The 121,255-nt window shown below is 39.6% G+C and overlaps 2 protein-coding genes across 10 annotated transcripts; both read right to left on the bottom strand.

Annotated features, from left to right (window-relative positions):
* Positions 1-35,506: 35,506 nt before the first annotated feature.
* Positions 35,507-69,643, bottom strand: LOC131257984 (uncharacterized). Of its 8 annotated transcripts, none has more exons than XM_058258997.1 (10): positions 69,517-69,643; positions 62,842-63,073; positions 58,682-58,877; positions 54,156-54,326; positions 53,938-54,054; positions 49,349-49,546; positions 42,407-42,466; positions 42,220-42,318; positions 36,608-36,723; positions 35,507-35,616 (listed from the first exon to the last, which is right to left on the bottom strand). In XM_058258997.1, the coding sequence occupies exons 2-9, from the start codon at positions 63,000-63,002 to the stop codon at positions 36,610-36,612; spliced, it is 1,116 nt and encodes a 371-aa protein (XP_058114980.1). In that variant the 5' UTR covers positions 63,003-63,073; positions 69,517-69,643; the 3' UTR covers positions 35,507-35,616; positions 36,608-36,609. The 8 variants fall into 8 exon arrangements, with proteins under 8 accessions (XP_058114980.1, XP_058114975.1, XP_058114974.1 ...); XM_058258992.1 differs by lacking the exon at positions 35,507-35,616 and adding an exon at positions 36,007-36,182; XM_058258991.1 differs by lacking the exon at positions 35,507-35,616 and adding an exon at positions 65,316-65,414 and having other exon boundaries at positions 36,190-36,723; positions 69,517-69,555.
* Positions 69,644-78,442: 8,799 nt separating this feature from the next.
* LOC131257983 (probable inactive ATP-dependent zinc metalloprotease FTSHI 3, chloroplastic) lies at positions 78,443-105,478 on the bottom strand. 2 transcript variants are annotated; one of them, XM_058258989.1, is made up of 5 exons: positions 104,240-105,478; positions 100,006-100,329; positions 99,258-99,558; positions 81,741-81,950; positions 78,443-78,731 (listed from the first exon to the last, which is right to left on the bottom strand). In XM_058258989.1, the coding sequence occupies exons 1-4, from the start codon at positions 105,272-105,274 to the stop codon at positions 81,760-81,762; spliced, it is 1,851 nt and encodes a 616-aa protein (XP_058114972.1). In that variant the 5' UTR covers positions 105,275-105,478; the 3' UTR covers positions 78,443-78,731; positions 81,741-81,759. The 2 variants fall into 2 exon arrangements, with proteins under 2 accessions (XP_058114972.1, XP_058114971.1); XM_058258988.1 differs by having other exon boundaries at positions 78,443-78,702; positions 104,240-105,477.
* Between the last annotated feature and the right edge of the window lie 15,777 nt (positions 105,479-121,255).

Raw genomic sequence — 121,255 nt, 5'->3', positions numbered from 1 at the left:
AGCTAACCTAACCCAGGCATAAACCCGAGACCTAAAAGTTGAAAAACACTCATCTACTGCCGAATCACGTGCTCAAACCAATGAGCAACAAAATTAGAAAAAAATAAAATAAAAATAAAGAAAGAAAACAAAGCAGAATACAAAACCATCCAATAACAATAACAATTAAAACCATGGAATAATATCAGTTTCTGAATTGATTTCCCCATGTCTTCTATGTATATTACTTTCTTGCAAACAGTTTTCCATAATCAAAAAGTTATTCCTGAAAAGATTACAAATCATAATTCCTTTGCAAACCCTACTATCATGATATACAAAATGATGGATGGACGGATGGATGGACGGACGGATTTCCTAAAGTCCTAATCCTATTTTCTTTTAAACCCTAATGTCATGACAGACATAATTTCCTAAAGTCATTTTTTTATTTATAAACCACAATATCATGATAGACAACAGGCAAGTTAAGAAAACACAAATAACAATCTTACAAATTATTTTCTGAAAGTCCTTTAGAGGGAGAGCAAACCTAGTGACACAATTCCTGAAACATGAGGAATCTTAGCCGTATTTTCTTTTAAACCCTGATATCATAAGTAAACAAATGATTTTGTGAAAGTACCTTTTTATTGTAATTGTAAACCCTAATACATGATAGATAACAGGCAAGTTTAGAAAATACAAAATAACAATGATCTTTCAAAAGAAAGTATTGCAAGAAAAAGACGACTTGGAAAAAACCCATAAATAATTAAAAAATTAGATAACCAGACTACATAGCATTTCTTTATCTGTAAGAAGAAGGAAAAAAAAAAGAAGCAAAGGCATCTTTCTTTCTTTCTTTCTTTTTTTCCCTTTTTTTTCTTGCAGGTTGTACCTATAAAACGTACAAATCAAGAAGCTCCATTTTTTTCTTAAAATTTGGTAGGCAACAGATAACAATTTACTACCACGTGAAATTTCTATCCAAAGACGAGCAAGATAAACAGAAAACCAAAAGCAACATGCATGAATAATAAAGAGAGAAAAAGAGAGACCTACAGAGCAAAAGAGAAGTCATCCATCGAGAAAATAGAAAAGACAGTAATAATCATCGAAAACACAAGAGGCTTTTACTTGCACAGAATGCATGATGGCTTTCTTTTTTTCCTTAAAAAATTCAAGCCCTAGTTAAATAAAACCTCACAAGCACGAAAAAAAAAAAAAAAAAGAATAGCAAAATCAGATGTTATTTCTTCCTTAATTTCTACGTAAATTTATTTTCGTTTTGCTTTCATCTCACAGAATTTATTGCTAGGGTTTGTGCAAAAGACCAGAAAGAAAGAGATTCTCAACCTGAAGAAAGAGAGATAAAATAATTGCAGAGAGGATCATATTGCTTTTTAAATATCACATTTTAAAAGATAAATTAATCACAAGTAGCAAAAAATTACTTTAAAATCGTTCTATATCTTCAAACGCAATAAAAAAAAGAAAAAAAAATATGCCCAATAACGAATTTAAAAAAAAAAAGAGAGAAGAAACTTAATCAAAAAAATCCTTTGATATCTTCAAAGGCAACAAAAAAAAGAAGGAGAAATATAAAATAACGCAAAGAAAAAGAACAAAAGAATACAATCCAAAAGGATCGATTGAGAAACGCTGAAAAATCCTCCAATCTTCCACAAAAATAACATAAATCAAAGAGAATGGGGCAACCATACACCAACAAATTAAAAAAACAAAAAAAAAAAGGGATCCGTAGCTATAGGCAAAAAAGAAACCCTAAAATCCTTCTATCTCTAAAACAAGCCCTAGAAATCAAACAGAATTCAAAACCATACATCAAAAAACACGAAAGAAAACATCAACGAACAGGATCTGAAGCGATCTGTAGCAGAAAATCATACTTACAGGATCGCTGCAGAAATCCCACTATCGATCGCAGAAACCCTGAAGGAAATCCCTCAATCGATCACAGAAACCCTAGCAATCGAAAGAAACCCCCAGTCGATCGCAGGAACCCTAGCAATTGAAAGAAATCCCTCAATCGATCGCCGAAACCCTAGAAAACGAGGGAAGGGGGCAGATTTGCTGATAATCGTAACAGAGATGGAGAAATCGTACTTGGCAAGGAAAGAACCGTTCGCTCTCCGTATTTATAGCAGAACGTTACGTGACTGCCCTTCTTTTCTGTTAAAATAACCGTCTTGCCCCGCTGTCTGCGGTTACGGGCGGTTTTCGTAATGTGGAATTATTTGATACTCTGGCGGAGTGTGATGCTTGATACGCAGGCACTAAGAAATTGTATACGTGGAGAATATTAACTTAAAATTACCGAATAAATTGTGTAAACCGCTTTATTTTAAGTCAATTCGAAAGTTCGATGAATTTTAATCTCAGACTTGTTTGTTGAAGCAGATGGATGGATTTTTCCTTTTTGACCGTCCAATGATGCCCACCATCCGATGGTCTAATTTTTAGAGTTTACTTTCACTTATTTGTAATCAGCATATGTAATTCCTAAGTGCCTGAGTATCGTCTGTCACACCCTACCAGAGTATCAAAGTTTTTCTGTTTACGTTTTCGGCACGTAGCTTCGGTCCAATTTGACTCTTTATTCCGAAATTGCCCTTTTAAAGCAGAATAAAGGGAACGCGGATTGCATGGAGAACCGTCCTTGGGAGCCGACTCTTGTGGGCCCCACCGCAAGGTACGTGTTTTATCCACACCGTCCGTATGTTTTTTCAGCTAACTTTTATGCGTGGGACCCAAAAAAGGCAAATCCAATGGCTATACCATGTGAAACAGTGGAGAGATAATGTAAACAATCGATTGAAAACTTCCTACGGCCGACAGTGATGTCTACTTGCCATCATGGTGGGGCCACCATGATGTATGCGTTTCATCCATATTTACATATTATTTTTGTGGTTGGTATAAAAAATGATAGGGATATAAATCTTAGGCGGACTACACCATAGGAAAATAATAATGATCGAATATCCACCGTTAAAATCCTCCTAAGGTCCAATGTACTGTTTATTTGTCCTCCAATGTGTTAATTACGTCATAGAGACTCAGGTAAAGGAAAAAATTATTTATCAACTTGATCTAAAAATGTTACGGTCCCTAAAATATTTTTAATGGTCAAAGTTCATTCAACACTGTTCCTGTAGGGTGGTCCACTTGAGAGAGATATACCTCATTTTTTTTCTTTTATAACATAAAATGATCTATAAGAGTAAATGAATGGCATTGATGAAATATATATATCGTAGTGGAGGCTATGGAGCACCCACCACGGGTCAATGGCTGCAGGGGGGGGTAGCCAATCCGTTCCGTTATAAGGTCGGTCATGGGGAAGAAACGGATTGGCTACTCACCTTGCCACTAGCTCAATTGGTAGTGGTTGGTGCCCTGTGGGTCCCACCATAATGTATATGTTTCATCCATGTAGTCCACCCATTCTCCCATATCATTTCATTGTATGAACCCAAAAATGAGGTTGGTCTAAATCTCAAGTGGACTGCACGGTGGTGATTGGACGCTCACCATTAAAAACTTCTCGGGGCTACAAAAATTTTAGATCATGCTGATATATAATTTTTTCCTTCATCCAAGTATGTGTGGCTTAATCAATAGGTTAAATGTCAAATAACCATTACGGTGGGCCTTGGGAGGTTTTAGATGATGGACAGTCGATCATTATTTTTTTTTCCCATGGTGTGGTCCACCTGAGATTTATATCTGATTGATTTTTGGGATCAAGCCATTAAATTATCTTTCAAAATGGATGTACGGCGTTGATAAAATACATATATCATGGTGGGGTCCACATAGCACCGACCACTAGCCACCTGGGCACAGCATAACTAGCCAAACCTGTTGTCCACGATAAGTTTTCGACGGCAGACATTCATTTACCACTGTTTCCTGTGGTGTGGTCCACTTGAGCTCTGGATATGTTTAATTTTAATCTTTTGCCTTAAAACGAGCTTGTAAAAGGGACGAACGGCGTGGCTAACACGTATACATCACGGTGGGCCCCACAGGTTTTACTGAATACGCAACCCGCTTCCCGACGCAATCCGCGTCCGAATAGAAGGGAGCTCTAAGCATCAGGCTCTGTTAGTTTTGTACCATTTTAAAAAGAGCGGAGACTCACGTTTGAAGACATTCAAATAGTCCCATTGTGCATGGAGCATATCTATGAATTATACTGATAAATAAATCCTAACCATCCGATTAAATTCTATCAAATAAATGGTTAAAAATAAATAGCAAACAATCACCGTTGGAATGGAAAAATCATATTTCTAAGACTATCTTTTAAGCCCAATTAGTTCTTGCCCCATCTACAGTTCGAACCAGCAATTTGGATGGTCTGGATTGCCGTAAAACTGCACCATGTACAATGTCAAAGAGTCACCACTATTTCGTAGACGGTGAAAGACTAGCACACGAGCATCGTCTGTAGGACGCGGACTCCGTGGCGAACCCATTACCACGTGAACGCGGAGTGCATGCTCAGCAGCGACGTGCTTGGCTGTGTACGGCGCTCACTGGGCCCACCCTATGTATGTTTTATCCCTTTCGTTCAATCAATTCTCACTCGTTTTTTAAAATGGACCGGAAATTTTAGCGTCAACATAAGTAAAATTGTATGTACTCAAGTAATTCATTCAAGGTTAACCCAATTATTATATAAATTTTAAATCAATGATATTAAAAGTTAAGTAGAAATAATTAAACCAAGAAAGATATGATTAATACTTAAAATATACATTCCAAACATAGTGCCTACTAAGATGGAAACTATACAAGCCACGATATATATGTTAAAAATGAAAAAAAAATGTAAATTATTCTATTTTCACCCAATGCTCCAAGTCATAACAATAGTGGTGCAAACTGGTCTAAGTATGTTTGTCCGAGATCTCAATGATACTTGCATCAATAATATCATCCGGTTGATGTTTTAAACACCGTTTCAAATAGAAGTAAATAGTTAACATAGTGGTATTATTTTTTAAGTTATACATATTATCGATACGATCAAGTATATGTAATAATAACATAACAAAACAAATAATTTAGTATATAGTCTTTTTAGTTATATGAATGTTATAATGTGATAATGCATAATCCTAACAATCCAATACTCCCTTAACAAGCGACTTGAACATTTATATCACGGAATGTCGACACTTCATCATCATGCAACTCTAACATTTTTTTTTGCAAACTACATGTCTTAACAAGTGCCATGATATGAATGTGATTAGCCAAATAATTATTAATCTCAGTTCAAGCAGCAATTTGGCAAAGTCAGGATACTGTCATTGTATCACGAGTCTCTACTCGAATCATGAGGCTCGATGCTGTCATAACAGCTCCTCACTTGTGTCCCTTGATCCATTTTAGTGTTCATCACTCAAGGACAACAACAAATAATATAAAGGTCGTCCCCCAAATATAAAGTGGTGAAGTCACGGCATCAATTCCATTAACAATACGATAGGCTCATAGCCTTCGCTAATGCTCAATGGTCACACGGGGTGGCTTATCACTCAATTTTGTATCAATGCTCCCTCTAATGATCTTCAATCTGTCTGTGTAGGGCAAGAGCAAGAGAACATGCGTCCATCCGCTTCCAGACACAATTGAATCCTTGGGCAAATCATCACGGACTTCGATGCAGAAAACGAGTCACTTGTAGCAACTAAAGTACTAGGGTCATGCCCTATCCTCTTAGAATAATCTCAGCCTTTCAAATTGTGGCATTCCTATAAATGGCTAGGAGGAGAACTAGAGCATCCTAGGGTCGATTTCTGTAGTCCCCTACTGTGGGGCCCACCATGATGTAAGTTCCTTACATCCAGGCCGTCCATCCGTTTTGACAAATCACGTCAGGGCATGATCCCAAAATTGAAGTAGATTCAAATCTTAGTTGGAGCACAATATGGGAACCAATGGGGATTGAATACCCACCATTAAAAACTTCTCGGGACCCACCTGAATGTTTATTTGCCATCTAACCTGTTGATAAGGTATGGGTGAAGGACCATACAAATATCAGCTTAATCCAGAGCGTTTGTGGCTCAGAAGAAGTTTTTAATGGTCAATCACCACTGTTTCCCATGGTGTGGTCCACCTGAGATTTGGATCTGCTTCAATTTTAAGATTGTGCCCTAAATTGAGTTGTCAAAACGGATGGATGGCGTGGTGGATCCCACAATCCCGGATCCACCCACTTCTCGATCCACTGAAGCTACACTCAGGGCACAATCAACAGTGGAAAGCAGCTAGAGCATAAGCCGAATATCATGTGAGACTATTTACATGAATGTGGTAATCCCATGCAGTTGGTGACATGGCCCCCATAATAATAGGTAGAGGTGTATATGAGTCGAGCTTGGGACATCTCGACTCGAATCGGTCACTAGCTGACCCCTGCTCGGACTTGACTCAACTTGGTCCTCAAGCCTAATTGGCCAGCTTGGCCCGGTTCAGTAAGAAGCTCGGGCCAATTTGAGCAAAGTTCGAGTCTGTACGACATTTTTACAAACACATGAAGTGCACTTTCAATTTCTTACTATATGTAAAACAACAACAATTGTTTACAGATATTTTATCAAACACCTTATACACAATATCAAAATCAAGAAAAAATGGTATTTATTTCATATACATATCTTCCTTGCCACCAGCCGACACTTCATTGAGCCATTTCATCAAGCACTTGGTGAGCAACATCAATATCAAAGTAATCGAGTCACTGAATTGGCTCGATTCGAGTTCGATTTGAGTTGGGGTCCAATCTGGGTCGAGTCAAGCTCGGGTAAACTCAAACTCAGTTTGAAATATTTTCGAGCTTAAAAATTTAGCTCAACTCGCCTCGAACTCAGTTTCAAACCAAGTAAAATCGAGCTTTTTCGAGTTGAGTTGAGCAAGCTGAGCTAACCGACCTAACTTGGTTGGTGTACAACTAGGGGCGTACATCGAGTCAAACCGAGTCAAGCTAGCCCCAACTCGGCCACTGGTTGACTTAGCTTGAACTCGGCTTAGCTCGGTCCTCGAGCCTAACTGGCTAGTTCGGCTCGGTTCGATCAACAGCTTAGGCCGAGCTCGAGCCGAGTTCGCCATTAAGGCATTTCCACAAACACCTGAACTGCAACTTCAAAATCCCACTGTTTTACAAATAGGGGCAATGGTTTTATAGGTATTTTATCAAATACCTTCTAATCAACATAAAAACCAAGAAAAAGAAAGAGAAAAAGGGTATTTGTTTCATGTACATACTTTCCTTGCCACCAGCCACATTTCGTTGAGTCATTTTATCAAACAGTTGGTGAGCAACATCAATGGCAAGTCCTACATGAGTTTGAAGAGCAGAAGAGAGAGAAAGGATTGAATGATGAAGAGGAGTAGAGGATAATCCAGAATCATTGTCTGAGTAAGAACAACCATAGAAAGAAATCATCGATCTTTCCTCAGCACATTTGCTTCTTTACTTGCATTTGAGTCCGGAAACGAGGAAGCATGGATGGCAGCTTCCTTACCACTAACCGAGTCACCAAATTGGTTCGATCTGAGTTCGCTTCGAGCTGGATTCAAGTTGGATTCGATCCGAGTCGAGTCGAGCTATAAGTCTGCTCAAACTCATTTTCGAGCTCAAAGAATCAGCTTGAATCGACTTGAACTCAGCTTCGAACCAAGTCGAATCGAGCTTTTTCGAGTTGAGTTGAGCCAGCTAACCAAGCTAGCTCGGTTCATGTACCCCCCCTATATACAACCCTAATAATAATTACCGATTCAGTCAGCTCATGATTGTGGGGCCCACCTTGATGTATATGCTGTATATCCACACCGTCCATTCATTTTTCTAACTCATTTTAGGACGTGACCACAAAACTCAAGAATTTCCAAATCTAAAGTGGACCACACCACATGAGACATTCATGAATTACCATGAAAAACTTCTTGTGGGCCACAAAAGTTTCGGATGAAGCTAATATTTATATTTTTCTTTCATCTAGTTCTGTTTAACTATATCAACAGGTTGGATGGCAAAAAAAAACATTACAGTGGGCCTTAGAAAGATGGGCGTTTAATTACCACGGTTCCTATGGTGTGATTCATATGAGATTTGGATTTAATTCAATTTTGGTATATGCCCTATAATGATCTATAAAAACATGGTCTATAGACAACACATGCATATAAGCGGTCCCCACATCACCACTTGAATGACTTACTGAATCCATGCCCCATAATAACTGTGACGTCTGTTCATCTGGTGGACCCTACCAGTAGATGCCCACGAAACAAACAATTGTAATAATTCATTTTCGACCTTGAACTTGGAATATGGACAAGCTTTCTTTTCTTGCATCATGGGATGGGCGTTGATCTGACCAACATACGTTGCATTCATCAAACATCTCGTGACATGCATGCCTTAGAAATCATTCCTTGGAGTCATGTCTATGTCCTTTGTATCATCTTCTTTATAAGAATATATAATAATTTCTTCGTAGAAATGATTGCGGGAGTTCATGTAAATGGTCTTTTATTTGATTGATTTTACTTGCATACCCTAATTACCTTTTAAGGTTTGGAATAACAAGAATGGAATCGCTCTTTACATTTTTATTTTTGAAAGATTGGAACAATGTCACTTGGAAGCCCATTGCGTGGATATGAAGTGCTTATGGTTAGAAGCTAAGTTGCGCCCATTCTAATGTTTGTGAGAAATCCACCCCTTTCATTTATTTTGCCACCTCATTTTACAATATGAGATAAAAAATGAGGTAAATCCAAATGAGCCACATGATAGAAAACAATGGGGATTGAATTCCTATTATTGAACATTTGTGAGGTTATAAAAGTTTTGTATCGAGCTAATATTTTTATGCTTTTAATTTACTCAAGTAACTTATAAATGATTTAGATTGCATATAAACATTACGATGGACTCCGGAGGTTTTAATAGTAGATCATTCCCTTTAAATATGTGGCCCACTTAAGTTTTGAATTTGCCTTATTTTTAACCTTTTCTTAAAATGACGTGATAAAATGGATGGACAGGATGGATTTCAAACAAACATTGTCTATTTAGAATGCATTCCGCATCAACGTCAAATGTAGCTGTCATGCAGACGTGACGTGGGACTTTTCATTACCGCACATTTTTGGTGGGCAAAATCAAATAGATAAAACGACACGTCATTGCCTGCCTTTAGATTCCCTTTCCCTGCCATTAGCGTCTTTTCTTTTCTGTTTTGTCTAGCTATTCTTGTATTTTTGAAGTGTTTGGCTATAATATTAACTATTTTCATCTTCAACCTACTCTACTTGCACACGCACGCACACATACCCCACACACTCACACAGTAGTGGAATTTCACCACCTATGGGTACTCAAACCCTGACCAGGTGTTGAAACTCCTAAGAGTCTACCACAGGAGCAAGAGTGAGGACCCGAACCAACTCTACTTATGTATATTAGATATTTTCAAAATTAAAATATTTTTAAGCGGTTTATAAAAAAATAAGGGTATATATACATATATTCAAGATTGAAAAACTTTGTTTGGTTTTTCTTTATCCTTCAAATTGTGGCTTGAAAAATGAATAATTAAAAAAATAATGTCTTTTGAACTTTAAAAATACCGTAAGATAATAATAGAAAGTTGGTTGGATAAGAAGGGCATTTTATCACTCAAGATCAACCTTAGTGGGTGGTAAGTCTACTTAGAGGCTTTTTGTGAATTTTTTGTGTACTTTGCACTTCGCATGTGCGCATTGTCGTAAGGATTATGAGCATCCTTATAGTTTTTCCAATGTGATTTAAAATTGGGTCATGCCGTAGTGCGAACCATTAAGTTTAACCCCAATTTGCTAATGTGGTGCCGGGTGACTATTGACTTTGGAACGCAACTTGGGTGAGACCCTGGAACTAGAGATGTGGGTGGGACCCTAACCATAGGAGCCCACTTCGATGTATTCATTATATATCCATATTGTCTATTTGTTTTTTCAATTATTTTAAGATATATTCTAAAAAGTGAAGCCATACGAGTTCCAGGTCGACCACACCATAGGAAATAATGGTCAATGACTATGGAAAACCTTTTGTATGCTAGAAAACTTTTAGATCAAGCTGGTATTTGTTTTTTTTTTCCCCTTTCATCTAGATCTGTGTGACCTTATCAACATGTTGGATGTTCAATAAACATCATGGTGGATGCTAGAAAACTTTTAATGGTGGAAATTCAATGATGATTGTTTCCTGTGGTGTGGTCTAAATGAAACTTATATCTACTTCATTTTTGGTATCATATATTAAAATAATCTGAAAAAAATAGATGGACAATGCAGATATACGATGAATACATCAAGGTGGGCCTTGCGGTTAGGATCCGACACATATGGCTGGTTCCAAGGGTCTCACTCAAGCTGTGGTCCTGACGACTTTGCCTTTGTGGCCAACTTAAAGATGACTTTTGGGTGGAATGAGAAGTAAAATACAAATTTAAATGGTCAAGAGATGCATTGAAAAGTTATGGGGTGCCATGGAAAGGCATGTGCCCGTTTTAGAGCATAAAAAATCCAACCTAGATGACTCTTAAATGCCTTATATAAGTTGAGGTTTAAAGGTAGATTTTTGTCATTAATACTAACATAATTATCTCTCAAATCATCTGTTCTAAGATTCAATTTTTGCGCTATTTTTATCAGTTTTTTTTTTTTTGCCTTCACTCTTTCTATCAATTTCATTACAAGGTTGTTTGAGATCTATCATAACACTACTCATTGTAGATCCATTACAAGAAACTGAATTTCATTGTATCTTAGGTACAAGTTGCCAATGACCAGAATAAGCAAAATTAAATTTAATATATAGTGAGGGCAAATACTCGTTTAAGGAAATCGATTCTGTAATGTGACTTGAAGCTGCTTTTCTTCTATTCCGCTTATCATTCTCCTAATAATTTTAGATAATATTTTATTTATTTTCTTCTTCTTTTTTGGATTGTGGTCCAATCTTCTCTTCAAGTCTATTTAACGCAAATGCTAATTGCGATAGGCATTTGATTTTAATTCATTATTAGTTCTATAGTAGATAATATGCACCTAGATATGCCTTCTCCAGAAGCTTTTCTTTTTATTTAATTTGTATTATTGATATAGCTCCTTAGTTATATTCTTTAGAAAAAATCTTTATTAATAAGGAGAAAACTAAAGAAATATAATCTAGTCGTGGGATAGATCATTAAAAGGGTAAAATGTTAATTTTATGTAGAAAAAATTTAATTTTTCACGGTGAGTTCCATGAATGATATGCAGCTATTGTAATTTTTCATTGGGGCAACTATAACTGTACACGATCTGAGTAAGCTTGATTAACTCACTCTACTCGACTCAAAAAGGCTCGATTCGACTTGGTTCAAAATGGAGTTCGAGCTGATTTTTGGAGCTCGAAAAAATTTCAAGCCAAGTTCAAGATTGTCTGAGCTCAAATCGACTTAGATCGAACCCCAACTCGAATTGAACTCAAATCGAACCAATTCGGTGACTCAGTTATTTTGATATTGATGTTGCTCACCAAGTGTTTGATGAAATGAATCAACGAAGTGTCAGCTGATAGCGAGGAAGGTATGGATATGAAATAAATACCCTTGTATCTTGATTTTGATGTTACCAACGAGCGTTTGACGAAATACTTGTAAGCTTTTTCTACTGTTTTACATACTATGAGAAATTGAAAGTGCACTCCATGTGTTTGAGGAAATGCTGCACAAGCTTGATCTTGGCTCGAACTTAGCTCGAACTAGCCCGAGCTGTTGACCGAACCGAGCCGAGTTGGCCAGGCAAGCTCAAGGACCGAGTCGAATCGAGTTCAAGCTGGGGTCAGCTAGTCACCGAGCCGAGTTGAGATGTGCCAAGCTTGATGCGGTTCGACTTGTGTACAGCACTAGGAGCAACCCACCCTTAGAAGCTATTAGGGGCCCTCAACCATATTTATCATGTATAGTTTTCTAGATCATGTTTGGACATAATAAATAATTTAAAAAAATAAATAGAGATAAATATCCACATCCAACTGTAATAGGGTCCTGGGGCGTCCACGTGGGATTTGCAGGACCGCTCGATTAAATCGCTCGTGTGAGGGGCACCACCAATAAATTAACCCAGGTTATCCCATTAAGGTGGTCAAGTCAAGTTATACTGATTGTACTTGGCAACAGCTTGTGCGGGCCGTGCAACGACCAAGGAAGGTCAGAAAAATCTAAAAATTGAGAAAACCGTAGATCTCACTGGGCTTGTGGTACAACGGGGACCACGGACTCAGTAGACATCTAGAAATTAATTATCCATGCCGTCCCAACGGCACTTGCCCAGCGCAACTCGCCCCAGCCTTGACCCAAAGGCTAGAATTTAAATCTGACACTTTTAAATGAAACTAAGATATTAGGCTTTACAGCTGTCGGATTTCTTCTATATTTACGGTGAAAGCCTAAAATATTTTTCTACGCTCATCCACAAATTCTGGAACCCAATCGTGAAACGGTGACCATTGATCGCAAATCGGACCCGTACGATAAAACCCCACATTTGTTTGCCTTCAAATTTTGTACGGCCCTTCATTGGGCCATAGAGCACTTATCTTATAAATTTCAGAGCCACCCTAACAGACGTAAAGGACCTCACAAGGCTAGTTAAAGATCGGAACCGCACGATAAAACTCTGCGTCCGTTTGTCTTCAAATTTTGCATGACCTTTCATTGGGCCATGAGACACCTACACACCAAATTTAGTGGCCTAGGGGGTGATAGAGCTGCCTAAAAGCCAAAAGGGGGTTCTAGAGGGCCACTGAAGAAAATTGTTAGAACTTAAGGCCATTTAGCCCAAACCTAGCAAATAAAGCCCTAAAGCTCTCTCTCACACTCCCACTACTACTCCAACAACAAAAGAGAGAGAAGTGAGAAATAGAGAGGAAGAAGAGAAAGGAGTGTAGAAGGAATAAGGGAGAGAAAAGTGGTACCTAAGGGAGGTGGAATCTAGAAACCCCTCTTCCCTTTCCTCAAAGAATCCCACATCCACAACTACAAATGACTCCCATCCGATTGGGAAGGTAAGCACCCATCCTTTTTGTAATCCTTTGTGTTGAGCTAAGATTTGCATGAAATCCTAACATGCAAATGCATTGACTCAGGATTCCGGCCAATCGACCCATGAGTTCGACACTTATAGGTCGTTTCCCCAAGCCTTCAACGATCCATAGGTGCGAACTATTATCCTTAGGTGGCCTAGCACCAATTTTACGTTGAGTTTAATGATTATGAATATTAGGATGATGTGCTTAAGTAATCTAGAGAGAACTTAGCCAAAACCCTACATGATAGGTCCTCCCAAAATCCATGATATGATTGAGTGTTGTTTATTTGTTCTTCAACATGATTGGGCTTGAATTGGAGTGGCATGTTCATCTCATATATGATTTTAGTATAACCTTCCTTATGCCATGTATGATTGCATAAAATCCTTATTGTATGTTTGTGCTTGCATAAATCCTTGTTGTATGTTTGTGCTAGCATTAATCCTTGTTGTGTGTTTGTGCTATGAATGATGTATAACTCTTGATCTTTTTAGTAACCTATCTCAACACACATGCACATTAATTTCTTATTTTTGTTAGTAGTTGCATTGTAGAAAAACTTGGATGTTATGTTTAGTATATGAGAGCATGACTTCACTCGTATAGAAGATAAATCCTAGATTGTTGGAATATTACTGAATGTCATTAAATCCCTAGGTTGGCCAGGAAACTGAGGTGAGAGAAGATGGTCCCGTTGGTAGGACCATCCTGCGGCTAAACTAGCAGGTTTGGGCAGATGCAAATGGGCGACTGTAGTTGGACTACATGGGTCGCTTGTACTTGATGTCATTCGTCGTGTACTCGCCTGAACTCGCACGGTCTAGTTCACTTACTGACCTACCATGTTTTTTAACCGTGTCTGCTCACACCTGTATGGAACCTGGAACACCCTTCAACTACTGAATCCTATTGATAACCATTTGAAACCGATCCACTGACTCGAGAGCCGGGCATGATGGAATGAGACACTGTGTTCGAGCTGTCGGCCTACAATGGTGTGACGAGCCTTCCCGTAGTGACCGCGAGCGATCCCTCTTGTCAGCACTCCTCATGTGCTTGAAATCGGGGATGAGGAACCCGATGGGATCAAGGATCGCGGGGTCCTGGCCTCGCACATTGAGGGGTCTTGGCCTCGCAACCAGTTGAGGGCAATGATACGTGGGGTGTACTAGTTTCTTCAATCTACTAGATGAATAGAATTAATTAAGAACTCGGCTAAACTATCACGATCGCATCACACTAGTTAGGTTGGCGATTCGGCAGTTAAGGTCGCAATGAGGGAGTATTGGACATGTGCGATCGTTAGATAAAGTCGCTCGAGAAAGTGTTGTTGCGAGGTCATACATCATACCATATTCCATGCATATGCATTAACAAGATTAGTTAGGAATTTATGAATGTCTGCCTTTAATTAAATTCATCATAGAATTGATGCTTGTTGTAACTTAAGGTTAATAGTACTCACCGAGTTGATCACTCACTCCCACTGGGACGGTGTTTTAAAACACCAACCGACTCTTTTTTAGCTACAGATAATGCTAAGTTCGAGAAGCCGTGTGACGCAAGCATTGACGAGGAGGATGAGCTATCCTACTTCCAGGTGATGGGCGACTCACCATAGATTTAGTAGACGATTTTGGATCGCTGAGTAGTGGACTCAACGCACTATTCTTTTAGACATATCATTTTTTTGTATTTTTGTTGGGCGATGCCCTAGTGCGACCCATTGATATATTTTTGGACTTATATACATTTAGCCACAGCGATTCCCTAGTGGGGGTGGCTAACAGTGAAGTGTGATCTGACAGTGAGTGTAGTAAACAAAAACAAAAAATTTAAAATTTAAAAAAATTTAAAAAAATTTAAAAAAAAAACCACCATATTTATCATCTATAGTTTTCTAGCTCATGTTTGGACATAATAATTTATTTATTTATTTATTTTTAAAGAGAGGTAGACCCAAAACTCCGGTGGCACTGTTGATACCACTCTTGATGCTCTTAAGGTCATTGCCACTGGGAGGAACAAAACAAAAGTAAATAAAAATCAGCCTGAACCAAAAAAATGTGGGCATAGATGTTTCAACGGTAAGCATCCAATGTCTACTATTTCTGTAGTGTGGTCCACTTGAGTTTTATATTTGTCTTATCTCTGGTCTCTTGTACTAACATAAGACATAAGCTGTAAAAACAGATGGTCGGGTGGATTTCTCACAAACATCACATGCCCCCACCTAGCTTGTGTAACTGTGTTTCCCAGGATGGTACAACCTTCCGTTTTCACCTCTGGGCTTACCATTTTTGGTGCGGCCCTGAGAGTGGGACCCACTTTGATCTATGTGTTGTATATCCATACCGTCCATACATTTTTAACAGATCATTTTAGGGAATACCTCACAAATGAAGATGATCAAAATCTCAGGTGGACCATACCACATGAAATGGTGGGGATTAACCCTTAAAAACTTGTTATGGGCCACAAATTTTTTTTTTTATCAAGGTGATGTTTGTTTTTTACCTTCACCCACTTCTGTGTGACCTTATCAACAGTTTTTATGAAAATAAAATTTATGGTGAGCATTAAGATGGGCCTAGGAAGCTTTTAATGGTGGGCGTTTAATCACCACTGTTTCTTGGGTTACAGTCCACCTGGGAGTTACATCTGATCGTTTTTTCTATCATATCCTAAAATGATATGGAAAAACGGATGGACGGAGTGGATATGTGATGCAAACATCAAGGTGGGCCTCACGATCAAGGCCGCACCTAATCCGCTCCCTGCTCCGGCCAGTCAAGGGCTCTTTTCTACGGTGAAGGGTATTATCGTTAATTCAGGAATTGAACGTACCCACACGAATCTTTACGTGCGATCACACGTGCAAGCATAGAACTTTTTTAAAACCTGTAACCATGCAGCACGGCACATCCTCCCCACACGAATCTTCATGTGCAGTCACACGTGTAAGCATAGAATTTTTTTTAAGGCATATGATCCGTCCATCAAGTTTATAATATATATATATATATATTAAAATATATTTAAAATCAATATTTTTGCAACAAAAAAGCTACGTGGGCAATACCATCATTTTAGAGGATGAGTCATATCTAAAGCTCAAGTGGACCACACCACAAATAACAATGGGCACCGTTAAAAAATTTATAGGGCCCACCGTAACATTTATTTTCCATTCGATCTGTTCATAAGGTCGCAGGACTGGAATGGAAGAGTAAAAACAAATATCATATTCATCCAAAACTTCTTTTTGGATTTCAATGGTAGATGTTCAATCCCCCACTGCTTTTTGTACAATATGAACAGGTACAAATTTCGAGGATGAAATTTATTTGTAAGGGGGATAGATTGTAACGCCCAGTCCAAAAGGGGAACAATGTCATGAAGCAATCACGTGCGAAATGACGTAGGACCGAATGATTCGATTGCACGTGCAGGCCTAAGACGGATTAATTAATTCAAATTCACCCTTCTATGCAATTAAATTAAAGAATATTTTGGACTAAGCACAGGCCGTAGAGCCAGGCGGCCGAGCCATACTTGATGACTATCCGTATGGGTTGAATATCGCCCAAGGAAGGTCCAAATTTTTGAAAATTTTTTCAGGCCTTGTGTCTCGCTGGGCTTGTGGTCCCACGTGGATGCCGAGCTCAGAAGATGACCAAAAATGATTGATCGATGCTGCCTCGCCGGCACTTGAAAATTGCGAGTCGCCTGACTCAACGGACAAAAATTTAGAAATTAAATCAAATAGCCCTGCTGCTTGATTCAGCAAATTTGAGCATTTTAGCCATCGGTTATCTACCAAATTCACACTGAAGGTTGGAGATAATTCCCGGGCCTTGCTTACAAAATTTGGCCGTTGATCATGAAACGGTGACCGTTGATCGCGAATCAAGTCGCTGCGGTAAAACCCCACTTCCATTGACGATCAAACTTTGCCTAACCATTCATCAGGCCATGAGGCACCTATTCCATATGTCAGATGGGCCAGGAGTTCATCAGAGGAGCCCCAATAACTTGAAATGGGCCCCACATGACTATTTGGGGAATTATCCAAAAGTCAGGGTCAACTGAAATAATCTTGAGCATATAAAAGTCCAGCTCTCTCTCTCACTCCCATTCTCAGCAACTGAGAGAGAGAGAGAGAGAGAGAGAGAGAGAGAGAGAGAAGGGCCTCCTCTAGTGGTGCATGTGAGCTTGGAGCTTAGGATATTGAAATCCCGGTACTTTCACCTCTCCACGCTGACTCCAATCGTGGTTGGAGTGGGATTCCAACCCATCTAAGGTAAGATGGGGTTTCAAATACATCTTCCCTAATTTTTGCAACATGCATTTGTCTTATCCTCCGTTTTATGCAATGCAGGGTCCCTGCACCTCGAGCTTGCGGACTCGGCATCGTTAGAACCATTTTAGCAACCTCCAACTAAGAATAGGTGAGGACCATTACCTTTAGGTGATCGGTTATCGCGCCTAGTATAAGTTTAATGAACTTGTTTGGTGAATGTTAGTGCATGTGACTGAATTTTCCCTTTAATGGTATAATTAGGGTAATGGACTAGGAATTACTGAAATTATGGAAAGGGATTAGACCCCAATACCCCAAACACGTGACTTGTTGATTTGCATGTCATGTAGAATATAAATGTTTGAATTTCTCTAAATTGTTGCTAGTTGGTTGTTGATTTCCAGATTAGTTGTTAATTTTGCTTAGAATGAAGACATGAATTATTTGGTATTTGATTCCTTGATTTTCTGAATTAGTGATTAATTATGCTTGAGTAAAGGCATGAAATGTCATGAATTGGCTGATTGGTTGAGTCATTTGCCTTGAGTTTCAATGTATGGTTGAATTATGTGATTTATGTTGGCCTATGGGAGAGTAATTTCGGTATATTACTATATGACTGCCCATGTAATTTTATAGGTTGGAATATGTTACGTAGAATCTGAGAATTTGGGTGGAATACTGTATGTTACTGTCCTTGTAATGATTACACAGAAATCTTGTCTGCCATACTTGAGTCGTATCCAAGAAATCCCTGTTTGTTGTGAATTGTTGCATATTCCCCTATGGATAAGCCGATTACCTGGAATTTCTTGGGTAGTCCTTGTTGGACCTGTTCGTGAGTGAATCTGTCCCAAAAAGTTGAACTATACGTTATTGGCCATAGTTGGACTACACGAGACATTGTTCTCAAGCCGATTAGCTACGGTTCAGCCCGTCAAGGCTTATTGACTATAAGTCAACCATCCTTGTACGTTAACCTTGTTTGATCACGCCTGTATGAACCTAAAGTACCTTGAGACCATTGCGCCACTTCTAATTGTTATGTATGGCCCACAAGACTCATAAGCCAAGGATGGTGGTATGGGACACTATGCTCTTGCTGTCAGTCTACGCTGGGGTGACGAGCCTCCCCGTAGCGTCCATTGAGCACTTAGACTCGTGAACCAAGAATGATGGTATGGGACACTGTACCCGTGCTATCGGCCTGTGTTGGGGTGACGTCCTCCGTACATTGACCGCGAGTAGGACATTTAAGTCTCAATCTATTTCGTCTATGTTTATACTACTTTTCGGGATTGACGACCCCAATATAGGGCTAAGGGTCGCGAGAGGCACATGACCACGGCCATTGAGCCGTGCGATCGGGTTAAGGCAATAACTCCATTAGGGTATTCTGATTTCACCAACCTGCTTAATGAATGAACTTAACTAATCAACCTGGCTAACATGTTCCACGACATTACATTTAGTATTGTAGCGATTATGCAGTCGAGGTCGCTTTGAAGGGGTGTTGGTTCATTCACGAATGTGAGATGTCGTTGCTTGAGGGAGTGTTGGTTTGAGAGGAGCATGCATTATATCATAACCATGCATTTGCATTAACAACAGTGTTTAGGATTATATGTTGTTTGTTGTTCATTAAATGTATCTTATGTATGATAATTCGTATGCCGTTGCTAATGGTACCACTGAATTAGCTACTTACTCCTACTCTGGGACGGTGTTCTAAAACACCAACTAGAATTCGGTATAAATGCAATTACCTTGGAGCGGGACACGCTGGACGATGTCAGTGCAGATGATGACGAGGAGCGAGCATACTACCAGGAGTTTGGTGGGGCATATTAGCGAGGTGGATGTCGACGGGACTGAGTTAGAGCCCAGATCATTCTGAGGAGTGATGAATACATGAGATTGGATCCCTGGATGACTGTTATTTAAATTTATTATGTTGTTATGATGAATATGAATTTACTATGGAAATTTAAACTGGTTAGTAGCACTTAAAACTTAATTATCTAATTAGCGATTAAACATGCTTAGCTTAATTCATCATTACTTATTAATACTTGTTAAGTGTATGCATTAATGACTAATCATTGCACACATGATACTTGAAAATTCGAGATTCGAGTTGCTACTCGGGCCTTGAATTTTAGGGCGCTACAGTTGCTAAGTAAATTGATAGGGTGACCCACAAAACTTGGTGATGTCAACACATCAGCCGGAGGTAGGTGGTGTGCGCTATACGACTCAATCCATTCCCTATGTGTTTTATCACTGCCCATCCATTTCGCTAACTCATTTTAAGCCATGAATTTAAAAATGAGATAGATCCAAATCTCAATTGGCCACACCATGGGAAATAGTGGTGATTGAACACCCATCATTAAAAACTTCTTAGAGCCTGCTGTAACACTTATTTGTCATTCAACTTGTTAATTAGATCATGTAAATTTAGATGAAGAAAAAATATAAATAAATCTTGTTGTACCATATTTCTGATAGTTCAATGATAAAGATCTTAAAGGATATTCAGAGTGTTTTTTACGAAATTATAGCGGGCAGAATGATAAGACAGAAGGTGCGCTCGAGATGTGTCCAAATGCAGACCGAGCGACCAAGAGTGTCCAACAACAGACCGAGTGACCAAGAGGTGTACACAAGTGGAATGAACAACTGAGACAATGCAGGAAATAGAATGCGACTAAAAAACTCGGTTGAGCAGTTAAAATAGAAAGATTTGGAGAGCAATCGAGTGGAGAGCAGGTGAGCGACCAACAAAAGAGATGATGCCGATGTGCGGTCGAAGAGTGACGACGGAGAGAAATAAAGCTTGGCCGAGCAAAAGAGAAACCATCATGAAAAGAAACGTAACAGAAGAAAGATTTATAAAGACTTTTCAACTTCTAAAACCATTACAGCTGGAAGAAGGATATGGAAGAACAAGTTGTGCAACAAAACTTATAAATAATAGATGAATTTAACATAGCCAAAAAAACTAAAAGTATTTACAAACAAACAACAATCAAATCAAATATATCAATTTATCTTTTATCTTATCTTATTTAATGAGTAACAATAATTTTAGCTATAATTTTAGTTATAATTCAAATCTATGCTCATACATTGGATTTCTTCTTTATTATATATCACGTAGTTCTTTTAAGAGGTGCATTCTTACTATTCAGAGTAACTAAAAAGGGTCAGAATAATTATTATTAAATAACATCCACAAATCAATCATTGAATATTTAGTTACATTGATATTAAAAAATAATTAGTAGCAGCATACATTGATCCTTAATTAATTTCTAAATAAATAAGGAAAAAAGTCTTCAATCTTGCCCAACTGATTCTTCATATACAAATCCTGCAAAATAATTTATATGGGTGTGAGCATGACGGTTCGTTGGGTCACATCCTTCCCAAAATTGAAAATTCTACGTTAACACCAATACAACTCAATAAAGTAAATATGATCAATTACAAGTATTGAATTAGTATTTTACATGACAACAATAACAATTTATTTTTCATAATAACAAAATAAGATAATACAGTCATCTAAAATCTTTTTTTTGGTTCAATCCAGGCACTTGTGTATGTTGATCCTTTTAAGGAATGACCCTCAGCAGAGCAGTGTTGATCCTTTTAGGGAATGACTCTCGACAAAACACCATGGTTAATAAACTTTTAGGGTAAATACCTAGGCGAGCACCCGTGTGTGTTGATCGTTTTAGGGAATCGCCTAGGAGAGCACTCGTGCCAATCCTTTCGGAAATGACCCTGAAGAGCACCCGTACCGTGCCGATCCTTTCGGAAATGACCCTGGCAGAGCACCCATATCAAAATAACATAATGATCCTTTCAAGGTAGAGCACCCATAATATAATTAAAAGTATTTAACAATAATCAAATGTATTTATTCCACATATTAGAAATCAAATAAATGCATTCTACATCACGTAAAACCAAAATTAAATGACATAAATTAGCAATACGAAATAAATAATCAATGAAATCAAAGTATATAATAATGTAGTCTTTTCAATTGAAAAAATACCTGCTATTATTAGAGTGATAGATTTGATGTGATGATGGATTTTACATGTAAATGGTCTAGGTCTGACTTCGCGTGAACTAAATTCGACGCACTTAAACTAGCAGCACTCAGTAAATATTTTCAATGTAAAATGATGACATCCCTACACAAATCATACATGCTGATTTATTAAGACCTACACTAAGATTTCTAATTATCTAATATTAAAATATAAGAAATATCACACGTTAAATCACTGAGTTGACTCGGTGAGTCAACTTGAATCAAGGCTACCATAATGTATAAAATATAAGGGTGGAGATAGAAACTTAACTGATAAATGACTCGAAGTCGGAATCTAATCAGCTCAGATGATCGGGCCAGCGAGTCATCGAGTTGACTCGATGAGTTAACTCAATGAAATTGTCTGATTCTCTTTCTTCCTTCTTTATTTTCTTCTCATTTCTTCTACCATTTTCTTCTAATTCATTCTTCTGATCTTGTCCAAAATACGTCGTGCGAACAAACGGAACCTTGCAAAAGAGTATTGGGCGAGAACTGGCTAGACGGTGGCGATTGAGCTGATGGTGGCATTGGATCATATTCGGACTGTCATCGAACTTGAACGTGTAGCCACCAAACCAGCTAGTTGTCCCCTCCTTCAAAACAGTTGGCTTCCCGTCGTTGCCCGGACATGTCAGAGATATCTTGGCTTTGAAGAGTGGGTAGTCGAAGAAGGTTATCTTCCCGTCTTTGCATTGGTCGCAAAAGACACTGCCCTTGACAATGGCTACTGTCCGAGCTTTTTCTACACCCGCAGAAAGTAGAGGAATAGCAAGGAATAGGATTGAGGAATCCATGGAAAATGGGAAGCTTTTTCCGGAGTTTGGGGCTTTGGAATAGAGAGAGAGATGGATGGATTGGAGGTTGAGAGAGATGGCTTTGCACAAGACATCCATACTTGAAACATATAGGACCCACCATGATGATTATATAAAATGGATACATTAGAGAAGTTAGGTCGTGCACGTCACTGCATTTTTTTTTTGCACGGTGGGCCCCATAGGGATGACGTGACGAATCCACTCCGCTCACCAGTTTTATTAAAACATTTTAGGGTATGGGTCAAAAAATGAGATAGATCTGAAGCTCTAGTGGGCCACACCATAGGAAATGGCAGGACTTAGTTCCCACCATTATTTTAAAAAATGGGTTGTTACATTCATCTTCCTCCTCTTCGATCCCAAGGCATTAGGTGTGCTCTTGACTTGTATACTAAATTTATTTATTTAGCATTTCTTTAAAGAGATGCATTCTTGTTGTTGCTCATAATAAATAATTGTGAGTTTTTCCATTTATTTGATTTGTATTGATATTCTGAAAGTCATTTCTTGTATAGTGCACAAAGATGAATTACATATTTGGATTATCGTCTTATCATTATTAAATTATGCAAGTGATTGAGTAAGTGATTGGTTTTTTCATGTACTTTTATATTAAAAGTGAATGTATGTTGCTTATTTTGGCGCTTGGGGTTAAAGATGATCGGTTGGATCATATTGTTGTATCAATTTTGGCATGCCCACGTAATTGAAAACGAGCAGCCACGAATCTAAAACTTTAGCTTTAGGGGTGAGCGTTCATTCAACATGGTTTCTTATGGTGTGGTCTACCTGATATTTGTATCTTTTATGTCTTGAAATGAGGTAGAAAAATAGATGAAAAGCATTAATGAAACACATACATCATGGTTTCTCATGGTGTGGTCTACCTGAGATTTGTATCTTTTGTGCCTTGAAATGAGGAAGAAAAATAGATGAAAGGCCTTAATGAAACACATACATCATGGTCCGGTTATAGAGGAGTCATCAGGGCGGCTCAACATTTTTAGGGGCCTTAGGCAAGTCTTAAAAATGAGGTTTAGAATTTAATTTTTTGAGAACTTAATTAGCAATAAAGTAGGTAGTTGTGGTCTTAGGATTTTGGAGAAGAATTCATTGAGAATGATACTATTATTTTGAAAAGAGACGATACAGTCTATTAATCTGTTATTATTGATAGTGCTAGTTTCTAGGATTTATTTTTTATTTTCAATTTCAAATTTATAAACTAATTTTTAGATGTGCCTATTTTGTAGGCCTTTCAATAAATTTTATTTCAAAAATTTTTGACTTTTTTTTCTTCTTAATTTTAATTTTACTACAATATAAGACCTTAATAGTAAAGAAATTTTAATTTTACTGTAACATTATAGGGCCTTCACAATTAGGGACCCTTAGGTGCCTCACATGCCTACCCCCTTCCCTTTGCGCCGCCCTTCTTGGGAGTCATTACCGAATCCTAGTCCCAAAAATCAGGGCAGGGATCTCGCGGAAGGCATCGAATTTAGCAAAACCGGGTTGTTGGAGAAAAGTTTTCAACGGTCCACATTAAATGTAGAGTTGTTGCTATCTTGACGGTGGATAGATGCGATTCTTCGGCCATATAATCTAAATTCAGGTCTATGTACTTCACGGATGTTATTCCCACTAAAAATGCAAACGAACGGACCCTATTGCCTGTGCATCCGGAAGCTGTCTGGGCCCACCGTGATGTCTATGAGAAATCCACTCCATCCATAAGTTCACAGGAAATAGTGGGGAGTGAAAATTCGACCGTTGAAACCTTTCCAGGGACCATCCATCTAAACCGTTCAAAAGGTTATTCCCACTGGGATGTACTGAAAATCAATGTATTAGAATAATCTGAAACTTTTGTGGCATGGAAAATTTTCAACGGTGAGTGTTCAATTCCCACTGCTTCTTGTGGTGTGCCCCATTTGAGATTTGGATCTGCCTCATTTTGCATATTTTCCTAATATGTTCGGAAGAAATTGATGGACGGATTGGATCTCTCATAGGCATCTTGGTGGGCCCCACATAACTTCAGCCACTACGAGTTTCCAGGAACCCTTCTATGCGGCGCGTGCTGAGGGTGCGTCTGCTTACCAAAAACTCGCCGTATAGACCGCAGCTTTATTAGGCTACTTAGTTCACTCTAGAATCTCGATCCAAACCGTACAAATAGTGGGCCACAATGTAGATTGAAGACCCATATAAAATTTCATGGAATGGATTATCTCAGGACTCCACTTCGTGGCCACAAAAGGACGGCTAAACGAACCGCATTCAGTAGTCCATTTTTTATTTTTTATTTTTTAATAAATAACAATCGGGAGTTCCGGATCATCTAATCGGTCTGAATTTTGATGATATACCGCATCTAATGAGGGTCCCACGATTTCAACGGTCTGAAATTGATGATGTGTTCGTGCGTAGACAGCCACACCCTGCGTAGTATACTCCGGTTTTGAGTTTGCACCCGTGAGACTTTTTTTTAGCAATCCAGACCATAAGATCTCACCATGATGGACTGTGCCCCAAAAATTCCTAATGGAATGATCCTGACCTTTCATTCTGTTTTAAAAAGCAGGGACGGTCAACATTCAACATAAAAAGTCCCATCAATCTTGGGGGAGCTGTTCATCCACCGTGTGATCGATGGACCGATTGTCTGGAATTCTAGATCGCTGACCCATGGGCCCCACTAATACAAATTAAAAACCGAGCACGATGCTAACATCCTCGGCCCAAGGATCGCACAAATTCCTCCTTTCAAAGGGCACTTTTGACATTAGACATCTCCCTGGAGTGAGGGCATGGGACGCGGCTTCCGTTCATCCAAGGAACTACAGTGTTCGGTGTTTCTGGGAATGTGGGGCCTACCATGATGAATTTATTTTATATCTAATCCGTCCATACATTTTTAAATTTAATTTTATGCAATAAAATTTACTGAAAAAAACATCTCATATGAACCACACCAGAGAAAATAGTGGTGATTGAACACTTACCATTAAAAGCTTCTTGGGCTCACAAAAATGTTTTGGATAAGGTTAAATGTATTTTTTCCCTTCATCCAGATCTGTGTGTACTAATCAACAGATTGGATGGAGAATAAAAATTGCGGTGGGCCCTAGAAAGGTTTTAATGATAAGCGTTCAATAAACACTGTTTCCTATGATGTGGTCCACCTGAGATTTGGATCTTATTAATTTAAAAATATAATCTCTAAAATGACCTTGAAAAAAGGATGGACGGAGTGGATATAAAAAAAAAATACATTAAAGTGGACCCCACAGTCCCGAAACCACCGAGCTCGGTGGTTCCCCGGATCCACCGAAGCCTGGTCAGTGGATAAGGAATCCGAAAGGAATAATGCCAGTGGACCACGTAATTACGTGATCCTGATCTTCCGGTGCTTCTGACGTCGATAAGAAGATATGGTATGGACGACTGTACTTCTCACATGTATGCCAGCTATCAAGGAAAACATTGATACTCTGGCAGATGTAGATGTCTCATGCGCAGGCCCTCAGAAATTGCATGTAAACCGTCCAAATAAATGTAACATTAAATGTCCACTGATTGGACGTTACAATTATTTACTCAGTTTGGATTTTGGTTGGTGAATTATCGACTTTTCTTCACACAATTTCAACAGTTTAGAAGTAGTATACGCCAAATGTGTAATTAATGAGTGCCGGAGTATCAACTATCGAACGCCACCAGAGTATCAATTAAGCCAGCCTTATCTGGAATTCGCGTGCTTTTCTCCGCCTTTCCTTTTCTGAAACCATTCAAGGAAAATGATAGTTACACCCCTATTTCTATTTTTGGTAGTAAAAGGCAAATTGGGGTGTATCTATCAAATGGTTGGGACTGGAAAACAATTTCCCATTCCAGGAAAGTTGTATCTATCAAATGCGTCTGCTAAGGCGACGTTAGAGAAATGCTTCCATCCAACCAGGTGGACCAGTAAGTTTCCGTCCATGCAGCTAATAATTTTCAATAGGTTATCTAGTGCGAAATCTAATCCATCCAATGTGTTGAACCCACTACAAGAATCGTGTTAAATAAAGATGAGACCCATCTACTCATCAGATGGCCCACATTTATAGTTATTATTCATCAGTGGCTATAAGTTATTTTCTTTGGTGTGACTCATTTCATGAGCCGTTTGGATTCGAGCGAAGTTGTACGGAGGCAGAGGCTAATTGCGTTGCCACAAGATACCAAAGTCATGCCGTTTGGACTGGACGCGAATTTCTAAAGTTCACAATATGATAAATTAGGAAAATTTCAGATCCGAAACTCATGTGGGCCACATGACAGGAAAAGGTGAGAATGGAAACGTTCACCGTTGAAACCTTACTGGAGCTGATCATGATGTTTATATGCCATCCAAACCGTTCATAGTGTTACTGCCGTTGGGACAAAGGGTAGATACCATTATTATCTTGACCCAAAACTTCTGTAGGGCCGTAATGTTTTCAAGGGTGGCCGTTCAATTCCTGCTATTTCATGCAGCGTGGTCCATCTGAGTCTTGGAGCTTCCTGATTTTCGGAGTAACGTCCTGTCGTGAGCTTGAGAAACTGATAGACAGAGTGGATTTCTCTCAGGCATGTCTGTGGGCCCCACATAGATTCCAACCATTCGCGTCGGACGGGACTTCTAAAATAAGAAGGATGGACCGAGGATTTAATGTGGACGGTTTATAAATGTTACCATTTTTGTGTGACGCACTATCACCGTCCATCCAAATCACCTGGATGGTGGCTTCAACGTGTGAGTGACCAAACGATCCTAGCCATCCAGTTTGTCCAACTAAAATTACACAACTGTCCATCCATTGATGGAGACCGATTGGACGGTGCGGATTACTAATCAGTCCAGAATGACGCATCCGCGTGCCACCTGTACCATGCTCGGGCTGAGAGAGTATGCCCCGCACGCATCAGAGTCGCCCCCAATCCGACGTCTGTGGAAGTTTCTCGAGTCAAGCGAGTTTGACGGACATGAATTATAAGACGTACGGTCCTTAGTTTTTGCAACTGGGGTCCTTGTTTTCATGATCCAGACCGTTGATCTGAAGTGGACTACGGTCGATGGCCAACGGGTGAAATGTCTCTTAGGTGGGACAATTCCTAACCTTCCATCGGTGGCCTTTAAATAGACGGTGAATACAAGAAATAAAGCAAACGTGCACACTTAAATGCGAATAGGCTAAACATCGAACGGTCAGGATCTTTCGTGGCATAGCTGATGATCCGTCCACATGGGGCCAATCAAATCAACGGTGAGGATAAGTGAACTATGGGTCCACTGGTACCGGCCAAAACCCCAGTGATACACGCAATTCAGATTGTGGGACCCACTATTGGATAGACCATGCATCAAGAGTCTCCTTGATTAGAAAATCCCAGACTTCTTATCTGTGGCTTTTACATGGATGGTTGTCCACGTTCAACTGAAAAGGACCGAATATTGGTAGATGGGATCTTCCGATTTGGGAGAAATTTGGAAAATGGTCTATCAAAAGTGGTCCACAGCAGACTAACGGTCTGGATTACGGATAAATGAGCCCCACTAGAGGTAAGAGAACACTCTGGTTGACGATGCAACCATTGCGTGTGGAAAGATCTGCTCGTTTGACCGTCGCCTTTACAGCGGCCTAGACCGAGACCAGCTCATCACAGAGAGAACTGCTCACCTACAACCGGCTGGATGCTAACTTGGTACGGTTCGCCATCTTTATAAACGTTGAGATTTGTGATTTTTTGAAAAAATCAAATATACAGGATTTTACCACCAAAATGTTTTTTGTAATTTCAAATGGAAAAGTGCGGTGTGTAGCTTTGGAGATTGTAAGAGATTGTAATGCTCGGGTTGCACACGCATGCTCGTTCTCAGGGGCACGGGCATAGATAATGTGGTTGTAGTAGTGTTAGTTAGCGCACTTTGCACATCATGTCCTAGAGGGGTCACTCCCTCGCGACCTAATGCGAATCGTCGATGGATCTGAAATGAGACAGGGCTTTATATGTAACTGAGAATGGTCAAATTATTAATTCGAAACGGTCAACTATTTCTGAAAACGGCTAGCTACCTTGAAAGCAATTCACTTGTGACCCATTAGTAATTGATAAGGTGGTGATTCATGCTTTAAGGACAGTGTATATTTTACATGATTGAGCCTAGTGAAAAGAAACAATTAAACCTTATTTTATTTTTTATTTTTCGGTATAACTAACCCAATTTTCCAACAATAAAAAACTTGTCGAAAGATCATATTTTATCATAAATCTAGTTATGATATATTCGATGAAGTTGTTTTTCAAAACCCTTTCAAAATGAAATATTTCCAGACATGTTCTACGATGATACAGAATGTTCTGATTATTTGAAAATTGGACCCAAGCAAGTTCGATTATTGTTCAAACTCAAATTAGGAGAGAATGAATATTGATTAGATTAGGTCTCAAGCTGTACATCAATTAAAATAAAGAGAAATATAGAAATATATCCAACCAGTTGATGATATCAAATATGTGTCAAGTGGATTTGGACAGTCCAACACCTCGAATGGAAGAGGCATATAGTCCGATCATATGCATATTTATAATCGATTCGAGATTTGGGATTAGCCCCAAGGGTTTCCCTTTAGAATCCAATTAGTGACCATGAACATCTCCCATCAAAAGAATCATCTATGATGAGAAGATCCTAAAAGCTTGACCATGAGATTTTACTCATCTATATTTCTACTTTTTAATTTACCTTGCATTTATTATCTTTTATCTTAACATAGTATAGTCCAATTATAGCATTGATTGCTACTACCTAGCAGTTACCATTACAATACTGTAAGATTAATTTAAATGTCCACAACCCTAAGTTGTTGGGTCATTATCAACTGAGTTCCAACATAGGTGATCACACCCAGCTAGTTACATTTTGTTGACTACTCATCTTGATTGTCTACTCCGATAGACAAATCAGGTATATATCTCATTTACTTATATTCTTGGTTGTTTAACACTTTGTCACTTGTAATGAACTACAATTCAGATATTAATAAATTCGACATTATTTAACCTTCCTATTTATTCATCTATTTATTTTTATTTCTTTGAGAAATATAAAATTAAATTATTATTGAAAGTATAAATCCTCAAGCCTATAAACAAAACACAAAAATATTCTATTAAGAAGGGCTAACCTTTACCCTTTCGCAAATCACTTAATTACTGAATACTAACACTTTAATCAAACATTAGGACTAAATTATTATTGAAAGAATAAAACCTTAAGTTTATACACAGAAAGCAAAAAATATTTCATTAGAAAGAACTAACCCCTATCATTTTACAAATCACTTGGTCACTGAACACTAACAATTTAATTAAACATTGAGCTAAGTATACCCCAGCAGGCTCATGCATCCTCCTTAATGCGTGGGCTTCGGTGGAATAGAATTGTATTTTGCTCCATACAAATTACATCCGACACTCAGATACGATCAGCTGAAATTACATTTAATATTATAAGAGATTTTCGGTGGAATAGTCCTTATTATGATCTGATCAGCCAGATGGCTCCGATCATGGTGGGCCCCACCATTTACATAGATCAGGTGTGGGACACCAGCGTGGATGGAGCATAGCCCAAAAATCACACTGATCTGACTATCTTAATTCCAAACCATTCAAAATCAGCCGTTGAATATTTAGGACCATTAGATTATTTTAGTTCATTTATTGGTCATAACTGGATGGTTGGGATTCGTCGGCCAAGTCAGAAGTGTTTGTACACTTCCAACTTGTCCAAGTGGGGCCCATGGATCAGTGATCCAAGCCGTTGATGTGATGGAACTGCCCGTTGACGGCAGATGCATTGGAATCTACCAAGACTGGAGGACCCTAGCTGAATAATATCCGTCCCTTTTCTTGGTTGATTGTGAATCGGTGTTGTAGGTTTTCTCAACCGTTGATTGGTTGACCACGTCCTAAAGGCTCATGATTCTTCCAATCTGGGCCATCAATAATAATACATTGTGTAAATGGTGCATGGCCCATCCACAGTGGGCCACATCACATAAACACTTCGGAACACTGAAATCGTGTCCGTCCTTTTCCTTTCACTACACGTGGCAAACCTCGGAACGTTCATCCAAAAAAATGCACTGATTGGACGATCTGAACCATTCTTTTGGAGGGCTCTTTTGAGAGAGAGAGAAAAAGGATGGTTATAACAAAAGCAAAAAGTTAAACCTAACTTACTATTACCAGCTGTGTGAATTTTGGGATGTGGCCCATCCAAGGTATGGTAGACATGATGAACGGTTCCGATCTCGCACATGACTGCAACATTAATCAAAATCACGTCCAATTAATTTATCCCACGTGCTAAAATCTTGGATTAGGATGCCATGTCAGTGGTCCAGTCTCCATGAGCTGGCTATATCCTCCTCCTCAAACTAATAGGCAGTTATTTGATACTCTGCCAAAGCATGATGGTTGATACACATGCAATAGTGCTCGAAATAAACCGTCCAAATTGTGGGACACATTTTAGATAGGTCATCAATAACAAATCAGATGGATGGAACGACTCAACCTATGATTAACCTACATTTGTTGGTGAATTTGGGTTTTTGATCATCATTTCATTTCAACCGTCCATTCGATGTCCACTAATTGGCCAATTGAAAAATCAGATCAGTATGGGTCCTAGTTTATGATTCATCTAGAATGGGGCCCATGATTTGAATGGTTTAATTTGAGTTAATAAAATGTCATGTGTATGGTTTATTAGTGCCTTTGTATCAACCATCAAACTCCGCCAGAGTATCAAACTTTCCTCCCACTAATTGAGATCTAAGCATCTAACATATTTTAATCTTACATTAGTGCTTTATATGTAAATTCCATAACAATGATTCCTTCTTATCAAAAGATGAGTAGACAATGACAATTGGTGTGTATTAAAAATATGAGAGTCGTTTGCATATGGAAAATGTGGAGGAAAAGTTCATTGTTTTCTTTCTCTTTGATAAATTTGAAAATTGTGAGAAATTTTTGAATACGTAAAATAAATAAATTTTTAAAGAATATTATTTTAAAGAAAAAAAAAAACTATAAATTAAGGCTCTTTGCATATCAATTGGTATGATTTGATCTTAATTTTAAATTTATATATATTTAAAATAATAAGCTTTTTCAAAATAGTAAATATATTAAAATTACTAGGTAATTTATAAACTTAAACTCTCTCATATGATTCAAACAAGACTTTCAAAACATAATCAGACCATTTCAGACTTGAAACACTTTAAAAGACTCAAACAAGACTTTAAAAACATAATCAGACCTTTTCAATTCTCGAAACACTTTAAAAATGTTAATAAATGTAATTTAGTCAAATTAGTAAATTTTAACTTTAAACTAAAAAATAACTCCCAAAATAACCAATATTTGAAAAACTGTACAGGAGCTAATTTTAGAGTTGTACACAAACAAAGTTAGCTCCTTCAACTCGCTCACTGGGTCAATGTGATTTTTTAACTCAAAAAACTTTCGAGCAGTGTCTAACAGTTAGGATTCACTTATTATATATATATATATATATATATATATCATAAAACCCAAATCCAAAGATCGTTCCGTGTTTTCCCGGTCTATTGACTGAGCCAAGTTGGCCAGTCAAGCTTGAGGACTAAGCTGAGCTGAGTTCAAGCTAGGTAGCCTGTTGGCTGGGCCTAGTCAAGCCAACCTGGTCTCAGCTCCACTCAGCTCAACTAGTGTATAGCTCTAGTTAATTACTCGGCATTGGCCATCATGTAAGGCCCTGCTGATTGGCACGAAATATATAACTGTGTGGCAATTAGAAGCTCTAATTCTCCCTAGATGGTTAGATCAAACTTTTCAACTCAATTGCTTTTGATCCTAGCTGTCCGTGTGATTATTCTCAACTTTGACCCACATCAAATTTTGGAATAAATGTACTGGCCATGTGATTATCCTTGACTTTTACCCACGTCAAGGTTTGGAACAAATGAACTGGCTCAAGCATCCAGCACTTCGAATAGAATGGATGGTCCACATTCAACACAAACATGAAGCATTTTTCTTTTTCAAAGAAAGGCATCTTTACTCATTAAGAGTTTTCCTGGAACTGACCTTGTACTTTCCCACCTTTCTTGTGGAAAAAAAGTATTTTCAAACTATACTAATGTGCTAGTATGTCACGTGAGCAACTTGTGCCATCAGCTCTAAGAGCCTCACATGTGCCATCTGAATCCAAATCCTTCCACAAATAGCAAAAACATGTTTGTTGCAATGTGATTGGGCCGCATCATCATAGACTGCATTTAATGCAGCAGTACTAATAACATCATTGATAATATGAAACAATCACAATGCTGAAAAAAATTATTTGTGGCAAACAGACAATCTGAGCCCAACGTGTGTTATGTGTAGATGTAGCACATGCCATGAACTATCAAATATATTTTAATTGGAAAATTTTATTCCCTAGAATATTAGATTTGAGAATGGTGCCACTCTTAATGGAAATTTTATTAAAAAAGTAAAAAATAGAAATTTCATTTCCTTTTCTTCAATGATATGTCCAATACATCCCTACATACCGTAATGTGATACAACATAAGTCAAGCTGTTAGATTTGGGTTTTTTTTTTCAATGATCCAAACCATTTATTAAACAAAGCTTCTCATAATAGGGATGCTCCAAAAATCTCTCAGACTTAAAGGCCTGTTTAGATACCACCTAATAAGTAACTTCTTAACTTATATTAATTTAATAAGTTACTTAAAAAAAACTTAATTCAATTTAGTATACTTATCCTTATGAGTTTTTTGTTCTTGCTTTTTTAACTTTTCTCTCCCCCCTATCATCGCTCTATGCGATGGATGTCCATATCGAAGAAGGCTCTAAATTGTGGAGGGTCCACATTGAAGGTGGGGCCAAACAATGGATGATCCACATCAAAGGTGGGCCCCACATGATAGATGGCACATATTAACATGGCCCCACATAATAGATGATCCACATCAAAGGTTGGCCCTAATGATGAATGGCCCACATCTAAGGTGAGCCTTGCATGATGGATGACCCACATTGAAGATGGGGCCCACACAAGGGAGAATCCACATGAAATGTGGGCTCCATGTGATGGGCGGTGGACGTTGAAGGTGGGCCCGTACAATGGATGGTCCACATCAAAGATTGACCCCTAATGATGAATGGTCCACATCCAAGGCAACCTTGCATGATGGACGGGTCACATTGAAGGTAGTGCCCACACGATGGACAATCCAATCAAAGGTGGGCCCCAGGTGATGGGTGATGGGTATTGAAAGTGGGCCTCACATGATGGGTGACCCACATCAGGGTGGGGCCCACACAATGGAGGGTCGACATCAAAGGTGGGATCCACGTGATGGGTGGTGGATATTGAAGGTGAGCCGCACATGATGAGCAATTTACTTTGGTAGTGGGCTCCACATGATGGATGACCAAATCAAGGTGGGCCCCATATGATGGACAGTCTATATCAATAATGGGTAGTCCACATCAAAGGTGCCAATGATAAATGACCTACATCTAAGGTGGGCCTTACATGATGGACTACCCACACCAAAGGTGGGGCTCACATGATGGACGGTCCACATCAAGGGTGGGCTCCACACGATGGGAAGTGGATGTTAAAGGTGAGCCCCACACAATGGACAACAACATAGGTGGTAGGCCCCACATGATAGATGACCCATTTCAAGGTAGGCCCACATGAAGATAATTCACATTGAAGGTCGACTCCTAATAATGAATGACCTACATCCAAGGTGGGTCCCACTTGATAGACGACCCACTTCAAAGTTGGGCCTTGCATGATGGACGGGTGCTTCCAAGGTGAGCCCAAAATAATGAACAGTTCACATCAAAGGTTGGGCCCACATGATGGATGATGGATATTAAGGGTGGACCGAACAAATTTGAGGAATAAGTACTTGAGCGATGTTAGAAACCAAACATACTTTTCTACCTTTTTTGTTGATAAGTATGTTGTACTTACATGCTGAATAAGTAAAAATTTATGAAACAAGCACCCTCTTAATATCTTTTCCCTTTAATTATACAAAGGTTATGGTGACTGTCTATTTTCAAAGAAAAAGAGCTAAATTTCAAACGGTAGAAATAATAAGGCTGGGAGATTTTATTTATTTATTTTCCATCCATCATAGGATACAAGGTGGGGCACATTATATAAACAATTTAGATCATTGAAAGACGACCCAAATTCAAAGGCTAAAGTCCCAATTCTTGGAATGTATTTGAGCAAACCTCTTCTTTGAGAAACAAAGTTTCCTTTCATTTCCTTCCTTGAACTAAGTAGGCCCTTTAAAATGATTTTCTTGGAAAATTCATTTTCTTTGTATTTTAATTTCTAAGAAAACATTTCACATCTATTTTCTTCCCCTTCCCCTTTTCTATTATAATTAATACTATTATCAACTATTCAGGCCAGGCCTACTCAAAAGTATGATTATCAACTATTAGATGAATGGTTCGGATCCACCCATCAAAATGAATTCTGAGAGGGATTCAAATGATGTGGGAGCACACCATGGATGGCTTTCTAGTATAATCAATGTGGACCATCCACTCCCCAAGGCAACCTACATGGACTGCCCTGATTCCTGGGACAAGGCATCTGCATGATGGACGATCATCTTCATTCCCGTACACCATGCATGCCTACTAAGCATGCAGACCACGCGGCACAATCACCACTCAACCCAAAAATTTCATGGGAGATGAAATCCTAGAGGCTATCACCCAATTAACGGGTTTCAGATGGATTTATGGATGAGATTTTCAATGTTCTGTGTCACCGTGAGAGGCCCACCAGATGAATGTACCAGATCACCAGATGATCTCCAATATATCACATTTGCAAGGACATATATTAAGTAGCTTATTTGCAGCTCACAGGTCATGAAAACAAAATCCGGATGGTTCACTTAGCAAGTTCAATATTGGATGGGCCATAAATCAATTAAGCTGATAGAAAATCCTAGCCCTTCAATCAGTAGCAAAATGGACACAAGAACATAGCAATGGCTCACATTCAATGAGAAAATTAGTACACCCAATCATGGGGCCCACATGATGTATGGTTCAGATCATCATAGATGTAGAGGCTTAGTAACTCCTGCTATCAACAAAATGGCAGATTAGAAGCAACAACACCTTCAAAAGATTTTTTTTTTTTTTTTTTTTAAATCATGTGAACACTTAAGTACGTAGTTGTGAGATCCAATCCATCCATCGGGTGTCCCACTAGGGCCCACAGGATGGATGGTTAAGCTGCTATACAACAAAACAATACATGTAAAAAAAGAGAGAGAGAGAGAGAGAGAGCTTTACTACACACATGCAGATACACAACAGAGCTCATGTACAGCCCCCCACATGTGCCATCACGGCACATTCCTACAAGATCCAATCCATCTACCCTGGAGGTCCCACTACATGGAAACCCTCGACCAAGAATCATATCAGTCCACTAATCAAGTGGGCCACAATCTATGGAACAAACGTGCCGATGAAGAGAAACTTGATTTAAGTGTTGTAAGCTGTCCAAATAGTTTTAAAATTGTGGCCCACCAGGTGTAACCCACCTGGTGGGTGGCCTGGATATTGTACCTGTCTGCCACAGTGGCACATGGTGGTGCAGCTGGGATATCAATCATACATGCATGTAGGCTCAGCAAACCTCTGTAAATTAAAAAATAAAAATAAAATCAGTACAGTTCTAGGGGTCATGATCTAGTAATTGCATTCCAGTAGGGTCCAGGTGCAAATTCCTATGTGGGGCCCAAGTGAGCATGCCTATGATCAACAAATACTGTTGGATTGAAGGAACCCACCATGTATTACAAAAAATAACCATGATTACATAATCACAGCCGCATGATTGAGGGCATGTGAATTGGACAGTGCAAAAGATGATCTTACTGTCCATTTTTCAGGCTCACTTGAATGGCCTGTCATCATCCTAATCAGGGTGATACTAGGGCCGTGCAGAATGCATGGCAAACCCCTCCTATCTAATGGCCCACTGTGCCGATAGGTGGGCCCACTTGGTCTCCATATGAGAATTTGCACTGGATTGTAGCTTCTGATTTTCCTAGAAAACACACATTCAACGCGACTGTTTCTGCTTAAAGAGCTGCTTCCCATTAGACTCCACCGACTGCCTTGATTCCTCATTCCTCTTTTCATATTCCTGTTTCAGTTCTTCCAAACGCTTCGATACCTGATAACACCCAAAATAATAAAAAATTCAAAATAAAAAGATGTATTCACCAAATGATTTAAGTATCAAAACCAAACTAGCAATGAAATTACAACCATCCAATTGTGAGGAATGAAAAGCGCGCACTCTAAGCTATTTTTGCATTTTAATGTATACATTACATAATGTTTCCTGTTCGTGGACCCATGTGTATTGCTTTTACACAATGGCTGTGCATACAATGTCAAATTGGTTAATGACTAGTTCGACATAGCTTCCACTCTGAACTGGACAACATGCATAATCACCAGTCCACTCAGAATCAGTCGGACCTGATACGGAAAAATGAATCATTGGGACAAGTAACCCCTGACTCGACTCAAGACCTGATTTGCAGAACATGTGCTAGCATGGTGCATGTGTGAGAGATCTCACAAAGGATCCCCTGACCCAAAATTCTAATCAATGTACTCATCATGCAGCCACACTTTTTATGGGAAAATTGGACAGTAATAAGAAAAAACGGTCATCAGTCTATATTCAAGATACATGTATGAACCACTAGATGAGCGTACTATCTTGACTTTTGGTCTAGGCAATGCCCAAAGTGTGCCATACCTGATGAATGGTTAGGATCTCACGCCTTGCACACCCCATCTCCCTAAAAAGAAAGGAAAGAAAAAAGAAAATGGAACAGAATTATATTCTGTCCCATATCTTTTCATAATATATACAGGTTTCTAATTTTGACAAGTGGGGCCCATGGTTCTATAATCCTTAGCATTGGTTTTTTTGAGTCCCAACATAGACGGAACATGACCCAAGAATCTCCCAGGTCAGAATATCCCAATCCCGGTGACCAATATTACGACCTTTTTTTCAGTTTGGGCCTGTTTGGACTGCCCATTACAATTTTCCAATGTTTGTTAAAACATGTAGTTCACCACATAATTTGGTGGTCAAATGCAAGATGCAGTAAAGGAATTTGTAATCATAACAAAATTTACAATACATCGCAGTAGAAATCTCCTATTCAAACACAGGAATCAGTGTATTTTTCCTGTTAATTTGACATCTTACTAATGTTAAAGTATTATCGTTGCACTTTTACCACATCTATTCCAACATGGTAATTCTCAGTCAAACATGTATTGTAATTTGCAATCATTGCACTTCTACAATTCATTACAATCGTAATTCGCTATACAAACAGGCCCTTCGTGTGGACGGTCATTGTAGTTCTCTTCTTAAACATCTATCAATGGCCACAAAACCAATAGGTCAAGATTCCCCATCAAGGACTCTTGTACTTGCAAGGCATAGTCCAACCATGACACGACAAACCAATTGTCTTGCTGAAACATGGGCACTAATTATCCAAACTGAAAACCTGTCTATAATGTGCAAAGATGAGAGCCGAGTATCATATAATTCCTCAATGGAACAGGTGTACGTGAGGACACCAAATAGTGTCTAGCTCATCATCAACGACCATGTACAAAGTAACTGACACGCCAAACCATCCATCTAGTGGGTCAAATTTTAAATGACTATTATAGGAGGATCCTAACCATCACACTTCAGTGGTAACCAAGTTACTACAATTAGGTTCCAATGGAAGTCTTTTTAAAAAAAAAAAAAAAAATTCTCGCTAACAACCCTGATGAATTTGGGGCTGTCCAATCTATGCAGAAATTTCACCATGGCCACCAGCGATTGGTGGGATACATTTTGGCACCATCCACGTCAGAAATCAAAATGATCCACCAACATCATAGTTCATTTATGGAGAAGACGGGACATGAGGGATTGTAATAGCCATAGTTTTGGTAGTAAGTTGTATATACTTGTACATACATGTGTATTTCTAGGGAAGAGTAGTGAATATTCAGAAACACTGTAAATTAAATTTTTTCGTTCCCATTAATGGTAGAAGTGTTGAATTTAGAGGACAAAAGAGGGGTAGATTGTAACATCCCATATTTTCAACCCTTGGGTGTTAGTAACCATCGATGTTTGGATTGGGATCAATCTGACCGTTGGATTGATCGAGATCCACAAATAAGACAACATTCACGCATATGGCCCACCTGAGCTTTGAATCTGCTTCATCTTTGGTCAAATGTCCGAGTGGGACCCATAGAATTTGATGGTTGGTGTGGATTTCATAAATTATTACAGTGGACCCCACCTTTGCATCAAGTGTACATGGAAAGGTGTACACCTGCTATGCATAAATTTGATGGTTGGTGTGGATTTCATAAATTGGGAGTATGAGAAAATTCCCAATCTAATTCTTCTGAGTTACATTAGTCCTACGGTTGTGTTAATTAGTGAAGTTCACTGAATTTCCGGTCATATTAAAAGTTGACTTGTGTAGTTTAGTTTCTGTAGCATTATGTGAATGTTGGACTCGAGAGTGCATAGGAGATGATTGGTTCTCGAGTTCAGTAGGTGTGACTCAGTCCATCATCGAGTTAGACAAACCTAGTGGAATCACATTGACTTTGCATAGTGAGTTACCCATTAAGTCTTCTAATGGAAGCCTAATTAGGGCTTTGGGTAACTTATTTAATTGGTAGTTTTGTTTTTGTTGTAGGGAATTTGAATTTCCAATCACCCTCATATCGGTCTAACTTGCCCAAGTTCGGGCCAATTCGTTTTTAATGGTTGAAATCACGCTTTTAAGGTGAGGATTCACCCTTCAAGCTTCCCTTCGTTATAATAGTTAATTTAGTTTTCTTTTGATTTGTTTTCCTAATAATGTTCATGACTAGCTTACGAATATGATTGAGTAATTAGTTGAATTATGAATTGTTAATCTTCGCTTTAAGATGATTCTCATTTATTTATGCACATTCTCTTATAATTAAGAATCAATTGAGTATGTTTCTTGATTTGTGGATATTAATGTTCTTAATTTTAAAGAATTATGATTTATTTGATTGTGAAATTATTTACTATAGTCTAGTTTCAATGAGTACTTACATTGGTATTTACTTGATGATGTATGTTGAATTGATTGTGGTTTAGTTTGACATTTGGTTGTGTTAAGGAGTAGTAGTTTGAATATAGTGTATTATGTTGTTGTGTCCTTGAAGGACTTGGTGCTAATGTGGCTTGTTGGCAGTGTTCAAATTGTCGGCGAAAAGTCGATAATATCGACGATATTATCGGTGTCGCCAGCCCTGCGACACTGAAAGACTCAGTATCTTGCATGAATGGGCCAACTGTTTGAAAGGTACATTCATTTGTCTGGCTAGATGGTTTGAAAGGTACATTCATTTGTCTGGCTAGATGTGCATCCCTAGGTTGATTGCATTCATATAATTATGCATTAATTAAGAATAAATTGGCGATTGAATATTATGTGAAAGGTGGATTATATCTCCTTATATTACACATTGAATTGTTGTTTGGATGTTATAGTCATTAGTGTTATATTTATGAGTGGATTGTATCTCTTTACGTTATACTCTGAATTGTAGTGGATATGTAGCTGGTGGTGTACTTGTGAATTGTGAATTGTAATTTAGATACTATATTTCTGTGAATTGTACTTGTAAAATGTGGATTGTATTTTTCTTCTTATTTGTAGGTGGTATCCTTTATATTTCACTCATGAATATAAATTGTATATTTTTGTATTTGATTTGCAAAGTTTGCGTTGCATTCTTAACTATTGTGATGCCTTGGTAATCTTACAGGGTATACCCCACTGGGATAGCCGTTGACGCTATCAAAATATATTCAGTTAGTGCAGGATACATAGACGATGTGCAGGTTGACATTGATGTGGAACATGAAGAGTTGGATGATCTTACGACTCTAGATTATAGTTTTCTTTCATTATTATGTTGTTCCATTTTTATATGAGTCATGGGTTTGTATAAGCCCTACGGACAACCATTTTTATATGTTGAGATATATTTTAGACACTTCCTCTATGTGTGGTGTGTTTTGCTTCCGTTGCGATTACTCATTTATAATTAAATTAAACAAAAAAAATTTACAATGAAATGTGGGCTATCCTTGAAAGTAAACACTCAGCATTTTGGAAAACGAGTACTAAACTCGGGTTACAAAATCCCAGGCGTTACAGGGAATTTAAATAGTTACCCATAACACCTGAAGAACAATTGTCTGGAGTGACCAAAATGAGAACTTCTCAAATGAGATGAAGAAAAGAGGGCGTGGAAGAGAGAGGAAGGGGCAATTTGAGAAACTAAAATACTTCTTCAACAACAACAATAATAATAGCAAAGTAGTCCTCATTTGCAGCTCCATTTCTTTCAAGTCCATATTTAAAGTAGCATAATTGCTCTATATGAATGCAAATGAAGAAAACTACAATTTGGTTTATTTCCAATTTAAAGACTACTTATTGCATGTCAATTCAATATGCATCCAAATGCAACCTAAATAACTATAATAACCTCCAAGACATACACAACAGCCAAAAATATGCAGATGCAACGCATGCATTAACACATCTTTTGGTTCTTCTTTATATATATACACACACACACACACACACCCCCACATCACCACACACTCACACCGTAGTGGAATTTCACCACCTATGGGTATTCGAACCCTTGACCAGGTGTTGAAACCCTTTTTGGTTCATCTTTTTATGTGATTTGAACACCAAATGCCAAACTTCATTCTCGTATCCCTACATTAATACTTGATTTTGCATGAAAATATGATCCTGGTTTGCGTGCTAACTCAATCCAAGTTTCTTCAAGGTTACTTTGAAAAACCAACAAGTCCTTCAAAGAGAATATGCAATGCAAAAACTATCCTCCAATTTATAGAAAATGGGAATATTTTGAACTTTTGGGGATGAAATTATTACACGTAAGTTACCTTACCCATGAGAAAAAGAAAAATTCAGAGCAATAAGCCAATAAGATAGCTCACGGCCTGTTTGAACCCAGCAAAGTGCCAATTAAATTGGATGGATAGCCTGATGATCCATGTTGTTTCAAGTGGGAGAAAAGAGGAGACTAATTGGAAAAACTTGCCATTTAGGGCCTGTTTTGTTTAGATGCAGCCTCCGCAAAGGGGGTTTCCCATAATTTTTTGTTAGTCAACTCAATAAAAGCCGGTCTGACTGGTTTTCGGCGAGTTGGCTTCTTAGAGCCTCTCTCAATGAGTGGGGAATCAAAATGGCATTTGCAAAAGTGCATCCAAACGCACTTCACGAACTGGGGTTTGGCTCAAAATGGTCTTTCAGCATCAAATGCCTGCTTTGACGGTGTGTCCATACAGGCCCTTGAGTGTGGTCCACTCAAAAAAAAAAGAAAAAAAAAAAAAAAGAAAAAAAAAAAAAAAGAAAGAAAGAAAGAAAGAAAGAAAGAAAAGAAACCAAACACCAGATATTCAGATTCATATCCTCTGGATGAAAAATCCAAGGAAAATAACAAAAAAGGTTGGGACTCTTGCCTGTTCCAAACAGGCCCTAACAATGAATATTGTCGAATGAGAATGAATAAGGAGAGAGAAAGAAACCTTGATCGAGTAGGCCATTGGTAAAAGTGTATCAGGATTCATTGCATCCTCGGGGAAGTTACGTAAAGCATGTACAAGCTTCTCAAAAGGTAACTTTACCTGATGACCAAGAGGAAGTCTTAGATAAACAGAAACTTGTGAAATTTCACAGGTTTTAGCTTTCATATACCAAAGCATGGACACTTACCAAATCATCGTGGCAGTATGTCAACAAGGCCAGTCCAACTTGGAAAACAATCTTGACACCCTGTGCAATGATTAGCAATTTTGAGACAAGAATTCACAAGAAGATTTCAATGTGACATGGAATTATTAGTATCATCCTATAACATTAAAAGGTAATAACATCATCACAGCAATGATTCAGATATCTCACTGACGCTTCACATCATAAAGTGGTCCACAGAAAATGAAACATAAGAATTTCAAAGATGGAGGACAGGGGAGTTCAGAAGATCTTTGCAAAGCCTCAACATTTCAATATATGAACTATACTTTCATCATGTGAAGAAGGATTCAATTACATTGCAAGAAAATGGTGCCAATTACAATCACTGATTCTTTGGCAACTACTACAATCTTAAAATAATGGATAGTAAGTTACTTTGAGATAAGAATACGGCAAGAAAAACTCCAGTTATATATAGTAGTGTTGACATCACCATTCCTTTTTCGACATTGTGGGGGGAGCTTTTAATAAACTTACTGATAGAGTGGAGTACATTCAGGATATTAAACCAAACGACATGGAAATCTCTCTTGCATATCCAATTTTGCGATTGCATTTATAGTGAGAGGTTCGATGCGGTACTGTATTGATTGCAATTATTAGCCAAATGAAATGGAAAGAACAAAGTTGTCATATGCTCACTTACCATTCATATTGGTATGGAATTGCATCATTTTCAAATTGGACAAAGAAGATGTTATATATTCTCCATGGATGATACCTTACTTGAGGATGTTCCTTATTTGTTGTCATATGCCACTACCACTATCCTTCTTTTGATGATGATCTTCCTCTTCTGATCATTGATGATTCTATGAGTCTTGTCCAGGTCCGGTTTAAGTCAGTGGATAAGCTGCTGAAAGTGTACAAGTGGAGGAAAAAAGGGGACCAGCCACAAAGATGTTTGATGAACACCACTTGTCCTCAGATTTGCTCCTGTCTCCTTCCCAATTACTGATTGCTCTTCAAAAAGAAAAAAGGTCATGCACTTACACCCAATTAGTGACTTCGTGTCTTAAAATCTCACTCTATTTTAAAACATTCTGTTCTTCCATATTTTTGCATCTATTTGTTCTAGAGTAGCAGATGCCTTTGGGATCTTGTTGCAAAGCAACTACAAGTCTACGATGGAGGAGATGGCAACTCTTGAAAAACAGGAAGCATGAGATCTGGTAGATTTGCTATAAAGAAGAAGAAGAAGAAGCTATTGTCAGTTGAAAAACAGGAAACATGAGATCTGGTAGACTTGTCAGTTGAGAAGCTGTTGTTGGTTGTGAAGGGGCATACAACTAGAAGCATGATTCAGACAGCTCAATTGCAAGGTTCAAGGCTCATCTTGTGCGAAAAAGTTCACATAACAATTTGGTATGGACTATCAGGAAGCTTTTGCTCCATTGCCAAGTTAAATTCCATGAGCGTGCTTCCCTTTGTTGTCGTATTCCATAACTGGCCCCTTCAGCAATTGGACATGAAGAATATTTTTCTCTATCGCAATCTTCACGAAGAAGTGTATATCTCTCCCTCTAGGATTTCATCCATCTAGAGTGATGGGGATGGTCTTTAGACCAAAGAGAGCTCTTTATGGTCATAAGTAGTCTCCCGGAGTGTGGTTCAAGTGGTTCGGTAGAGCATATTGAGAAGAGTGAAATTTTGGGCATGAATCTCCCTCAGGTTGAGGTGGTCCAGCTTGCTGAAACCTTTGGTTGTCAGTGTGGATCTTTACCTTCTTGCTACTTGGGTGTTCCCTTATGTTGGAAAGTGGTTTTGCACCTCTAGGACAACGTGGTTGAGAGATTGGAGAGAAAGCTCTCTGTGGAAAACTAAGCTACTTTCCCTGAGTGGGAGGATCACCCTCACTAAAGCTTCCCTCTCCAATCTTCCTATCTATTTCTGGTTTCTTTTTTCAATGTCCTAAGTCGGTTTTGGCCCAGATCAACAGGCATAGGAGGGAATTCCTGTGGCAAGGTGGCTCCCCCGCTTAGGGCTATACACGAACCAGGCTAGCCCGGTTAACTCGCTTGACTCGACCCGACTCGGAACTGAGTTCGGTCCGGGACGAGCCATTTTCTTCAGATCGAAACTGAGTTCGGGCCGAGTTCGAACAGGTCCCAGTTCGGCCCAACTCGATTCGAAACCTGACTCAACCTGGCCCGACTCGGCCATATATATATATATATATATATATATATATATATATATATATATATATATATATATATATATATATATATATCCTAAATCCTTACCTTAACCATTTAAGACAGAGAAATGAGAACGTCACCCGACCCTAAACCCTAAAACTCTCTATCTCTCTCTAATCTCTCTCTCCCTCTCTCTCAATCTCTCTCTTGACTTCTAGGATAGTTCGATAGTTCACCGCTCATCTTTGAAGTGACAGTGACTCATCCACCTCACAGGTGTCATAGATTTACAGCAATCCAGGCCGTCCAAATTGTGGGTCCCTTAAAATCACGTAAATTGAAAGGTCATAACCATTTAAGTTTAACGATTGAAACATTTTAACCATTCATTTGATAGCCACTGACTGGATAGCCTAGATAGTTTGACATGTTTCAAGTTATGCACTGTCCACAATGAGACATATAACTTGAACAGCCTAGATTCACCCAAATACAAAAAGGAATTATAATGTCCTGACTAGTTAAATTTTTTATGGAGTCTATAATTCAACTATCTAAACGGTTGATCGAGGGCCTCATAATGGGATGTGGATTGCCTGTCAAAGTCCTTCCCATGATCTTGCATGTGCGCGAGATGTCCCCATCAGGGAAGTAAGCGTCAAACACCTTGACATAGTTAATTTGGCCTTGTTGGGCAAATGGGTGTGGCATTTTGGTGTTGAGGATTCTAGCCTTTGGAAGAGAATTATTGTTGCCTAGTATAGTTCCTCTCCCAGGGGTTGGTGGATTAGAGATTCATCTTTGTATAGGGGCTTCTTACATGTGGCAATCGATGGCTCGGGTTGCTCTGTTGCTTGCTAAGGGTCTAAGTTTTGCTATAACAGAGGGGACTAGGGTTATATTTTGAGAGGATGTATGGTGTGGAGAGTCCTCCCTTCATGCATCCTTCCCTACCCTTGCCAACCTCTGCCCAATGGCTAATATTTCTGTTGCAAGTTGTTTTTCCAATCAGGATTCTGGTGGTGTGTGGCTCCCCCCTTGCTGTCGGGGCCTAAATGATTCCAAATTTGTTGATCTCGTGGGCTTTTTATCTTGTTTGCAGGAGATTTCGCCTGCTTTGGGTGTGAAGGATTCCCTGGTTTGGCATTTCGGCAAGTCCAGAATTTTTTCGGTGCACTCGTACTACATGAAGCTCTCCCAAGCCTCTATTTCTGGAAGATGTTTGAGCCATACCGCCTTCCCCTTCGAAAATTGCGACTTTCGTATGGCTGGCTGGAGGAAACAAGATCCTCACAATTGATAATTTGTGCATAAGATCTATGGTGTTGCCCAATGCTTGTCCTCTTTGTTTGGGCGTCGAGGAGTCCGCTGACCACCACTTCATTCATTGCTCTCTCTCAGGGTGTGTGGTCCAATATCCTTCGATCTACAAATATATTGGGTTATGCCAAGTTTGATTGAAGGTTTATTATGTTCTTGGCATTATGGTGGAGGTGGCTCTCTCGGGAATACTAGATGGAGGCTTGCATTGTTGGCCCTTTTGTGGTCAATATGCCTTGAAAAAAATAATTGTTGCTTTCCCAATTTGAGTGATTCTGAGATTGGGGTTTGTAATCGGGTTGCCTTGTTCATTAGGGAATGGGCTCCTTGATCTATATCTAGGGTTGGTTGGGTAGGGCGATGCCCTGTTGTATTCTAGTTTTGTTCTTCTTGCTTTTCTTTTCTTTGGTTTTGTTTTCTTTTTTGTGCTGTTCTCCTTTTGGCTTTTGCCTTTCAATAATATTGCTTCATGTTTCAAAAAATAAAAATAGTCAAATTGGTTTCCATAAAAGCTCCTGCAATCATTCTATGTTCTTCAAGCATGCCAGTACATCTACGACTATCCCTGTCGTTTATGTTGATGATATTGTTATATCACCGGTTGTTCTTATATGGAGATAACAATTGTTAAATCATTCTTGGCCACTCTCTTTGATATGAAAGACTTGGGCCCGTTTCTCAGCATTGGAGTGACTCAATTAAAAAAGAAAAGAAACGGCAATTTCATCTCTCAACAATATGCCATTGATCTCCTTCGGAAAAAACACGGATATTGGGTACCCATTTAGCAGTAGTACTTCCATTATATGGTGTTAGAGGCATTTAGCCGTTCATGCATGTATCAAAATCTGATGGGAAAGCTCATTTATTTAATGATAACTAGTCTGCACGTCGCATATGTTGTGAGTGTCATCGGTCAATTCATGCAATCACATGCTCTCATCATCTCGAGGCCATTTACTGTCTACTTGCTATTTAAGGTTGATCCCTGCAAGGGATTATTGTATTCTAATCATTACCACCTTAATTTGAGTACCATGAAGTGGACTGGTAGGATCCTCTAATGATAGGAAGCCCACGAGTGGTTTTTGTATATTTGTGGGAGGCAATCTTGTCACGTGGAAAAGTAAGAGGCAATCTAGTCACGTGGAAAAGTAAAAGGCAATCTTGTCACGTGGAAAAGTAAGAGGCAATCTAGTCACGTGGAAAAGTAAAAGGCAATCTTGTCACGTGGAAAAGTTATTAAAGAAAAATAAAAATGTAGCTCCCTCATCTATGGAGGCAGAATACAATTCTACGCTCATGCTGCGTGTGAGATTATTTCGCTTCACTGTCTCCTTCAGGGAAATGGGTTTTGAGGTCTCCATTCTTATTCTTTTATGTTGCAATAATCAAGCTGCCATTTGTATTGCCTGTAAGTCTGAAACCCTACCTTTCACAAGAGGACCAAGCACAATGAAGCTGACTATCAGTTCATGAGAGAGAAGATCACATCCAAGTTGTTATGCACGCCGATTGTTCTATCCAATGATCAATTAACTAATATTCTCACAAAAGCCAATAGTTCCTTGCACCATCAGGAGATTGTGGGCAAGGCGATCATGTGTGATATCTATGCTCCAACATGAGAGGGAATGTAGGAGATTGAGAATATGCTTATGCGTGTGAGAGTATGCATGGAGTATGGAATTATTATTGTTGGTGCTACATACAATTTTAGGTGCTCCTATGGTGCACCATGTTATTTTGTTATTATGATTTTATTACTAAGATGCTTAAGAAGACAGAGACTACAAATCTCTCCACATTCTTCCCTCCCGCGCCTCTCTTCTCATTTCTCCTTTCCCAGAGCTACTAAGAAAGGAGCCTACCAACTCACTTCATCATTGATGTTATCTTCAGTCAATCCATGTTCCTTCCTTTCCATCTAATTTTCCATATGTGAGTACTGTGTAAGAGAATTCGAATTTGTGTCACATTTTTGCATACTCCACACAGAAACTCGCATGTATACACATGCACACACAATCTCCCACAATCTAAAACTGTACACCACACCAACAATAATAACCCATACTCTAAAGTCCAAACATTCACTCACATCCATACAGGCATACATAATCTTATACAAGAGGTCACACATTTTATTGACCAAAAGGGAAAAAAAATCAACAGGTCAGGATGAATTCCCATAATGAGAGAAGGGAGGGAGGCCCTTTCTTTAGTAAACTCCCAATTTTATATATGCAATATGGATGCCCCATTCTCAAGACTAATTCAAATCTACTTAAACTCCCACATTGCATTAATATTTTCTCTTCTTCATCTCTATTACTAAATACTATTTTCAGGTCCCGTGGTATCAAAGCATGGAATATTAACTGAAAATCCAGTTTCCACCCATGCAAACCCTTCATCCTCCACTCTAAAAAGCAGAAGGTATGATTTGCTTCTTCCTTCTTGTTTCTTTTAGTTTAGTTAGATCTGTCACACGCAGATCCATCAAATCTATCTCAATTCTGTATTGGATTTTTCACATCTATTGCAAATCTATATTGTAATAGTTCCTTATCCCTTTCTATTTGGTAGAATGACTGAAATTCTGTAATGACCTAGTCAAGCTGATAATAAGTTAATGTGACTAAACAAACATAAACAATGAGCAAAACAAGGAAATGTTTAAACTACAATAAACCATCTGTATAATATCCAAAATACCTAAAATTCAATGTCTTACAACCCCCACAGGACCCCAACCTGTTTCTGTAAGCAGCTGGGTACAACTGCCAGTCCAACCCGTGACACCATCACATCATAAATTAATAGAGTTTCGCTGTTTCACCCAGAAAGTTTGAACTTTGAATGGTTTCTGTCCCAAAACAGAATTTTGGTGACAAGGCCTATTTTAGTGGTCAGGTCCAGTCCAAACCAGCCCAACTGTCCGATCTGATCTGGGTTTGAAAACACTGCATACACTAATATCTGCATGCATATAGATCAGTAAGGGGCATAGACATGTCAACCACTAGCACACACACACACATGTTGACACGTACAAAAACGTGTAACACAAACACAACAAGAGGTGCAGAGACTATAGCACTTCAACAACATTTTATATTATCAAAACAGGAATTCTCATGACTAGCAAAGGTTCAACAATTGGCTGCCTACCTGACATCAACTCTCTACCCATGTTGGGGACCAAATGGCGCATTGCAATCATCATTTAAATTACCTTAATGTTATTTTTTTTTCATTGAATATGGTCTTAGTGACATTTTGGTATTTATAAGGAACCTACAGTTTGAAAGGAAAAAAGAAAAAAGGGCAATTCCATGCCCCCATAATATCAGTCCTACTTCAGACCCTAAAATGGCATTGTGGAAGATAAAACAGGGAATAAAAAATCATATAAGATGAACAATTAGATACTAACCTCATAAAGAAAGACGTCCCAGATTCGAAGAGCCAAGGGGAAAGGGAAAGAGTATGAGAAAACAGTTATAAACCACTGACTTGCATACATGCTTGGATTAATCATTTCTTGGGTAAAATGCTCTCCCACCTTTGGTAAATGCTCTTTCACCAATTGCTCAAACATAGAGAGGTATTGTTGCACAAGTGGCAATCCGACCTACTCCACAAGCATAAGATAGTAATACTGAGAACACAAGAAAAACAAGGCAAATAATATGGTTACGAACATCATCAAATTTCCTATTTGATGCAGAAAGGAGAAATTTGAGCATTTTCCAAGTCGGTAAATGTTTTGAATCAAGGAACCAACATGAAATAACTTTCAATATTCTCTTAGCATCAAGTAAATGCAGCCACTAATCATTTCAAATTTTGATTTTCTACCAAGGGTAAATGGAGACCAACAAATACGAGAGAGCTCGCCAAAAACAAAAAAAAAAAATCTCTTACTGAATAGGCGCATAATACAGCAGAGATAAAATACTGATTCAAAAGCAAGTGCATCAAGAGGAAAACTTGCTAGTTATAAAGAACAGATAAGTTAGTTATCTCCATTACAAGGTGCAGTAGGCGTGCAACTTGGGCGGGTTGGGTCAGGTCGAGGCTTAAGTACCCAAGGCCAACCTGACCTCAAGAGACCCAACCCACATCCCAACCTGATAAAATTCCAAACCAAGGTGCCCTACCGAACCCAACCAGGATTCCTCTATGTTCAACCCTAAACAGACCCAACCCGACCTGCCCTGCCCCGCCCCAACCGACTGAAACTTGGGTCAGGTCAATCCAGTTCAGGTTGACCTGAACCTAACTTGCAGCCCTGAATTTTGTTGGAGCACTGATCAGTGATCACCTATAACTGATAGTATGTTACAGCCCATTTTTATGCCTTCTGATTTTTTGTTTGCACTAGTGCACTTGAAATAATTGGATATTTTCTCGGGCAAAATGCTTGTAAACATGTGTTGTATGTTAAGTTAGCCTACAACTGGTTGTACGTGATCAATTCTCAAAGGAGGATGGACAACGGTCAGATATAGGTAAGGAAAACGGATATCATGGGGGGGTGAGACAGAGCTTGGCAAGGAACATAAGAGCTACTTGTTGAAATAATGCAGATTCCATAGGATGAACAAGCAAGGAGAGCTCTAATGATTTAGATAAAATTTGTGTGTTTGGTATTTGCGGCTTAATCATGTTGAGCTTTTGAATCTTTATCAGAAAGCAGATTGCATCTTCAACACACTGATGTGGCAAATCAAGAATTATTGTACATAACAGCAATGCTGCCTAAAACAAAACCCACACATTCATGAAGCAGTTGGACGGGAATTTTTTTATGGATAACTTAAAATTTTATTAGAAGAAAAAACAATGAAACAGCAAAGAAATGCAGCCAATGACATGCAAACCTTCCAACAGAACAAACAAAAAACCCTGCTTCCTTAAAAGACATCCAGCAGCAAACCTCCATCTCTTATCTACCACAATAAGGGAACCTCTAACAGCCCCTTCCTTAGCAAGAGAATCTGCTTCTGCATTGACCTCCCAATGCATGTGAGAGAAACATAGAGCCAAGTCACCACATAGGTTCAGTGCTGCCTCAATGAAATTGGATACCCTCATTGGCTAGGTAACAGATACAGCCCATTCAACATTATCACTAGAATCGATCAAACTCCACCACCACTTCAACTGCTTGAAGCAGAGTCACGGCTGCAGCATAACCCTTTATCCCTTCCGGGCCCAATAATTACCCTAAGCATCACTGACAATGCTCCCAACACTGGCCAGACCTTCATCCCCTCACAAACACCCATCAAAGTTCAACTTAAAATGGCCAGCTGGAGGTGCATTCCCACTTCACATTCTCCTTTAGCTTCTTCCAAATGCATCAAATTATTTCAGACCAATTCAGAGACAGCAGCTGTCTAAGGATGCCTCTGAGTCAACCATACCCCAGTCAGAGATAAGCTTAAAAGTACTCACTATTGCACAAACAGAAGAGGACTTGCCATTGAAGATCTGTTTGTTTCTTTCGAGGTAAAGGGACCAGAGCATCACCTGCATCGACATTTTCCGCATGAAATGGCCAATAGGGTCCACAGAGGCTGTCCACCAGCTATCCACAAGCACCATAACAGACTTCCCGGCACAATGAACATCTGTTTGGCAACATACCCCACCACCCCCACCCCCCCAACACGACTCTCAATGTTTTCAAGGGTAAGAAACTTATTTAAAACGGCTGTCTAAACAAAAGCATTTGCCTTCAATGGGATTGGCACCGTGCCAAATTTTTCAAGAAAACCTTCAATGGTTTTTTCTTCTTTGCTCTGTCTGACAGGTACACGCAACCTTCAAAAGTTGGATAGATGTTACACTTCCTTGCTTTGTTTGACAGGTCCACGCAACCTTCTAGCATGTCCACCCACCCATTTAGAACCCTTCATCTTCCTAGCAGTGACATGAATCTCAAAATGGCTACATCCAATGTTTTAAATATCGACAATATCGCCCGAGATATATCTTGTATCCCACCTGTGCGATACGAAATGCACAAGTAGTGCGATATATCCCACATGTTTGATCCGGTGAGCATTTTCAATTTTCAATCCTTTTTTCTGTTAAATCAGTGTCAAATTGTTATAAATCCATTATTTTCTTTCATATTTTGTATGAAAAATCATAAATTCGAAGCTTCGATTTTGAGATTTGGAGGAGATGGGCCGAATTGTGGAACACTGAAAAAAAAAATCTCAATTTCTCGCAAATTGATTGCAATCTTTGTGTCCAAACATAAATTCAAACATGTAGGTAACCTAATGTAGTGATTCTTCTTTCGTTTTTGAATGTATTGCTTGTGTTTCCACACGTTTTCTTACATTTATAAATTAAATGAATATATTTTGAATATACTTGCATCAACTCAGTTACACAACACACAGATTAGGACTCCATATAAAGAAAACCTATTACGTGCACTTGTTTTTTTTAAAAAAATATATATATTTTTTTTGATTTATAAGTGTATTGATGTCTTTTTTAAACAATCACTAAAGTTTCATTGAAAAATTCAACCAATTTCCCAATGTTTCCAACAACATCGGTACATTACGCAATATAACCGATATATCCCATGCGGTAACCGATACGTATCCGTATCCCAAGAATGCGATACGTAACGCGATACCAATATTTCAAACATTGGCTACATCTTAGAAAGACCAATGAGGCATACATCGAAATGACAACAACATAAATAAGCAGTTCAAATATGTACATAGCAGGAGCGGACAAGTAGGCTAAAAATACCTCCACATGTCACATGGTACAACTAGAACTTGACTCCTTGCATGAGAAAATTTTCTCCAGTTATCCCATGGCTGCGTGAGGATTATGCCTTTTTTTTGAAAGGCTAGGATTGTGCAATTGAAATCATGAGTTTGAAGCTCTATTCAAGAGTACTGGGGGTAATCAAACTTTGATTGTTTTTTTTGTCTCTCTCTTTCTGATCAGTAACAAAAATTTTATTCAATAAGAATAAGAAGCTACATCAAGGAAGAGGGTAAGGAAAGAACTCAAGATACATAGAGAAGATAGAGATGCCATCGTTGGCTAAAGCATCAGCCAATTCATTCGAATCACGGTTCATAGTGTCCTTTGCACACCCAAATAATGGTGTTCCTAGAATCTCCTTCAACAATTACCATCCTAGAGAATTTCTTCAACAATACTCCCAAGTTTTCTGCAAGTGCCAAAGCCTCTGCTCTTGTAGAATCCCCTCTCCAGCCAGCTCAGAGATGAAAGTGGAAGTAATGAACATTTTTTAAATGATGTATTTCACAGGTTCAAATTGATATTTTTAATGCTCATGAAGCTCACTTTCTACCACACAAGGTTGTTGACAAATGTAAATGTACCACTCGGCATTTAATATACCATCCAACAGTAATTCTGATGGGGCTAAACACCAATGTGTATCTGCCATAAAATATTATTGTCTGGTAACTCATCCATAGTTAACATGGCACACATGCACACCAACCTATGCCATCAAAATAGTGGGCCCATTGTGAATGAAGCATAGCATGCAAATCTTACTGATCGGACCATCTTAACCCAACCATTTGATTCCATCTCAACTGTTGATCAGGTTTCAGGCCACGCTCCACCCACAATGGGGCACACAATTTGACAGTCTGGATTGGCAAGCATATATCCATGCATACCGTGGATTGGTTGAGCGCATGGGGGTCTAACCCTTCCCATGGAGAGGAGAATCATTTATGGCAGAACTCAAATAGTCTACATTAGATAAGACCCTTGTTGTAACCCCCCAAAAAAAAGGCATAACCAACAGGAAAATGCATAGATCTAGTGTTATACCACTGATACAAAACTTGCAAACCATGAACTAGATACTCTCTGGATAATGACAAGAAATGGCTGACTTATAACACTGATACAAAACTTGCAAACCATGAACTAGATAAACTCTGGATAATGACAAGAAATGGCTGACTATCTTTAGAGAGGAAGCTGCACTACCTGATACAATCCTTCCATTGGTGCTTGAACAGCTCCTTTCAACAAAGCGACCAATAACCAAAATGCATCTTCTTCACTCATATAGAGAAGCAACAGACCTGCTAAAAACCCCATTCCCTGCATTTTATCGACGGTGTCAAATGATATCCCAAAAACCCAATGCAGTGCGTGAACTGTTCTAATATAAGGGGAAGGCGTGAGGTCTATTACACCCAAACCTGAACATATCCAACATCTCTATCATACACAGAGTATGCCTTCAAAACATTGTATAGGGACCTTTGACCGGGTCCATGTCTTTGCTGAAAGAAAACATGGGATGGGAAAGTGCGAGAGATATCCCGAATTATGTCCAGTTCTGACGCCGATGTCTCGTAGATCACTAGTTGCTGCAGTAGAAGCAGACCTGATCAGGAAAAACCTTAAAAAGTATCTTCCAAAATGACTAATAACATATAAGATCATGTGCCCACTAGTTGAAACGGGAATGTTCATGTTAATAAACATGGTTAGTCTAAATGTGTTGGAAGGTTTCTAGAAGGCTAAATCACCTAGTGTAGCAATACAATACAAGAAAAACAACTTCAATCAACAGTGGAGGCAGTTCTAACTGATAAACAAAGGCTAGATTGACAAGACTGAAATAGATTTCTTTGCTGAGCAATTCGGTAGTTGTTGGGATATTTCATGTGTTGTAGGAGTGGTGCATAACTTTGTAAGTAGCTTAGGGAGATGCATTCATCTGGTATACACAGCCACAGCCAACATGATGGAAACATATTAATATACCGCAAATTTATTCAAATTGTCACAGAACAGGTGTTTAAGAATTTTTTGCCAAGGGGCCGATTGGGGTGAGGGATTTGGAGCAGGGATTTGTTCACAGTTTTCAAATCTCCCTTGTTTGTTTTTGTTGGGGATTTGCCAAATCTGTGGATTTCCCCAAACTGAACCTCCATCAATCCATAGATTTGGGGCAAATCCAAATCCCAAAAATACTAAAGCCTTGACAAATCCTTAAATGAGAGACCTGTAAGAGCAAACCAAGTAATTCCTTTGCACTGAATGCTCTTCCACTATAATATATGCTCCCTAAATCCATGGATTCGTGGTTTGATTTCCAAACAAGAGACTTTGGAAATTTTCCAATCCAAATCCAATGCAAATCCATGAATTTGACAAGGGATTTACCCGTTAGTATTCTCATTCATTAATTCCAAACAGGGCCTAAAAGAAACCCATGCCTTGGAACCATTGTGGTAGACTATACTGTAGATTGTAGATTTTTGTGCCTTAGGATGCAAGAATTGCAAATGGAACTGAATAGCTCTGACCCTCTGGCCCCACTGTATCATAGCTTGAAAGTTGTATTGATGAAAATGCGGTAGCAATCAATCCAAACACCAAAAAGTGGGACACACAGGGTAAACCATAAAATATAAACAAATATTGAAGATCCACACCTTTTACAATTTGACTGCTATCAAACCAAAACCTGAAAGCAGCAGATTGTTGTTCCAGGGGCCAAAGGGAAATGAGATCCACCTCCAAGGCAGTAAAATATTCATCAAAAAATTTCCAATGAATGAGGTGCTGATAAAGCCAAGGATGCTCGTCCATAAGGTGCAATATGGGTCTGGGAATGTCAGGTCATTGAAATGGAACAAATCCCATATATTTCTCATGTAGATCACATTTGGACTGCAGGTGAACAAGATATCATCATAGACTTGTCCATGGATCCCGTTTCTCCCATCAGTCCTATCTAAGGCAAAATCCTCAGTAAGTGAGAACATGAAGAAGTTATAAACAAGAAAATCCTCATTTGGGGAGACAGAAACCATCCTCATGCCATGTGGCATGCCAGATATCTATAGTGAATTATGGGAACTATAAGGTATAGTTGCCTAAAACACAACTATTTCAGGTCACATCTACTTGGCTTCGTTTCCAAACAAGAACAGAGACTAGCAAATTTTTACATTTCATGACAGTTACATAATTTATATTGTTTTTATCAATTTCTTCAAGACCATCCTATTTGGATTAACCAACACAATCCAGTGAAGAATGATCTAAGCAATTGTATGACAATCTAATGAAAATACCAATGAAAGCTTCACGGCTGAAAATGCACTAGCATAGTGATGCATCCAGGCCACATATCCATCAGACGGTTCCCAAGTGAATCCCACAAGCTGCAGAATGATGGATCAGGACATCAAATCTATTGAGGGACATGATCAACGGTTTTGATCATTTGCAAATGGATGACCCAAACAATGTATAGATCACTCTGAGGGCCCCCCACATGTGGTCTCATATGCTTGGCAGCAAAGATACATTTCACAGGCTCCTTACAGCCAATGTTTGAAATATCGGTATCACGTTACGTATCTCATCCTTGGGATACAAATACGTATCGGTTATCGCACGAGATATATCGTTTGTATCAGCTAATTTATTGCACTTTTTGGGAAATATAGGGAAACATTGGGGAAATGGTTGAATTTTTCAATGAAACTTCAAGGATTGTTAAAAAAGACCTTAATACACACTCTTAAATCATAACACCTCAAAAAAGAAGTGCACATAATAGGTTTCTTTTGTGCAGGGTCCTAAGCTAAGCGTTGTTTGACTGAACAAATGCAACTATATTCAAATTGAATGCATAACATTTAGAGTGTATGTGATGATTATTTCATCAAACACTCATAAATACTTCGAAATTAGTATCAATTGACAACTGATTGAAGGGAATTTTCCAATATATATATATAATTTTTATTAAAAATTGAATTTTATTTTCCAAAAACTGACAAGGACTTAACAAATCAGTGGATCAACCCTCATACATGCCTGATGAAGTGCAACACTGCAAGCAATTTGGGAGATATTGGGAAATTTTTGATTTTTTTTTTCCCAATTTTCCCCAAATAGGACCACCTACACTCAAATATTGAAATTATAGTGTCTGCGATGATCGTTTCATCAAAAACTCCTAAATATTTTGAAATTAGTCTCAATTGACAGCTGATTGAAGGAAATTTTCAAAAAAAAAAAAAAAACATGGAGAACATGAAGAACAAATGGATATCGAAATCAAAGCTCCAACTCTATGATTTTTCATGCAAAATATGAAGAACCAATGGATTTGTAACCATTTGACACTGATTTAACATAATTTCAGCAAAAAAACAGGGATCAAAATTTGAAAATGCTCACCGGATCGAACATGAGGGATATATCAGCACTACCTGTGCGTTTCGTATCGCACAAGTGGTATACAAGATATATTGTGGGATATATCGGCCGATATCGTTGATATTTAAAACATTGCTTACAGCCATACAGATGATAGTTTTAGGGTTCTGAGTATATTGGACAACAAGTAGCCAGATTAGATTTATTTCCTTATTCTTAGTATTACTTCCTTTATTTGTTAACCCTATCTTTAGGATGGTTTTCCTAAACTGTTAAAATTATCTTTCTAGATAGCTTTCCTTTGTCTGTCAACGGACCCTGTTGGAATAGAACTTTTTCGTTCCTTGTTGAAGAGTTGCATATGTATGGCATACATATGAACAAAGAACTGGATTGTTTTTTTTAAAAGAAGAATGCTGTTTTTTTTCCCTGGCTTCCCATAATTGGATTCAAGTTTCTATTGCGATCATGCATTTAGAAGCCCTTTGGGTGATCATTTTATTTTCAGTAATTTTTTAATTATTGCTGGTTTTGGAGTGGATTGTAGCTACATTGTGACATCTTTGAGGATTTTGATCTCTAAATTGGTAGCTATTGCTATATTTATACAATTTAGGTTATAATTCCTCAAGTTGTTGCATGAATCACATAGCTTTTTGAGGACAAGTGCAATCACATGAATTTGTGATAGACTAACAATTTTCAGTCTATGATCAACTTAAAGAAGGTCAAGAACCATAAAAACTCAGCAGCTCCACACTGTCCCATATATTATAGTGCTCTAGCCAAAGGATGTAGGACTGAGAATTCGGATCCATAACACCCAACAAACAGCCCATGCTAGTCACGAAGAAAGAGATTAAAAATAAATAAAAATAAGATCTCAAGAGCCTGGAAGAAGGACATTCACTTTCATCATGTGTATGTGTATGTTCCGTAAGTCCGCAAAAGTCAAAACTCGCTGATTGAAAACCATGTTTATAACTCAATGGGGTTCTTCTTTCTTTTTTTTCCTTTTGTGTTAAAATAGGAGTCAAATTCATGAACTCAAGTAAAGGGTTTGGCTTTACTCAATAAGTGATAAGATGCGTACAATTTGGCATGGAGACTAAATCATAGACACTAAACAACCATTCAACTGAGTTACCCAACCAGGGCCAGTCCAGTCCTTTTCTTCTTGGTATGATGCCATTGGATTTTGGAAATCAAATATTATCAGGGCAGAAAAGGGGGAAAAAGTAATTAATTAGCATAATTGCATTCTAAAACAAACCTTAGCATCCTTGTATTTGTTCTAGGAAAAAGAACATCATAGAAGAATCAAGTGCTTTTGAGTTAACCTTCCTGTTAATCAGAAAAAATCTTACTTTCCATTTGCAAAATAGCACAGAAATTGACATTTTTCTGTGTTCTCGTCTCACAAAAATTTGAAGTATGTTGTGTGTATTTACTTCAGAAAACTGGAACTGAGAGTTGAAAACAAGATATCGAGGTTTGCAGTTCATGTGGAGTGACTAGCGAGAGAAATAAATGAGAATACCTCATAAACCCCTGGGTTCATTAGCAAGAGGTCTCGACTTCCCGAAATCAACTGCCACACCAGACCCCTTAAACAATCAGGAATCCCCTTTCTTATACGCCTTTTAACAACATGAGGTTTCCTTCTAACATAATACTTCCAATCGCTTCCACCAACCCCAATCATCTTTCTCCACTTTCTAACCCTCCTTTCTTCTCTGAAAGAGTTCATAATCACAGAATATCAGCAACCATAAATATGACAATTATAAGAAAAGAGTACCAATATTCTAATTATATAAAATCAATTCCACTATGAGCTTCAACTATTAAACATCTTGGCGCAAGTCAAAAAGGTTCAAGTAAAAAGAAAAAGCATGGATCAATGAAAAAACCATTACACAGCCAATAGTAGAAGATATTTAGCAGGCAAATAGAAACAATCAACAAATAACAGCTGAAGCACAAACCAACCAACACACCTCTTTTCTTCGAGAAGTAATGAAGATACCGCTGTTGTGCATAAGTACTATAATATGGTGGCCTATACTTGCAAATCAAACAATATTTAGTATTCCCTGGTGGAATTATTAATAAAAATAAGGCCCCTTGTTTGTTACTCATTGAAGAACCACACAGTAAAAACCTAAATGTGCAGACAACAATTTCAGTAAATGAGTTGTTTTAAAATAAAGAACATGTTAGAAATGTTGGTAACAGGAGAAGATATTCATCTTCACGGTAATTGAATGGTGAACTAACACTAAAGAGCTCACAATGGAATAATGATAAAGGCATACTAGGCTGTGGATCATATAGAGTAGACTTTGGAGAATGCTTTGAATAGCATGGAAGACAGCAGAAGTTTTGCCAATACCAACAAAATAGTATATCACTCTCAGAAATTCTACTCATGTATAAATTGGGATTCAACCTACTCAACTCAGGACTTGAAGTGGCTGTGAGTTCTTATAACTAGGAGTCAGCTTTTAACCAGTAGATTGGCTTAAGTTATATGATTAGCTAACATTTGGACATCAAGCTTCCTATGGTAAAGTGCTTTTTATATGGGAATAATTGCAAAGGGGATTTTTGTGGTAAGAGGGTCACAAATTTCATCTTGTGAAATGAGAAAAAAGGCAAATGTCAAACAGGGAAAGAGGAATCGAATTGGCGAGGGTAGGTGATGCAAGACGGTCTAAACTAGAATGCATGTGTGAGCACAAAAATGATCCAGCGAAATAAACTAAGCAAATCAATTGAAATATTCACATTCCACATCATAGTGAAGATAATAATAAATGGAACATGCAGTGGTTGCAGACCATCATCACAATCCTGCGGTACTGTATTCAAATCATGCATGGATTGGACACGGCGAGGGATCGGACCTCCCAATCTTGCATGGTTTCAATCCAACAATCAATGCAACTTCTCTAGTCCAAAAAATCAAAGGATTTCTGGAATAGGGACAATTGGAAAATCTAAGAGAGGGTTGGGATCAATTCTCAGAATTTCAAGATTTATAGCAACCAAAAAAAAAAAAGAATGGGCATAGAAAGAGAAGAAGAAGGTTGGGGGGGCTAGAAATAAAAGTTAGAAGGAGAGTAGAGAAGAACTTATCATAGAGAGAAAGGGGAACGAGGCACCAAGCTTTCATTAAAAAATATTATTTGGTTTAGGGTAGAAAGCACCCTATTTATAAAATTCGGATTTAAAACAAAATGACAAAACTACCCCTATAACAAAGGGAAAAAAGAAAGTGCAAAACAAAGCTTTCTAAAAATTAAAAAAAGATAAAAAAAATCATGCGTAACAGATCAGTCTTCTAACTCATCCTACATGTGTGCCCTCCTAATGTGGGGCCTTCAATTAATCCAATGACACGTGTAAGGTCTTCAAAATCATCCTTAGTTTTGCAATTAACCAGATCTTCAAAATCATCATTTAGTTGTGCAATTAACCATATCTTCAAAATCATCCTCAGTTGTGCCATGAACCATCATCGAGCCATAAAAATGTATTCGTGGGCCGCCTTCGTCTTTGATAAACTTTGAAGGGTCTGATGTCCGCATCAGTAGGGAACAAAAAAATGGGCTCTTTTGGGGAAGTGGTGATGTAGGTAAGGAGAAGAACAGGAGGCTCTGTGGAAGGATGTTACTCACAGGAAATATGGTTAATCCAAAGCGTATGGTTCCTTGGGGATACCCCCAAGAAATGATGGATCAAAAGTTTTGAAAGCTATTACGCTTATGGGAAGAAGATCGAGTGAAGGCAACATGAATCTATCCAACAGCTTAGGAAGATCATTCGGTAGTGGAATCCAAGATTGTATTGGTCAAGGTGATACAAGGTGATTTGGAGTGAAGTTTAGCTTGATGAACATGGACGCCTTTCCTCTCCTTTTCCCCTTTTTGTCAATAAAGATACGGATGTATCAGATTGCTATGAATATCTGGGGGCGTAGTGATTTGGAAGGTGATGCCCATAAGGGATCTCCTAGATGAGGTAGGCTCATGAATAAGTTGCACGAGGTCCACTTAGATCCCTTGAAGGACATGATAGCTTGGAAATGGATGGCAACATGCAATATTGACGGGGCTAAGTCTCCAGCCACCAAAGTGTGGAGGATCCGCATTCGTTTGAATTGTAATGGCTAACAAAATCATCATTATCAGCAATCTAAAGAATCCTTAACATGTGCATCATGTATAGCGAAAATGAGGAATGGGGGAAACCATATTTTCCTCCATGCAAGATTGAAGGGCTGTTTGGAATCACTTCTCTTTGACGCATTTTGGAGTCTTCATGATGCGAGCTTGGACCTAATTGTATGATGGGAGAATGGGCCCCAAGGTAACTTTACTTTGAAGTGTGGTTTGAAGAAACAACTATTATATGGCTGTATTGTACCCATATCAGTCCCCACCGTAATATGGTATGGGGGTGAATCGGTTGACTGGAAAAGAAAATGGATGGGCCACTACGACATAAAGGCCCTCTTTTGTATCCTTTATCATTTTTTCCTTTATTTTTCACAATTATCTTCGTTCAACCTTATAGGAAGCTTAGAAACTTATTTTAGAGCTCTAGGCCTATTTTAGGAAACAAAACACAACATTTAAGTCAGATTCAATGAATCAAAGCCAAACAGCATTTAAGTCAGATTCAATGAATCGAAGCAAAATCAACCATTTTGCGAGAAGATCAAGAGAAGGGCAAAACCATCAATTTTTTTTTTTTCATTTTCTTTATGTTGTACTTCAATGAAATGGGTCATAACCACCATATAATGTTTGATTTGTGTTCAATTACGCCCTAGTTGGTTGACTTTTAGCAGGTCAAGCTGACAAACAACAACACGTGCACAAGCGCGCGCGCGCGCGCACACACACACACAGATTCTGATGTTTTACCTTCTTCCTATTTTTACAATAACTTTTCAAGATTTTTTTTTTTTGGAAACCTTGCTTGGAAGATGGTTCAGCTGCAATAATATAGGGGATTCAGAAAGAAAGAAGAGCCTTTGAAGATAAAGGAGAATTGAAAAAGAGGTATAGGCCTTTATGGTTGTTATTTGGGCCATGCCTACTCCAAATATAGGGATCTCTTTATCTGATCTTTTGAGAAACCGGAATTCTATAATTTGAGATGTAGTTTAATTTGATATATCATTGTGGCTGCTTGTTAGTAATGAGAACCAGGTTGGACTAAGAACAGATTGGATGAGAAGGAAGCGATAGCTCGCTCCATTATTGTTGAGGGGTTGGTTTTAGTATTTTGTTGTTGTGAGGGATGATTTAGCTGTTTAGTCATGTAGCCTTCTCTTTTCATGCTAATAATTTTTTGTTGCATTTAAAAAATAAAAAATAAAAACAGCTTCCTCTTTTAACCGAGCTCTGGAACCAGTCATGGCAAAGGCTCACACATATGCAAGTCATTCCCTTAACAAATGCACAATTCTTCTTTGATAATAGTGCTTGCTTGAGTGAAACATTGGACACTCAAAACTTGTGTCTCATTATCAAAGAATATTGACTAATTGCCCCAGTGATATGAATACTACTGATTAGATCGAATTTGACCTATAGTGATTTTCCACTCCATGATCTCCATCCACTGTAGCAGAGACAGCACAACATTATTCAATGCAAACAATGATTACAACATGCGAATGCATACCTCTCCTGTTCATTGGTAGATCTCGGTTTCGTTAATCCTTCTGGTGAGTTACTCTGGTCTTGCTTTACAAATCCGAATCTGTCAAGAGGCCGTGCAGGCGGAAGTGGTCCTGGTTCAAATTCATCACTTACTCTTTTCCGCTCCATGATACTATCTGACATAACCCCTCTCAGTCCACAGTGAGAGGGATGGCATCCACCCTTTTCCAAACATGGTATGACCTTGTCAACTTCTAGCAAAGACAGCAAAAGGACATAAAATACAAAGTAACAGATTAGTGAATGTAAGGTCTAAAAAATTGTATATGTACATTGGTGTTAAAGAAGATTTAATTCAACACAATGGCATGAAAGAAACATCAAGTCCTCAAAAACAAATACGTACATCTTTTTTTTCTTTTTTTTTGAAAGGTTATAAACAAATATGCACATCCTACTGAAATGCTCCAAAAATCTCATCAAAGTAAATCGAAGCATGCTGGTGGGTAAGGATCCAGTCCATAAGGAATTCAATCATATCAGAGTTCTAGGGATGAGAATACAATCGATATGCTTGCATTTGTGTTGATGATGAGGGATCTAGTTATATTATTTTTATGGTTTGAACCGCATGCTCCTTATGAATCTGATGCTCCATTTTATCCTGGTTTTGTATCATATCATGGTATTGCATGATCCAAAATGATTTAAGCATTGGGTGTGATGGTTTGCGAGCCATTGATTTGAATTCAGATGTAATCCTGGAAAATCAAGAAGCTTATATTGTTTTCTTAAGGTTGCCAGAACTCATGCGTCAAAGCGCAAAAATATCACTGGCTAATAATCTTTTTTCTTTTCTATCTTCTTCTTCTTCTTCTTCTTCTTTTGGAGAATGCTGTTTTTCTTTTCTTTTTCTGCATATAAATGTAGAAATGCTGGGCAAATCATGTGAAAATTTGAGGATTCAATTCCACATGGATGTCCCAATGTGGCAGATATGTGCGACATCCAGGCCAACCATCAGGTGACTCATAAAGTGAACAGATCCTATTTTAAAAAATGGCGTTCACAAGGACAACAAGCTTGCATCAGTTTCTCGCTTCCTGTTTCTTCCATTCATTTCATGCTTCTTTACTACAAAAGTTGTACAGTGAGTAGAAATCAAGAAAAAATATATTTGACTGATCCTCCAAACATAAGCTACCATTTTAAGCAACTAAATCATCGCACCCTTGACAGGACTTCCCATTCCAGCCATCTTTTCTCTTTGAAATACATGCTGAACAACATAAGGACCCCTTTGGATGAAACTAGAAAAAGAGGGTTTCCAACTTGCTTTGCTGGTAGACTCGCTGGCAAGTGGGCTTTTTAGGGCTTATGTCGACAAGTGGGGATTAGACGAAAGGCACAACATTAACTGTGGCTTGGCTCAAAATGCCCTTTTTGTAGATTGTCCAAATGGGCCCTAAACTTCGCTATGAATTTCTTCCAATAAACCACTCCATTCCCTAAATATCATTTCTTTTTAACTTTAGTAACATAACTTCTGTAGCCCGACGCATACGCCAGAGGTGTGTCCTATCAGCACCAAGCCATGAATTTAGAAGACTGGAACATCTAGAAAGAATTGGTGAAATAGGTTAATCCAGCATGTGATTCTTCAAGTGCATGATTGGTGTGTTTCTGTTGGAATTTCTATCAGCCTAGGAAGCGAGTTTCTGTCCCTGTTCTCCATCAAGACTCTGGTTTTACTCTATTTTTTGTAGCCCTCATATATGAATGAAGGTATTCAAAATCAGTTACGTAACAGGAATGGTCATAACTGTTATGTGTTACATGGTCGTAACGGCCATTACAGAAAAAACAGGCTGTAAAGGCCCTGTAACGGACCGTAAAGGTCCCATAACGGTCCTGTAACAGTTTTTTCAAAAAATAAAAAAGGGCCGTAACGGCCAATACAGGGGCCGTTACAGCCCGTATCATAATGGTAACGGTGGTGGCCGTTACAGCCACCATTACCGTTTCGGAACACCTTGATATGAATCCTATCAGTTAAAATGATAAGATGGCAAAACATGCCCATTTCAGTTCCCAATCAAGTCTCTAACACTAATCCCAAAGCACGAAAATCACGTGTAAATGCCAACAATGCTTTCTGTGTATCTCCTGATTCACCCAGGTCGCTCATCATGTTATCAGGCAATGAGGGCCCATTTGGATGCAACTTCCACAATAGCGACATTTCGTCGACTCGATGAAAACCAACCAATCTGATTGGTTTTCAATGCATGCACTTTTTAGCATCTATTTCATCTGTTGATCTTGAAAATGATGGTTTTGGGTGGGTTTCCAAACGGCCACAAAACCCAAGGATTGCATCTCTGAACATAGGTTTTGACAGTGCATCCAAATGGGGCCTAAGAAGAATCAAAACATTCATTTAAGAAAAATAAAGCAACATCCATTCCTATCAGCCTGAGATCAGAACCAACTTACCAGCAACTATACCATCTCAGAAATTCCCAAACCTAAATGGGAAGTATATTGTATTAGCAGAACTGGGATTTGGATGCATTGACAACTTCTATCAGTCACCTAGTTAAACACTGTAATAGGATTAGAACTATAAGAAAATTTTGAATTGCTAAATCATACAGTATCAGAAGGGGAAAAAAAAGAAGCTAAATCACACAGTATCAGAAGGGGGAAAAAAAAAACCTAGTACACAACTAATGAGGGAGAAGATTTCCAAGCCCCAGAAGAAATATCCTCTCTATATGCCAGCCTAACACAAGAGAACATGTTGCAGACTTGCATAAGAAAATTACTATAAAGTTTCGTTCCAAGACAACCAAACATGCAGAAGAGACTTATAGCATGAATTACAGTGTAAATTAAAAGAGGAAATATAGAATGCTCGCATATACAAGCATAGTTCCAGTTCAGGTAACATTACCTACATGCACAGCCCATCTTATTCCAGTGATCTAGACTGAATATTCATATGGTGGGCCCCATCAACATTGGGTGTACAGCAAAAAAAAAAAAAAAAAAAAAGGAAAGGAAAGAAAAGAAACCCTTATTTGGACAATCCTCTAAGATGAATGGCTGAAAATGAACAATGGTCTATATGAAATGGGCAGAAGCCCACTGATTTGATACCTGGAATTGTTCAACTGAGAAGACTTCTGTACACCAACAACCCAAAGCAGGGCTCACTAGATGAACGGCCTAAATCACCGGAAAGGCCCGAAGAACCAAACAAAAATGTAATTGGTTTAGGCCAAGAATTATATCACCCGAATAAAAATTTAGAAAAGGAGACTGAGAAACCATGTATTGTGTGGTAGAAATCAAAGTAAACAAACAATATCACAGCTAGTATAGTCGAAGGCAACCCTGGTGCACGCCTAGGCATTTTGGTCATGGTGCACCTCCCTTGGAACCTACGTGGGGCATTTACTCCAGCCCCAGGTATGCACCAAGTGCCTAGCACCTGAGTAGAGCTGGGCATCGAGTCGAGTTAGACTGAGTTAGGGCTGACCTGACCTGACCTGACCCGGTTTTGAAATAGACATGACCCAAACTCAACCCGACTCAGTATCCAGTCCAGCATGCCTGACCCGATCCGAGTTTGAGTCTGGACTGGACTAACCCGGACCGAGTCCGACCCGGTCACAGGAACCGAGTCAGGTCGAGTCAGCACCGAGTTGGGTTGGGTGCGGCAGATAACCATTTCTGGACCAAGGCCATGAATGGGCCCACCTGCAGATGCCATGCGTGTGTGACAAGAATCAAATATTCAATCTCTCCTTCTCACCAAACAAACGAGTAAAGAACAAGAAAAAAGAAGAAATCCAAAGAAAGAGGACTCGGAAAATAGACAAATCGTCAAAGGCAATAATTGCCATTTACAACGAGCGAACCTTATCTAATCAATCAAATCTTCATCGTCCTTCGTCAAGGAAATCAGGAAAAAAAGAAAGAAAAGGAAATCCTCGTTCTATCAGTTAAAATAGCTAAAATGCAATATGAGAAACTGCCAAACATGTATTGCTGAAATGCAATCCTTAGAAATTGGAATTTCACCTTCTATCAAAATGAAATACACACACTACCCGAACCTGAGTCAAGTTGGGTTTCGGATCGAGTCAAGTTACAGAGTGACCCGGACATGACTCGATTTGAGTTCGGATTGGACGAAGTCTACTCGGTTCGGATCGACTCACCCACTCAGTTCAGGTCAAATCGGGTCCAAACGAGTCAATTTTGCTGAGTCAACTCGTCCCGTGCCCAACTCTACACCTGAGTGCACCTAGGCACACATGCATCACACAGGCAATTCGACATGAGGTATCCTTATGGGAACATCCCTTTTGTGTTTTTTTTTTAAAAAAAAATTATTTACATAAGAGGGGTCTTTTAAAACCATAGTTCAACAACTCTCCTCTTTTCTTTTGAAATCAAAAGCTTAAGATTTCTTTTCTCCAAATTTCATCTCCTATCATAAGCATTTGATTATGGTTTCTAGTTTAGTTGTTGACTAGTTTCACGGATGGTTTTATTAATGATTATTGAGTAGTTGACTACTAACACTAAAAGGTTTGATTAATGATTGTCGAGTGGTTGATTAATGATTGTTAGTAGTTGATAAATAAAGGTTTAGCTGGTAAGTTGATTTTGTTTAATTGTCTTACCTATGTTTTACTTTTCATATTCCTTTAAAATTAGAAGTCGTGTTAATTTTGATTGATTAAGGAAATCAACATATATCTGTAAATATTATATATTAATATTTATTATGTTTTTAATGTAAATAATAATATTTATTGTACATTACAATTTGTGCCTGAAAACTCCAGGCATGCACCTAGATGCATGTAGGCATTTCAGGCACACCGAAGGCAGGCGTGCCTGGGATGTTCCTAGTGCCTTTAACGACACTGATTAAAACCCAGGTATAAAAACATAAACAGTATATATACATCCAAATGATCAATAGAAAAACATCAAACATTCAAAGTAGTTGTAATAAGGAAAAAAAAAAACCAACTAAATATCAGGAAAAAAAATAAAATCAAAACCAGGTTTTAAAAGCAAGTGATAAGAAATGACGGTGCATGCATGTCTGATTATACAGCGTTACTCCGCAAGCAAAAAATCCAACAAAAACATGAAAAGGATCTGCTGAGGCAATTTGTGTGAGAGGTTGAAGAGGTTACTTACAGGCTTGCAGTGCACATGCCAAAGTGGCACACATGTGCTGGATCTGGACCACTCATAGTGTGGGGACACCATGAGCATACCCTGGCTCAAAACTCATGGACCACACATGCATGTTGAATAAAGACCATTGGTCATAGACTCATAGTTTTTTTCTAGCACTCCATTTTCTCATCCAAGTATAGTCCACCTAATGAGTAGACAGGCTTTATTTATTTATTTTGGTCAAGAGGATGCTCGCTGTGCCCCCACTAGATGAGTGGCCCAGATCAAGCAAGTCTAACACATTGGGACGTGCTGCGAATTGCCTCTTCAATCTCTCCTCGCTCGGATCACACTTCTCAAACTTGAAATATGTCAACCCAAGTAAAGACAACTCAGATATATATATATATATATATATATATATATATATATATAACCCAGAACCAAAAGTAAGAGATTGGATGAAAAGAAACCAGGTAAAGAGATTATACACCGTAAATTAATATTAGAAAACACGCACGAAAGACATGAACTATATGAAGGCAGAGATAACTGAATTTAAAAAATTAGTGATACAATGTAAATAAAAAAGCATATGAATTATGCAAATCAAAGTGAATATGATTCAAAAACCCCTCAACAGAAATGATCACATATACAGACACTGTATGTGAACTTCCACGTACATCCCTGTCTCTGCCACCGACGTGTCACTTGTGTAGAACAACCATGCCATTCAAAAGGCAGTCCACACCATGAAGATCAATTGGGACGAAAAAAAGCACACTGGTCCACTCATGGGGTGGAGCACACCGCACACAATCAAAACAAATGCACGTCCGGCAGTCCAGTTCAATGTTATAAGTGTGGTCCCCCTAATGAGTGTATCAGCCCAATTTTCACAGGAGATGATCAGCGTGATGTGGCCCACATTTTGGACGGTTCAGATGTTAACGTGTTGGCATGAAAAACACCATATGTGATCATTTTTCAGGATGTAAATCAAAGTAGTAGCTACAGTTCAAGAAATTTATATAATAAATAAATAATTAATAATAAAAAAAAAACAAGAACAACAACAACAACAACAAAAATATCAAATAAAATGAGAGATTGGAAAGAAAATGAAATTTACAAAATCGAAGTTGATAAAATTTAAAACCCCAATTAAAAAAATTTTAAAAATAAAAAATAATTAAATAATTAAAAAAAAAACACAAGCCCATTAACAAAAAAGGAGAGAGATTAGATGAATAGATTACCCAAAAAAAAAATGGATTACATGAGGGTGCGTTTGGTTGCACCATATATCATGAAATTTCACGATATCTGCAAACTTTCATTAGCAAAAACTGAAAACCCAAAATTTAAATTTTAAAAAAAAAAATTTTGAAAAAAAAAGGACTAAAATGGGAGTACGATTCAAGATCCATGTATCCAACAATCTACTAGAAGAAGGAAAGAAAACAAAATTACAGAAAAAACCCACCTGGGATTCAAGGTTCTCTGATCAAAACAAGACCCGGATGTGGAATTTCACTGATTTTCGAGGACAGAAGCGGAGAATTTCCAAGGACAGAAGCGGAGAGAGAGAGAGAGAGAGAGAGAGAGAGAGGGAAATGGAGAAAATGGCATTTCCTACCCGGGAGAATGGGAATTGGTACTCCGGCGGATCACCAGATCGGGTGGTCGCATCTGTTTTATGTGGGACCCCACAGTGTTTCTCTTTGGACAGTTATGGGATGCTCCGTACGCCATGTGCTCCATGCCTACGACAAAGAAAACGGATGCGGATTACAAAGAAAATGGAAGCGGATTGGGTTGGGTGCTGTGGGCCCCACCGTGATGTATGTGTTTTATCCTTGCCCTCTATCCATTTTGCCAACGCATTTTAGGACATGAGAAAAAAAATAAAGTAGATCTAAAGCTAAAGTGGACCACACCACAGGTAACAGGAGTGATTGAATGTCTACCGTTAAAATTTTCCTAGTGGCCACAAAAGTCTCGCATCAAGCTGATATTTGTGTTTTCCTTTCATCCAGATCTGTCTGACCAAATCCACAAGTTGAAAAGGAAATAAACATTACGGTGGGCTTTTTCAACGGTGGGTGTCATTTTCCTCACTGTTTTGTGCAGTGTGGCCCACTTGAACTTCAGATCTACTGCATTTTTTTTTCTTGCTTTAAAAGGAGCAGGCAAAATGGATGTACGGTGTGGATATAAAACACAGATATCACCACATTGTTGCGTGGTGTTGCGGGAGAGCAGTTTGGATGGTGGCCCATCACTACCCATGGGCCCACCATCCATTTTCCTGGCTCATTTTAATGCATGAACACAAAAGTGAAGCATGTTTGAATCATATGTGGACCACACCATATAATGACACTCACCGTTGAGACCTTCCCATGGCCCACCGTAATGTCTACTTTTCATCCAAACCGCTGGTAAGGTGGTGACACGACCTGAATGACGGTAAAATACAAATATTTTTTTACCCCTCAGCGAGCTTTTAAGGTGGGCGGTCAATCACTGCTGTTTCATGTGGAGCTGGGCATCCAGTTGAGTCAGGGTCGGCTGACCCGACTCGATCCGGTTTTGAAATAGGCTTAAACTGAACTTGACTCGACTTGGTGCCAAGTCTAGCATGCCTGAACTAATCCAAATCCGGGCCTGGCCTAGACTAATCCGGAACAAATTCGACACAGTAAAAAGTACCGAGTCGGTTCGAGTTGACACCGATTGGGATCAAGAGATGAGGGGGAGAGAGAGAAAGAGAGAGGAGAAGGGTGGTGATGGGTGGCCGCCAGGCTTAGAAGAGGAGGGTGAGAGAGAGAGAGAGAGAGAGAGAGAGAGAGGAGGAGGAGGAGGAGGAGGAGGAGGAGGGTGATGATGGTGGTTGGTGGTTGCCGGGCCTGGAAGATGAGGAGGATGAGGGAGGAAAAGAGAGTTTGGGATCGTGTTGAGACTAAATCAAGTACGGCATATAGGGTTAGAGATACTTAAAATTTAAGATTTTATATATATATATATATATATATATATATATATATATATATATATATATATATATATAAATCCAAAGAAGTTATTGAATCCGCATATACACCATGAATATGAAATAAAATCAGGTTATATCACCCAACTCGGCTCGGTTTGAATTCGGATCGGGCAAAGCCTACTCAGTTTGGATTGACTCACCAATTCGGCTTGAATCGAGTCACGTCCGAATGAGTCGAATGATTTAAGTTAGTTGAGCCGAGTAGTCCCGTGCCCAGCTCTTTAAGTAGTGTTAACAGCCCAGTCGATTGTACCTTTATCATAGGGCCCAACTTAATCACCTTGGTGATATGTTGCATATCCTCTATGTTTATGCATTTTCCTCCCTATTTTAAATATGAGTCCTAAACATTAAGCATATCCAAATCTCAGGTAGACCACACTATAAGAAATAGTGATGATTGAACACTTACCATTAAAAACTCTCCAAGGCCCACCATAAATAGATACATAATGTTTATTTTCCATCCAACCCGTTCATAAGGCCAAAAAAAACTAGATGTATGGTACATACAAAGATTAGCTTGATCCAAAACTTTCCGTGGCCTACAAAAAGTTTTTAATAATAATTCAACACTTTTTGTAACGGTGTGGTCCATCAATGACCTATATCTGCTTAATTTTTAGAATAACATCCTTAAATGAGCTGAAAAAACGAATGAGTGGTGTGGATATGAAACAAATCCATCAAAGTGGCCCCCACATGGTAAGGGTTGGGCGGATTGGGTGCACCCGGGCCTCAACTAAGATGGTGCAGTCCCTGTGGAGCCCACCTTGATATATGTATTCTATATCCACGTCGTCTGTCCATTTTGCAAGATCATTTTATTGGATTTAAATCATAGGTGGACCACACAGTAGGAAACAGCGATGCTTCACACCCCACCATTAAAAACTTCCTACAGCCCACCATAATGTTTCTGTAATGTTTATTTGTCATCCAATCCATTGATAATGTCACGTAAACCTTGATGAAGGGGAAAAAACAAATATCAGCTTAATTCAAAACTTTTGTGGCCCACAAGAAGCTTTTAATGGTCAATACCATTGTTTCCTATGGTACAGCACAGCTGAGATTTTTGGATGTTTATGCCATAAAATGACCTGGCTGGATGGATGGCGTGGATATAGAATACACACATCAAGGTGGGCCCCACGGTAAGGGGGCACCATACGTGCCACTATGAAACGCGTGTGCCAGATCCGAGATTTCCATCCAGGGTCATACTGTTTCCATGCCCACGAATCAACAGGTGAGCCCACAAGCTTGTGGAGCCCTTCATATCCACACACAACCTCACACGCTCTAACGGTGCACGTGTGAAAGGTCCAACTTTAATGAGAAGGTCCTCGCAGTTAGATGTTCTGGTAGACCAAAAGTTCACATAAGATGTGGATCATTGATCAATTACTCTCAACCGTTTATCTGTGTTATAGACATGTGGCCAACTTGATGATCATATGAACCTGTTTTTCGAGACATTGGATGAACTTTAAGACGTTGGATCTACTCATAGCACCCTTGATTTTTGTGACACTGAATGTACAAGTTGGCCCTGTTTATACCGAGCCTATTAATGCTAGCTTATGTGAATAAGAATGTCATAGCACTCAGAAATACAGGCCATAAGATTGCTAGAAACACATATTACACTAACAGCCTGTTTGGCCAGACCGATCCGATGGTATTAGGAGGGATGGGATCGCAATATCCCGGGTATGCATGACAAGCCAAACAAACCCAGTGAACTTGTCCCGGGATATAAGCAATCCCATGGATCTTAAAACAATCCACTGACATCACCATCATTACCTTAAAATTGATCCCATCCCATTGTTGGACAGATTGGAAGGTAAAATCCAAGGATATGCCGTGTGTGCCAAACAGACCAGTGAACTTGTCTAGGATATAGCGATCCCATGGATCTTAAACCAATCCACTAACACCACCATCATTACCTTAAAATCCATCCCATCCCTCCTAATCCTATGGGATTCACCCGGCCAAACAAGGCCTAAGAATGCTATAGCACCCAGAGATGCATGCCCTATTAAAACTTAGTGGCAGTCATCATCCTAATGACTCGTGGCTAAGAGATTCAAGCTACACGTACACAAAGCATTCAAAAAGCACCAATAACCCACAATAACATTAAAATAATAATACCTAATGGCACATCCAAATTTAATTAGCCACACACACTCGTGCGCCGCTAAGCGGTACACTAAAACAGAAAACCCGTTGCATAACATGAATATAAATAAACATGACAATGCAATACTTTGCTACCCTCATGTTAAAATAAAAGAGTATTAAACCAAGGCTGCTAACTTATCAGCCCATTGATTCCAAAAACCAAAGGACTAAGGCCACTACTTAATTTAAGTCTATAAAAGTAACAAAGAACTAATAGCTTCGTGTATTTGCCAATTCAATCAAGTAAATCTCCTATTAAGTTCTATTGATGCAGAAATCCAATTGTCCAAACCATGCCTTGAAGAACTTATATAAGGAGAACAACAATGGAAACCCTGATTAAGATAGGAGACCATCTGATGCCTAAGTTAGACAGAGAACTTAGGTTTATGAGTTTTAGGATTTCAATGCGTACCTTTCTCTTTACAATGAATCTCTATTTATAGCCATGGGAAGCCCTCCTTAGACAAAAAACTCCCTTGCTTGACAAACAACTGTCTTCCAAGATAATTAGCGCGGATCTTGGAACAACTTTAGTGATAAGATCAATAGGTTGAGATTAGTGGGATGAGGTCACACTAGATGGCCGGCCTTGAACAGACGATGCCAACCTTGAGGTCGAAGGTCTGAGGCCGACCTCTGAGGTCGAGGTGTATGGTCAAGACTGGTCTTCGCGATTGACGATCGAGGTCCCCCTCTAGGTTGAGGTCGATACCCGAGGCCAGCCTTGATGCATCATGACCAAAGTGACAGTCCATCGGTTGACTCAAGTTAGGTAGGAGCTTGAACTCCTCCATTGATAGTCAAAGTGTCTGGTCATTTGTAGGGCTTGGGTCTAGCAATTAGAGTCGAACTTTGCCTCTAAGGGCACTATAGTTTATCTCACGTGGGTGATCCTTGGTCAATCCCTTTTTTACCCATAACAAGTTCAATGTTACTTATAAAATTGGTGCATGGAGGGATGTGATGAGGTTGATCACTGTTTTCCTTAAGTTATACCAACCCCGAATGTCGAAGCTCTCTAAACTCCTCATAAAGCTTCCTTGAATCCATAAAGGATAAAAGTAGAAATAATTGCTAATAAATTTGAAATAACTTGATTGATGATAATATAAAAAAAAAAAAAAACACAAAATTACAACTCTTTCAATAAGGAACTCAAACTTAGGATAAAGTTTTAGACTTGGAATCTAACCCAAACAACCTAAAAACATAACTTACTATAAATAGTAAACTATTTATCTATATACAACCTCTATTCTTATTAGACTTCATGGTTTTCAGCCAAAAATAGCAAGTGTCCAACTTGGCCCAACTATGTTATTCTCCAAACTTTTCTAAGCCCTTTTCATGTTGGGCACAACTTCTACAACTCAAAGGATCAAAAGTTGTACTTGAACTAAAAACTTTAGTATTTGCAGTAAAAATGAAACTAAATAAGAGTTTTGACCATCGATGTGATGGAATCTCAAAGATCCGGTGTGGGCAACCCAGCGTAGCAGGGTTGGTTGGCCTGAGGAGGTCCTCCTACCCCAAAATCATATATAATATGTCGAAAAACATACCCTGGTTTGCAAGATATGACTGATTTAAGGTTTTAATCATCCAAATCATATCCACCACCGATCCTGCCTTCTCTGATCCATCTTTGTCATAAAAATGCCTGCAACCCACTATACATCACAAAACTTTATCCACCCCAAACATGTATCTTAGTTTAGCTTAACCTACTTTATTCTCTCTGTTTTTATCCAATTCCATCCTCTCTTCACTTTTGTCCAACACATCACTCCAGCAATTTAAAACTGGTTTAGTTCCATCCATGACCTCGCAGTTAAATTTCAAATTCTTGTCCTTACTTTGATTCCCTAAGTCATAACTTGTTGGTCGAACCACCACGACTATCTCATTACCATTTAAGTTTAGATGATTGTGATTCCCTAAGCCATAACTTGTTGGTCGAATTACAACCGTCTCACGACCATTCAGATTTAGACGATCGAATCCATACCATCCTACATGTGCTAGCAGATGACGATCAAATCCCGACCATCCTACCTGCCCATGGCTATTTACCCAGTGTTCCCCACCTAGGATAGACCGTGTCTTGAAAATCTCCCTGATTAAAGGAGCCCAACCACCAGCCTCCAAGCTTTTCCAGTTGAATATGGACCATTGCTGCATATCTGGGCAATGGTCCACCAGTAACGGCAAAGGTACTTTATTCTTCATTTTTCTCATGGTCTAATAGTCCAGACAGTTGGTTAGTAGGCCTCCTTGTATATAGCTAATGACTTAAATATTCCATCAAGGTAGAGTCCAGGAAGGTTTCAACGGTGGGAAACTCTTTCCCCAGTTTTTGCTCTAGTGTGGTCCACTTGAGTTTTGGATCCGGCTAATTTTAACTCACAAAACGGATGGACGGAGTAGATTTCTCACAAACATCACGGTGGGCCCCACCTAGCATCCCATCACAGTAACCACCTGCCATAGGTTCCTCGGGAAATCCGCGTCCTCCGAGCATGGGAACTTCCTCTGGAAATCCGTTTGCGTACTGAGTTACTCAGTACGCTTTTATCGTACTGAGTAAACTCAGTTGGGCCTACTGTGAATGTGTGTGGATTATCCACGCCGTCCATCCGTTTTTCCAGCTGATTTTAGTGGTTGAGCAGAAAATTGAAGCATGCCCAAAGGTCAAGTGGACCACACCACAGGAAACAGTGGGAATAAGGACTTCTACCTTGGTAGGGTCCACAGTGATGTTTATTTGTCATCTAACCCGTTCATAAGATCACACAGACATGGATGAAAGGAAAAGAAAAATAACAGATTGATGCAAAACTTCCGTGGCCTCCAAGAAATTTTCAACAGTAAAATATATAAATCATGGTGGACCTCACAGAATTTACTCAGTACGCAATCCGCGTCCAATATAGCTCGCATGACCGACATGATGAGCACAGTAGTTCCGATCTGATAAGCGGACTATAGCTCACACACGTGCACACGTGTAGCAAACCACCTCTTCATACTACCCAACCCACGGGAAGTAGTTGAAAGTTGGGAGGCATTGCCTATTTTTGTTTATGGATCTCTGACTGTGGGGCCCACCTTGATGCACGTTCCTTGCATCCACACGGTACATCTGCTTCGACAGCTCATTTTAGGACATAGTCCCAAAAATGAAACAGATCCAAATCTTAGGCGGATCACACCACAGGAACCAGTGGTGATTGACTACCCACCATTAAAAACTTCTTGGGGGCCACCAGAATGTTTATTTGCTATCAAACCCGTCGATAAGGTCAAAGGCCTGGATGAACCAACCAAATAGATATAAGCTTGATCCAAAAACTCTTGTGGCCCATAAGAAGTTTTTAATGTTCGATAAACACTGTTTCCTGTAGTGTTGTCCGAATGAGACGTCGATTTGCTTCATTTTTCGGACCATCACATAAAACGATCCATCAAAACGGATGGACGGCATGGATTTAAGGAACAAGCATTCCGGTGGGCCCCACAGTACGGGAACCAACGAAGCCACATGCTTCTAGGATCGTCCAGCTGGTGCAACTTTCGGGCCATGCCCGTTTAGGGGCCCACTGATTTGAGACTTTGATCGTGTAAAATTATGCCACGTGTACGGTTTCGATGGAGCATAACGGCTCTTATTTTGAAACTAAAGCATAACCACCTGCCTTCTAACACACCTGAGGCAGGTGCGAATTATAGCTACGGCAAAACTCGGCCCGGTGAGTCCATGACTCACTGAGTCATATACCATCCAAGTGAAACTGGGTATGTGGAGGTTTCACATGGACTGCTGACTCGTCCGGGTTGTACTCGGACTCGGACTAGCACGGGTTGTTACCACGAGTCACCATGACTCGACCGAGTTGCAACTTGACTTAAACCCAAACGAGTCAAGTGGCACGTGGGAGGAACGTGCATGAGATCCACCCTGTCATCAGGTGCTCCATCTCACGTTCACCCCCACAGCCCAAAAATCAGGCCGATCGAAATCTCAGTTGGGCCACACCATAGGGAATGGTGCAAAATCATGCATGAAACGTGGAGTGGTCCACCTAGTTTGAAATTGCCTGACTTTTCAGGCGTCCTTTTATCCTGGTGGGGCACGTCAGATGAATGGATTGGATGGTACATACATACCATGGTGGACCCCACAAAAAGGTAGAAAATGTTAATGGTAGGCATCCATCCGCATCACAACGGTTCCCTGTGCTTGGGGCTAGTACTGCAAGCTTCTGCAATATCCAACCATTCAATCAAGTGGGCCACTCTTAAAATCTTCAGGCCATTTCACTCCTCCGGTGGGCCACCGTACAAAACAAATGGACGGCTAAAGAGAAAATCATGTTAGTTGGTCCTTTTTGTACAATGCCAGATTAGGTACTACCCCCACAAGGATGGTCCTGTCAGGGGCTTTGTGGGGGCCATCATGATATATGTGTTTCATCCCAGCCATCCATCAATTTTAAGAGATCATTTTAGAGCATGAGCCCAAAACAGAGGCAGATTGAAGGCTGGAGAGGACCACACCACAGGAAGCAGTGGTGACAATGACCTCCACGGTTGAAACCTTCCCGGGGCCCACCTTATGCTAATTTGTCATCTAACCTGTTCATAAAGTATATAGACCTGGATGAAGGGAACACAAAAATATTAGCTTGATCCAAAGCTTTTTGTGGCTCCAAAGAGGTTTTGGACAGTAGGGATTCAATCCCCATTATTTCCTGTGGTGTGGTCGGCTTGAGCATTCAATCTGCCTCATTTTTGGATTCATCACCTAAAATGATTTTTCAAAATGGATGAACTGTGTGGAAAAAACACATACATCACGGTTGGCCGCAAGAGCTCCCAACATGATAGGTCCTGGTACGGGTAGTACCCAATCCATGCCTGCAAAATGGCCTGATTTTTTGGCCAGAAGATCTAAAAAGTGTGGCCCACCTGATCAAAATCCCCGATCTCACATGTGTGCCACCATATGCGACAAGGAGAGTTCATAAAAAATAAGAAAATGAATCAAAGTTCCTATGTTTGAGATTAACCAAACCAGGCCTATTTCAGCCGCATCCTGAAATAACAAACTGGGTTGAAGAAAAACACATTTCATACACATTTTCTCCATTACCACACCTGTTTCTTGAAATCTTGATATCCGTTGATGGATTCTGGAAAAATACATCTTGCTATGTATTGGAAGATACCTACGCATACATGCAATGCACCATTAGGTCCGAAGATCTGAGCCGCTGGGCGATGTATGTCTCGCATTGGACGGAGAGGATGGTTATGCTTATACCACTTTCCTGCCATCTCAATAATCTGACATTAGCAATTTGCATTTGCAATAGAACTGTCTTCAACCTCCAAAAACCGCAAGTTCCAAGAACCCTACATAATCACAACCATCTGTTGGTTTCCTCAAAATAATAGAAGAAGAAGAAAATCAACATGAGTTTAAGTGGGGCCCATATGATCCTCAATATACTTAGATTTTCAGCTTGTACAAGTGGGGCCATCGTTTAACGATATAGATCGACTGGTACTACCCCCACCAGGACCTAGTTAGAGGCGGACGGTCCTAGCAGGGGATTTGTGGGGCCCAACATGATGTATGTGTTTTATCCACACCATCCATCCATTTTGACAGATCATTTTAGGCCATGAGCCCAAAAAGGAAGCAGATCTAAGGCTCAAGTGGACCACACCATAGGAAGCAGCGGTGACAATGACACCCACTGTTGAAACCTTCATAGGGCACACCATGATGTTTATTTGCCGTCCAACCTGTTCATAAGGCCACATGGACCTGGATGAAGGGAAACCATAAATATTAGCTTGATCTAAAACTTCCGTAGCCTCCAAGAAGTTTTCAATGGTAGGTGTTCAATACCCACTGCTTCCTATGGTGTGGTCCACATGAATCTTGGAAATGCCTTCTTTTCAGGCTCATGCCCTAAAATTATCTGTGAAAATCAATGGATGGCATGAATAAAACACATACATCAAGGTGGGCCCCACAGAACCCATGCTAGGACCGTCCGTTTTAGCTAGATCCTGGTGGGGGTAGCTCCCAATCCGTGTCCATCAATTGGTTTTTTGGACCCCCAAAAGATCTAGGGCCTTTTTTTCCCTGTTGAATGTGGACCATTGCCCTATTTCTCTTCTTAACCATCAATTTTCTGGTCAGAGATTAGAAGGTTAGGTTTGTTCCATCCTAGAGATTTTTCGAGGCATGATCTACCCATGTTGGGACCCAACAAACCAATGGTCCAGATCACTTGACGACATTCTCCACTTGGATGAAGTAAAAACCCTATTATGCGACGCACATCCTCAGTCAAGAATTATATAATTCCTCATGAAAAATATGGCCAACTTATATTCAACCAAAGGGCTAAAAGAAAAAAGATGCCTTCATTAGTTTAATCGCAGCCATCCATATATAAATATGTTTTGTTTTATGCTGCGTTTGGCTCTTCCCATTTAGGGTCTGGTTTGGGTTAGGGGCTTCCATAATCCCAATTTTGGTGGGACCCACAGCAATGCTTCTTTCTTCTTTCTTTTTTTTTCTTCTGTTCAGTTGCAATTATATTAGTGTTAAAGAAAACTAAACATGCTGAAATCTTGCAATTAGGCATTAAAAAAAAGTGATATTTTACAGTGGTGAATTTGATACAGAGGGCATGGGCCCACCAAAATCAGGATTAGGTTGAATTCTGATTTTGTGGGATCCCAGACCCAAACGGACCCTTTAGAGCCTGTTTGGTAGACGGCTAAATGCAAGTTCACCTCATTTTAGTTAAATCATAATTTTGTATTAGAGATCACAACAGTTCACTATCAAAATTATTTTTAATCTTTACAAAAAGAAAAATGATCTCTAATACAAAATTACAATTAACTAAAATGAGATTAACTCATTTGTAAAGCCAGCCAAACATGCCTTTGGTAAAATTCCAAAACCATAAAAAGATATGTGGGCAAGAGAGAGCTCTTTCTTTCCAATACAAACACAAAAGAGCCTCATTTCATGATATTTGGAAATTCTGCTAAAGAGTAGGAAGTTGCTTTCCAAAATCACAAACTATTTTTCTCCACTTGTAGATGGCCATGAGCCAAATGAATCTTTATCATTTAGGGCCTGTTTTGTTAGCCGTAAATGCATGTAAAACGGTGGTAAATTAGTAATTATGGCAAGTGTCTGCTGCTTGTTTGAAGGTTCATTTCACCTCAGAAATTGAGCAAAACTCAACCTTTAACAGGTGGGCCCCACCATGATGTGTGTGTTTCATCCACACCATCCATTCATTTTTTCAGATCATTTGAGGACATGAACCCAAAAATGAGGCAGATCCAAAGCTCAAGCAGACCATGCCACCAAAAACAATGGAGATTTAAAGTCTTCCATAGAAAACTTCTTAGGGGCTACAAAAGCATTGGATCTGCCTCATTTTTTGGCTCATGCCCTAAAATGATCGGACGAAATTAATAGACAGTGTGGATGAAACAAATACATCATGGTGGGGCCTACATAGTTTAGGTGAGGCACTCGAGCTCCCTTTTTAAGAACATTATCGGGCAACATCTTTACTTTTAGCAAATACCGAAGCAAGTCATGATTACTTTTGATGCAGGACAATTAACTACTTGCTCTAAAAGCTCGAATTGTTAAAGTATGACGAATCAATCACTTTATCTCATGGCCTAGGCCTCACATCACATGGGTTAAGACCTCGGCCGAACCCCCCTTGTGGGCCCCACATCACATGGGTACCGCTCACATGGGCCACTCACCCCGAGTGTGCCCCCGCATCCCACAGGCCACCCCATTCGAGCTCGATGTGAAAATGCCCCTGCATTAACCTCTTTACCACTGGTTACATGCATTTATGGGTAACCAAACAGGCCATTAACTGAAATCGTCGGGCCTGTTGATTTTGGTTGTGAGCGAAAGGGTGTCGGCTCAGATCTTAACAGTCTTCACTAAATTCATGATGCTAAAGCCTTTGAAGAATGGGAATGTCTCACCAACTAGCTGTAGATGAGAAAGCTTTGCAACTGGTTGTAAGTGGGGCCACTGTAGCTTGTAATGTGTATGACATCTAACTCATCTGGAAGAGTCACCTCCCCATGAACATGGGGTGCCCCAAAAACCAGACAATCCAACCATCAGGTGGACCACCATGCGAAATTGGATTTTTTGGGTGTTGTCCACTGTTTTCTCCGGTGTGGCCCACCTGATGATTGGATCGGCCTGATTTTAGGCAAATCCAATTGTCATGGTGGTACAACCCTGCTGGATAGGTTGGATTCCATACACAACACGGTGGCCCAACATGCAGCTATGGTTTTCTCATCTACAACTACTTGCATTTGACACATTCCCTTCGAGGCGGATTGTAATATAGAAGCACTGGAGAACATACCTCATGGACAGTAGCAACATCAGCTCAATGTCTGGTAGCCTTGCAAGCCATCTGCTCTTGGGTCGTTACTTCTGACGGAAGATGGCATCCAAGAAAACAGTCTTCCAAGCTCCTTGCCGATAGTACTTGGAGTCAATTGCTTATCATTGATCCCGAACTTCGCTCTTTCTATTGCCACCATAACATCTTCCCGATTTACCTTCTCACCACCTGTGAAAATGTAAAGATGAAATGAATTTCTTATGAAGAAAAGGGCATGATTTTTTTTTTTTATTGATCAAGCGACAGTGAATTTTTCATAAAAGCAACAAAAAAACAATACATGTGGAGAACATGGTGCCAAAAACTATTGATTATTCATTTTGCATGTGATACCATGTCACGCCAGTCATATGATGTTCGGTCAGCAATTTGTACAGTACCATTCAGTTTTTTAGTTTTTGTGAAAGTGGGGTCCATGGTTTAGTGATCCAAATGATTTGGGCCCCATTGACTATGACCCATGAACTAAAATTCTCCTAGATGGAAAAAATCATGATCCTTCCACAAGTGGCCAACAAATAGACGGTTAAGAAAGAAAATGCAGCATCAGTCTGCATTCAACCAAGAGTATTCAGTGGCCAGGATGTTCCAATCTGGGGGATTTTGCTGCATGGGCCATCTATAGTGAGGTTCATCATATCAATGGATCAGATCCCTGAACAATGGGCCTCACTTGTAAAGCATGAAAGCCAGAACAAGCTGTAGAAACTCACGCAAGGTATTCAATAACAGTAATGGTGGCCATAATAGCTACTGCCATTACTGTTACGATATGGGCCGCAATGGCCGCTACAGCCTTTTTTTGGAAAAAATAAAAATAAAAAATAATAATTTATGGGCCATTTTTTCCATAACGGCCGTTAATGGCCCCATAACACGTAACGGTTACCACTGCAATCGTTATGTAACCGTTTTTAATACCTTGCACTCAGCAACACCACCTCTTAGGCTCTAACACCACCACCATCAATAACCTATTTGGTAACTCTGTTGATTTCCTGACATAAGCAAATCAATTTGTTTCACTAAATACATTACAGCAACAACAGTGGCAGCAACAACCAATTTGGTAATTCTCTTGATCCATATCTGACTTGAGCAAATAAATTTCCTTCACTAATGCATTACAGCAACAACAATAACCATGACAGCAACAACAACAGCAATAACAGCAACAACATCAACAACAGCAACAACAACAACAAAACCTATTCGGTGACTTAGGACACAGAAAATCAACTAGCTTCGCTAGTTGATTGTGCATTGTGGCGCGAAAGATCCCACCTATATTTAGTAAGAATTCAATGGCATGGAATGCCGGAGAGATAGAAAGAATGGAAATGTGGGGGACTAATCATTCCTCTTCTGAACTCCTTTAAGCAGAAGAGAAGACCCTACTCGGGAAAGATCATGCATCAAATTCAATACATATATCAGTTAAAACAAATCCACATTCTCGCTTATAGAGCCTGGCCTCTTTTGACACTGTTTCTTACTTGCATCGAGCTACTCATTTCCATCTACAACATAAGCATCCATTGTATTATAAGGAGAAGCTGTGTGATGGCCTGACCCACGTGGCTTTTACCAAAATTCCCAAACTGACCCTACAACCACATACCTAAATCAATGTTATAGTAGAAAAAGGGAAATGTTCCTCTTAAGGTCAATCTTACCATACGTTATGGTAAGGTTGAGCTACGTGGGCACCACTGTGATGTGTATGTATGTGGTATTTGAATCAAGCATTTGGCAATTCCCCTCCTAAACATGGGATACCCAAAAATATCAATTGTATCCGAAATTCAGTGGGCCTCATCATCTGGAACAGTGCAACATCATGCCTAAAACATCTAAAAATCACTTTGTGGGGCTCACATGAGTTTTGGAATGGCCTGAAATTTGGTGGAATCCCTTATCTAGGTGGAACACACGATGGACGGGGTTGGATGTCTAAACCAAATCTTGGTGGGCCCCACAAACAATCAGAAAGGTTTTGATGGGTTGACATTGATTCTCAACAGTTTCCTATTGTGTGGTCCATCTAAGTAATGGCTCAGGCTAGATTTTGGGCTCTAGGTCTAACCAGTGTTCGAAATATCGGTATCGCGTTACCTATCGCACCTTTGGGATACAGACATGTATCGGTTATCGCAAGGGATATATCGGTTGTACCGCGTAATGGATCGTTGTTGTTGGAAACATGGGGAAATTGGTCGATTTTTCAATGAAACTTCAGTGATTGTTAAAAAACACATCAACACACTTATAAATCAAAACATTACAAAAAATAAGTACACATAATAGGTTTTCTTTGTATGGAGTCCTAATCTATGCGTTGTCTAACTGAATTGATGCAAGTATATTCAAAGTTCATTCATATAATTTACCCGATACACATGGTTGTGGGTGATTGCATGTATCCACACGGAATAGTCTCGCCTTAAAAGGGGCGGGGACCCCTTGTGTCTTCAAGAAGAAAAATAATAATAATAATAATAATAATTTATAAATATAAGAAGACGTGTGGAAATATAAGCAATACATTCAAAAGCAAAAGAAGAATCACTAGATAAGGTTAGATACATGTTTGATTTTATGTTTGGACACAAGGATTGGAATTGATTCATGAGCAAGTGGGAAATTTTGATTTTTTCAACTTTCCGCAACTCAGCCCATCTCCTCCAAATCTCAAAATTGAAGCTCACAATCCATGTTTTTTCATGTAAAATATGAAAAACCATGTATTTGTAAAAATTTGATGCTGATTTAACATGATTTACAAAAAAAAAAGGGATCGAAAATAAAAATTGCTCACCGAATCGAACATGTGAGATATATCGCACTACTTGCAAGTTTCGTATCGCACAGGTGGGATACAAGATATATCGGTCAATATCGTCAATATTTAAAACACTGGGGTGGGATACAAGATATATCGGTCAATATCGTCAATATTTAAAACGGGGAGGATTTCCAACAGGCATCATGGTGGTGCCCGTAGAGCTCGACCTTAAGGTTGACCTTCTAAGAACATTTCCCATAGTAAAAAATGTCTTTTTACTTTGAGATTAATTAATACATTTATTATAAACTACTGCGTCAAAAAGCAGCCTATCATGTTGTGTTATTAGCGTTGATATACTTTTAGGAGTCACTATAGTATTTACAGACTCTCTTCTTGATATGATAATGCAATTTTGTACTATTCTATCAATAAAGGTTCCGGAAGGAGAGGATTTTGATATTTGTTCCCCACATTCATTTGGAGCCCTCAAAACTTCACACCTTTTTTCTTATAATAATTTCCTCTTCCAACATTTTTGTTTCACAGTTGCTGAAGGCTTGGAGAAGAAAATAGTTGTACTTATATCTTGTGTTTAAAATGCAGATTTTTTGGGCTATAAAGTCCCATATTTTAGCTAGATAAAAATGGTTGCATTAGATATTATTTACAATGTGAAAAATTCGTAGTGCTGTGAGAGATTGTATTAAATGTCAACATACTCTGGGTGGTCAATCTCTAACTATGCTTGAAGATGACCTTGTTGGAAATGTTTGTAGTACAATTGTATGCACTGCAATCTAACTATAAGGAATGACTGTGATGATGGATGTCCTATTGTTGGAAGAAGCAACTGTAAATAGCGAGGTCACATCATCATCATCTAAGCCTTATCCCAACTAATCAGGGTCAGCTACATGAGTCCTTTTTCACCATTACACTCTATCAAGGGCCATAAGTTAGACCAAGGTGATCAACTCTTTTCTTACTACCTCCACCCACATTCTTTTGGACATTTCCCTTGGCCTTTTAGAGCCCTCAACTTGTACCAACTCACTCCTAACTAGTTCAGTTCTTAGTCTCCACTACACGTGACCAAACCATCTAAGTCTATTTTCCCTTATCTTATTTCCTATTGATGCTACTCTTAAATTCCCTCGAATGCATTCATTTTAATTCTATCCTTCATTTTCTTACCACTAGTGTTTTCAGGGCCTGTTTGGTACGTGGGATGGAATTGCATTTGGTCCCGTGCAAATTCCATTCGGCGTTTAGGGAGGAAGGGAAGGGTTGGTATTAGGTGAGATGGAATAGCAATTGGTCGCATGTAGGATTTCTGGTGGATTTTAAAATCCACTACACATGTGGGCCCCACATTGATGCATGCGTTTTGCGCATGCCGTTCATCCATATACACCCTTTACACGTGACATTCTAGTTATATCCATGTACAAGTGACTAACATCCATTGTGAATTTGGTTTGTTGATTACAATTCTGTGGTCCACCAAACGGGATTTTGCTTAATCCAGTGTTCTTCCTATAGTAAGAATTTTATCCCAAACATGGAGATTGGATGGCCAAAATACCATTGTAATTCCATACATGCAATCATTGTTAAATAATGGTGTTAATCCCATCTAATAGAATTCCATACCATTTAATCCCATGGACCAAATAGGCCCTCAATATCTTGCGATATCATTGAATATATTCCACGATATATCTGTTATCTCAACTAGCTGATAAGAAACCCATCTTTAATATCCATAACTTATGGTATCGTGTAATATAGTGCAATATGTTGTGGATATTGTGATATTGTACGAAATATCCACACTCCCCCTTTATAAATACTTAATTTATTGTGCGATATAATGATATCGAAAGGGATAAACGGAAATTGGCACTGTTTTGTCGGAAAAATCCTTATAAATTCACAATTTTATTTTTTTTTCTTACTAGTACATTGTAAGGTGATTTTGACCAGTCCACTCTAGTTTGTTGGAATAAAATCTTTGAATTCTCCAAAATCGCGACCCAAAACTTCTTGGGGCCAGATTTTAAAACGTGTATCTTTTTTATTTTGATTCGTTTTTTAAAAAAATATTTGTTAATATTTTATATTTTATATTTTATATTTTTATATGTTGTAAATAGTGTCAAATGGTCCCCTGCTCATTAGATGAGTTGGTAAAGACAGTGTAGTGTGTTGTGAGTAATCTAGGGCTCAAACCCTCATAATGTTACCTTTAAAAAAAAAAGTGTCAAGGGGTAAGAAATCCATGATTATTCATGTTTTGCACGAAAATGATATATTTGGAGCTTCGATTTTAATATTTAGGGGGAGATGAGCCAAGTTGCAGAAAATTGCAATTTTTATTTTTTATTTTTCAAAATTTCCCAAATCGGTTGCAACCTTAGTGTCCAAACACAAAATCAAACATGTATATATCTTGATCTACGCATTCTTGGCAATTTGTGGATTTTTGGAAAAACAAATTAATTGAAAAATAATTAAAATGTAAAAAAAAAAAAACAAAACATTTTTTTTTTTTTTTGAGAAATCCGTAGGAGAGGATTCTATCTCCGAAGTTTGTCCAACAATGTTTGTTTGGTGATATGGCGCTCCTTCAAAGTGGTGGCACTCGCATGGCTAATAGGGAGGAAGAAGGTGCTAACAGTAGATAAACGTTGTAGAAGACGCTTCATCTTGCCGAATGCTTGACTACTATGCTTACAAGCCGAGGAAACGGTAGATCATCTGTTTGTCCAATGCCCGTTCGTGAGAGAAATGTGGAATAACTTCTTCAATTTATTCGGAGGAGCATGGTTATTTGTGGGATCTATTGATAACTTCCTTCAAATGTGACATTGTGGAGGAATAGGGAAGATTGGGAGAAAAAATTGGCATCTATACTTGTTAGCATGTATTTGAGGTTTATGGGTTGAGAGGAACGATCGATGTTTCGGAAATCGTATGGGGTAGACGTTGGAGGTTTGTTGTGGGAAAAAATCTCATGTGATGGAATGGGCGCTAACATCAAACACCATTCCTCACTTTCTGGAGTGCTAGAGGGAATTGTAAATAATTTTTGCATTTTATACTTGTACATTTGTGGCTTCGGCCTTTTAGTAATAAAATCATCAATGTTTGCGCACGCGCGCGCACACACACACACATATATATTATATGTATGTTTGTATATATATATATATTTCTAGTTTTCCACTTTTCTTTTGCTTTTGAATGTAATGCTTATGTTTCTATACATGTCTTTTTACATTTATAAATTTTACAAATATGTGTGTGTGTGTGTGTGTGTGTGTGTGTATTGGCATCTTTTTTAACAATTCTTAAAGTTTCATTGAAAAATTCGACCAATTTCCCAATGTTTCCCCATGTTTCCTAACATCAACTATAAATTACATGATACACCTGATATATCTCATGTGATAATCAATATGTATCCACATCCCAATGGTGCAATATATTACACGGTAACGATAGAGAAAACATTACTCACCACTCATCCATCTAAATGTCCTCATTTCAGCTACACTCATCCTACGAATATGTTGTTCCTTAATTGTCCTACATTTTGTCCCATAAAGCATTAAGCATGGTTGGTCTTATAGTCATCCCACAATATTTCCCTTTTCAAGTTGAGCAGTAGACGATCATCACATAAAACTCCAAAGCCACCATTGGAGATTGTGCTGAAAACAATATACAAAAATTCAAAAAAAAGAATTTAAAATAAATAGGAAAATAAAATGGAGTAAAGAGAACTTATTGTTTTGGGTCAAGGTGTGACCGAGTCACGCGGCTTGAAACCAAATTTGCCCTCCTTGGACCGTATCCCAAGTGCAACAGGAATCATGGGCGATTGGCCTTCAGGATACAACGACTATGACCCAGTCCCAATGGTGCACTCATTGTACATGAGGTTGAACTAGCGTAAAACTTAAACCGAAGTGAGATGACTCAACGATGAACTCAATTGTAAAACAACAATAAACTAGAAACTTATTTTGAAGAATCAGAGAGAGAAATCTGTTTTCTATGAATGAATGAAAACAGATAGGAGTAAGCCTATTTATAGACTTCAATTAGGAGCTTAAAGCACCGTTTCAAATGGTTAAGTCCGTTGGGGTTAAACACAACTGGTGCGACCACCCAAATAGTTGCGTTCAAAAGTGCGAGTATACTCTCACAAAATCAAATATGCGAGTGTACTCCCAGTCCGCACATAGACTCGGACCCGGGCCCAGCCCGGCTTGACATGCACGCGCGTGTTCTAAAGCATAGGTTAGGGCTAATGGCATAGCGCCCCCGCATGACCAAGTTCGCATGCCCCCTGAAAGGGGCTCAAGCCCAATGCGAAAGTCCCCACTTATATACATGAAAGTTTCCTTACTCATTTCCGATGTGGGACAAAGAGAATCACTAAAGACAAAACACCTTTTTACAAACCAAAAGAAACAAGGAGGAAATTTTTGAAACACACTTTATTATTTAAAATTCATTTTAAATACAACAGGCACATCTCCCTTCTTCCACCCCACTTGAATTCTAGGGCAACATCCTTCTCAAACTCTCCACCCTCATGAATTATCAACCAAAGAGATCAAAAGTGGTCATTTTGGGAAACTTCAGAGTCAACAATCTTAACTAATTCCTAGTTCCCAGCCTTAGCTTTTGCTTAGTGGGATTTTTAATAAAATTGCGTTGCTTCTACAAAGTAAATAAAATAAAATAAAAATAATTCCTCGTCCACTCCTATTGTTACTAGAATTGCACTCCATTTACTCTGTTTTGAGTCCGACAATTTTTGAATCCTTCAGATTTAAAAGCACCCTTCCATAAATCTAGCTTTATGTTTACACCCTCCCTCAATTTGACAATCAAAACTATGTCATCTACAACAACATACACCATGGGATCTCTTCCAACAAATGCCTCATTAACTTGTCCACGTACAACATGAAAAGTTACAGACTCAACGTCGACCCCTGGTGCAAGTCTACAATAATGGCAACTCACTTGTCTCTCCAATAGTTATCCTCACATTTGTTAATTGTTACTACTCCATCGTACATATCCTCAATCATGTCAATATATCCTCTTGAAACTCCATTCTTTCCAAACACCCACTAGATTAACTCTCTAGGGACCCTATCGTAAGTTTTCGATAAGTCAATAAAGACCATGTGGAGATACTTCCTCGTCTTCCTATATTTCTCTATCAAAATATTAAGTAGGAAAATAGCTTTAGTGGTAGACCTCCATTGCACGGAACCAAACTGATTTTTCTGATACATCCATCACATGCCATAGTCTTTGCTCAATCACTCTTTCTCAAAGTTTCATAGCATGGCTATGGGTTTCCTTCACATAAATATGCTAATGAGGAATTATATGATCCTTGACCATAACATATACAGAGCAGCCTCGGGTTTTCATTTTCTTACAAGAGGGGCCCATAGTTCAGTGATCCAAACTATTAATCTGATGGACCCCATTGTGGATCGACCATGCCCCAAAAAATCCCAAGATCAGAAGATCCTATCCATCCAAATTTTCATCTTTTTGTCTGTTGAACATGAACCCTAGCTATATTTCTTCTCTTAACGTCTAGTTGCAGGTCAATAACTGAAGGGTTATGGTTTCCTATCAAGGATGATTTTTTGGGCAAGGTCCAATCATAACAGTGTCTTGACTCACAAAATCATGGGCCACACCTGTAAAAATTGGAAAAAAGAAAAAACAATGTCTTCCAATACCATCTCATCAGTTATGCGAGTAAGTAAATTTTAATTTTTGGACTTTAGTTTTGTCCTGGCTCCAAATGCACCCATTAGGCCTGGAAATGGGATGGGCATGGGCCTGGATTTTGAACTAGCCAGGCTAGGTTTTCGGGATGGCCCAATTCAAAATTTTGAATTTGCTAGGCCCAGGGCTGGCCCATTGCAAGCCTTAGCTCCCATAAGCAACTAAATTGATTCAAATACAAATATTCAGGAAAATGGAGCAACTTTTATGACTTTCACTAACCCTCTTCTGAATAAGCAGCATGTCTCCACACTGTCACAGACCAAACATTTAATAGAGGCTATTCCATGGACTTGGCCATTTTGGCTCAGGCTTGTCCATAACATGTAGACTTCTGAAGTAGGATAGTCTTGTATAAAAGTGTAGGGATCTCTAAAATGTTCTACAGTTCTCTAGGGAGATTTTGCAGCTAGATGAATGTAGAATAGCGTGGAAGAGTTGCAGAGTATTCCTGATTATCTTAATGAATGTTGTGTAGTTTCATCCTAGCCATTGATGAGAGATGGCTAGAATGATACTAAGCAAGGTATTCAAAATCGGTTACATAATGGTAACGGTCATAATCGTTATGCGTTACGGGGTCAAAACGGCCGTAATGGCTATTACAGAAACAAAACATGCCGTAACGGCCCCATAACAGTCTTGTAACGGTCTTGTAATAGTTTTTTCAAAAAAACAAAAATGGTCGTAAGGGCCGATACAAGGGCCGTAAAAACCGTTACGGCCCGTTCATAAACCGTTACCATTTTGGAACACCTTGATACTAGGCCTATAATTAGGAGGGCTCCTCATTCGAGGGCACCTCAGAACTTGTAAGCACTCAAGCTTGTGGTAATACAAAAATCTTCTTCCTTCTCACTCTCTCTTGCATGCTTTCTTCCTTCCAACTAGCTAGGATAACACTTGGGTGGATGGTTGACTTATCCACAAAGGGGCTATTTGTAGGAGTTGCATTCAAACCGTCACAACTGACAACATGCTTCCTTTTCAGTTATGAGAACAATTAATTTTTATTTTTTTTAGAAGTACCGATTTATTAAAAGAGAAAAGAACAGACAAAGGAGTTTTGCAGAGATGGTAGAACCAGAATTACAAGCCTAAGAACAAAAGATTACAGCCCTTAAGAGTAGAAATATTGGCCACCCATTCAATAAGAAGTTTTTTAGCCCGAGATCCCACTACTTGAGCCAATGATTGAGAATTGTTGAAGCAACGGTCGTTCCTTTCCGTCCAAACGGCCCACCAAATAGCGAGAATCGCCATTCTCCAAATATGCGATATGGCCTTCCCTAATTTAAACCCATGCTAGTACGCTATTAAGGAAGAGGCGGTCTGAGGAATACACCCGTAGACATCAAATCTTTTGAAAAAATCCATCAAAATGTGAGAAATGAACGCACAGTGGACCAGCAAATGGTCGGTCGTCTCTTCATCATTCATGCAGCAAAGGCAGATATTAGGAAGTTGCATGCCTCTTTTCTTCAAGTTGGCAACCGTTAGAATTCGATTCCTAGCCGCTAGCCAGCTGAAACAGATATACTTGGGGGGAGCCTGGTACTTCCAAATAAAAGGGTGCACCGATGGAGCTGGAATTGTGGAAGGAGAAAGAAGAGAATAGAGTGACCTCACTGAGAAAAGGCTGGATTTATCCCCCTTCCACAATAATTTGTTTGGCTCGTTCCGGATCGGTGACACCATGGAGAGGCAATTGAGAAGATCGGCATATTCCCCCACCTCCCAATCGTTAAGATTCATGGTGCAACTTATATCCCAAACTAAGCCGGAATCGGTCTGAGAGAAAAAACAGTGAATCGGGCTATCTTTCATAGCAGCAACGCGATAGCTGTTTTGAAATCTATTTTTGAGAGCCGTTTCACTGAGCCAGTGATCCTCCCAAAATCTAATTGCTACTCCGTTACCGAGCTGATACCCGATATTCTGCACCACTGACTTTTTAGCGCGCAAAATTCCTTTCCAGATAGAAGAGGCTCTGTAACGCGAAGAATCCTTAGTCCACCAGCCCCCAGGAGACGACCCATATTTACCTTTAATCACCAAGTTCCATAAAGAGTCTGTTTCTGTTCCCAACCTCCAAGTCCATTTGCCGAGGAGAGCACGGTTCATCACCTTTAGGCTCCTGATGCTTGCTCCACCATCCTTGAAGTGGGAGCAAACATCTTTCTAGTCCAACAGATGGATTTTTTTCTTTTTCTCCTTTCCACTCCAAAGGAAGTCTCTTCTCAACTTGTCTATTTTATCCAGAACATGAGAAGGACACTTAAACAAGGACATAAAATATATGGGTATATTGGACAGCACTGCCTTGATGAGAGTGATCCTTCCCCCAATAGACAAATAGCGGCCCTTTCATGAGGCGAGCATTTTGTGGATTTTCTCTACGACTCTGTCCCACATGGGCTTGGGAGGGGGACCTAGCGCAAGCCGGAGGCCCACGAACATAGTTGGGAAGGAAGCGAGAGAGCAGCCGAAGATGTTTGCATAAGAGGATAAGTCATCATTTGAGCAGTTGACGCCGTACACTCTAGATTTGGCCATATTGATTCTTAAACCCGAGATCGCCTCTAAGCATCTTCAGGTGGTTTGCAGATTTTCCAAAGAAATAGGGTTTGCCTCCACCGTGATCAGTGTATCGTCCGCGAATTGTATGTGCGAGATTGACGAATTTACGCTTGGAATCAATACTCCTTTGAAGAGACCGACACATTCACCTTTAATGAGCATCTGGGATAAGGCTTCTCCAATCATGAGGAATAAGAGCGGAGAGAGGGGATCGCCTTGGCGAAGCCCTCTAGAGCTTCGGACAAAACCTTTGGGAGCGCCGTTTAGAAGGACCGAAAAATGGGCCGATTCGACGCAAGCTTTGATCCACCGTTTCCACTTATCGCCGAATCCCATCCGATCAAGCATATAGTATAAAAAGTCCCAATCAGAATAATCATATGCCTTTTCAATATCCAATTTGAGGAAAATATATTTATTCCCCGACTTGTGGCAAGAATGAAAGATTTCGTTAGCAATGAGAGCACCGTCAATGATTTGTCTTCCCTTGATGAATGCATTCTGATATTTGGAAATGAGTTTGTCCATGATTGACGATAGCCTGGAGGATAAGATTTTACCCAGGATTTTATAAGGGCTGCTGATGGGCCTGAAATCGGTAAAGACAGAAGCGTCGGTCACTTTGGGCAGGAGCGCAATAAAGGAGGCACCTAAACCTTTAGACAACTTGCTCCTGAAGTAGAATTCATGTAAGAAATTCTAATATCGCAACGAACCATGCCCCAAAAAGTTTGGAAAAAGCTCATGGGGTAACCATCAGGGCCTTGGGATTTGTCTCCACCCATCGCGCTGATAGCCGCTAAGGTTTCTTCCTCAGAGAAAGGAATTTCCAACAGATCCGCTTCAGCGACCTGAAGGGAGTGGAAAGGAATACCATCAAGTTGAGGTCTATTCCAACCCTCCGCAGTATAGATAGATTTGAAGTGAGCGACTGCGCAAGCGGTGATTTCATCCTTATCATCGATCTGTCTTCCATCAACTGAAATACTGAAGATGGCGTTTGCCCAAGCTTTCATACTAGCAATGTTGTGAAAATATCTCGTATTTCTGTCGCCCTCTGCAATCCATTTCGCCCTCGCTTTCAGTTTCCAAGAAATTTCTTCTTCAAGAGCCCTGGAGGATATGTCCTGGATAATCTGGATGCACCTGGATAGGGTATGAAGAGGAATTTCAGTGCTGTTGATATTAGAGTCTATTAGTTGCAATTCCGAAAAGAGAGCACCGGTTTCTTGATCTCTCTTTCGAAGTTCCTCTTCCTTCCAGATTTTTATTTTGTCCTTCAAAAGTGTAAGCTTGCACAGCAGACTGTGACCAGCGAAACCGACAACTTGGAAGGACGACCACCACTCCTCAATTCTCTGTTTGAAGCCATCGATCGCAAGCCAGGCGGAATTGAATTTGAACGGTTTCGGGCCCCAATTGTCGTCGTTCCACGAAAGGAGAATCGGACAGTGGTCGGAAGTCAATCTGGGGAGAGCGAGCTGGCAAATAGATGGAAACACATCGATCCATTCCGTGGAGAGGAGAAACCTGTCAAGCCTGGATTGAATCGGAGTTCAACGCCCATCAGTCCATGTGAATTTGGCGCCAGAGAGAGGGAGGCCGACCAGTTGCTGTTGCTGGATCCAGTCGGAGAAGGCGAGCATGGCCGGGTTCGCTCTCCTCCTTCGGGAATGTTCCTCTGAGAAACGGATCACATTGAAGTTTCCCACATAGCAGCAGGGACCTGAAAATGATTGTTTGGTAGCTGTTAACTCATCCCAGAAATTCTGCCTAGCAGAATCGTCGTTAGGACCATAAACAACAATGATAAGACAACGGAAATTGGATGACTTATCTTGTAAGATTATTGTTGCCGAATAAACGCCTGTGACCGAATGTTGCAAGTCCCACTGAGACGATTTCCAGGCAACAAGAATGCCTCCTGAAGAGCCATCAACGTTCCGAGTGACGAATTTGGCGTCGTTGGCATGCCATAATGTAGCCAGGAGCCTGTCGGAGAAAATAGGACTTTAGTTTCCTGAAGGCATAATACGTCTGGGTTCTTAAGCATGATGGATTCCTTGATGAGTCTCCGTTTCTACTTGGATCCCACCCCACGAACATTCCAGGAGAAGATTTTCATTGAGAAACCACTCTGCCCCGAGCACCCTTCCTTCCGCATCTAGAGGTAGACGCAGGAGATGTCACTATCTAAGATTGCAGATTGAATAACTCCTTGTTGGAAGAGGAGCGATTCTGTTGTTTAATCGGATTCTTGGTCGGAGGGAGAGGAAAGACCTCTCTGTATTCAATGTATTGGAAGAGGCCAAAATAATCTTCTGTCCTGTCGCCGAAAGATAAGCCCAGAGATCGACCGACATGGACGACAGCATCCCTGATCCACCTCTTGTTTTGCATCTTATCAAATATTTCCTCTCGACTTTTGCCCTCCGTGGACAACAACAAGTTGTCGGTCAGTTGATAGAAGGGTTCTATTCTCATCTGGAGTGGTTCAGCGATGATGATCATCTCACTAGGGGCCTCCTATTGGAACAAAGTCAGTGGACCCATGTCTGCCCAATCTTGTCTCTTGGATGTTGAGGTGGAGGGAGAGGAAGGGCTGGACAAAGCACCTTGAGATTTTGAGACTCTCCGAAAAATCCCCATGTGAATGACTGTCTTCCATAGGCGTCGAATGGATATGATGAGAAGAAATGGGTAGATATTGTGATGGGCTTTTAGAGAGGGTATGAAGTGGAATCGAGGATCTGGGTACGATAGGTGAAGGACTAGGGTTTAGAGGAACTGGTTCAGCTACTGTGAGAGTAGGCCATTTGCTGTGAGGAAGACGGATTCGGGTTGAAAACGGACCCAAATCCACTGACCCGATTTCGTTTAGGGATGTGACCCTCGAAGAAGCTGTGTGGGCATCCACGTGGACAGATCTGATACAATCTTTAGAAAATGTAGAGGACACACGACGTCTGGAGGAGATCGAGGAGTTGTCATCATGGAGGCTTTTCGGGAAGTGGTGTGGAGGCATGTTGTGTGGTTGCCTCTCTGTCGTCGAATCCTCTAGACGCAGGAGGGTCGTAGAAATCGATCCATGTGTCGCTAACTCTGGAAGACGCTGAAACTTTTCTCCCACAGCAGGAGAAGCGCCAGCGATATGAAAAGAGGGAGGTCTCGGGGAGTTGCCACGTAGCTCAAAGGGTGACAGCTGTTTATCATGACAAACTGCGGTAGCAGGCGATTTGAAAACACCATACTTCGGTGCTCCGCCGGTGCATGGAGACAGTGCTCCATCTTCTCCGATGTGTTCCTGGAATTGCTCCGGAGAGAAATGGTCGTTGTCTCTGGCCCTCTAAACATCACCCCACCTGAGATGATTGGAATAAGCATCTTCCTTTTGAACCGGAAGTAAAACTATCCTATTATCCGCCTTAAAACGTATGTGGTCGGGAAGGGGGGTTCCTTTCTTCCTTTGGACTCTAGCTTTGATAACGCCAAGCTCGACCCCTAGCTGAGTTTTGGAATCCATTTCCAGAATAAAACCCAGAGTGGATGCTGCCGATATAAGGAATTCGTCATACCAAAATTCCAACGGAACATCCCATATGAGAACCCATATATTTTCTTTACCGAAAATGGAAAATTCCTCCCACGGCATGATATTAGCAATCAGACCAGATTTATGAGTATTTCCCACTGTTGAGAGAAAATCGGGGGTAAGGCCTGGACAAACTTTAACCCAAAGAGCATTAGAACCGATGGGTTTAAGATCGGAATTCCCGTATTGAAACCCAGTTTTTTCTTTGATCTAGTCCCCGACGATGGGAATAGACACCCCCTCCTTTGTGATGATGACTGTGGAATTGGCCAGTTCTGCTCTGTTTTTCTCAAACTTAACTTGATCTATAGTAAGGGTGTCTACCGATGTATCTTCTCCATCTGCTTTGAGGGACTGCTAAGACGAGTTGAAGATAGGTTCCTCTAACATCGCAAAAGAAGAAGAAGGATCTTTGGGGGTGCTAGTGCTGTTTACTAGAGCATCTTTGAAGGAGTGGCAGGGAGCAGGAACATACATAGTACCGGCTGTGGTGGGGGCATAGTTCTGCTGGTGGGACTTCGCATGAGGGTTAGGCTTAAGAGCTGAACGTCTACGGATGGGCAGATTGGGAAGTGTTTCAGGGCTGTATCTAGCTCGTTGAACTAACAGTTTCCTGCCATCGAAGCTGTCGCCATGGAGCATATCCACCACTCTTGCCAGCTCTATTTCGCTGCTCATGAGAATTAACGCAAACCCATGATATTCACCACTATCTCTATCTCTGGGCATTACCACATCCATGACTGCACCCGCTCGACCGAATACTTTTTTCAAGATTAATGGGGTACCATCCTTGCGGGTAACCTTTGACGAAGAGGGCAGGATAATGGGCGTATTTACTGCGACGATTACCTGCCTGGACCTGATTACATCTTTTAGGGAGAACCTTAGTCCACTTCCCTTCCTCATGATCGATTGGAAGGTGACGATTACCGGATAGATTTTCCTTGCCATTAGCTCTGGTGGTGCTGGATGTCATAGTCTTGACACTAGAGCGGAATGGACCCTTTATGCATAGATCGGAAATGGAGAGTTTAACGGAGCAGAGGGTTCACCAAAAGTTTCAAGTTTCGCCCTTGCTTACACTATCATAAGCAACTAAAATGATTCAAAATGTGGGGAAACTCATTACTTCCTGCAAAATAAAAAACTGAAATATCAACCAGACAAGAAACTAACAGCGATCATTACCCAACTAAGCCCCTTCAAACATGCCCGTCTCAAAGCCCTACCACATGCATTTCAAGCAGGGCTGTCAACGTGCCTGTGCCAGGCCAAAACAAACAGGCCCGATCCTGGCCCTTGATGATGATGCATGGCCCGAGCCCAAATCCAGCCCAAGCTCTCAAGCCCAGGCACCCAATTATGTGCAATATCTGGTCTGTTCATTAAGCATGCCCCATTGTCCATGATATATGACAAAAAATGCTGTTAAAATCCTAAAAGGGCTGGTCCAGGCTGGGCTGATGGGCTCTTAGACAAATCCCAAGCCCAGCCTGAGGTGGGCCAGGCCCGAAGCCTGACTGGCCCATTGACAGCTGTAATTTCAAGCATAAGACCTACTTGCTTTCCACATTTTGTCTGCTCGCTATAGACCAACAGGCATATCCAGAACAATCGTCTGCAACACTGTTTACCAAACAAAATGCATAAAACACTTGACATGGTGTCTTGCATGAAAAAACATAGAGAAAGGCAATGCCAACATTAATCTATTTCATTTGGCCATGTCATACAATCCAAAATCCATCTATGCGGTTATGTTTGATCTGTCAAACATAAGCAATCCCCTGATTGCCTACCATCCTCTTATTTTCATTTCTTAAATGACCCAAAAGAGAATCTCCTTTCCATTACAAAGCCTGATTTACCTTCCAGTTTCAATAGATTTACAGCAAGATGAAAATGAAAATGAAAATATTAGTGTTGGCATGTTCAAGCACCAAAATCTAAAAGTGGTCAGATTTATTCCTTTGAGTATAATTCACCTATCTAGTCTTAAGACTAGAGTACTCGTGGAAACCTTATTCCTAAGGTGCCACTCTCCGTTTCTTAGGTGTCGGCGCTTTCTAACATTTTGAAACAGACGCTTCTCTTGTAATTGCTCTTGAATCCACTATGTTTCCCTCACACTTCGTGCAACTAAGGACTAAAAACGATGTTTCATAGGTCAATTCGACCACAGTTATAGGCAAACTACGATTCCTGCCCAAGCGGCAACAAGAAAATTCTCTAAAGTTCCACAAGTAAATCAAGCAAACAGCAACGCAGCTACATAAAGAAGAACAATACAATGTTCTGTACCTATGATGCCTACCTTTTTGGTGATCCAAACCATTCACATGGTGGGCCACATCATGGATGTGAAACAATACTCTAAAAGTCTCCCCTATTGGATAATCGAAACCATCCGATAATGTCCACATTAAATGTAGATCATTGGCCATAATTGTTGATTTTCTAGTCACCATCGAAGGATCTAATCAAATGATAGGGGAGAAATTAGGGCAGGCACATCATGATGGGCCCACCAGTTGCCAAAAGGCAGGCACCACTTAGCATTGTTGGTCAGACAAAAACACAGTTTCTTTTGAGCGCCATACAATACCTTTAAGAAAACCAATAGACCACCGATAATCTGATTTGAGTTCCAAAAATGAGGTTATTAAGGTTTCAAACTCACCTCTGCGAGCAGCGAGCAAAGCAGCTTCATTGACGACGTTTGCTAGATCAGCACCTACAAAGCCTGGGGTGAGAGATGCAACCAAATTGCAAATAAGTTGTGGGTCCTCTTCTAATGGAACTCCCCTAAAATGTATAGCCAAAATCTTTTTCCTTCCATCTGCATCTGGTTCTCCTACAAACACCTTCCTAGAGAAGCGGCCGGGCCGGCAGAGAGCTGGATCTAATGCTTCGGGTCGATTTGTTGCTGCAATAACAACTACCTTCATGTCTGACTCAAATCCATCCATTTCTGTCAGCAACTGAAAAACAAACACATTTCCCCAACTCAAATTACAAATAAATGTGAAAGCTACCTGTAAGAGTAGGACAAAGGTTCCCCGACCGAAATTTTGAAAGAGACATTAGGAGGCTACCTGTGAAAGCAGGCTTCTCCATCCTACTCTTTCCAATGTGTGTGCCACATCTGGGCCATTCATCATGTGGCCCCACCATTTATGTTCAGTGGCCAGAAAATCAGGCTGGTCTGGTTATAAGGTGGGCAACATGTATACAAAATAAATGGATGGTTGGAAAATTGACCAGCACTCCACATCTGATGTATGCATGCAGCAAACCTGATGACCAGATCAGGCCAACTTTCTGGTCCATGGAAAATTAACATGGGGCCCGCCTAATGAATGGTTTGGATCTTGAACATGTTCCAAAATAAAATGGTGGTGCATCAACAGTAGAAGGTTAAGAATTACCTGGTTTAATGTTTGATCTCGTTCATCATTGAAACTTCTACCACGCTTTCCTCCCACAGCATCAAGCTCATCGATGAAGATGATTGACGGTGCAGATTTCCTTGCGACACTAAAAAGGTCTCTGATTCGTGCTGCTCCTCTTCCAACAAACAATTCTACAAACTCACTGGCAGAAACTGTGAAAAATGGCACTCCTGCTTCTCCAGCCACTGCACGTGCTAGTAATGTTTTCCCTGTTCCTGGGGGGCCCACCAACAATACACCTCTGGGTAGCTTTGCTCCCAATTTACTGTAGTTGATAGCTCCCCGTAAGCACGAAACAATCTATAAATAACAAATGCTTCTAGATTAGGTGAGATCTCTATGGAAATTTGGTACTGTGATGATGAAAGAAGACTTGTATTAATACAAACAAAATGGTTGTGTAGAAAAAAGTGATCCCTGCTCTCCCATTAATCTCAAAATTCAGAGCACTTTGACCCAAGAATAAAAAGGACAAAAGGCAATTTTCAAATCCGGCAGAAGCAAACCTTATCAAAGCTATAAAGAGCAAAAGAAGTGGAAAACCATACATATGAAAGAGGAGATTCCGACTTATACATTGAGACTGGAGGGAGAGAGAGTATGGGTGTGTTCATTGCATGCATGTGTGGAGCCCAGCCAATGAAGACACCATGACATGTGCCAACATGGGTCCCACAGTGAATGTGTCATTGTTCGAGAATCAGGTTTGTCCGCTCCATTGGTGGGTGGCAACATACAAAACAAGTGGATTGCTACAAACACTTTGGCTTAGATTGTGACCCACTTGTCATGAGTGGACCAGCCTCCTTTTGCCCAGGGCATCTAAATGGTGGGACCCACTTGATGGATGGCACAGTCATTCCACATTGTGACAGCTATGCACATCTGGTGGTGCATAGAGGGAATGGGATTTACATGCTTGAGGAATAGAAAACCTAAAGAGAACGCATAACCTCGCTGGCTTTGGTGGTATAACTAAGGCGGAACCATTTCTTCTCCTGAAGATGGAGATGAATATCATCATCATCATCATCGAAGCCTTATGCCAACTAATTGGGGTTAGCTGTATGAATCCTTTTCCGTTTGGATTCATGTTGGAAGTTTTGGCACAAGTTTGATGCCAGCTGCCAACCTAACACAACCCTCCTTTGTCCAGGCTGAGGACAGGCAATGAGAGCATGCAACTCCCACAGCTGCAATGTAACAGACTATTACATAGGTTGATTACAATCAAGCGCTATCTAATAGTCCATTACATAGGTTGCCACATGTCATCTGTGAGCTAAGAAATTCTTGGCTGATTTATTTCCCATGATCAGATCTTCAGACAATTTGGTCAAGTCTTCGGTGTGCATGTATTAGTCGGACTGCAGTATAGTATTGGGTGGGACTGATGATGTAAATATCAGTATTAGTGCATGGATCACATCCTTGGGATATAGAAACATATCAGTATCGCATGGGAAATATTGCATGTGTCGAGGAATGTATTGCTGGATGATGGAAACATTGGGAAAATGACGAAAATTTTCAATGTAACTTGAGGATATCTTGAAAGAGACATGATTACATGCTTAGAACTCAAGAAATCACAAAAAAAAATAAAAATAAATAAATAAATAAAAATAATAATAATAATAAATGATTACGCACAATGAGTTCCCTTTGTATAGTATCTTTCAAAAAATAAAAAAGTTCTCTTTGTATAGGATCCTAAACTATGCACTGTCTGAATGAAGTGATGCAATTACATCCAAAAAGAGTTCATATAATTTGTAAATCATACAATACAAGTATGAAAATATATTTCCCTAGACAAATTTGGGAGAAAATGGAGTTTTGTGGGTTTTTTTTGCAAGTTCCCCAGGGGTGCTAGGTTGTGGAATGTATCAGCGATGTTGGGACTTTAATAAAGGGCTATTGGCAAAATATTGCTATGTATTGATATATCATGATATATTGGCAATACATCACAATATTTTGTACATTACAGGGAATTTGATAAGTTCTGTATCAGCCCCTTGTGATATTGATATATCAGCTGATGTCCACTGACCTATCGATATTTAGATCACTAGGTTGGACTGTGTAGGTGTGCGAGTGTTTTCAATAGGAGCTTCTGCCCATTGAAATCAGATTTCACATATCCAAGTTAAACATCTCGTTTAACATTGTATGTAATGAATCTATTGTGCGTAAAGAATCTAATGATGTAAAACAACTCATTTAACATTGTATGTAACGAATCTATTGTGTAAAGAATCTAATGATGTAGCTGTTTCTTTGGTGTTGGAAGGTTTGGGCTGTAGTATAATATTGGGTGGGACCAGTGATTTAAACATTGATATCAATGCATGGATTGCATTCTTGGGATACAGAAACAAATCAGTATTGCGTGTATTGAGGAATGTATCGCTGTTTGAGGGAAACATTGGGAAAATGATGGAAGTTTTCAATGTAACTTTAGGATATGTTGAAAAAGACATGATTACACACTGAAAACTCAAGATATCACAAAAAAGAGTAAGCATTGTAAGTTTCCTTTGTATAGGATCCTAAACCATGCACTGTCTGAACGAAGTGATGGAATTATATATAAAAAAGAGTTCATATTATTCATAAATCATACAATACAAGTATGAAAATAGTATGGAGTTTTGTGGGGTTTTTTGCGAGTTCCCCGGGGGGTGTGGGGTTGGGGAATGTATCAACCATGTGGGGAACTTTAATAAAGGGTTTTTTGGTAAAATATTGCAATGTATTGATATATCATGATATATTGGCAATACATTGTGACATTTTGTACAATATAGGGAATTTGATAACTCTCCTTGTTGCCTGGAGAGAGTCATTGTAGACAGTTTGCTGAGGTTTCCACAGTTATAAGTTCATAAATTTCCAAGATCAAGAGGCCATGCTGACAAAGAGCATTTTTAGTGAATTTTATAGTTGATGCTCAACCTCCGATCCAATGCTGATCTTTGAACTTCCTGTGCTGTTAATATGCAGCCGGCAATATATATATATTTTTTAAATTGACTTTTTTTTTTAAACACGCACACACACCCCACACACTCACGCTGGTGGAATTTCACCACCTATGGGTACTCGAACCCTTGACCGGGAGTTGAAACTCCTAAGAGTCTACCACTCTAGCAATATTTAAAAATGCTAGATGCAAATTTAGTCATCCCTAACCATGTGTATAAAGTCATAAAAGACAATCAATTCATCTAACTAGTTATCGACACCATGGAGTTAAATAGCAGTTTCAGACTGTGACTCACATCGAAACCAGTACAGCTTGCTCCGTATCAGTCCATTTCAGTCTAGTGACTCGTTTTGTTTTGGACCGAAACTGATAAGACTCTGACAAAACCGTTTTGGATCGAAACTGATAAGACTGACAAAACCGAGTGTAGATCTAAGATTATCATTAAAAAACAGCAATACGTAATTCAAAAATTCGATAAACTAACAAGAGAGTGGTATAGCTATAACCGGCAAGCTTAACGCTCTGTTTGGGTCAGCTGCAAGAAAGATCAGTTTGCTGTTTCTGGGATTCTTACCCTTAGGGACTGTTTGTATAGGTGGAAATCAAAATGTAACTAAGGAATTGAAATCCATTTCCTCAGATGTGATGGTTTCCCTCATTTGAGATAAATGGGAGGATTGAGGAGATCGAGTTCCTCCTCCTCAGATTTCCACAGATTACCTCCATAAATGATCATTCCCTTTCCGCTCTCAGACCTAAAGAAAAGGAAACCTTTTCTTTTTCCACAGTTTTCCTCAAATGTGACATTGTTCCTTTCCTCGTCTACTTTTTGGTTTCCACCAACCCAAACAGGCAAAAGGTAAGTAGAATTCCTAGAAATCATGAAAAGATACTCGTGTAGATATAAAAGAGTTCTTTTTTTCCAAATACAATACAAAAGAGCTCTTTCTCTCAATACAACAGAAATGAGCCCCATTTCATGATTTCTTGGAAGTCGACTAAGAATAGAAATTCCAAAATCAGAAATTATTTTTCATTGCTCCTGAAACAACCATGAGCCAAATGCACCCTAGACTTGTAGACAACATTAACTAAGAAACCCAAATTTCCGAAAGACAATAACCAAACTCCATTTACTCCCCACATCAAAATTAAGAGTCTTCACTATAAAAAATCACAAATCACAATTAACTGCAGGTGAAGAGAAAAACCCACCTCCATAAGCTCCGCCTTGGCAGCACCCACACCCTCAACATCATCAAAGCAAACCGTCTGATTGGTAGGCCGCCGCTTCTTTGCAGGGCTATTGGAAGCTGAAAGCTGTCGATACAGCAACCACATCAAAGGAGTTAAGGGAATCCATAGCGACAACACCGTAAACAAAACACTCCTCATGGACCCAAGTGCTGACTGCGGGGCCGAGCTGTATGTTGTCCCTTTCTCTCTCATTAAACTAAGAAGAAAGTTCTCATCATGGTCTATCTTTCTCGTCGAGTAATGCCACTCTGGGGTAGAAGCTCGAGCCTTTGACAATACAAGACTAGAACTAGTGCCAGGTGTAGATGAATTATCATCCAATGGGTGAGAATTATCAGGATTCTGCAATCCTATATTGTAGAATATCCGACGAGAGCCCTCTTCAAACAGCACCCTCGATACATGCCCGCCTTGAAGACTCATTATCAAGTCTGAATAAGGCACCACCTTTGGAGAAGGCACAGCTGTCAGCTTCAAAATCAAGTAGAAGAGGCCCAGACCGACTGAAACCGATGTTGAAACTGTCACTTTTCTCAAATTCTTACGTAAAAACACTCCAATTGATTCCAAAATTCCTCTAAACGATGCGTTTCTGAATTTCATCGACACCCTTCTGAATCTAACCGACAACAACCGCAGCCTCGGGCGCAATCTTAATGAAAACCGCATTCTTAGACGTCCATTTTCTTTAAATTTTCTCACTTGGGCATTGTTCTTTTCACCGTTTCTATCAATCTGTGATATGATTTTGCTATTGCTTCGAGACCCAGATGAGGATTTGCAATGACAAGGACAACCCAACAAATAGATGGAGTGCGGATTGTTGCAGGAGAGAGAAAAAGAAGCAGAGAGATGTATGTATTTCTCAAAAGATGGGACATTACTTATTTGATATTTGGGTTTCTGTCTATTAGAAACAAGCAATGATGGATTGAAGCAGGGAAGGTCAGTCCCCACCACAGAAAGATTAGAAAGGAGAGAGAATGGTGGCATTTTTTCTCTCTCTTATCCAAGATAGGCTAGAATCCAATCAACCCAATATATGATATTTGTCCTTTTGAATATGATAATAGAAGAAAAACCCATGAAGGAAATTTCATGAAAATAAGAAAGAAGGTTTGGAGAGAGAAAGAGAGAGAGAGGAAAACACCTTTGTTGTTGAAAAGAGAAATGGAAACTGAGATGATAAGTGGGTCTTTCCTGCCGGTTGCTCATCTAGGAAAGAAGAAAATCGAGCAGTAAGATCAGATGTAGACATGTTATGGACTGGGCCTGGCCCACTTATTTTAGTAAGGCCCAAGCCCAACTCAAGTCGTCCAATGATCTTGCTTTCAGCCTTTCCCAGCAGTATCTGAGGGCCTGTTTTGGACGGCCACTTGTTGAATTGATTAGTTCTTGACTAGTTGATAAAATAAGATTGGTATGAGGAAAAGGCTTTTGTGGAAGTTGCATCCAAACAGACCTTAAAACCGGGACTCGGTCAGGCCGATTCACACCAGACTCGGTCAAAAATCGATCAGTCAGGCATGCAGGACTCGGTACCGAGTCAGGTAAGCAGGGGTGTAGCCGAACTCAGCCACTGGCTAACCTCAACTCGAACTCGGCTCGGTCCTCGAGCCTGACTCGCCAACTCGGATCGTTTCAGTTAGCAGCTCAGGCCAGCTCGGGTCGAGTTCGAGCCAAGGTTGAGTTGAGTTCGCCATTGAGGCATTTTTACAAACACCTGGATTGTACCTTCAAAATTCCTCTGTATGTGAAACAGAAGCAATGGTTTTATAGGTATTTTATCAAACACCTTCTAAGCAACATAAAAACCAAGAAAAATTAAGAAAAAAAAAGGTATTTGTTTCATGTACATACCTTTCTTGCCATAAGCCACACTTCGTTGAATCATTTTATCAAACACTTAGTGAGCAACATCAATGGCAAAGTAACTGAGTCATCGAACTGGTTCGATCCAAGTTTGATTTGAGCTGGATTCGATCTGAGTCGAGTCGAGCCGGTGCTTGCTGGAACTTAGCTTTGAACCGAGTTGAATCTAGCTTTTTTGAGTCGAGTCGAGCAAGCTAACCAAGCTAGCTCAGTTCACGTACACCCTACGAGTAAGGTCTATTTCAAAACCGGATCAAGTCAGGTCAACTCTAACTCGGTCAAACTCGACTAGATGCCCAGCTCCATGCGTGCATAGAGCTTGGCACGGCTAACTTTGTGAGGCCCACCATGATGTATGTTCTTATACACGTGGTTCATCCATTTCTCAAGCTCATTTTAGGACATGAACCCAAAATCGAAGCGTATCCAAAGCTCAAGTGGACCACACTACAGGAAACAATGTGATAATGACATCCACCACCGTTGAAACGTTCGTAGGGCCCGCAGTGATGTCTATTTCTCATCCACTCTGTGGATAAGGTCATACAGACATGGGATGAAGGGAAGACACAAATATTACCTTGATCCAAAACTTCCGTGACCTCCAAAAACTTTTCATCAACAGGCGTTCATTTCCCACTCTTTTCCTGTGGTGTGGTCCACTTGAGCCTTAGACATTCTTTCACTTTCGGGCACGAATGCTAAAATGATCCAGAAAAACAGATGGACGGTGTGGATAAGACACATACGTCATCATGGTGGGCCCCACAGCTTACTGGGCTCGCATTGGAGTGCTGTGTTACATAGCTTGCTATGGCACGTCCCTAGAGCGTGGAACACGGTCCCAAATCATCACACGTGTTCGAGATTTGTGATGTACCGTTGATATGCGCAGCTCCACGTACCCAGATTACACATGCAAACATCATCCAGGTCCGACATAATAGCCTTTCTATTGCAATCAATCTTCACCGTTGGCTCTGCTTATTGATCGGATGGCTTGAGACGCACCGACAACCCCAGGTGATTGAGTTTGGAAGTCGGATTTGCCCGATTGAAATTGACAATTGATCGGACGGCCAGGGTCGTCTTTCTGTGGGCGACTACAGATAGATCAATTGTTGTAATCATTCCATGCAGATTTATAGCTCATACTCAGTAGAGATCACCAAGATTGTGGGCCCCACTGGTGTCTTTCTTCCAACCCCCTGCATCACGGAACTGGAATACTCCATGCAATATGATTTAGCTAGCATGTAAAACACCTTAGGTCTTTTGGCCCCCCCATGATGTATACGTGAAATCCACTCCGTCCATAAGGTGGTAATCATTATATTTAGGTTTGATCAGTCACACATAAAACTTAAATGGGCCACAACATTGGAAATAAAACTAGTGTTGGGCATGGTACGACTTGACTTGGCAAACTCTACTCGTCCGGCTTGATTCAAACTGAGTGGGTGAGTCAATCTGAATCAAGTTGGGACTCAAGCTCGAGTCACCCAATAATTTGACTCCATCCTATCTGAAATTGGACTCACACACACACACACACATATATATATAATATATATATATATATATATATATATATATATATATATATATATATATATATATATATATATAGAGTCATGCTCCCCTGCGCACCTATGCACGTGCGCACCTTTGCACACGTGTCATGGGTGTCTAATCTGAACGGTCCATGTGATGCGGAATTCCATGACACCCTATGGGACAAACTTTCACCCTGATCTGAAATTCTGTTGGGCCATAGCAAAGAGAAATGCAAATCAAGGGAGGAAAATGTTTTCATTTTTCATGGGCCATCAAAGTTTAGATCAAAGTAAAACTTGGGCTCCGGGGGTTTCACGAGGTGTTGCGTCCGCCTAGACGGTGGGCGTAGACCCACTGAGATGAGTGGTGGGCCCACTGTGATGAGTGTGTGGGCTCACTGTGATGTGTGCGTGTGTGTATGTGTGTATATATATATATATATATATATATATATATATATATATATATATATATATATATATATATATATAATAAACTCAAATATGACGCTTCAAATTTGAAATACGATATAGCTGATGGAGAGGTTGCAGTTCTAGTAAGTGAATTTAGGTTTTGAGCTGTGATTTAAGCCTGTAGATATCTATTGTACCTGACCCGGCTCGGTATTAGTTACTAGGTCGGACTCGGTTCGGATTAGTCCAGGCTAGACCCAGACTTGAATTGGGTAAGGCATGTTGGACTTGGTACTGAATTGGGTCAAGCTCAGGTTAGGCCTATTTCAAAATCGGATCAAGCCGGGTCAACCCTAACTCAATCCGACTCGATACCCATCTCTACATAAAACTTTTAAATTCTCGCATCACGTGGCTTGATAATTTTAGATCGGGCTGAATTTTTTATCTTCCTTGAGTTACATAGGTTTGACCGAAGATATGGCCCAACGTACAAACCTATGCATTCCCTGTAGTGTGATTGACATGAGCCGTGAATTTCAATGATTTTTCGCCCATATCCTTGCATCGAGGTGCGCAACTGAAGGTTCAAACTGGGGGAAGCTCATCCAAGCTTGGGCCGCATAATAAGACTTAAACCTAAACCCGTTCAGGACTAAAATGGAAAGGCCAAGCCTAACTCTAAGTTAATGACCGGTCTAGTCCGAGTTGAACCTATTTAATATCTCTCGAATTGGAATAGTCATCTAAGGAGAATATTAACTGATAGTAAGAGTACTGTAGAAAAATATTAATTACTATTAAAATCATAATTAAAATAATTATTTAGAAAAATATTAATTGCTACTAATAAGTTATTTAATATATATTACTAATTACATATTTAAAAAATGTTGTTTTTTTAGGAGTACATGTAAGTTATGAATATTCTCTTGGAAACCATAAATGGCTGGGCTGAGCATGACTTAATTTGGGCTTTATGGGCCTTTATACACAACTAAGGCCTAGCCCGTTAAAAAATGGGCTTCACTTTTAGGCCTTAGCTCGGCCCTCTAGCCACATATGCCGGCTCAAATCTAACCCGAAGCGGGTTAAGCCCTTGGGCCTGATGGGCCAGCCCTAAGATTAAGTATCTTGTGGGAGCACCGAAAATTTGCTTCTTTGTCATATCCTACCATTGAAGTGTTGTGATCCATTGAGGTCGATGTCGGTACCTGAGGCCGAGGTTGGTACTTGAGGTTAGGTCAGGAGCCAAAGTGACAAGTGAGGCTGAGTTAGAGAGTGGCCGACATCAACGGTCGGGGGTGATTTTTCAACCCTCAAGCGAAGTGGCCAACTCGTCAGTATCTAATCCGCGTATGAATGAAATGAGCCAAAGTGACTAGTGATGTCACTTCAGGACCAGAGTCACTAGTCAATCTGTCAGTATCTAATCTGCGTCTGAATGAAATGGCTGATGGGTCCGTTGGATGGCTTAACACAATTAGGCGTTGAACCCGTTCATAAGTAATGTAGCAATATCAAAAGGGTCCATCCGAACAACACAGCCAACCCGTGGTCCACAACGATGGGCCACTGGATCACTCATCCTGGAGATGTGGTCCACAAGGAGTGTGCCAGTCCTAAAATCATGAAACAGGGCTCACAAAAGGGGCCCAATTCATACACTGGAATAAGCCCCACGCAATGGTGGACCGAACTCAAGCTAACCTAGGCCATCAGGCCATCAGGCCGTTCAAATAGTTAGAAAAAAAAAAAAGAAAAAAAAAAAAAAAAGGAGAAAGGTGAAAAGGGTGAAAGGGTGGGAAACCCTAACCCTAGCACTACCGCAACCATCATCTCCTCCTTTACCCCAGGAGGTTCGACGACCACTCAATCTGATGCTGCCGACCTCCATCACTGCCACACGTCAGCGGCCAGCATCCGGCGGAAAACAGGGGAGAACGAGGATGTCGGAAAGTCCGGCAGACCATGTATGGATCACGAGATGATTCTGGAGGCCGCTTGTGGATGACATGAACAGCGGCCACCCTTCGCAACGCTGGAGGTGCGTTAATCCAATGATGAAATCAATCGGGTCGACGCTGGCTCGTTTGGAGCAACAGGGACACAGGTCCGATTACACATTTACAATTTCCGGTGTGTAATCTGGTTATTTCTGAAATTCGGGATTCGAAATCCTAACTGTATGGATTTGGGATTCCAAAAAGTTTCTAAGTCTTGTCATGTGCACATGGGCTGGGTCATGGTCTGCATAAAGGGCCCAGTTGTGGGTTGCTTATTATTTAATCTAGTAGAGTCTAGAGTCCAGTTGAGTTTGGTTAGTTTGATTATTTGGGTCTAATAATTGTACGTGGGCATCAGGTTAAGACTTGTTCTTAATCCGTTGATTCACAGCCAAGTATTTTGGCTTAAGAATAGGTCTTCAGGTTAGGTTGTTAGCTGAATATCAGCGTGGTAGTTATGCTACTTTTATGGGTTATTAGCTAAATATCAGCGTAGTAGTTATGCTACTTTTATGGATTGAGTCCTTGTAATCCGGTCAGTTGTTATTTCCAGTTGTATTTAAGTCTTTCATGTTAATGAAAAAGATATAGAAAATAGTTGCAAACAGTGAGTATTGGAGGCTGTGGATTTCCTCAAATTAATCCAACTCTTTCTTCTAGCTTGAACTTGGCAATTGGTATCAAAGCCGGTTGTTCTAATGGCTGAGGGTACAGGTACCAGATATTCCCAGCTTGCAGAATCGTTGGCAGTTGTCAAACAAAATCAAGAGCAGTATCAACAAAATCATAATTCCTTGCAACAAGTGGTGGAAGGGTTGGCCCATCAATTAGAAGTGGTTGCCTCGCATGTGGAGACATTGGTGCAGATGAAGACTAAGCATAATTCTGATGATCCAGAAGGGTCTAAACAACAGGTGACTAACCCTCTTTTTGAAGATAGTGGGGGAATTTAGACTCGCGCAGTGCGGGTGGATTTTCCTAAATTCAATGGAGAAGACCCCAATGGGTGGGTCTATCAAGTTAATCAATTCTTCAATTACCATCAAACCAATCCGCATCACAGAGTCCTATTGGCATCTTTCCATATGGAAGGGAAAGCCTTGGTTTGGTTCCAGGACATTGAAGCTGCAGGGGGAATTAATAGTTGGGAAGGATTTGTACGTGCACTTCAGACAAGGTTTGGATCATCACCTTATGAAGATCCCATGGAAGCTCTTATTCAGCTAAAGCAAACGTCAACAGTGGAAGATTATAAGAGCCAATTTGAGGCTCTTTCAAACCAACTTAGCGGATTGGCTTAATCTTACAAACTAAGTTGTTTCCTAAGTGGGTTGCTGGAAGATATTCGGTTTATGGTACGTATGCTTAATCCTTCAAATTTACATATTGCGTCCAGTTGAGTTTGGTTAGTTTGATTATTTGGGTCTAATAATTGTACGTGAGCATCAGGTTAAGACTTGTTCTTAATCCGTTGATTCACAGCCAAGTATTTTGGCTTAAGAATAGGTCTTCAGGTTAGGTTGTTAGCTGAATATCAGAGTGGTAGTTATGCTACTTTTATGGATTGAGTCCTTGTAATCCGGTCAGTTGTTATTTCCAGTTGTATTTAAGTCTTTCATGTTAATGAAAAAGATATAGAAAATAGTTGCAATCAGTGAGTATTGGAGGCTGTGGATTTCCTCGAATTAATCCAACTCTTTCTTCTAGCTTGAACCTGACAATTGGTATCAAAGCCAAGTTGTTCTAATGGCTGAGGGTACAGGTACCAGATATTCCCAGCTTGCAGAATCATTGGCAGCTGTCAAACAAAATCAAGAGCAGTATCAGCAAAATCATAATTCCTTGCAACAAGTGGTGGAAGGACTAGCCCATCAATTAGAAGTGGTTGCCTCGCATGTGGAGACATTGGTGCAGATGAAGACTAAGCATAATTTTGATGATCTAGAAGGGTCTAAACGACAGGTGAATAACCCTCTTTTTGAAGATAGTGGGGAAATTCAGACTCGCGCAGTGCGGGTGGATTTTCCTAAATTCAATGGAGAAGACCCCAGTGGGTGGGTCTATCGAGTTAATCAATTCTTCAATTACCATCAAACCAATCCGCATCACAGAGTCCTATTGGCATCTTTCCATATGGAAGGGAAAGCCTTGGTTTGGTTCCAGGACATTGAAGCTGCAGGGGGAATTAATAGTTGGGAAGGATTTGTACGTGCACTTCAGACAAGGTTTGGATCATCACCTTATGAAGATCCCATGGAAGCTCTTATTCGGCTAAAGCAAACGTCAACAGTGGAAGATTATAAGAGCCAATTTGAGGCTCTTTCAAACCAACTTAGCGGATTGGCTGAATCTTACAAACTCAGTTGTTTCCTAAGTGGGTTGCGGGAAGATATTCGGTTTATGGTACGTATGCTTAATCCTTCAATCTATTAGAGTCCAGAGTCCAGTTGAGTTTGGTTAGTTTGATTATTTGGGTCCAATAATTGTACGTGGGCATCAGGTTAAGACTTGTTCTTAATCCGTTGATTCACAACCAAGTATTTTGGCTTAAGAATAGGTCTTCAGGTTGGGTTGTTAGCTGAATATCAGCGTGGTAGTTATGCTACTTTTATGGGTTGAGTCCTTGTAATTCGGTCAGTTGTTATTTCCAATTGTATTTATGTCTTTCATGTTAATGAAAAAGATATAGAAAACAGTTGCAATCAGTGAGTATTGGAGGCTGTGGATTTCCTCAAATTAATCCAACTCTTTCTTCTAGCTTGAACCTGACAATTGGTATCAAAGCCAAGTTGTTCTAATGGCTGAGGGTACAGGTACCAGATATTCCCAGCTTGCAGAATCATTGGCAGCTGTCAAACAAAATCAAGAGCAGTATCAGCAAAATCATAATTCCTTGCAACAAGTGGTGGAAGGGCTGGCCCATCAATTAGAAGTGGTTGCCTCGCATGTGGAGACATTGGTGCAGATGAAGACTAAGCATAATTCTGATGATCCAGAAGGGTCTAAACGACAGGTGACTAAAACCCTCTTTTTGAAGATAGTGGGGAAATTCAGACTCGCGCAGTGCGGGTGGATTTTCCTAAATTCAATGGAGAAGACCCCAGTGGGTGGGTCTATCGAGTTAATCAATTCTTCAATTACCATCAAACCAATCCGCATCACAGAGTCCTATTGGCATCTATCCATATGGAAGGGAAAGCCTTGGTTTGGTTCCAGGACAATGACGCTGCAGGGGGAATTAATAGTTGGGAAGGATTTGTACGTGCACATCAGACAAGGTTTGGATCATCACCTTATGAAGATCCCATGGAAGCTCTTATTCAGCTAAAGCAAACGTCAACAGTGGAAGATTATAAGAGCCAATTTGAGGCTCTTTCAAACCAACTTAGCGGATTGGCTGAATCTTACAAACTCAGTTGTTTCCTAAGTGGGTTGCGGGAAGATATTCGGTTTATGGTACGTATGCTTATTTAATCTAGTAGAGTCCAGAGTCCAGTTGAGTTTGGTTAGTTTGATTATTTGGGTCCAATAATTGTACGTGGGCATCAGGTTAAGACTTGTTCTTAATCCGTTGATTCATAGCCAAGTATTTTGGCTTAAGAATAGGTCGTCAGGTTGGGTTGTTAGCTGAATATCAGCGTGGTAGTTATGCTACTTTTATGGGTTGTTAGCTGAATATCAGCGTGGTAGTTATGCTACTTTTATGGGTTGAGTCCTTGTAATTCGGTCAGTTGTTATTTCCAATTGTATTTATGTCTTTCATGTTAATGAAAAAGATATAGAAAACAGTTGCAATCAGTGAGTATTGGAGGCTGTGGATTTCCTCAAATTAATCCAACTCTTTCTTCTAGCTTGAACCTGACAATTAGTATTAAAGCCAGGTTGTTCTAATGGCTGAGGGTACAGGTACCAGATATTCCCAGCTTGCAGAATCGTTGGCAGCTGTCAAACTAAATCAAGAGCAGTATCAACAAAATCATAATTCCTTGCAACAAGTGGTGGAAGGGTTGGCCCATCAATTAGAAGTGGTTGCCTCGCATGTGGAGACATTGGTGCAGATGAAGACTAAGCATAATTCTGATGATCCAGAAGGGTCTAAACGACAGGTGACTAACCGTCTTTTTGAAGATAGTGGGGGAATTCAAACTCGCGGAGTGTGGGTGGATTTTCCTAAATTCAATGGAGAAGACCCTAGTGGGTGGGTCTATCGAGTTAATCAATTCTTCAATTACCATCAAACCAATCCGCATCACAGAGTCCTATTGGCATCTTTCCATATAGAAGGGAAAGCCTTGGTTTGGTTCTAGGACATTGAAGCTGCAGGGGGAATTAATAGTTGGGAAGGATTTGTACGTGCACTTCAGACAAGGTTTGGATCATCACCTTATAAAGATCCCATGGAAGCTCTTATTCGGCTAAAGCAAACGTCAACAGTGGAAGATTATAAGAGCTAATTTGAGTCTATTTCAAACCAACTTAGTGGTCTGGCTGAATCTTACAAACTTAGTTGTTTCCTAAGTGGGTTGCGGGAAGATATTCGGTTGTGGGTTGCTTATTATTTAATCTAGTAGAGTCTAGAGTCCAGTTGAGTTTGGTTAGTTTGATTATTTGGGTCTAATAATTGTACGTGGGCATCAGGTTAAGACTTGTTCTTAATCCGTTGATTCACAGCCAAGTATTTTGGAATAAGAATAGGTCTTCAGGTTGGGTTATTAGCTGAATATCAGCATGGTAGTTATGCTACTTTTATGGGTTGTTAGCTGAATATCAGCGTGGTAGTTATGCTACTTTTATGGGTTGAGTCCTTATAATCTAGTTAGTTGTTATTTCCAGTTGTATTTAAGTCTTTCATGTTAATGAAAAAGATATAGAAAATAGTTGCAAACAGTGAGTATTGGAGGCTGTGGATTTCCTCAAATTAATCCAACTCTTTCTTCTAGCTTGAACTTGGCAACAACCTGTCAAAGCCGGTTGTTCTAATGGCTGAGGGTACAGGTACCAGATATTCCCAGCTTGCAGAATCGTTGGCAGTTGTCAAACAAAATCAAGAGCAGTATCAGCAAAATCATAATTCTTTGCAACAAGTGGTGGAAGGGCTGGCCCATCAATTAGAAGTGGTTGCCTCGTATATGGAGACATTGGTGCAGGTAAAGACTAAGCATAATTCTGATGATCCAGAAGGGTCTAAACAACAGGTGACTAACCCTCTTTTTGAAGATAGTGGGGGAATTTAGACTCGCGCAGTGCGGGTGGATTTTCCTAAATTCAATGGAGAAGACCCCAATGGGTGGGTCTATCAAGTTAATCAATTCTTCAATTACCATCAAACCAATCCGCATCACAGAGTCCTATTGGCATCTTTCCATATGGAAGGGAAAGCCTTGGTTTGGTTCCAGGACATTGAAGCTGCAGGGGGAATTAATAGTTGGGAAGGATTTGTACGTGCACTTCAGACAAGGTTTGGATCATCACCTTATGAAGATCCCATGGAAGCTCTTATTCAGCTAAAGCAAACGTCAACAGTGGAAGATTATAAGAGCCAATTTGAGGCTCTTTCAAACCAACTTAGCGGATTGGCTGAATCTTACAAACTCAGTTGTTTCCTAAGTGGGTTGCGGGAAGATATTCGGTTTATAGTATGTATGCTTAATCCTTCAAATTTACATATTGCGTCCAGTTGAGTTTGGTTAGTTTGATTATTTGGGTCCAATAATTGTACGTGGGCATCAGGTTAAGACTTGTTCTTAATCCGTTGATTCACAGCCAAGTATTTTGGCTTAAGAATAGGTCTTCAGGTTGGGTTGTTAGCTGAATATCAGCGTGGTAGTTATGCTACTTTTATGGGTTGTTAGCTGAATATCAGCATGGTAGTTATGCTACTTTTATGGGTTGAGTCCTTGTAATCCGGTCAGTTGTTATTTCCAATTGTATTTATGTCTTTCATGTTAATGAAAAAGATATAGAAAACAGTTGCAATCAGTGAGTATTGGAGGCTGTGGATTTCCTCAAATTAATCCAACTCTTTCTTCTAGCTTGAACTTGGCAATTGGTATCAAAGCCGGTTGTTCTAATGGCTGAGGGTACAGGTACCAGATATTCCCAGCTTGCAGAATCGTTGGCAGTTGTCAAACAAAATCAAGAGCAGTATCAGCAAAATCATAATTCTTTGCAACAAGTGGTGGAAGGGCTGGCCCATCAATTAGAAGTGGTTGCCTCGTATATGGAGACATTGGTGCAGATGAAGACTAAGTATAATTCTGATGATCCAGAAGGGTCTAAACAACAGGTGACTAACCCTCTTTTTGAAGATAGTGGGGGAATTCAGACTCGCGCAGTGCGGGTGGATTTTCCTAAATTCAATGGAGAAGACCCCAGTGGGTGGGTCTATCGAGTTAATCAATTCTTCAATTACCATCAAACCAATCGGCATCACAGAGTCCTATTGGCATCTTTCCATATGGAAGGGAAAGCCTTGGTTTGGTTCCAGGACATTGAAGCTGCAGGAGGAATTAATAGTTGGGAAGGATTTGTACGTGCACTTCAGACAAGGTTTGGATCATCACCTTATGAAGATCCCATGGAAGCTCTTATTTGGCTAAAGCAAACGTCAACAGTGGAAGATTATAAGAGCCAATTTGAGGCTCTTTCAAACCAACTTAGCGGACTGACTGAATCTTACAAACTCAGTTGTTTCCTAAGTGGGTTGCGGGAAGATATTCAGTTTATGGTACGTATGCTTAATATTTAATCTATTAGAGTCCAGAGTCCAGTTGAGTTTGGTTAGTTTGATTATTTGGGTCCAATAATTGTACGTGGGCATCAGGTTAAGTCTTGTTCTTAATCAGTTGATTCACAACCAAGTATTTTGGATTAAGAATAGGTCTTCAGGTTGGGTTGTTAGCTGAATATCAGCGTGGTAGTTATGCTACTTTTATGGGTTGAGTCCTTGTAATCCGGTCAGTTGTTATTTCCAGTTGTATTTAAGTCTTTCATGTTAATGAAAAAGATATAAAAAACAGTTGCAATCAGTGAGTATTGGAGGCTGTGGATTTCCTCGAATTAATCCAACTCTTTCTTCTAGCTTGAACCTGACAATTGGTATCAAAGCCAAGTTGACCTTCTTAACCAATATCCAGAAGTGTTTTCAGAACCCAAAGGATTGCCCCCTACTCGAAATCATGACCACCATATTGAATTTCAAGCTAGAAGAAAGAGTTGGATTAATTCGAGGAAATCCACAGCCTCCAATACTCACTGATTGCAACTGTTTTTTATATCTTTTTCATTAACATGAAAGACTTAAATACAACTGGAAATAACAACTGACCGGATTACAAGGACTCAACCCATAAAAGTAGCATAACTACCATGCTGATATTCAGCTAACAACCCATAAAAGTAGCATAACTACCACGCTGATATTCAGCTAACAACCCATAAAAGTAGCATAACTACCACGCTGATATTCAGCTAACAACCCAACCTGAAGACCTATTCTTAAGCCAAAATACTTGGCTGTGAATCAACGGATTAAGAACAAGTCTTAACCTGATGCCCACGTACAATTATTGGACCCAAATAATCAAACTAACCAAACTCAACTGGACTTTGGACTCTACTAGATTAAATAATAAGCAACCCACAACTGGGCCCTTTATGCAGACCATGACCCAGCCCATGTGCACATGACATTGCCCCCCCTAAATGACCTTGTTCACAAGGTCCGGAAATTCGTTGACTAAGGTAGAATATTCTACCCAAGATGCTTCCTCTTCACCGAGCCCCTTCCATTTCACCAATACTTCGGTCACTGCATGATTTTTTTTTCTTCAACCTCCTGTGCAATATTATTTCTGGTTCCGGTCGAATAATTTCATCCTTGTCTATTGGTGGAAGAGTAACAACCAGTTGGTGTCTTTCTCCCAACTTCTCCTTTAAGCAAGATACATGAAACACCGGATGTATATTTGCCTCAGGAAGGAGCTCAAGCCGATAAACAACATTACCGATCTTTTCCAGCACTCGATATGGACCATAAAATCTTGGAGATAATTTCATATTCCTTCTTTGCACCACCGACTGCTGCTTGTACGGTTGTAATCGAAGATAAACCAAATCTCCAATATTGAAGCTTCTCTCAGTCCTCTTAACATCTACGAATTTTTTCATTCTGTCCTGTGCCAAGTACAGATTCGCACAAAGGATGCGGATAATTTCGTCTCTGGTCTTCAAGGTATTTTCTACTTCTTAGAGTTGTGTGGTTCTTGGCATATAAGGAATTAATTTTGGGGGCGGGTAGCCATAGACAGATTCAAAAGGGGATAATTTGGTAGAGGCATGAATATTGGTGTTGTACCACCACTCAACCAACGGAAGCATTTAAGCTATCCTTTTGGCTTGTCCCCTGAGAAACACCTAAGATATTGCTCAACCATCTTGTTGACAATCTCTGTCTAGCCATCTGTTTGAGGATGGTAAGCTGATGAAAATTTCAAAGTGGTTCCCTATAGCTTAAAGAGCTCCTTCCAAAATGTACTCGTAAAAGTAGGATCTCTATCAGTAATAATAGAATTAGGCAGCCCATGTAATTTAAAAATATTGGCTAGGAACACCTGAGCAATCTTTGAAGCAGTGTACGGATGAGAAATAGGAATAAAGTGAGCATACTTAGACAGCCAATCCACTACCACCATAATAACACTATAGCTTTCAGAGTTTGGTAATCCTTCAATGAAATCAAGAGAAATATTAGTCCATACCTTGGTAGGAATTTGCAATAGTTGCAGCAATCCAGCCGAGTGGATATTCTCGGACTTGTTTTGCTGACATATATCACATTCCTTGATAAACCTTCTGACCTCCTTCCTCATTCCTTCCCAATAAAACTCAGGTTTAGCTCTATGAAGAGTCTTGTGAAATCCTGAGTGTCCTCCTTATGGGCTACTGTGCAGCAATTGAAGAATCTGTTCTCTCAACTCCCTTGAGGCTGGAATGTACAGTCTTCCCTTGTAAAATAATAATCCATCCTTCTGTTTATAATTTTAGGATTCAAGACTTCCTTGTTCCAGCTTTTTAATAATCTGCTGTAATTTAGGATCTGTAGCATAACTGGTTCTGAGTTGTTCCAACCAAGTGTTAGTTGGTGCAGTAATAGCAGATAGCTTTCCTTCCTTCCGATCTTCCATTTTTCAGGACAATGCATCAACAACCTTATTTTCCTTCCCTTGTTTGTATTCTACCACAAACTCATATCCCAAAAGCTTGGTAATCCATTTTTGCTGAAGAGGAGTACCCACCTTTTGTTCCAGCAAGTACTTGGGACTCTGTTGGTCCGTCTGTATCTTAAAGTTGTGTCCTAAAAGATAAGACCTCCATTTCTTTACTGCTAAGACCAATGCCATCAGCTCCTTCTCGTAGGTAGATAGTTGCAAGGCTTTCCCATGAATTGCTTGACTCATGTATGCTAAGGGCCTGCCCTGTTGCATTAATATAGCTCCAACACCAATACCAGAAGCATCACATTGAATAGTAAAAGGAATAGAAAAATCTGGTAAAGCTAAGACAGGAGGGCTAGTTAAAGCATGTTTGAGATCTTGAAAGGCCCTTTTGTGGATTCGGTCCATTAGAAGGAATTCTTTTTTAAAAGGGCTGTTAAGGGGGCTGCTATAAGTCCATATCCTTTGATAAATTTTCTATAATATCCAGTTAAACCTAGGAATCCTCTAAGAGATTTAAGGCTGGTAGGAAATGGCCAGTTAAGCATTGCTTCAATTTTGGTAGGATCAGCTCGTACCCCATCTTTTGAGATTAGGTGACCAAGATACTCAATTTCAGCACATCCAAAACAACACTTAGATTTTTTTACAAAAATTTGGTGTTGTTTTAAAATGTCCAAAATAATTTGTAAATGATGAACATGATCTGAAAGGTTTTTACTATAGACAAGAATGTCATAAAAAAAACCAATATAAACTTTCATAAATAAGGTTTAAAGATGTCATTCATAAGGCTTTGGAAGGTTGCCGGGGCATTGGTAAGCTCGAAGGGCATTACCTAGAATTCATAATGGCCTTCATGGGTACGGAAGGCTGTTTTAGGTATATCTTCTAGGTGGACCCTGATTTGGTGATATCCCGACCTTAAATCCAGCTTACTAAAGATGGTTGATCCATGAAGTTCATCAAGAAGTTCGTCAACTATAGGTATAGAAAATTTAACCTTAATTGTTTCTTTGTTAAGGGCTCTATAGTCAACACAAAGCCTCCAACTTCCATCATGTTTTCTTATTAATAAGACCAGGGATGAGAATGGACTTTAGCTAGGTCTAACAATACCAGATTGTAACATTTCATGGACTATTTTTTCAATTTTTGATTTTTGAAAGTAAGGGTATCTATAAGGCCCTACGCAAACTGGTTTTGCACCTGACTATAATTCAATATGATGGTCATGATTTCGAGTAGGGGCAATCCTTTAGGTTCTGAAAACACTTCTGGATATTGGTTAAGAAGGTCATATATTGGTGGCTCAACAGAATTTTCAATGGACAGCAAACTGGAATTTTCAAAATCAATAAGTTGAATAACTAATCCTCTTTTATTTTGTCTAAAAACTTTACCAAAATTTTCTCCTTCTACTAATGAGATACCAGTTGGTGACATACCTTGTAGTCTTCGAGGTTTGTCCAAAATTGAGAACTCCATTTGAAGTCTTGAGAAATCCCAAAGGATAGGTCCCAAGGTTCGAAGCCATTGAACTCCTAAAATAATATCACATCCTCCTAGGGTCAAAATGTAAAAATCAATGGTATAGAGATTACCCTGCATATGTAGAAGAACTGCTGCACAACTCCCTTCACTACGAACTGCCTGCCCATTCGCCGCTTTAACAGAGCGCCCTTCCATTGGATTAGATGGTAGGTGAGCCCTTTGAATAACAGATGGGTCCATGAAATTATGTGTACTTCCCGTATCAACCAAGATAACTACTGCCCTATTTGGGAATTCGAAATCTTGATTTCTGATTTAGGGATTCGAAAAACCCTTATTGATTCTGGGTTTGGAATTCAAATCCTAATATTTGTCTACACGATTTGGGTATAGGAATCCTCGATATCTGATTTGGGA

The sequence above is a fragment of the Magnolia sinica genome, chromosome 10 (assembly GCF_029962835.1).
Source record: "Magnolia sinica isolate HGM2019 chromosome 10, MsV1, whole genome shotgun sequence".
Lineage (NCBI taxonomy): Eukaryota > Viridiplantae > Streptophyta > Magnoliopsida > Magnoliales > Magnoliaceae > Magnolia > Magnolia sinica.
The sequence above is the reverse complement of the archived record's forward strand: the minus strand, read 5'-3'. Positions and strand labels throughout refer to the sequence as shown.

Excerpts from the sequence above, each read along its gene's own strand:
- LOC131257984 (XM_058258997.1), bottom strand. The coding sequence starts at position 63,002 with ATGTCAGATAGTATCATGGAGCGGAAAAGAGTAAGTGATGAATTTGAA. Across the intron at positions 58,878-62,841 it reads TCTACCAATGAACAGGAGAG|AGAAGAAAGGAGGGTTAGAA; the intron begins GTATGCATTCGC and ends GAACTCTTTCAG. Across the intron at positions 42,467-49,348 it reads GGGACGTCTTTCTTTATGAG|GGTGTCAAGATTGTTTTCCA; the intron begins GTTAGTATCTAA and ends ATCATTGCACAG.
- LOC131257983 (XM_058258989.1), bottom strand. The coding sequence starts at position 105,274 with ATGCCACCATTCTCTCTCCTTTCTAATCTTTCTGTGGTGGGGACTGAC. Across the intron at positions 99,559-100,005 it reads GAGATCAAACATTAAACCAG|TTGCTGACAGAAATGGATGG; the intron begins GTAATTCTTAAC and ends TTTGTTTTTCAG. Across the intron at positions 81,951-99,257 it reads TTTGCTCGCTGCTCGCAGAG|GTGGTGAGAAGGTAAATCGG; the intron begins GTGAGTTTGAAA and ends ACATTTTCACAG.